This window comes from Harpia harpyja, chromosome 9, assembly GCF_026419915.1.
Source record: "Harpia harpyja isolate bHarHar1 chromosome 9, bHarHar1 primary haplotype, whole genome shotgun sequence".
Lineage (NCBI taxonomy): Eukaryota > Metazoa > Chordata > Aves > Accipitriformes > Accipitridae > Harpia > Harpia harpyja.
In genome coordinates this window covers 20,038,321-20,178,283 of record NC_068948.1, presented here as the reverse complement: position 1 = coordinate 20,178,283, position 139,963 = coordinate 20,038,321, and the positions used below count along the sequence as shown (strand labels likewise).

General features: G+C 39.2%; 1 protein-coding gene across 1 annotated transcript; it reads right to left on the bottom strand.

Annotated features, from left to right (window-relative positions):
- Window positions 1–51,366: 51,366 nt before the first annotated feature.
- SLC6A2 (solute carrier family 6 member 2) lies at window positions 51,367–126,571 on the bottom strand. The gene is made up of 14 exons (XM_052797935.1): window positions 126,265–126,571; window positions 103,955–104,086; window positions 99,932–100,169; window positions 86,109–86,247; window positions 85,156–85,290; window positions 80,576–80,679; window positions 77,839–77,963; window positions 76,976–77,088; window positions 73,655–73,783; window positions 70,799–70,898; window positions 61,876–61,976; window positions 58,924–59,091; window positions 56,302–56,373; window positions 51,367–54,727 (listed from the first exon to the last, which is right to left on the bottom strand). Exons 1-14 carry the CDS (start codon window positions 126,569–126,571, stop codon window positions 54,704–54,706), a joined length of 1,887 nt encoding a protein of 628 aa, XP_052653895.1. The 3' UTR covers window positions 51,367–54,703.
- Between the last annotated feature and the right edge of the window lie 13,392 nt (window positions 126,572–139,963).

Below are 139,963 nucleotides of genomic sequence, written 5' to 3'. Positions count from 1 at the left end.
AAAACAGGATGCGTTCTTTTCAAACTTGAGTTCTACATTTCAAATAGCTGGGGTTTTTTTTCCTAGTTACTCAGATATGAGGTTTAGTTCAACAGCTCTTCTCCAGCCTCAGATTTATTCTAGATTTATTCCCAGTTTATAGCCACTTGCTCTCATAACAAAACTGCCCTTTAGCTTAAATAACCCTTCACCCTCCCTAGGGTTTTTGTTCCTGCTAATATTTATAGATGACAACAGAGTCCCATTGTTTAGCTTTAATTCAGCTGTTTTTCCTAGGCTGGCAAAGTCTGTAGAGGAGAGTTTATGGTTTCTATCAGCTTAAGAAGAAGAAAAAAAATTAACACTAAAAATGGGAATACTGACTTTACTGAGATCCTAACAACAATTCACTAGGTTTACCTGGTGTTTGGTAATGCTGTCTGACAGAGCAGTGCAGTATGGAAAAGCAGTAAGGAATATTCACCTGATCATGTTGCTCGTGAGCCTTCTCAGCATCATGCATTTTCCATTTTTCCTGTGATTTTATCTTGGACTTAGTTCTTGTTGCTACTATTCTGTTGGGACTCATGAAAGAGGTCTGATGACCCATGAGGGGATTACAAAGAATTTTAATACAAAGCTTTTGGAATTGTGTGCTCCTCCTGCCACTCGGTGTTTATAGGAACAATGAAGGTGTGTATTGCTAAGAATGATCCACATGCAGACTACCAGAGCTAGGTGAGTGAAGATAGAAACATTTTACCTCCTCCTGGAATAACAGATTTCAGTCTTAGCTTTGAGCCAGGAGGCCATCCTGCTGAGAGGGCAGAGGGAAAAATGTTTCCTCATTATAATGAGTTAAAACACTTCACCTCCATCATTCTCACAATGGATACCGTAGTACGAATGGGAACAGAGAAACCACTACATATGGATCATAGGCCGTGACTTAAGTCCAGTTTTCTGTGAATGCAAGCTAACAATGTATGCTCTCAGTGCGCTTTGTCGCACAGGAATTGGGATACTGGGAAGGTGGTAGGTCTTTCACATATAACAGCGGACACTCCCTGTGATGACAAGACTTCTTGGACTCTTCAGAAGTCCAGGGCTGCATACAATCTTAGCACATCCTCCCCCTTCCAGAGATGCACGTTTCTTCCTGCACAGGCTTCCTGCTCCTCTTAAGTAGTATGGAAGAGACTTGGCACTAGATAGGCTTTCTAAAAGTACAGAGCCTGCTGGTTACCTTTCTGCCTAACTGATGGAACTGGAAAGCAGTCTGTCCTACCTGCTAAGAGTGTCCTCAGCTGACAGCTGTTGCTTAGAGATGTGCTATCTCATTTAGCTGGCTTTTTTGTGTCTTCTTGTGTGGCCAGGATCACAAGAAACAGCTGCTGAGTTAAAGAAGATTTGCTTCACATAGCAATTCTGGAGGGAAACAAATGTAGGAAAGGAAATTGCTCCTTTCATTTCCTACAACAGACCCTATCATTTGATATTGTAGTAACCAGCAGTGCTTTGCTTGACTAACTTCCAAACATTCATTTCATAATCTATTCCCATGTTAGACCATGTGCAACACTAAGGAAGTAAAAGGTGGCAACTTCTATCTAAACACTCAAGTTCTAGCTTGTCTTAAAAAACACTACAACAACAAACCAACCTCAACTGCTTTTCCAACAGTAAGCAAACTGTATGAACAGTCTTGTTTGTCCCTTGTGTATGTGATTAAAAGAAAATGTTAACTGCTGTAACTTAATTCTTTCAGCTGAATCAGACCAGATGAAAAGCACAGGGAGGAATCTACTTCAGAAGTAGAAGACTCAAGCTTTTCAATATGCTGCACAGCCTGCAAGAAAAGGAGAAACTGCAGAATATATCTGCTATACTTGGTATTACTTTCTCTTACAATGTCTTATTCTCTATTCATGCTGTGATGAGCTAAGGGGACTTGAATTTTTATTCTAACCCCTGGTATGCAGTAGATCTCATCAACTGAATGTAAATTGTAAGGGGCTCCAGCATAACAACTACTCTTACTGTATGAAACTTTCCACCAATCAGAAAACTTGACGATATCAAGATTAATAAAAATGGTAAGCCACGCACTCTTGAATGGGAGTGCATGACTACAGACCATGCCCAGAGCACTCACCTTGTTTCTGCTCCTTACCGTACAAAGCATTTCACACAGCGATAGGTGAAAGCAAAGCTGTTTCATAGTTTGAGAACAGAGCAACAAGTTGTCAGAGTGGAAGCCAGTGTCAGAAAGTAAGCTCAGCAAATGAGGCTTTATTCTGTTTGAGTTTGGGCCTAGCTTGCTTGAGCAAGAGGTACTTCAGTATATATACCTTTGTGACCCTGTCAAAAGGATTATCCATATGTAGATGTTAAATGGTGGTCTTACTGCACTGAACTAGGGCTGTGTTCTTTAATCAGTTCTAATAGCTTGTATGTAGCTGCAGCTCTGGTGGCTGCAGGCTTTCTCAAAAAGCTTGTCTAAAGAATAACCATACTAGAAGGTACCCATGTAGGAATAAATATAACCTTAATTTCTCTTGCAATGTTCATTCTTTGAGAACATTTGTGGTATTTTAGCACAAAATATACTTTGAGACTAGACACAAAGCAAACAGCTAGTGCAAAGGTCATCTTAGTTCTAATTATTTACATAGAAAGCTGTAATAGGTAATTTCCCAATTTGCTGCATTTACTAACTGCTTATAAGTCACTATTAGTAAAAAAAGGTTTGCTGAAAAATGGTATCAATAGCATTTTCCACCATGAAACTAGCCCAGAAGTCTGGCTAGTAAGGGGGAAACAGTAATTTTGGGTTTGCTGATATTTGGGGAGAAGGAGCTTACCAATTTAGACAATTGTGCTAATGTTACTGTTAAGTTTGCAATAATAAGTGGCTATTTCTCATCTTCCCTCCACCCTAAATGCTACAGCTGATACCCAGGCAGGCCCATAGGCATTAAAAGAGAGGGTGGAGCGGACCCCTCCTGCCTTTCAGTTTTCTTTTGCACTGATAATTGGCATTTGCTATAGGCATGTTACCTGTGAATCTAATGCCAGATACTTAAATAGATGGTAGATGTTGACCTCTAGTTATGGTTAGACAGGAACACTTATGAAAACAACATTGACCGCTAGGGCCCAGACCTCTTATTCCTCTTGCCCTCTTTTCTCCTTTATTCACTACCCCTTCCTTTTTGCAGTTGGTGGGAGGGGAAGACCCAGGTGCTGTCTGTATGAAGATCCATGAGAATATCCAGAATTTAAGAACTTCATCTTCCATCAGGACACCCTTGGGGCCCTCCAAGGATTCCTCTATGGTTATAGAGGATGGTGAGGAAAGCAATGGCATATCACATGATTTGAAATACAACTAACGATAGCTGTTACTGAACTGGCTAGAAGTGTGTATAGGCAGATTTTTTCACTATGAATGAGACACAAAGACATAGTCTTGAGCATTCTATCTTTTAAGGCTGTGGCAGATCTGTTTGCCAGGTGACTGCTTGTGTATCAACAGGTTTGAGATTTAAATAAGCATTTAACTTTCCATCTTGTTAGCTTCTGCAAGCTCGGATTCACCCCTCAGGCTGTTATCCCACCAGGACAGTTCTCCAGTGAACAAGCACGTCGGTGCCTCAAGCCGCTGTCCCAGCTAGTGAGGACTACGTCACACGCCCCTTCCTGTGGTGCACTGCTCTGGAAGACACCGTGTGGAGAGAGGGAAGCTTTATGCTTGAGGTAGCACCAACTTCAGGAGCGCTTTCATTTCCAAATGACGACGGGGGCACCTCGGTCCAACCCCCACCCCGTAACCACCTGACTTACTGTCCGCGGTGCCTCTTTCACGGCTACAGCGTAGCCCCGCGTTCGGCCGGAGCAGGCCGCACCACGGGGGGCTCCGGGGCGTCGCGGCGGCGAGCGCTGGCCAAGCGGCTGAGGGGAAGCGCCGGCGGCGGCGGAGGCTCTGCAGCCGCGGCCGGGCCAGCAGTGACCCGCCGCCGGGGGCGGAGAAGCGGGGCGCCGCTCGCGCCGCCTCACGGGGGCGACCGTCAGGAGAGTGCGGCGGGAGCCTGGCGCTTCACGCTTTCCCGCCTGCCGCCCCGGCCAGCTTCATGGCCGCCGAAAGGGGAGAGAAGCACCTAAGGCACCGGTCAGCGACCGTCGCCGGCCTTCTCGCAGGCGATGCCGCCCGCTGAGCTTCCCCGGTGTAGGGCGGCTCGGCCCGCGCATGCGGGGCGGCGGACCCGGCCCTCAGGGAAAGGCGGGAAGGCGGCCAGAGCTCGGCGATGCCCCGGAGAACCCGAGCGCGGGTCTCTGCCAGCGGTTTCGTGTAACACCGGCGGTGGCTTCTGTCGGTTTATGCAGGCAGACCCTGAAATGTCCTTGCCCGGCAGTACTCGTCCCCTGCTGACCAGAACCACTTGGTCAGCTCTGTGGGTGCCTGGGAGCTTGATAGCAAGCCAGGGGTGTTAAGCTGTGAGGAGTTCCTGACCCGGCTCGACTGGCTAGAAGTCCCTCACGGCAGCACGGGAGAGTACCTGCATTACTGGTACGATGGGGAAGAGAAACGGCATTGCATACATACTTCATACAGAAGAGCTTGCCTGGAGGGGAAGTGCAACTCTGAACTTCAAAATACGGTAAATAAATTGCTGCTTCAGGTTACAACATGTAACCATAGGTGAAATGCTATGCTGGTAGAGAAAATACAATCAATACGTGACTGTGACACGTCATGGAGATCCCATCTTTTTCCTCATTTAATAGGTATAACTTCAGCTACATCAGATACAGGTGTTAATTTTAAATCGGTAGTTGTCTTGTAAGGAGCAGATAAGTTGCAGAATCTTGCTTGTGGTGGTACTACTGCTTGTCTGCTTCATTGACAGTTTTCTTCAAACACTGAGCAGAAACTGGTAGGTGTACTGGTGTGATAGAAAAGCTTGAGGAACAGTTGAGATGATAGTTGGGTCAGACAGTTGGTCTGCCTTTGTTTTCTCATCTATTCTGGAGAAGGCGCTGTGAGGGTTTAATTTCAAATGATGGCAAGTACAAAGATTTGGTGCCATATGGATTTTTTTATTCTGTTATTAACAAAGAGCAGAGTTGTGCATGCGGTGGCACTTTTGATAGCTGGAGCTCTGAAGAAAAACACAAGAAGCAAATTATATATCCAAATCCAGGGCCTAGGTTATTTTGGGGTGCATGAAAGTAAAGATGGCTTATCACTGAAAGCTAGAATCTGAAAGGTAATATACTTGGTCATAAACTAGTCCTGACTCAATCACCTGTAAACTTTAGATGGAAAATTCTGTGACTGTATGAAACTTTGTTTGTATTTTTACGAGTACTTCCGTTATTTTCTATTGCAATGAGACAAGAAGAGCCTTTTATTTTTGAGAGAAACTGAACAGATTTTGTTTTTTTTTTTTCTTATCCCACTTCTACCCATAGAAAAAGACCCATATTTCCTTCTAGTTAGCAAATCATTATAGTTTAGGTTACCTTTAATAGATGAGAAATTGGGATTAGGACCTGGGCAAGCAAATTCTGAAAACTGAATGGTGGGAAGTTGGTTATGTAGTACTCCTAGTGGGTTGGTACACTTTTCCCCCATGTATTTGAAATGATGTCATGAGAACATGAATTAACCTTCTACATAATTATGGTCAAAAGTTACCATTGCAGGGTTATATGTATTTTCTTATTCTTATGATTACATAGGAGGCATTGTGTTTGAAACTGTTGTCTTATGTAGGCCGTTGCTCCCTAAAAAAGAGACTTTTTTGTACTTCTTTTAGTTTTACTGCTGACACCTTGGTGAAATTACCCTGAGATAAATTTTCAGGCTCTTCAAGGAGCAGCCTATGACCCAACAGAATTGGAACTTCCTACAATGAGCATATCATCAAGGTAAATATATACTTGAATAAAACACCTACAGCTGATACTGTAGAAACAAAGTGTTAAGGGTGGCATGGATTTATTGTCTTTTTTTTTTAAATATTTGCTGCTTGCAATTATGAGCTCTGCTGGGATAGTATGGCTTGTTTTACTAGTATAACAACACTAAATTACCAGGAATGTTACTCATTACAACATGGTGGCTTTTCTAAAACCATTTTCTCTGAGCTTTTCTGGCATATAAGCAGTTCTGCTGAAATCCTAGCTAGTTGTCTATAAAGTTGCTGGCTAGTAAGTCTTTTTGACTTTGTTTTGAAGCATTTAATTTGTTGCCCTAAGAAAATTACATAGGGAGTTAGTGCTCTTGACAGTCTCAGCTCTTACTTTCTTGACTATGTGAGTTACTTTTAAATCTGGATTTAAAAGCTTTTAAGTATGACATTGACATTCTGCCAATATTATGGTTTGTAGAAAACAGCCTTGTAATGGCTTTGCTTAACTACAAATTCTTCTAAGAGGGGACAAAAGTACAATATGGAGCAAAGCAATGTAGGTTTTTCTTGCTTTTAAAAAATGTAAATATCATCAAGAAGAGAGAATGTCAGGGTGTGCCAAACACAACAGATAATTGTTTTCTATCCCAATGTAAGCATCTGTCCTTAAATAAGACTAGCAAGTATACCACCTTTCTGGTAATGGGCAGTTATCACCCAGATTGTTCAGAGAATATCAACAGACAACTGCTTCCTGCTATTTTTCAGATGTACTTTTGGCTGTGTGATGTTGTAGTGTTACATGCTTTCAAAGTAAGAAAGTGCGGGTTTTACTGCCTTGAGAATTGGTCTCATGCTTAGTAATTACTTGGCAGTTTGGAATCTGTCTCCATTGCTAATCTAGTAACGTGGTTTGAAACTGGCCTACTGCAGTTACCTCTGTAGTCAGAAGGTACTTGATCTTCCTTTCAAGAATGGCAGTGTGTTGGCCCAGAATAGCATTGATTCCTCCCTCAGCTCACACAGGGATTTATTTGTTAGAAAGTACTGACTAGTAATAGGACTTTGGCTTTCTAACTTTGGCATTTCATTACTTACTCTTCTGGTTATTCCTCCAAAGCCAGTTTTGTTTCCGCTAACAGTATTTACTTGGCTCCTGATATTTTCCTAACTGAAATCGTACCTCTGAAGCTTTACCTAACATTTGTTTGCTGTTATGTTTTGAAAGTGAAATGACCTAGAAATATATTACCAGCCAGGTACTTCAACTGCTACATTGTCCCAGAGAAATGTATGAGGAGTAGGTGTGGCTGGAATGCACCCTAGCTAGGTACTGAAAAGGAGATTACCGTATCCCATTTGAACTCAAAGAGAAACTCTAGCAAGCAAGCAGCAGCAGCAGTTCCAGCCAAATTAAAATCAGGAAAAATAGCAGGAGAAAACGGACAAATTAAAAAAAATTGAAACATTTCTGATGCATTGAAAATGCTTAAGGAAGAACTTTACCGCAAATTACCCAAAACTTAATTGAAAATGCAGTTTTCTACCAAAAGTTTTGTCAGAGAGTTATTTATCATCCCTCAAAGATACATACATAGTACCTGCCAAGTAAGTAAATGGGTAAATAAAAGTAGACTAAAATGATAATGCTGCTGTACGTGGGGAGTGTTTGGAATCCCTGTAAGAGCTTGTATTCATTAATTATATAATTAGGCAGAAGTAAAATAGAAATTAATTGTGGCTCCTTTTCCAAAGAACATAAAAGGAGACAAAGGTTTTAAATAAATGATTCCAGAACACCCAGCATTAGAATTTTTACTGTGGACATGGATTCAAATTTCTGCTTTTCTAGATTTGGAACAGAGAGGAGTAACTGTAAAATGAGTGTCCTAGTGCTGGCTGTAGTTGCTGAGTTAGTTTTGGCTTCTTTAATTCTGCTGTCTTTTAAAATTTATTTTTGACGTTTTAAATTTTTGTTTGGATGCAGAACAAAACTGTAGAAACTGCAGCATTTTTGGCTAGAGGAATTCTTATTTTCTGGCCAGGCCTCATTTAGCAAAACTCGTTTTAAAATGTTCTTTTCCCTTTTTTACTATATTACCTTCTAATGTTCTACTTCTCTTCTAGATTTCATCCAGGATTGGAAATCCATAACTATGAAATACTGTAAGAGAAGTTGCTTTTTTTCTTTTCCTCCTTTTCTTTCACCACCCCTGCCCTACCTTGTGAGATATTAGAACATGAAAATGCCTGCTCTCCTGAGATTTCTAGTTCAGATAGGCAGCCAAAAGTTCAAGTTTATGTGGTGTCAGGTCCAGACCTTTTGAAGCTCACCTTCACAAATTGAAAAGTGAACTGACTTTGCCATCAAAAAATTCACCTTTTTTTCCTTTATTTTAATAGCATTAGGGAATGGTTTTAGTCATTGAATCTTGTTCCCTGCTACATTATGTACTATTTACCAGTTTCACTGTGTATTGGGCACTAGGTTCATGCCTTTTCTGCCTCAGAGTAAAAACGTATATTTAATACTAAAAATGTGGTTCTTTTTACTCTCTTCAGCCAACTCATTTGCTAAAAATAACAGTACTGTTTCCCTGGACTAAAAAATGTACTTATGAAGGTATCTTGAGGATCTTGTAAAACTTGATAATGTGTTATAGGTGTTTTACTGTAAGATGCTGCAGATTTCTTCAACTTCTTAAAGTACAGCTGCTTTCACATAAATTTGAAACAAGGTGTCTTCTCTGTCAGTGGAAAATTGGTATTTATTTCTGGTCATTGGTTTGGGAGAAAGGAAGCTAGCAACTTTGGTATGGTTGCACGGTGACATTTCATTGTATCTTGGTATTCCATTGCTTGAAGTCAAACCAGTCTCTGATATACTTACTTGTTACCATAATTTAATTTTTTCCTTTCAAGAAAAAGAATGAAATTGGAGAACATGTGTCAGGTGCTGCAATCTAGTGTGCTCCGAGGTCCTCTAGGGAGGAAGTATTATTACAGTGATTAGGAGATCAGTCATTACTGAAATGTGATGTTGGAATGCTTTATGGACAGTCTTGTCTGGGGAGACATGCAAGACCAGTGGTTGTAAAAATCAAATTCTACTCCTTTCTGATCTATTGGTGGCAATCTAGAGTCTTTCTCTCCCCCAAACTGTTCACAGCTCTGTGAGAGCAAGGCAGTGGTAAGTTAGTTTTTGAAGAAATAAAATCCCCTAGGAAGAACAATGTGTAACCACAATGCAAAACCATTAAATGTGGTCTAAGATCTTGAGAATTGAGACTCCATCAGTCTTAGTTCCATAGCTGAAGATACTTCATGCTCATTCATGAGTAAGTTGGCTAGTATTCAGTAAAGGAAAAATTAAACAACCAAGAGTGAAAGCATTAAAACTGTGATACCAGCTATGATCATGTATGGATGAATGCTTTGAGCTTGCATGTGACAGGTGCTGTGTTGAGCTGTGGTCTGTTCCTTCATTTTGTGGTTTGCTGGTAACTCTCCCTGTTGCTCTTTAGCTGGGAAGAGTGGGATAAACTGTGTCCTCCTCTGGAGTTGTTTTTGTATGGTGTAGTTGGACTGAAGATTGAGTGAAGAGATAGAACAGAGAGGGTAGTTAGAAGAAAGTGTAGAGGAAAGTCAGATGTTTGGGAGACAGTGGGACTTCCTGTGTTAATTTTCCTGCTTGCTCAGCAGGGGTGATGGCGAGGCTCAAGACCTCCTACTGAAAGAACCTCTTCTGAGGAAAGCATTTTCTCCAAGTGTCTGAAGACACTTGACTGAACACTTGTTTCATTCGGTGCCCATGTGTTCTGTTTGTTGACAATGCACAAGCTTGTGGCTAGTGTCAATAGGCCTTTCTCTTTAGCTAATATCAGTGTTTGTAACTTTCACCATATTTGAATACTTGAGCTCAGAGTCAACCTTCATGTGCCATTTGTCATGGTACAACAATTCCTGATAAGCTCATTTCAACTGTTACGTTATGTGGCTTCAAAAATAAGCTGTGTGCCATGAAAAGCTTATATTAAGTAGTTAGTCTATATTATGCTGTGCTACCCTTGGTGCTTTAAAGTAATTTCCGGAGTGACCAGATTAGATTAATCAGAAGTATCACAGAAGCATCTTGTAGTGGCTTGGATTAATTTTTCATAAATTCCTGTTGTGTTGATCTGGTAACTTCAATAGTTTAGAAAACTAGCTTGTGAAATGCTGCTGTGGCCCCCCCACCCCCCGAGGCTGCAAGTTCCCACCGCTGCATTTCACCACTGCTGTAGTTTTCCATTGAGGCTATTTTTCTGGGAACACCCTTGAAGCCAGATCACTGATGTCATCAGAGTTAAACAAAAATGAAATTTTTGGAGGGCTTCAATCTGTGGAGGATGCGTGAGACAATGACCTGCAAGCCTGCTTTACAGAAATAACAAATCCTGGAATGTGGCCTAGATTCCCCACTGTGTACTGATGGAGATGCTTTTCTCATTTGTTCTAAGGCACTGAATAAGGTTATCCTTAGGACTGCAACTATAGTAAGAAGGCATAGCTACAAGCCTCAAAAGGGTGTTACTTGTGTTTTCTATGCAAACAAACAAATATTTTAACTCTCAATCTGTGAAACTCAATGCAATAAGGTGTAGAAGTTTGGCTTAGAGGTAAGTGTTCCTCTGAATTGCAGTGTGCTCAGGGACATGTAAATTAGATGGATATAAGAAAACACAAATCCTCTTACAGCAAAAAGAAACTAGTAGATGATAAGAGGTTAGTGGGAAGAAATGAATCCCATAACTACCTATGTGATGACCTCTGCGATTTTCACTGTTGATCAGACTGCTAGGGTATCTTGAATTAGGAGGAGTGCTGATATGTTCTGCTACAGTGAGGTTTTTCAAATAGTATTAGCTTTCTCTTTGCGTATTACCATTTCAGGCTACTATGCATTAGTCTATTACACTCCTTACCGTTTCAGCCACTCTGTCAGCAATTCAGTTGAAAGGCAGTTTGTTTTTTATTGGAGTGAATGCATCTCTCACTTTCTTTGCTCTTTCTCCTTAAGTGGTATCAATAGTTTTTGTTGGCATTAATCAATTATCTAATATTGATCATGATCCAGCTAAGGAGTTGGTGGTTCTTTAAACATCTCCCAAACTTTAAATTATTTTCTAAGGTTTTGTTTTAAATGTTTGTTTCAAGTTTGTATTTGGACATGTAGAAATGACAATTACTTAGAAATTACATTACTAAAAACAATAAATCGGGCAATTATTTACTCTCAACAGGAGTATATTTTACTACTAAAAAAAAAAAAAATGTTTTTTTTTCAAGTTGCTGGTGGACTTTGGCTGGAGACTGAAGTGTAGCTGCTATGGAAAATTCCAGGAAAAGGTGTAAAATGATGAGTGAAAAATGTCAAGGGTAATATTTGTTTAATGTAGTTTCATTCATACATTTATATCCAAAAATGTCTCTTTAGACCATCTGGGACTTGTACTGTTGAGTCATGTTAGCCTTTTCCTTTTTCACATTTACTCCATTTTGTTTGTACTTCCCAAATCTATTTTATTTTTCTCATTTTCTTTTACCCTGCTGGTTTGTTCTTTCCTGGCCTTATTTTTAATTAGTTAAACATAAGTGGCCTTTGACATAGCAAAGATTATGAAAACAGTGGGACATTGGTTACTGCTTTGAAAGAGTAAGGCAAATATTTTTGTGTGTTTGTTCTCCTTTGTCTGTTACCTCTCTCCTGGGGTTGTATTGTCAGTGAGTGAAGTAAAAGAGCCACTTGAAGGGGCAAAAGGGAGTTTATTTAGAATCTTACTTAGTTTTCTGTGTATTATGGCTAGAGGTCCCTAATAAATCTTACTTCCATTGTGCTATGCAAAGCTACAAATGTGTAATGAGAGCCTCTGAAGTTTATAGCATGGAGCATTATGACAGATCAGACCTGGCAGGGAGATGAAATTTTAATTTTATATATGCAGATCAACAACCAAAGATTTGGAGCCAGCATCTAATCATGTTTAAGGTCTCTTGAAAATCTGTCCTACAATGGAAGCGTCTATATGGAAGCGAGCCTACTGGAAGTCTCGCCTTTTATAGTCATTTCAAGGTCACAGGGGGAGGCAGTGACATGAGGTCAGAAAGTGTTTCTCAGCACTGTAAGCTTGAGAATATACCCTTTCACTCACTTCAAACCTTGTCATATCCAGTACTAAATGTGGTCAGACTGTGCATATTTGGTCTGTATTTGAGATGTGTCTTGTATTTCATTTGAAACTGCAGCATTTCATGGTAACAGAGGTGGCAGCAATTGAGACGGCTGATTCTGTTGCAAATGGGCAATACAGCTCCCTGAATCATGAAGGCATGCATACAGTTCCCTTGCTTGACTTAAAACGAAAGTTGTTTTTGAGATTCTGCTAGTTAAGTAAAACTTAAATTTTGTCAAAAGGAACGTGCAAAATAGTCACAGAATCCTGCATCTGTCTGTACATTTCTCTATAATGGGAACCAGTTAGCCTCAATGATGGTTAAAGGGTATTTCCTTTAGAGATTTATCAAAAGATAGAAGATCTATACTTGTGTTGCCTTCCTGGAGAAGGCTGTTTGGGAATTAACCATTGCTACTTGTCACAGGGGAGAAGTGTTAAGTGCCTTGTGACTTGCATAAAGGGGTCTTTACAGGTTGCCCAGAGAGGTTGCAGCTAGAAACATTCAATGTCAGGTTGGATGGGGCTGTGAGCAACCTGATGTAGTTGAAGATGTCCCTGCTCATTGCAGGGGGGTTGGACTAGCTGACCTTTAAAGGTCCCTCCCAACCCAAACCATTCTATGATCTTTTGAATTCTGTCTGCTGAAACCGAACAGGTCTGTTTCAGGTGACCTCAAAAGGACTGGTTTTCCTTATCCCAGCTGTAGATCCCTCAGCTCTGAGAGGTATTACATTTTAAGCAGAACTCATGGCCTTCCACAGTTTGAATACAATACAGCATGATTTCCAAAAGACTGGAAATGAGCATGTACCCCAGAAAATAACAGGATTCACATGCTATATATGTGAAAGTATGCATGAAATAGATAATAAACTCTGAGGTTTTCATTCATGGTCATCAGTACACACTAATTGTACTTGATCACAGTAGTCATACATGTTAATGTGGACTCTGCTCTCTGGGCCTCAAAAATCAAGAATGGGATTGGAGTTCTACTTTTGTGAAGGCCTTGAAGTGTCAATGAACCAATAAATCCTTAGTTTCCTGCAGCTAGTCAGCAGCTTGAATTTGAAAAGCAGCAAACAGCCTGTTGCACTGTTACTGTAGGTAAAAGCTAGGTGGTGATATACAGAAGTAGAGCACTCCATGTTCAGCTCCATGGAAATATTTATATTCTTATAAAACGTCCTCCATGAAAGAAGGCTGATAACAGAAACACCAATTCAGCTGTAACAAAGCCACTACAAAGTTTCCCCTGTTGCAGGAGCAGAGTTCTTAAGAAATGCCAACCTTTAAGCTGTCTAAATAATTTTAGAATATAAAGCTCCGCACTTTTATGATTACAGAGCTCAGAGCTAAAAACAAAGGAAGTATAGTCAGTAGGAAATGCTACTATCTGGTTATTTTAGTAGTGACCAACTACAATCACTGGCACACTTTTTAATGTATTCCAAGGTACTTAACAATGCAGGCTATGAAGACTGTAAACAAGGAATCAAGGTAATGAGCTTCTTTACCAGCCCTGTTCATTCCAGAGCCTTTATCCAATTCACATACCTGGATTTCAGTATTTTAGCAGAATGATTTTTTTGCTTCTGCTTTACAACTAATAGCAGGAGAAAAGTGCCAGTTTACCTTGCTGAACTGGCAGAGGAGGACCCCAGTTAGTCTCTATATGAAAATGCAATCAGTTCTTGCCTTGAACCTCTATCAGTCATGAGGGAAAAGGTGGGTGAATCTCAGGGGAAGGAAGGCCAGAAAGACTGTTCCTGGGAACAATGTCTTATCATCCAACTCTGAATGTACTTGACAAACAGAAAGAAGGGACGTAGAAGAACAGCTGAGTACAAAAAGGAAGATTGTATACTACATCGAACTGTGATCTAAGCTTCAAAATCCAGTATTTCTGCTCAATATTTTATTAACTGCTTGAATAAGTTAACTCTGAAATGATCAGGAATGTGATTAATTTTTAGTCTAAATGTGGGCCTGGAAGTGTGGGGTTTGAGCAGTGGAAAAGTATCATTTAAAGTAATACAGTAAAACTGTTGTGACTTGGTATCTGTACTTTCTTTGCATGATAGTTGACATAGGTGGATGTTGGGAAGAAAGCTGGAACCCCTTTTTGAGTAACTCAGTGACATGCAGAAACTATCATATTTCTTCTGAGGGAAGTAAGTTTGTATGTTTATCTAGTTTTTGATGCCCAAATATGCAGCTCCTTGGAATTAAAGCAAGCAAATGTACCATGTACATTTTTAACCATCCACTCTAATATTTTTGTCCATTGTTACCAGGAAATCCTTCTACATTTGCATCTAAAACATAATCTGGCCCTTGTTTGTTCTAAACAGTGCTATTTTCTCCTTTATTCTCCATCTTAGGTTTTTTGTAATCTGAGTTTAAAGGTGATTGAAATGTCAGCTTTGTAGGTGGAAGCAAATACTAATTACTGTCTAGAGATTTGAATTAAGTATTACAGAAATGAAGGTAAAGATTGAGGCAGTGGGGGTGTTGTAAGAACAATGGAAGTGAGGGAGAGAGTTTGGAAGTGACATTGGAAATAAGAAATGCAGTCTATTGCATTTATCTATAACTTAACCTCACACTAAGGCACTGCATCTGCAGATGATCTTAAAGCTGCTCATCTAATGATGTTAGTCACTCCTGGAAATAAAATTTACAGCATCATTTGTTCCAGTACAGAAATGGGGGAAACTAAGAAATGAACCTGATGCTGAGGATTAATGCAAAACAGGAAAAATCTTCCAGTGCCTCTGTTCAGCAGTGTTTACCCAGTTTTGGGCTTCACATTCTTACTCCTGGAAGATTTATTTTTGTTTGTGTAGGAAGCACTTCTTTCAAGGAGTGCTTGTAAGCATATAGCTCCAATGTGTCTGATTGCCAAAGACATGCCTTGTTCTTTTCTTCTGTAGGCAGGAATTGAGCAAGGGCTGTTTGCTAGAAGTGTTGGGGAGAGAGGAAGAGCTTTAATGTCAGCTGTCACTGAGTTTTGTGAGACTGCATATCTGTGGTAGAGGCATTTCTGAACTCTCAGGAAACTACGTTACCTTCACATATGAAATGTTTTTGATTTTGTTGTTGTTGTTTTTAAGATGAGCAAAAATCACTAATTTTGGCTAATGTTATGGATAGTTTGAGCAGCCTTCTCCTTGAAGGCCTGTAGACTTCCTTCTATCCATGGAATGGATGCAAGGAAAGCTGCTTGTGCAGAACAATTCTCAGCATTGGAGCCTTTATGTTCATAAGAATTAATTTGTGTAGTATTTCTAAGAGCTGTGTGTTGGTATTTCCCAAATCACTTACTTTAGACTGGTGCAGTTTTCAAGCATGCTCAGTATTGTCCTGTTTGTTCCATTGAAATGAACTGAAGGAAAAGAGAGTCTGAGTTTGGAATTAATCCTTTTGGAAATATCACTGCACCATGCAGTTCATGGTGGTGAGACTACTACCAGCTTGGCATTACTCATGCACAGTTGTAATTCTGCACTTTAGAAATGGTGTGCTCTAGACAGAAGGAAGACAAGTGATTACACTGTAATAAAAGGTACCAGAAGGGCTTTGCTTTGATTTGTTCTGGCTACCATAGAAGGGGAAATGAAATAATCTATGTTTGGGACATATGTGCATGAATTAAATTGTACATAATGTTGTCTTCAATGAACTGATGAAAATTAAAAAGAAATTTAAAAAGAATTTAAATGAATTTTTAAAAAATGGACAGTGCCTTTTAAATGGTCAAGGGCTTCTGCTATAGTGTTGGAAATATAAAATAGTTGACATTTAAAATGTCAATAGTTTCAGCATTTACCACAGAGTTCTGACATTTTAATAGTGACCATTTGAGCTTTTATTTAAATGCCTCACTGAAATTCTTTTAGCAAATTATTGGCAATCTGGTCATCTTTGAAAAGTGGCATCGTCTTTTGATCTATAGCTATTGGGGAAACAGAGCTCTTAATTTTAATGGTTACAGTCAATGAAATAAGGTCAGCCATATAAAGATGGGTACTTATTTCCTACTACTTGCATTTGCATTTTGCTCTGGGCAGGAAGAAAAAACTCGGCAAGAGGTAATTTTTTTTTTTTTCTTCGGTTTGTTTTTTTCCCCTTAAAATGTGATGTGTATTAAAATCTTTCTTTAATGGTCAAAAGTAGTAGGCTGGGCCTTGGGAGATCTCATTCCTCCCTGAATTTGGCTGGTTGGCTGGCTTTTGCAAATCCCTTCCCTCTCTGTGCCTTAGTTTTTAAGGTTTAAGTGATAATGATCTTTTTTTAAAAAAACATATTGAAGTTAGTGTTAGGAAGAAATTAATTTTTATTACATTTGTAGAGACTATAGAGGCTTCTCAAACTATTTTAGATGATGACAGCTGTGGTTTCCCTATTGAGAACTTAATCTATACAGTTATTCAGTGTTTTATGACCACTAATGAAGGGCTTATACTGAAAGTTTTTCTTATTGTAATATTGAATGTAAATGACACTGAACTAACACTTCTGTCAGAAAGATACTGAGAAAACCAACATAGCTAAACAAACAATTAAGTCAGTGCCATTCTCACTTCCAATGCATATACTTGTTTCACATATACTTCTAATACAGTTTCTGCAGTATCTTTATATCTTATGGGCACCTGAGTGCCCGTTTTAGCACTACAAAGTAAAACATAATGGTGTGAGGATCCATTCCACAAAGTTTCATACCTATACCATGCGCACAGTAAAAGGAATCTTCACCCCCAGTTTCATATAAAGAAGTGAAGCAAAGTTCAAGTGAATGCCTTTTGTCTGAAGAAAACTGCACATCATGGCTTGCCAAAGTATACTTATTCTACACGAAACTTTGCTGGGTTGCAGCTTTTTCTGTAGAATGAGGAATTACTGTGAATGCATAGTATATTTTGGTTGTCGCTATTCTTGGCTTTCTTCATAAAAGAAACAGCATAAGTTATATTACAGCTATTTATAAAAGCACTTTGTGACCCTATACCATAGTGTTGAACTGTAAGCAGATTGCCTGCCAGTTTTTTAATCCAAAAATTTAGCATTTCAGCTGAACAAAAGCTGATAATGGTAACTGATTCTTTTTTAAAAATACCTATTTGGCTGAAGTTAATTGGTGTAGTAGTAGTCTAAAAAACCCATTAGATTCCTCTTATAACTTCTAAAAAGCTATGTTTAAGTGTTTGGGTTTTTTTCTTAAATGTGATTTTTAATGTGTCCTGGAGATTTTATCTATTTTCTTATAATTCAGAGTTTTTTCAGAACCTGCTAAGGCTTTGGGAGTCCTGACTGTGACACTGCCAAACTAACTGATTTGCTTCACTTAAGTAGAATGTGTAGTGGGGATCTTCTGGCTTCTGTACCTGCAGAGATGAGTCTAAGATTCTTTAACTGTGCTCAACTGATGGGTTTATATTGGATCTTGCAATATTTCAGTCTTCAGAAGGAAATCCCCCATGAAATTTAGGTTGAGATTCTTTTCGCTTTGAGGTGAACACTTTTTAATAAAGGGCCTGTATAAGCCATTCCTAGTTCCATGAACAGAAGGATTTATAATGATTTATATTCTCTGGCATATCAGTTCATTGCATATCTTAAATATTGCACCAGCAACTTGAATTAAAAGGTGTGTGAATGACAGAAATAAACATGATGTTTCAATTATACCACTTAAATGATAGCAAATGGGAGGAAACAATGAAGGGCAGCAGCTGGCTGGCTGTTTTCCTACTAAGACTCCACAGAAGCACTTGTAACCCAAAATGTCTAACCAGTCCCTTGATTCAAGGAAATTTAAATTTATTCAGTGCAATGGAAGACTCATTCAGTCTCCGCTCTTCCGCTGCTCCCACATAGAGGAGCAGCTAAGGAAAATGAAAGAAACGTGCTTCTGAAGACTGGGTTAGTCTGTGCAATATCACCCATTTGTTGTGGGGTCTTTGTTTCTTTACTTTTGCATCATCAGGGCCAAACACTCTACTGAACCCAAATGCATCATCTATGGCAGAATGTTTAATAAAATTAGTAATTTCTGAGGGTTTTGGCCCTGCAAAATAGTAACTGCATTCATGTGTGTGAGGATTGTATGTGAGAAGGGCAAGAAATAGTTTGGCTTGCTTTACCAAGGCCTTAGCCTGACGTAGGGAGCTGTCACCTACAATGAGAGACCTTACCAAAACCCAGTTTGGTATTTTATTTCCATCTTTCCTGTTCTGCTAAAGTGCATTAAGATTTTTTTAATGAGTTTATTAAATATATGGTTTGTAATTTTGATTCAAGATGAAAGGTTCAGATATCTGTTCTGTACTCCACACCCAAGTATAATTTCAGTTGGCATTAATAAGATACATGTGCATATTTATAGACATAGTGCTTCAAATAATCTTTTATGGGTTAAGAGACACCACATGAAAGGCTATTATCTCTGACTCAGCTGTGATGATATTTTTAAAGCAGCTTTTAAGAAACTTTGATCCATAGATTGGTAGCCATGTTTTGATAACTTCTTGGGTTTGTCTCCTAAGTTACAAGATAAGAGTTTAAAATCCTTTGGCTTGGCATAGTTTCTTTGCTGTTGTTGGGACAGGAAGCTGTGCTGTTACAAATGGGCATGTAGCTGGTTCCCAGTTCTGACTATATAAAAAGATTTGAGACTCCGTGCTATATAAAGTTCAGTATGAAATGTCTTCCTTTGGTGACCAAAATCCTGTGTTCAATGATACGAAGCTTGCCATTGACATCACTGGGATCAAAACTAGATATGTCTTATAGGTCCTGATAAATGGTCTCATTGGGAAAGTACTCTCTTGCCTCAGTTGTTGTCTAGAGACAGAGGGATGCAGGGAAGATGAATCTACTGAAGTTGTGATACAAGGTCCTGGAATATTCAAGCATGCTAAAAGTGATTTGCAAAACAGAAGGGTCTGTGTGGTAGAATATAGTAGACGAGAAGAAAAATGTAGTGCAGAGATATGAATGGGAAAACAAAATGAGTATAGCAGTAGGCAGATAGTTGGTATTCATGCACAAATCTTGAATGGGCTGAGGAAAGTGAGATGAGAACTGAAGTGAGACAGCAGCATCCTGGCTTCTTCAGAAGAGACTGTTGGGAGGATCTATGTGACTGACAGATGAGAGTGGCAGGTGACTCTCATTTGGCCATCTGGATATGCAGGGTAAAATACATACTGAAGGTGAGCCACCTCTCTCCGAGTGGAATCAGTGGAAGGGATCAGAAGCAACTCTTGACATCCATTCTCTATTTCCTTTGGAAGAGAAGGGGGGCTGGGTTTGTACCTTCCCTCCCCTTCCACGCAACAGTAAGCACTATGGCCTCTGCCTCTGATATAATCTTAAAAATCGGTAGATACAACAACATTCTGATGCCATGTCATAGTTCTAGTTCTGTTTGAAATTGTACATAACTAGCCATAGGATCCCTGAAGCGAAAGCTGTGTAACTTTATCTTTCTGGCAAACTCAATTAGTCTGTCTCTTTCTGAAAGGAAAAAAAGCTTGTAGCATGCCTTCTGCACAGACCGCAGGGAGCAGAGGAGCTGGCAGAGACAGTCATGCGTAAGCAAGGGGCAGTCTCTGTGTGTAAAATGTCATGGAAGCAAGGTCATTCAGGCCCATTTCTCAAAGAAAAAGCTGTTAACTGAATCTCTGCTTTATACTGTTTCTCCCTCGATACTACTATCCCTCACCTTTCCAAATTGGAAGCCAACGCAGCTGTGCCGCACTGTAGATGCAAGTACCCTACAGTTATGAGGGGAACAGATATAGATGGAGTTAAATAGCTTCTATGGAACACACTTTTGCACATGCTGATTAATTATGCTGTGTCAGTGGCCTTGAAATGCTGCTGGAGATGCTGTGGTGCCTGCAGGTTTTCCCAGCAGCTTTAGTCTCTTTGTGTCATGGAAAGATTAATGCTGTGAAACACACGACATAAGGATATAACCTGACCTCATATGCCCCATGATGACTTTTGCAATTGGTGGATAAGGTTGTTCTCCAGCTTTCTTGTTTTTAATGAGCTATTATCTTCTTGCAGGATGCTGCAAATAGTGCAATGACTTCTCAGTAATGCATAGGGGCTAAAAAGATGTCCTTTTATAGTAATCTCTTAAATGCAATACAGTTTTCAGTAAGAAGTTAATGTTGGAAGATTATTGTTACTGCTACAGTGGATCACACAGGCAAGTTTCCTTTTTTGTCTTTGGTTATAAAATCTAGAAGGAGAGAAAAAGCCTTGAAGCAAAGTTCCTGATGACATTAACACCTACACAGCCTACTAATGACAGGGAAAGGGGACTGTCAGCATATTCCTCCAGCTAGAAAGAAGTGAATACAGCAGCTATAATGGATTCTTCTTACGCATATTTTCAGAAAGCCTGATCCAGACCAAACCCTCGAGAGCCAAAGCTTTGGAGCTTTGGATGTTCACCCTTGACTAGAAGGCAAGGAAGAAGCAGGTTTTTTTTTTTTCTTTGGAAGGCCCTCTTGGTATCCTAATAAAATCCTTCTGCAGGTGACTCACTATCAGTAGTTTTCTCTGCTTAGTTTTCTCTGCTTCCTTCTGTTTCATTTTGAGGGGGTGTTTTTAGAGGTGCTTAAGTGGCTTCTTTACATATTTGTCTATTTTCTGGGAGCCTTATCTATTGGTCTTCAACACAAATCCACAGCCTCTGTTTTGTTTTTTAGAGAATGAGTGGGAGGGAGAGAGTTCGGAGAACTAGCCCCAAATCTTGCCATGTTTTAAACTGTCCTGGAATGGCTTTCCCCAGCAGAACTATTTACAGTCTGTGGTTTAACAGATGACAGTATAAATTACTTTTTTTGTTGGTTTTTTGGTTTTTTTTTGTTGTTGTTGTTGTTGAGAAGGTGAAACTGCCAGTTACAGCTCTAGTTGCTATATAGTATGCAGCAGGTTTTGCTTATAAAGACTCATACAACTGAGGGAAGTTTCAATATGAGGGGACTGAATGTTGAAAAGTAGCTCTTATTCCAGAGCACACTTCTGTCTTGTTTAAACCCCTATCTTTTTGCATTACTCATTCTTTTGACTTCAGTTTGAACAAAATCAGCCTGAAGTGGCAAAGTTTTTGCTTAGTTTTATATGCGTTTTTACAGCCATCATATTCCTTTGGTGCAAAAGTGCTTACTTCCATATTAAAACCAGGATGTAAGAACAAATACGGCTTTCTTCATTAAAAAAATATTACAAAAGATTTGAAGGATATGGATTGTTGTCCATTTTAAAATGTCATGTGTCTTTGCAAATCTTATGACATCACTTGATTAGATTTTGTCTGTCTTTATGAATATAATGTTCAAAGTTCTTTTCAGAACTAAATCATATCTTTGTGTGACTGGTGCTGTGGCTGCTTTTCCTGATAGCACCAACGTGCGAGAAATTGTCTGATGCATAATATAGATATTTAGTTGTGAAGACTTTAGAATGTTGGGGGCAGGGGGAAATTCCTGTAGCAATGTCTCTGAAATCTGAAAAGCTTTCCTTGCTTGCTGATGTCCTGTCACAGCTATCTTCTGCAAGGTATGCCGATAGTTGTCTGGTATTTGTCTTAACACTATTTGCCCTGGTAGTGAATAGATGTATAGAAAAGAAAAGGGAGAAGACAATGATTTAGCAATCCAGCCTCTCCCTTGCTTTATGAGTCAGCTGTTTGTGGGTCTTTCTAACACTGGAAGAAAAAAAAAAGTAAGATGAGGTGGATCATAGCTGTTAGTTTAGTTCCCACTCTCCCATTTCATCTACTATGTCTATTGTTTCCTCACCTGTATGAACGACCTGTGTCTTACCATCATGATGTAAATGGGTCTTATTAGTTGAGTGAACAGGCAGCAAAGTTGTGACCTGCCTGGTAGTAAATACAACTTTGTTTTGGAGTTGCATGCTTTTTCTGTAATCATTTTATCTAGAGTCCTGCAGGAATCTCTGCTATTTCTGCATTGGCTGAAATGTACCTACTGCTCTAATAATCGTTAAATAGACTGAACTGAAAGCTTTCCTACTCGACCAAGCTCTTGGCTTGGATGCCAGTGCATGCCTTACTTAAGTAAGAGGACTTTAACTGGTCTGAATCAAACCAAATTAAACTTTTGAGGTAAAATGGCTTCCTGGTGCTTTTGGCTTTTGCTTTTCACTTGCATTATTAGAGGGGTCGGGTTTTCCTCTGAGTAAAATGATCTTGGTCTAGTCTTATTTTCCTGAAGATGCCATGTTTCCAGCCTAATAAGGATGTCAGAAATGCTGTTTCTGAATAATCCACCAGGAAAAAGGCACTGATAAGATACAAGAATAATCTTACGTGTAAACTTCTGTGTTATGTAGGTGATCAGCAGAGTTGGCAAAGAGAAGGCATACTGAAGAATCGGAAGTTAGCAGTTAAAGCTTGTAACAGACTCTGCGTGTGTGTGTGTATGTGTATGTATATATAAAAAACTATCTGCTGAATTGCAAGGGGCATTTAAAATCAGTTTAGTATAAAATTCATTTGAGTTCTGACAATCTTTTTTTTTTTTTTTTTTTTTTTCCCAGCAACTCTGACAATGAATCTTGTGGGGACATATTCTGAGGCCTCTCATTTAGGCCAGGAGAGTTGTTACTACAGTTTAAGTTAGGAGACAGGTTGTTATTGACCTAGTCGTCCTGTTCAGCTCTGCACTGGCAGATAAGCTTTATCAGGAGTTGAGCGCCTCAGTATAACTGAGAGGCAAATTCATCTGTGAGGTAACTCCATTGAAGTCAGTGGGTTACAATAGCCCACAAGAATATTCAGCACCAAATTAATTTCTGTGTAACTAATAGGTTTTATTAAAGAGGTAGATTAATGGGACTTAGTTTTTAAATCTCATGGTCTGTTATCTTCTTGTCTTCTCAGCCCTGTTTGCTTCAACAGGAGCTGCCATTCTGGTCAATAGTAAGTAGTGTGTCTCTGTGGCAACTTTCGAGAAAAGAATGATTTCTTTGTGCATATGCACATTTTGTACCTCATTTATAACTTAAGGGATATGTCTGCATCCCTGCAAACATGAAGATTTATAGTTCTATCTTTTAAATAAATCAAACTCTACCCTGTTTCAGTCCCACCAAGGGAAGATACTAAGTGATTGAGACTTGTGCACAGAAGAGGAAACTATGATGTGCTGTAGGAATCTTAGATCTGGATGGAGTGATACACACTGATCCTTTACTGTACTCCTATAAGTTCAGAGAGTTCAAGATGTGTACATTCTGCTCCTTTTTAATCTTTGGAATTTGAGGAGCAATTCTCAAGACGGACCAATCACAGATGGAATTTGTAAAGATCAGCCCCACTGGCTTTCTAGAAGTATTAGTTATTAGTCATAATTACTATTTCTCATTGCTATTTAAATGTGTACAGTTATAAGCTTGTTCCATGTGAAAATAGAAGTAATTCAGTTTTATACCATGGAAGTTTTTCCTGGAGTGCAAAATGCATATTTCATATCTATCTATATATCTGCATTTTATTCAATTATAGTTATGTTAAACCTTTTTAATGTATTCCATTGCTTCTGAGTTATTCTAATCTTTGTATAAGTTCATTAGGCCTAAAACTGCTTTTGGTTTTACTTGTGTAATTCTGGAGCCAGCTGCTATTTTACGTATTGAGCTGAAGGTAGAAGTAAGCTCCATAAGTTGAGTAGGCTTGCATTGGGGAAAAAATTAGCTTAAAAAACTTCTTATAAATTAGTATTTTCCATACGTTTGCAAATATATTAATGTTTATCCCCTTTGATTGTATGGGAGAGAAAAGCAGTATTACCCAAGTAGAAGGCTGCAACTGAAATGAATTGAGAATAGCAGCTGTGTATAGTGTATTAACCAGAAAAGCTGAGAAATTGTATTAATTTCACTGTTTTTCCTTTGGAGGTTTCATAGAACTTCTATGAATAAGCTTATTTCTATGAGGGAATTAAATACCACAGCATTCACTTTATAGGGGAAGAATAAGGCATGGCAGGGTTACCTAAACCTATGCCATGGGTCTGAATGTACTTTCAGGTAACATTATGGACCTTGGTGATGTGCATTTAAAATTGCGTAATACTTATTCCACATTAAAAAAAAAAAATCTTTGTAGTGTTAGGTACTTCAGAGTCTTACCTAACACCAAATTTTGGTATAGGTGGGGTATGCTAGACGGAAGTGCTTCCTGAGGCTAAAAGTACTTATTCATTATTGCTGAAGAGCTCTCCTCTGCCTCTAGATATTATTGTCTAAATAGTTTTTGTAGTAAAAAGCCCCAATAGGTCATGTCAGGCTTGTTTATTATCATTACTCCTAAAATTTCTTTGGTGTTATTTTTATGAAAGCCAGGCAGTGTCACAAAAAAGCTGTGGAGCCCTATGGTGTTAAGAAACCCTGAACATGATTCAGCCTTAAATAATTTGTAACAGACAACAATTGCTCTGTTTTCCAAATATGTGAAAACTATTAGCAGTTGCTATGCAAGTTAATTTGACATTTAATTGTGTGGTATTTGTCTGTGAGCCAGAAATATATAGACCGAGCTTTGTTTATAGTCATGTTATGCACCAAAAGCATGTGCATATCAGCTTACCCCTAGGATAAATACCAACTTCTCTGGCAATGATTTTTCATTTGGGGACCCTACTCTGTGGTGGAACTGCAACTTTTTAAAAAATTTTGCTGCATAGGAAATGACATTTGACCTGGCTTACTTATAGTTGGCAAGACATGGGGAAAAGGATGTATGAGTTGGAAGTACAATTGTGTATTATTTTTGCCATGTGGATATGTTTCTTAGGCATCTGTGGTGCTGTGTCTTACACAGACAGAAGTCATGGTGTTTATCTTGCACATCAACATAAAGCAATATATATGTGTTGTGAGACGGGTTTTGATAGCAGTCCTGAAGTTACTGCTTTTCCTGCTATGTCAGTTATACCCCACGAGAACTTGTGATGGTGACTGGTTTCAAAGACAGGATTACTGCCAGTGCTTCTTTTTGGGGTAGTAAAACCATTCTGCAGCTCAACACAGCGCTTGGTAGTTCGGTTGTCTTCATGCCTGCATACGAGTTTTATTTATTCAGAAGGGAGTGGTCATTTTGTTTTACAGGTTATAGTTTTTCTTGTGCTTCAGATTTGCTTGCCAGGTCAGAGGCTTGAAATTCTTTGCCCATGTATAGCAGAAGTACAGTTTCTTTCTGTGTTTCTAAACCCTTTAAACATTTTAATCTGGTGACTTGGGAACAATTAATAATTAATAATATTTTGGTAATAGATTTTGATAGATATTTGTCAAGAAAAGTGCTATTTATAGGGATTTATATGTTTATATATGCTTTTTCTTTGGTTTGAGTGAGATGACAAGAGGAGTCCATTTGTTTTCTTGGAGAAAAGGGCAGTGTCACATCTCTTCCAGAAAAAGTAAGATAGCGTGCATGATACCTTAAAAATGTTAGGAAAACATTTTCACATATTCATCTACCAAGGCCTGTACTACTGTAGTTGACAGAAGCATGGAATAAACTACAGATGTTGTTCCACTACCTCAACTGACAAGCTAACAGAACAAGTTTGTTTACTATTTTAAAGTAGTACAGAATGCAAAATACAGCCATGTTTAGCATGAAATTATAGGAGTAACTATGGTTTCAGATTAAATGTTCAGAAATTCATTTGCTATGTTCTTGAATTGATCTCTTTCGTGTATTTGTGTAAAATACACATTTTATAATTCATAAGATTTAAGTAAAACAACTGATCTAAACAGAAGGAAGTCTGAAGTTCTTCAGGGTTAATAGAAAAGCATAATCATCATGAACTGTTGGAAGCTTTGCTCATCTGCTTTGTATATTAGGCTGCAAAACACAGCTGTCAAGCTATTAGTGGCTCACAAAACAACCCCTCCACCCCTCCTTTTATTCCTGATATGAAACTTCTGTTAAACAGATAAAATCCTTGCATGCATTTATTGTTCAAAGTTCTTTCTCATTATGTTTTCTGTATTTTTTTTTTTATTCTTTGAAATGGATAATTCAAATGTATGCTTATTTATCTGTATCACTCAGGAGTACTTGTGTTCTCAGACTGTCCATATCAGAAGATAGGTCTGCAAACAATGCTTGTCTACATGTCCAGCTTTTTCAAGAGAGTTAATGTCGGGGAAAGTAAAATTTGGTGGGTCAGTTAGGATGCTATTCCATATAAAATGTGAACCTATCATACCATAACTGAGATTCATAGTTAGGATCTACTTGATGAAGAGTGAAGACAAAGATTCCAGAAAGCAATTCAGCCTGTTAAAGGTCTGAATCTTTAATGCTGTCTGGTGATGCCTTTTTCTACTGACTGCAGAGGAAGTCTAAATGTGTATACGTTGGTTTTTAAATTCAGGTCAGGATTGTGCTTATAACTCATGTTTCCTATTTGTGTTTCTTCATGTGTTTTGGCTTGCATGGAGTGATATCAGAGCAGTCTTTAGTGCACCTTACCTTCTGTGGTGGTGTCTCCAGAAGGTTGTGATCACACTGTTTTCAATAATATATTATGTATTTGGCTTTCCCTGTGACTTCAAAGTAATATGACACAGACAAAAAATGAAGGCAACGTGGTCATGTAAGCTTGTAACTGCACTTTTACCAAGGTGGGTGATTGCACAGCTTTGTGGTCCTATATTATTCTGTAGGAGTTTAATATATGCTATTGGTAGAATGGAAATTAGCCCCTCAGGAGCTTCTTTCAGTCTTTGAGCAAAAAAACCCTTCATGTTTGCAGAGACTTGTCACTTCAGAATTTCATGTTGAATTCCAATGGATATTCATGCAAGATGTTCCCCTGTATTTCCTCTGCCCTACTTTTTTTTTTGTCTTTGTGAACATTTCAAAGGAGATTGGCAGTTTGGTGGATGACCAAGCCTGAGAAGTTTCTGCAGATCTTCTGGTTGCCTTTCACTAGACAGCTATGGGTATGTTCACACAGTTGAATCTGGGTATATTTCTGGGCTGATATTGTATGAAAGTATTGCTGCTGTGGAAATTTTTTGAAATAATGAAAGCCCCCTCTCTAGGGAATATGCTAACTATGGTCAGTGGATTTGAGTTTGTAGTTTATTATAGCTAGGTCTAATATAAGAATATTCTTTTGTAGTAAACATGCATCAATCTAGTTGCCACTGGTTGGGCACACATAAACAAGAAGTAAGGAGGACTCTATAACTCTGCATACTTGAATCGTAATAGGGACAGGGTTGGATTGAAGTGTTTTCTGAGATTTGGAGAAAGCTGCAACAGCAGCTGAAAGTTTTTTTACAAACTTCTTTTTTTGTAGAAGTCCTCTCCTGAAGAAGCTTTCTATAAATTGGCACATTGCATTGCTTGACATCAGGCTATTCTGTTGTATTTTGTATGTTGTATGAATATGTACAAACTATATTAATGATAATTATATATAGAAAAAACACACTACAGGAACTTTTAGCTTCAGAAGTTACTTTGCTTTCTTGGATATTTCTTAACTACCTTAAATTTGGGATAGTATTTAATGGTCAGTATTTATAAATCATGAAAAGGGCTTTTCTGGAGGCTTGTACAAGAATCAAAATAGTGTGCTTGCACATACTTTTTCCTGCTGGAAGATGTTTGACAGGTTTTTATACAGCTTGAAAACATTCAAACAAGATCAGATGCAAGTTTTTGAGAATGGTAGCTTTTAGATCAGGAACCAGACAGATTAATGTTTTGTGAATTAGATTAGAGTTGAATTGTCTGAATGAGTTTGATACCAGACAGCTAACAAAAATTTTTTTTTTCCCTTGAATTGGATTAAACTGTTGTAGTCACAGCAATTATGCTGTGGTTTGTGGGCAGTTTACTGACTTTTATTATTTAAATGAATTTTAAGGAATTTTGTAAGTTTGACCTTTTGTAACATCAGATAGGAGCAGGAGTTTGGAAGGAAACCAACTGGCTGAAGAACTGTTGAAAAGCCAGATTTTTCTCAAGTGTATCATCATTACTGAAGATGGATTATATAAAACTGCAGAAGATCTTTGAAACCTCTCAAATAATTCTAAGGGATATTTTTCTAATCTTTAGTGTTTAGTTCACATCAGTTTTTCTTTATTGCTATGTTGGAAATGAAGCCTTGGAAATTAAGAAATACTGGGTGGTAATTGCTATTCCAAATATTTGTGATGCATTTGTTCTAGCTAGGTAATAACTACTTACTCTGCTTGCATACAAAAACTGTTAAATAACATCCTCCAGAAATAAAGGAAGAAAATCCCTGGGAATGTCTGACAATCTCTGTGGAACTCTTATTTATCATTTTGACTCAAAATGGAAATATGGCAGGTACAGATTTAAATAAGGATTATGCAAATCCAAATTGCGAGTACAGTGTTGTTTCAAACCCAATAAAAGTAGCAGAAAAATCAGTGAAGTTAATAGCAATAAATTTCTACTGATGTTGTGTGTACAGGATCAAAATCTGTATGGAACAGTTTCTTGTATGGGCAATCTAATAAACATCCTTGTAGGTTGTCATTTTCTATTTGGCCCAGAAATGGTAATGTAGCATAAGTTAAAGGAACTCAGGATCCAGTCAAAGTCATTTAACTTTCTCTATCATCTGTACAACGTATTCTGGTCTTACTAAATATATGAGCAAAAGTTAGCTGTTCATTATACATAAAAGGACCATTTTTTCTGAAATCGTAGCAAAATGTTATGTAGAACAAATCAGTAAATAATCTCTCCCCTGCTTTGTAAAGAAAAATTTTCTGAAACAGAATTTTGGGAGGGCCAGCTTAGTTTTCTTGACAGAAGCTTTAACTTCTTGCCTAAAAATACAGTCTATATTTTACAAAATATTTAGCTCATAAGCCATTTTTGTTAGACTGAGGCTGTAATTTGGTCAATTCTAATTTTAATCATATGGAAACTGAGGTTGCTAACAAAATAATCCAAAAAGTCTATTCTGGTGTAGCTACAGGATATGTAGCTGGGTTGAAGATACTTCTGGAAATTGAGTTGGTATTGCTGATAGGTGCTAATGATAGGTAATGAAAAATAGCAGTAATAACTCATCTGTCATAGATTAGAACTCAAAACCCAGGGAAAAATGAAATATGTCTCTTTAAAATATGAAACTGAGATATCTCAGAAGTATTTGGGACAGGCCCTATATAACGCCTAAAGAGATGTTTCAAGGGCTATTACTTAGAGCAAAACACGTAGAAGAGGTGGTAAGGTATCTTTGAAGTTTTGTCATACATTGGACTCCTATGTCTGGGAAAAAAACCAACCCCAAAACCAACCCACAGAGCAGAGCCTGATTTGAACTCTTTCTGACCTGCACTTGCCTGCTATCCTCATTTGTATTGTGAGGAATGTCAGAGCTGATATATCTCCAACAGGGCTCTGCACGGAACGGGTGAATGGGAGCAGAAATGGTTGATCATTATTCTTTTTTTCTTTTTAGTTGCTTAATTGTATCTTAGCTTTGTATACAGTGACTTTTCTGTGCTATCTCTTTCTTAATGACAACAGCCTCATGTACTTAAAGGGTAATGTCATTTGGGCTTCAGAAGACATTGAAAAGTCAGTGGAAAATGTGAACTACCGAACTGGCATATTGCAAGGACAAAAACATCAAATCGGATGAATAGAAACCGGCTCATTCTGTTCTTGGATAACAAAGAATATTCTACATGCCCAGGAGGGACATTAATATTTCAGGTTTAATTTTTAAATAAAATAGATTTAAAAACAAAGAACAAAATAGTTCAAGAGACTCAGGGTCAGTTCAGTAGGTGCATTCAATTATTTGCTCTATAACATGCTTAACAAAAACCAAAAGAGCAAAATAGTGATTTAAAGATAGAGTTTGAAATTCCTAGGCTTCTGAAGTGTTTCAAACTAGAGCAAGGCTGATGTGGGCTTCTGGCCTTTCTAGGTAGGTACACTGGCACTCAATCAGCACTCAAGCTTTTTTGCCATTCTTTTGGATGAGACAGCTAGAAATTGAAAAACAGTGCGTTCTTTTCCAAAAATGGGAAATCAAAGTTCTTATACAGTCAATTCTCAGCCTTATTTACTATCCCAATAGGAATGGGGCCATTGAAGCCCACTGAAACAGTAAGCCAAATGTAGTATTTACATCATAAATAAAAGAAAATCAGCTCTTTCTAACATTAAAACTTCATAGTTTTCACATGCAGACCCTTATCTAATGTTTTCTTAGATTATGGAATGTTTTATGGAAAACTTAATGCTTCATTCTGTCTCAAAGGGATGGCAAGTTACCTTTCTCTCATATGACTGCTCTGTTAATTGTCCTAGACCAAATGAGCTACAAATGGTTTAAATAGCATAGCTGACTTGAATCCTTTTGAGTAAAGAGGATTAGGAAACCCATACACAGGTTGCATAGCTGGCAAACCTGAGGTGTCAGGAGAGGCAAAGCAGTAACCTGTAGCACAGTGCAGCACAGCCAGGGGACAATATTAGTGTCAGCTAGCAGAGCTGATGCCAGTCAATGTGTGCTGTGGCCTTACACCATTAATGCTGTATGTCAATTTAGAGGGCTCTCCTTTCACTGTGTGAAACTCGTCATCATCTGTGTTTCTCACCACGCAGACCTACAATGCCTTTGTCCTCTTCAGAATTTTCATTACTGATGGTGAAAGCTTAGTGACAGCAGAATTAAAAATTGGCTGTAAATTTAAATCAATATACTCTTTACAATTAACTTCAAGGTTTGAAAGCAGAAGCTTAAGGGAAGCTGTCAGTGACCTCTCAGCAAAACATGGAAGACTGAATGTTGTTCAGCTCTCAGGACCAAAGTTCTAATGAAGACAGTAGGTGGCAGAAAAATCAATCGATTCTAGAAACTAAAAACAGGACAAGATCCATTATCTTGCAGTCAGTGTCTGTTTCACCTCAGGCTCGCTCAAAAATTCTGGTCTGTGGTTCTTTTAATATGTGTTCTGGAAAGAAGTCAGGAAATGGTTTAGATACATGTGTATTTGGTTGCAAGCTAATCACCCATATTTACTTTGAGCCTTGATTCAAGATAAGCTTCCCTTCTCAGGGAGGGAGGAATTAGCCTTAGTTAAGTATGTATTGAACAGATTTTACTTTTTCGTCCCTTATATTGCACTTGGAGAAAGAAAGTAAGCTTTCTGTATAATTGGACCACTTGCACTCGGAATATCCTTTGAGTTAGGAGTTCCTAGAGAGCCACTTTGATTCTGTCTCTGGTTTGGTGGCTCTTGCCCCATAAACAGAGTAGGTATTTTGTAGGGAATTTCTCACAGTCTCCCAGGATTGACTTATGCACAATGGTTAATAGTCATAATGAAATCTTTGATCTTTTCTTTTAGATTTTCTGGGTTTCCCCATACAAACATAAGAATGAAGCACCACTCTTTTGTGGTACTATTTTAAGTTTTTAAAGTGATTTTTCACTTGCATTTGTCACTTGATGGAACACTGGGTACCCTGACAGGTTTGTGATGGTCACTGTCTGTGTGTGAGATAGCAATAACAGTGGCGAGTAAGGCTTGCTCTGTTACGGGTTGGATTTGTCACAAACTTTCTTCAGGAGGAAACTGATAACTCTGTCAGGTGGCTGCTGTATTCCAGTTCCTGGGCTCTCATGCTTATCAAACTGTAGCAGCTTTGCCAAAACTGTAGTCTTATTTCCATGTCTCTTGTCTGCTCTTGGGGTGAAATGCCAGTATAAGTTTTTTGTTGAGCTCCTTAGTTAACCGTTGACTTGGAAGGGATTAATGGTCATAATGACATGCCTGGACCTTTTGATCTTACAGAGATTTTTTTTGCCTTTCTGTTCTTTCTGTATATACATGTGTATGTGTTGATATGCAGTGGGCAACGGGTGCAGTTGTCTTGGAAGACTTTGTCAGTAGCTTCCTGTCCTGGTTTCAGCTGGGATAGAGTTAACTGTCTTCCTAGTAGCTGGTACAGTGCTATGTTTTGAGTTCAGTATGCGAAGAATGTTGATAACACTGATGTTTTCAGTTGTTGGCTCAGTAGTGTTTAGACTAATGTCAAGGATTTTTCAGCTTCTCATGCCCAGCCAGCGAGAAAGCTGGAGGGGCACAAGAAGTTGGCACAGGACACAGCCAGGGCACCTGACCCAAACTGGCCAACGGTGTATTCTATACCATGTGATGTCCCATCCAGTTTAGGAACGGGGAAGTGGGGGCAGGGATTCGCCGCTCGGGGGACTGGCTGGGTGTCGGTCGGCGGGTGGTGAGCAATTGCACTGCGCATCATTTGTACATTCCAATCCTTTCATTATTGCTGTTGTCATTTTATTAGTGTTATCATTATCATTATTAGCTTCTTCTTTTCTGTTCTATTAAACCGTTCTTATCTCAACCCACGGGTTTTGCTTCTTTTCCCGATTTTCTCCCCCATCCCACTGGGTGGGGGGGAGTGAGTGAGCGGCTGCGTGGTGTTTAGTTGCTGGCTGGGGTTAAACCACGACACTTCCACGTTATCTTACTGACTTTAAACATCTTTTCCAAAATGCATGTTTTGTTGTCAATTTTTTTCATTTATCAAAGAAGAAAATCATTATTTGTAGGAAGAAACCAGATTTTCAGAAAGTAAAAATTATCCTTAAACTTCACTACCTTTATACTTAGGCACTCCCTATTAGAACTTTTGCGGCAAAAGATCAGAAGTAAAATACCCAGAGTTGTTATGGTCGAGCTTAGAAGGATGTGTAAGATAGCTTTCCTAGTTGTAAAATTTTATTCATTTAAAGATAGACATGTTCATATTTTTAAGGTGGCCTATTCTTCGTAAGCAACAGTTGCTCAGTTGAAAGCACTGATGAGAAAAGGTAGGTACTTGGGAATAAAAAAGAATGCTGTCGGCATATTTATCAATCTGCAGATTAGGTGCTCTAGCTGCTCTAGCAGAGGTTTTATATGCAGATAAACTGTGAGTAATAGGTAATTTATATTAAGTACGGTCAGCAGTAGTCAGCTTTGCCTGTGGAGGTAGGCTGCTTCAGGCCTTTTAAAAGGCTGTGCCAACATGTGTGGATTTTTGTTCTTTTTATTATTAAAACTTGCTTGACATTCCCATTCTTTGAATAGGCTTACTATGTGTAATAATAATATGTGGGTTACCGCTGATTAAGGTTGTATTAATGACAAGTAATGCCACATGGCTTGTGATATTTCACAAAATTGTCTCCTCTGGCTACAATGTTGGAAGTAGTTTAGTGGGGCATCCAGTATGCTTCCATCAGAATGGAAAGGAGAATTTTGACAGTACTAGCACAGGAGTGTGTGGCTCCTGCTCTTCTAATATGCTTATTAATATTGTAAAGAGTAATAGTACATTATTTTCTTAGCTGTAAAGTTCTTACTGTATGGAATACCACATTTAAGTGATCTCTTATTGTAGTTTTTAAGGGTTCTTCAGACCATAAGATGTCAAAGTAAAGTTTGTGTAGACATGGAATTTTTATTTAAGGCTGCGTGAGAGAAGAGAGGAAACTATGGAGACAGGGTTAAATTTAGTCCCACAATTTATGTCCTGTATCTTTTGAATCCTTGGGAAATTTCCTCCACGTTGAATGATGGTATCTGAGCCTCTCTGCAGAGGTTCTCAGATGGGCAGCTCTCACTAACAGAGTCAGTACGATCAGAGAATTCTGCTGTTGTAGGAATAGCGATTATAATAGAAACACCTTTTTTTGGTTTGTGAAGTTTTTCCTGTCTATGAATTTTTTTCACTTTTCCGAATTAAAAAAATAGCTGAAAATATGCAATAATGATTACGAAGCTTTCAATTTTGCAATTGAATAACTGCAACTCTGCTTCCAGTCATGTTCAATGTCAAAATATACAAATTTCTCAAAAGATTTTCTTTCATGAACACCACAGAATGAAGCGTCAAGCATCTTTTCTTTGAAAGGTAGTAATATTGTTTCTCTGCCAGAAATTACAGCTTTTTGTGATTTTTGCTATCTACATGTGCTTTATTTCTGCTGTATCTGTCTGGGGAGGTTTAGGTAAAAGGTAATGAGTCATGAAAACCAAAAGTTAATGGAAATATATTGATGTAGGTGAAACTTTCAAAGGGAATGGAATTTCCAGTCAACGTTAGGTGACAGTAACAGGTAACAAGAAAACTTAAACAGCGTAGTCACTGCCAGATTCAGAACAGGGTCAGGAACAGCTCATTGTAATATTTGGGCTGAAAGCCAACCTGTGGCACTGAATCATAATGAATAATGTTCTGTAGATAGACAAACCACTTAAGAATGAGATTAAAATTATTAAATGAGATTAAATCGAGTCAGCGGCGAGGCCAGCAGAGGCAACGGTAAGTCGGCGCCTAAGCGCTAGATGGAGGCGGACGGGGAGGTTCCCGAGGCCCGGGAGCCCCGGGGAAGAGCGGAGGGACCGTCCAGAGCCGCCGGCTCTCGCGAGAGAGGCTGACGCGGCGTGGGCGTTGCCACGGGCAACCGCGGGAGATTTGAACGGCCCCGAGGAGCGCGGGCGAAAAGGGCGTGGCGTGGCGCGGCAGTTTGCGCGGCAGTTCGTGCAGGCAGGGCGCAGCCCCCCCCCCTCTTCCCAGCTCGAGAAGGCTACTCAAGCGGTGGGCATCGGCCCAGAGGGAGACCCAGGTGTGGTTGCCACTCAGGTGAAAGCCATCGTTAGGAAAAATGTGGTGACGCAGACAGATGCGTCCATGTGCAGCTGTCCAGGTCTCTGGCTGCAGGGAGTGCCTGAGTCTATCACTGATGACGGAGGGCAGCGGGGGCACCTCTTGTGTGAGGTGTGACCAGGCGGACGATCTGCTCAGCCTGGTGGTAGAGCTGAAGGAGGAAGTGGAAAGGTTGAAGAGTATCAGGGAGTGTGAGAGGGAGATGGATTGGTGGACCCACACCCTACCATCCCTGAGGCAGAGGTGGCAGATGGAGGGTCCGCAAGAAGCGGAGGTTCCCCTGCCTTCTTGCCACCAGGCAGGAGGGGACCTAAGAGATGGAGGGGAATGGATACAGGTCCCTCCTCGGGGAGGCAGGCGAATCCCCTCCCGGTCTCCCTCACCTTCCCAGTTGCCCCTACGCAACAGGTATGGGGCTCTGGAACTTGAGGACCAGGTCAATGAAGATCAGGGTGTAGATGAAGCCCTACCTAGGGAGGTGCCTAGGCTCAGTTGGGCAGCCCCACGCATTCTCACGTCCTCTGAAAAAAGAAAAAGGAGGGTAATTGTCATAGGCGACTCCCTTTTGAGGGGGACAGAGGGCTCAATATGTAGACCTGACCCATCCCACAGGGAAGTCTGTTGCCTCCCTGGGGCCTGGGTAAAAGACATTACCAGGGAACTCCCTGGTCTGGTTTGGACCTCTGATTATTGCCCATTTCTGGTTGTGCAGGTTGGCAGTGATGAGATTGCAGGGAGAAATCCAAAGGCAATCAAAAGGGACTTCAGGGCACTGGGACGATTAGTGGAAGGATCGGGACCACAGGTAGTGTTTTCCTCAATACCTTCAGTGGCAGGGAAATATACTGAAAGGAACAGGAAAACACACCTGGTTAATACGTGGCTCAGAGGCTGGTGCCATCGGTGGAATTTTGGGTTGTTTGATCATGGGGAGGTTTACACGGCATCGGGCTTGTTAGCGACAGATGGTATCCAGCTATCTCAAAGGGGTAAAAGAATCCTCACTCGTGCGGTGGCAGGGCTCATAGAGAGGGCTTTAAACTAGGTTTGAAGGGGGTAAGGGATAAAACTAGGTGCACCAGAGATGAGCCTGGGGGCAGTGTGCCAATGTTAGGGGTGGATTTGATAGGCCAGCTCAAATGCATCTATGCCAATGCATGCAGCATGGGCGATAAACAGGAGGAGCTGGAAGCTATCGTGCAGCAGGATAGATGTGACTTAGTTGCCATCACGGAAATATGGTGGGACGACTCCCATGACTGGAGTGCTGCAATGGATGGCTATATGCTCTTCAGAAGTGATAGGCAAGGTAGAAGAGGTGGTGGGGTGGCTCTCTATGTTGGGGAGTGTTTTGACTGTACAGAGCTACATGATTGTGATGACAAGGTGGAGTGCTTATGGGTAGGGATGAGAGGGAAGACCGATAAGGCAGATATTGTGCTGGGAGTCTGTTATAGGCCACCTGACCAGGTTGAAGAGACAGATGAATCGTTCTACAAGTGGCTGGCAGTAGTGTCAGAATTGTGTGCCCTTGTTCTCGTGGGGGACTTCAACTTTCCGGACATCTGCTGGAAATATGACACAGCAGAGAGTAAACAGTCTAGGAGGTTCCTGGAGTGTGTGGAAGATAACTTCCTGACACAGCTGGTAGGTGAGCCAACCAGGGGAGGAGCCTTGCTAGACCTACTGTTTACAAACAGGGAAGGACTGGTGGGAGGTGTGATGGTCGGAGGCTGTCTTGGGCTTAGCGACCATGAGATGATAGAATTCTCAATTTTTGGTGAGGCAAGGAAGGGGGTTAGCAAAACCACTGCTATGGACTTCTGGAGGGCAAACTTTGGCCTCTTCGAGGCACTGGTTGAGAGAGTCCCTTGGGAGACAGTCCTGAAGGGCAAAGGGGTCCAGGAGGGATGGAAATTCTTTAAGAAGGAAATCTTAATGGCTCAGGACCAGGCTATTCCCATGTGCCGCAAGTTGAACCGCCAAGGAAAATGACCAGCCTGGCTGAACGGGGAGCTTTTGCTAGGAGTCAAGAAAAAAAGGAGAGTTTATCATCTCTGGAAGAAAGGGCGGGCAACTTGGGAGGGGTACAGGGATCTTGTTAGGTCATACAGAGAAGAAATTAGAAAGGCAAAAGCTCAGCTGGAACTAAATCTGGCCACTATTGTAAGGGACAACAAAAAATGTTTTTACAAATATGTTAACTGTAAAAAGAATCCCAAGGAGAATATCTATCCTTTAATGGATACAGAAGGGAATGTTGCCACCAGAGATGAGGAAAAGGCTGAGGTACTTAATGCCTTCTTTGCCTCAGTCCTTAATAGGGAGACCAGTTATCCTCAGGGTACTCCGCCCCCTGAGCTGGAAGGTGAGGATGAAGAGCAGAATATAGCCCCCCTTAATCCAGGAGGAAATAGTTAGTGACCTACTATGCCATCTGGACACTCACAAATCTATGGGACCCGATGGGATCCATCCAAGAATACTGAGGGAACTGGCGGAGGTGCTTGCCAAGCTGCTCTCCATCATCTATGGGCGATCCTGGTCAACAGGGGAGGTCCCAGAGGACTGGAGGCTTGCCAATGTGATGCCCATTTACAAGAAGGGTCGGAGGGAGGATCCCGGGAACTACAGGCCTGTCAGCCTGACCTCGGTACCGGGGAAGATTATGGAATGGTTTGTCTTGAGAGCGCTCACATGGCAAGTCCAGGACAAGCAGGGGATCGGGCCCGGTCAGCATGGGTTTACGAAAGGCAAGTCCTGCTTGACCAACCTGATCTCCTTCTGTGACCAGGTGACCCGCCTAGTGGATGAGGGAAAGTCTGTGGATGTTATCTACCTTGACTTCAGCAAGGCCTCTTTGACACTGTCTCTCATGGCATACTCCTTGAGAAGCTGGTGTCTCGTGGCTTGGACAAGTGTACTCTTCGCTGGGTGAAAAACTGGCTGGATGGACGAGCCCAGAGGGTTGTGGTGAATGGGGTTAAATCCAGTTGGTGGTGGGTCACAAGTGACGTTCCCCAGGGCTCGGTGTTGGGCCCGGTTCTGTTTAATATCTTTATTGATGATTTGGATGAGGGGATTGAGTGCACCCTCAGCAAGTTTGCGGACGATACCAAGTTGGGAGGCAGGGTCGATCTGCTTGAGGGTAGGAAGGCTCTACAGAGGGATCTGGACAGGCTGGATTGGTGGGCAGAGGCCAATTGTATGAAGTTCAACAAGGCCAAGTACCGGGTCCTGCACTTCGGTCACGGCAACCCCATGCGGCGCTACGGGCCTGGGGAAGAGTGGCTGGAAAGCTGCCCGGCTGAGAAAGACCTGGGCATGCTGGTTGACAGCCGGCTGAATATGAGCCAGCAGTGTGCCCAGGTGGCCAAGAAGGCCAACGGCATCCTAGCCTGTATCAGAAAGTGCGGCTGGCAGGAGCAGGGAGGTGATTGTTCCCCTGTATTCGGCACTGGTGAGGCCGCATCTCGAGTACTGTGTTCAGTTTTGGGCGCCTCACTACAAGAAAGACATTGAGGTGCTGGAGTGTGTTCAGAGAAGGGCAACCAAGTTGGTGAGGGGCCTGGAGCACAAGTCTTATGAGGAGCGGCTGAGGGAGCTGGGGCTGTTTAGTCTAGAGAAGAGGAGGCTGAGGGGAGACCTTATCGCTCTCTACAACTACCTGAAGGGGGGTTGTAGTGAGGTGGGTGCTGGTCTCTTCTGTCAGGTGGCTGGAGATAGGACAAGAGGAAATGGCCTCAAGTTGTGGCAAGGGAGATTTAGGTTAGATATTAGGGAAAATTTCTTTACTGAAAGGGTTGTCAGGCATTGGAACAGGCTGCCCAGGCAAGTGGTTGAGTCACCATCCCTGGAGATATTCAAAAAGCGTGTAGACGCGGTACTCCAGAACATGGTTTAGTGGACATGGATGATGGTTGGACTTGATGATCTTGAAGGTCTTTTCCAACCTAAATGATTCTATGATTCTAAAAGCAGGTCTGCTTCAATTAGAATAGGATTTGGACCTAGATCTCTTGTATTCTGTATGAGTACTTACCTATCAATTGGATAAAGGGAGTGAGGAATACAGCCTCTTTGTGTGTTGCGAGTATGCACATGCATGAAAAATTGAAAGCAAGAAATTTTCAAAGAAACCAGTGTTCTTGTGTTTCATTGAGTCCTATTCCATAATGTATAGAACATGTTGAATATGGAGGTAGTGACTAACACCAATTTCACTGTGTTGTCTCAGTGTTCCCTTAAATGTTATTCTCATGTCCCCTAATCTAAGCTATATTTTTACAGTATTTGGAAAGGTCAGTGGGAAGCGCCTTACTAACTGTGTGTCGGTGACAATTCTGTTCTTGAAATTAAACTGCCAGTCCAAAACTTAATTGATTATTTGGCAAATAGGATTGTCACTTTTTAGATTTTGATGTTTTTTCCTAAAACATCTGCTGCAGCATAATACAACTATTAGCTTTAGAAGCAATCTGTTGCAGTCAAAGTTTATTGCATGTGGTTTATATCTAATGGGATCTTAAAATTGGTTATTACATCTTCAGAGAATAAGCTTGATTCAAAGCCACTCATTGCATCTATATGATGAACTGTTATGCATGGCTGAGAAAAATGTGTGATTTTTGTATTTCTTTAACAATGGTATAGTTGGTCATTGTAGTGAGTATGTAGGTGTCGCATCTTTTAATAAAGGAGTGACTTGTGTAGATCATGAATGTCTGAATGATCATCCTTTGAAAATAACACAGAACAAGCTGTTAGGAACCATTCTTTAGACATGCTTCTTTTTTCTTTGTCGAGTTTGTACAATAAACAAAGCAGTGACATGAATTGCATTTTTTTCCTTAAAAGCCAAGTAGTGAGCCAGGTTCTTTTGCAAGCTTACTTCTGTATGAAGGTAAATCTTTTTAAAGTACAAATATTACAAGAACAAATACTTGCATGAACTGGGTTGGAATTACTGAGTTGAAGCATTGAGGTTGGAAATATTTATTCCTTCTGACTTTTAAACTCAGCCATTGATCTTTTTTTCTCTGTACTGAAATAATAACACTGAACTAAAAAGGCAACCTGTTTAAACATGTTATCACTCTGTTCTTAATCTTTCAAGTTGAAGAATTGAGAACTAATAGGTGAAATGGGGCCTTACTTCTACCTGTGTTATGTTCACTAAGGCTGACCAATCTAAGAGAAAAAGGTGTAATCAGTCTCCAAGGTCTCTAATGAATCTTTGTATGAATTAGGTTAGTGTAGCTGATCCTTCACCATCCACAGTATAACAGGCCTGGAAAATAAAAGACTGGTCACACGTCAATGATGCTGGTCAGCGGCAAAGTCCTAGTCCTTGTTTGAATTCACACAATTAAGGCTCCATATGAAGGTACTCTGAATTCTTCCATGATCCAGGTGTGTTGCTCAACTGCCCAGAATCAGTGAATTGCAAAAGTGGCTTTACAGCAGAAACGGTCGAGTTCTGCATATTTGGATTGGCAGTAGGAGGGCACAAAGTCATTTAGTAATAAAAGGTATTATATGAGTTAGAAAAGTAATTTAATAATAAAAGGTGTTATATGAGTTAGAATAAAGGAGCATGTAATGAAACTTGATTTCAGGAGTGGTTTTTAAGTGCAGTTGTATGCAATGTGGAAGTTCCCAAGGGACTAGAACACCTCTACAGCACTGGAAATGCAACATCAGCTATGCAAATAGTCACGAGGACCAAAAATCAACCTGTGAAATTGAGTAGTCTAGTGTTGTACTCCAAGCTGTCTGACTTGCAAAGGCACAGCTGAGCAATTATTTCCCAAAATTGTTCATGAAAACCACCTGGACCAAAATATCAGTTTTGTTCTCTGTAAACTGTTATGTTCACATTTGTTAATATTGTTGCAAATAGTTGCTTGCGGAAATATATGTAGAAGCAGTAATTCTCATGTTAGTATTTGTGGAAAGCAAGCACTTTTTGGATAAAACTGAAAACCTAATTCTGAGCATTAATCTAATGAATTTATCAGAAATGACATTGTGTGTCAATTAGTTAAGACAACTTGAACTTCAAGGGTCGTTTTACAAGCCAGTCTACAGAAAATTTGTGGTCAGGAATTTAGAAAAAACAGTATTGACCAAAAATACTCCCTGCTTGATTGTTTTCTGGCTTTGGCAGAAAGGAAGGAAATTATGAAAATTAGATTTTCATTTAAAAATGATTCAGTGTTATGTAAGTATCTTAAATTATGTTTTGTTTTTTGTGAGTCTTGGTGACTACAAGTAATAAAACCTCAACATTGATGCCTTCTGAAAATGTATGCAGTGTCATATATTTTGGTTAAAGTTGATTTCTGTGCCTGTAGGTTGAGAACTAAATCTTTACTGAAATGGAATTCAATGGCTTGACCATATGTTTTTGCCTGAAATGACAGTAAACTTTACAATTAGATTTTAACAAGACACTGAAGAGAGATGAATTCATGGGTGGCTGAACTTTTAGTCTGCTTATGTGTATAAGGAGAAGTTAAGACCAGTAGATACTGATGTTTAGCTTTCCAGTTTGATTTGTGTAATGTGGAACAACTGTTCATTAAAGTGTGTAAATCTTTCCACAGACACTGTGTAGACGTCTAAGAGGAGAACTATTGCCGCCTTCTGATTCTTTACTGCAAACCATGAGAAGGGGAGAATTAAAGTTGGGTCTCCGATATCTTGCACAAGTGCTACTTATTCCAAAGTGATTTATAAGAGCAGGGACTCCTTTTCTTCAAGTAGTTTTCTATGTCTACATCAAATCAAACCCCCTAACACCTATATCTTTCCAGTGACTCAAATTGCATTCTTAAATGTAGTTTTGAGGAAATGTTTGCTTATTTAAACATTTTGTCCTTTCGGGGGGGATAGTTCTGCAGTTAGTGTGTCACCATATTTGATTTTGGAGTAAGTTGCTCTAGTTGTCCTTTGGAGGTGATGTTACTATGAAAGCTTGAAGGAAAAGATGACAAGTGGTAGGTGGGAGTTAAAGGAGTAAACTGTTCAGCAAGCATTTTTCAGAGAATTTCCTTTCGTGTTTCATAGTGGAGACAGCAAAAGTGTAATGAGCACCAACTGGCAGTGCTTTCTTGTGTGAGTAACCCAGGTCATCACAAGAAGTCACAAACTTCATCTGACTGTGATTTGAGCATCAGAGGAGCACGTTACTTTTCTTCAGGGTAATTCTGTGTAGGAGGAAGAAATAAATGATTCTGTTTATGTTTGGTTTTAAGATTATTGCATCAGAACAGGAAGTGGGCTCAGGATACAGCAGAAAAACATTTTAGAATGAATCAAGCAAACACTTGGAGCTGACAGCATCATCAGATGTAAACAGAAGAGCCCATGTTTCTGCAGCATGGCACGCTCGTTTGGTGCCTTGGGGTTTTGCTTGACTAGAATAGACCCAAAGCAGGATAGTGATGCCTATGTGAATTAAAATTCTTCTGTGCTGTGGTTAGAACAGGTAGGAAATTAAGGTCATACAAAAGTCAGTTTATGTGAAAAAAAGTTTGCTAGCTGTGTCAGTATGTATGGTTAGAGTTTGACTAATTCTCTGTACTAGGAAAAAAAAGAGTTGTGAGCAATAGATTCCACTTGTTACTCTAGAAAATCTGGCAGTTAGATGATTGAAATTTGAAGCACCGACCTTTCTGATACTGTAATGGAACATGCAGTCACGTATCCATAACGATCATCTAACTTCAAATACATTGAAAAAATTAGTGTTTTATTAAGTATTCCAGCTATAACTATTTGGATATTTTTCTTCCTTAACAATAAAAAAGCCAAAGAAAAAGAACAGTTTATCTGCAAAGAATTTCAAACATCATTGATTTTTGTCAAGGAAAAAAATGCAGGAATTCTTGAAGACTAAAGGTGTATATAATTTACCTATCTTCCTCTGGCCAATAATTTTTTCATGTTATAGGCTAGCTGAGTTTTGAATGTCAAGTGGGCTTTGGATCTATTTGGCTGCATTTCTGCCTGAGCTAATGTGAATTGGCCTTGTGTAAGATGTAGTGAGCTGAAGAAGATCAGCCAGTATTATGAAAATCGAAACACATACAGTAAGGATAATACTTAGTTTTTACAGAGCACTTTTCATCCACTAATTTTAAATTACTTTACAAGAGATCAACTCCCTTATCCTGATTAGCTGTTCTGTTGAAACATGAATTGATAGAGTGTATGCCTGTAAAGAATTATTTTGTTACTTTTGACTCCTTGTGTTACTCTGGTGTCTTACCCTTTTAATTCTTTTGATGTTTGAAAACACACTTGCTATTAATGTTTGTTTAATTTGCAAGATGTATCAAGCTGCTGAATTGCTGAAATATTTGATAAGGAGCTGTCCTAACTTAACCATTCATGTTTTCACTTCCAAAAATTCTTCAGGGTTTCAGGATAGATTAGGAGCTGTTAGCTATAGAATCAATCCTGCTGTTTGAAAACTGAAGATATTTGTAGTTATTTCAGTTCTGCAAGAGCTTTTCTAGAATGTCTTTATATTCTCTAGAATATCTCAGTTGTTAGCTGTTGTTTTGATTTCATAAGAAGCTGTGCTTTTCAAGTATTTCACTGCCATAAATGAGGAGAGAGTAGAGCAGGGTACATCTTCAGCCTTGTAAAAGCTGAAACAGTCATTTTCAAAGTGGCTAACACCTACAGACTGATCTAAAGTTGTTTGATGGGTAGACTTCAAACCTGGTTTATTTTTTGCCTTTCATCTATTTCTAATCTGACTAAATAAAAGGAAAAACCTTTTAGTTCTTAAATGCTGAATATTTTGGTTTTGTTCTTTTCTGTTTTGTTCTTTCACCTCTGCTTATGATGGAAGGCAATCAAGCTGGAAATTCTGTTTGTTTATTTTATTGTATATTTATTTTTTGTTTTGAAAAATGTTCATTTTCCTATAGAAATGTTTTTTCTGCTTTGTCTTCAGTGGTATGAATACACAATGCTATCCCTCCAGGATGGAACACTTCCATATTTTAAATCTCAGGTTTTCTTTTCTTATGTTTTTTGACCCTTTAGAATGGTAATGCCTGGATATGAGACTTTCTCTATATTTTTAAGACATTTAAAACTTAGTATTTAAGTCAGAAGAAAATGAATTCTCTAGCAAGATTACCCTGCAAAAGTAATTCTGAAAATAATCTAGCACAATAATTTATTTAGTCATGGCACCAGCTGTGTATATTTGTCCCATCTTATCACATTCTGTTTGTACATCTGCCCACAACTGATGTTTTCCAGTCTGAAGTAAAAGCAGCCATGCAGATTATGCTTGGATTTGGCATAACTTCTTTTTTTTTTTTTTTGGGGGGGGTAGATATCGACTTTATGCAGCTCTAGAATATGTCAATTTATTTTAAATGTGCAAGTGGAAGATACGATGGCTGTTCCCTTCAGCAACTTATTTGTGTGTGTTTATGTAAATTATATTACTCCTTTAACTGGGTCCATGCTGGCTCCAGATTTTCATTGTTGGCTGAGGTGGATAGTTAAACGTAATGAGCCTCTTATAAGACCAGAAGATTGGTTCGTTGTCCTGTCACTATGAAATTTGAGAGACCTGTGCTTCAGAATGCTAATGTTAAATATAATCTGATATTTAGAATAATTCAGTGGAAAATACTCAATATTTGGCTGTACGTTCTGCCTGGGCCTGTAAACTTACGGTAATGCTCTTAGTCCTGTATCCTGAAGGAACATAGTGGGCACTGACCTATTCTGCCATGCCAAAGAATTATTAGTCTGGCAGCAAGAGTATAAAGATGATTTTATGGGAAATGATTAGACAATAGATTGTGATAGCATAGGTAAAGATTGCACTGATGTAAGAAGAAAACTGTAGGAGTCGCTGTAAATGTGACTCTTTAGCTAAGTTCAATTTAATCTTTTATATTCACAGCACTTTAAATACGTAGGTGGATACCTGATCCAATTTTGCATGTTTCTTAACTTGCATCTAGAAGCTTAATGAGAAACAACAGAATATAACTTGGCAGCTGCAGTGGTACATTAGCTCTGTGTGTGTGTGTGTGTGTGTGCGCGCGCGTAACCTTCTCAGAGAGTGGTGGACTTCTGAGATTGTGTGTCTTGTGGATCTGGACCTTTGTCTGCCTGGGACTTCTGTAAGTGGCACTAAAAACATCCTCCTGTGAGGAGCACAAAGAGGCTACTTGGTTGCTTTCAGGAGGTTACTAAAAACCCCACAAAATTCATAGGTGACTTTGAAAATAGTGCTGAAGAAAATAGGATTAAGAGAAGCAGGCATATGGTTGGACTGGGAGAAGAGGAAGCAGGCAGCAGCAGATAGTTTTGTCAGAAAAGGTTGTTGAAGTTACTTTCAGAACCATGTAAAATGCAGACCCTTCCAAAGGCGAAGTGCTTTTGCCACTTGAATGATTTAAAGTCCTTAACTGAAAATAATACTCTTCAATGCAGAAGTGAAAGAAAGCTAAGGCAAATTTCTTTCCAAAATATAGGAGAGTTTATAGGAGGCTACAACATTCTGGGGTTTTTTGGTGCTTTAGTAGGCTTTAAAAACTGTAAGAGTAAAGCGTTCTAATATTTGGCTTGTGTACACCGTTGCTTTGGTCTGTCCAATGTCTTGCAAAACTTTATGGAGATACGCAGTATTATCATTGTTTTTACAGTTGACGAAGCAGACAGCCTTTCTGTTCTCTAGGAATTACTTTTGATTTATTGCTGGAATTACGCATTGGTGGATTATGCAAGTGAGCATTTCTGGTTCTCTCTCAATTATAGCAGTACATTTTTAGTTTTAAAAAAAGGCTAAACTGGTTTCTCTTTGAACTTTTAAAAAAAAGTGTTTGTTACTTTAGTTACTACTTTTAAACAGATCACATCTGTTTTTCTCCATTTTCTTTGCATTTACAGGAGTGTAATATCTTAACTTTTTGGAAGCATTGTTGATTTGTGTTATAATAAAAAAAGAATAAGATGTATTCTGACTTTTCCCCAGCCTTCAATTTTCTTTTCAAAGATAAATTTTTTGTTGTGCTTCTGCATTTTAAATTAACTTAGGTTTTAAATATTAGCTTAGATAAGAGGGCAAATTGAAATTTCTTGATTACTTGTACAAATATGAGATGCTGAAGAATCAGTTGTCTTTACTACCAGCAGCATTGGTACCTAATATGCCACTTCTGTTTTGGGTGTTGAAAAGGGATGTAACTTAACTTCCTGCTTTTAGAGTAAATTAGGGGAATATCAGAAGAGATGATGTAGTTATCCAAAAGCAGACAGGAAACTTGGTTTCTATAATACTTCCAGGATGACAAAATTCCTCCATTATTTTAAGTAAGCCCTTCCTAGTTTTACTTTCATAACAGTATGCTAATGCTGAGTCTAAAAGAGTTACCAGTTGACTGAAACTTGGTGAAAATAGTAAATGGGAGAATGAAGAGTAATGAAAAGTGAAAATTTTGTAAACAGGCTTTTGCTGAACAGCAAAATAGATTAAAAGAAGCTTCTGTGAAACTCTTAAAGTATTTTGAAATTAATTTTGAATTATTTTAATACTAATTTGTGGCTTTAAGTGTTTTACATTATTTAAAACTGACGTACAACATTTTCATTATTCAGTTTTTCAGATGTATTAAAAAATAATTTAAACCATGTTTTTCTTACTTGCTTGAAGGCAGTAGAGGAATATAAACAATTGACGGCTGCACCTTAATAATATTGAGATCTGTTTAAGAAAAAAAAAGGCGCTGAGGAAAGTAGATTAGTCTCTGTACATTCCAAGTATGAAATTTGTATGTAGATAATTGAGATTGCCTAACAAAATGTACCTTTGGAAATAGTGCTTGGTGTCATTTTGTGGTGTTCCAGGTGGAAATATAAGAAAATGGCTTAAGTTTTATGAAAAAAATCATTGTTATCTATTCTTCCTTCATGTTGGACAAGAGTAGCCTTTTCCTGGTTGATGCATAAATTAACAATAATGCTCATATGGCTATTACTACTTACGGCAAAGTTAATGAGACAAAAGAAATTGCTTGTAAAAAGGAAAACAATATAGCCTTGGGGAATTATAGCTTTTGTAGTATGCATTTTGATTCATGTTCCTAAAAGGTCTTGATTATTTCCTTTCAATGTGTGGTTGTGAAAGCTTCATTGCATTACTGTAATTACATTCCTGAATTACATTCCTGAAGGGAGTTCAAATGTAGAAATTAATCTGTTCACTGCATCCACTGGACACCAAAAGGATGTGAACTATCTCATGAAGCTTGAGAGCTATATAGGATTCCTGCTTCTGGGCTTTTGTTTTTAGTTGTCTGTCAGTCTTTAGAGCCGGCTCAAGACTGGCTTCTAGAGGCCCTTTCCGCACTACTGTCAGCAGTCCTGCTCCAGAAATGCCTGTCCCGGGGAGGCAAGCGTGCCACTGCTGGGGAGATCGCTGCAGAACCAAGGACCGGCTGTCACTGTGAAGCCTTAGCTGGCAATAGTATTGACAACAAGCAAAACTTTCATTTCAGCTTTTAATTGACTGTCATAAGTAAATTGTTGGTACATAAGACTTTCCTTTATACTCCTTTTATGTGCATATTTGTCAGATTTTATTTAAATAATTTTATACACAATATTGGAATAATCTGTTACATTAATGCACAGCTTAAAACAGTTCTTATTTACACTGATCACAGAAAGACAGAGGAATGAGGACAAATACTTTACATTCACCATCTTTATCAGCATTTTAAGTATAGTTAACCAGCACACATCACACACATCCATATCCATATTTATAAGAAATGTAGCTGTTTCTAATTACACACATGGGCATGTAGATGTCTCCCTTTCAAAAAAAAAAAAAAAAAAATTGAAATGCCATTTCCCCCAGATAACCAAAGACTTACAAAAAAAGGCAAATGGACCTGCAGACTGCACAATTAATGGAATCAGGCATGGAAATGTGGTGGCTTTGTTTGGAGACTTTTGGTCACTGGGGCACTTTGGACAGTATTTTTACTAGTGGCAAGTTTTAAACTCCTATGAAAACTTATTCCTGAAAACTGCAATGTGATCTCTTGCTTTGGAAGTAGACCTACTGGACACTAACACATTTGGTTTAAAACTTAAGTTGTCTAACAACACAAAATTGCAGCCAAAGGATGCTCTGGGTTTTTTTGGTTGGTTTTTTTTTTAGAATATAAATTAAAAACACATGACTTCCTTTTATGAGATTAAGGCAGCAATGGAGAATATTGTGCTACAATGTTCATTAGCTGTAGATAATGTTCTATTCTCCTTTATCACATTTGTACATTTATAATCAAAGGCCAACATATTACTGAACTAGACTGGCTGACTACAAAACCTTACCATGGAGAAATAGGTCTTGTGTGATAACCTTGTTACATCAAAATTTAATTTCTCGCCTTACAATATATACTTATATTCTATGAAAATTAAAAAAACTGGTAAAAATATTAAAATATTTCCTTTACAGAGGTACCCTTATCTAAGGTAAAGTTTAGTCACTGCTATAAAAAGGCATTAAAAATTAAGTAAAACACTGGTGTAAACCAAGTAAATACTCACTATAAAGCTTTTATTTGTAAGGCAAATCTTCATCAGACGTATTAGGAGTTATTTTCAGAATGTAGTATTTGGAGATTCTCCCTTTGTAACTGATATTACCCATAGCAAACAAAAGCTAAGTCTTGCAGACAGGTTCACAAAGAGTGCAACATAAATTACAAATGCAAGTCACCTGCAAGTTTGAGGCCTCTTGGCAGTGACCAAGAAACAACAAGACACCTTTAAAAGAGAGCCAGCTTAAGGCTTAGTAATTTTCTTAGTTCACTGAATTTATTCTGTTCCCTTGTTAAAGAAATTAAGCAACTTTTGTTTAGTATGGCAGCTAAAGAAACACCTTCAGAAAGGAGGAAAGCAAAGCACACAGGTGGCCCAATCTTGCTGTCAGTGCTTAGGCAAAAAAGGCCCACTGTTCTCAACATGAAAACTAATGGCAGTAATGGCTAACTTACATGAAGGCTGCACTGCTGGACTGAGACTTAAGCCTCTCAGTTTCTCCCCTTATCGGCTCCCCACCAGCCACTTGCATCTAGACACCTACATGTTCCTCTAAGGAGGACAGTTTCACTGAATACAGTCATGGTATCTGTGTTACTTATAGTCTTCTGGCTGTCTTCTGTTTCTCTGCGTGCCTCTGCTAGGTCAGTTATACAATGACTGGAATTTGTCTAAACGTATTCTGTTTTTAAATGGTGAAGGAAAACTGATCAAATTCTGTACTTAAAAGCAGCTATATTACACTGTTATGTTTTTCTGCTGGTTGAAATGTCTTTATCAGCCATCTAGTTGTCTATAGTAGTCTCTGATGGATGTAGATGCATCTAAATTCAGTCTCGGGCAGTGAACAGTATCGCTGTACAAATTAATCACCAGCTGAGGATCTTGGTCCTATGTTGATTTAATTTTTATTAGGAATAATGTGCAAAAATCTGAATTTTTTTGGCCTGGGAAAAGTTTCTCTGTGCACGGCATGGCTGGCAAGTCTTGTCATTCCCCAGCTAAGCTTAAGCAGGCAAAACCAAGTAATTGTACATCTAATCACAGCTAAGGAACACATGCATGCCTGCTCAGCAGTCTGACTGGTCTTGGCTGATTATTAGTAAAAACTGTCCTTTGAGAATATCAATTAGAGGGGGGCAAGTGCTTAGTAAAATGTTACAACAGACTGAAATGACTGAACAAAAAACTATTTTCTACAGCACAGAAACACTCAAACATAGATGTTTGAGATATAACTATTCCCTGTATATGATCCTCACTGAAACTCTGTGATCCAAGGTCATAGATGTAACAGGGCTTAACTGAAGCCTTAACTTCTGTAAATTAACTTCTAAAAATTTTTTCAGACTGTTTTGCAGTATCCTGTACTAGTGTACCTTCTTCGTAAAGGAAGTCAGAATGTGGCTGGCTTTCTCATGTACCAGCTAATCTTAGTTTAGTAAATGAAGATCTGTAATAATTCAGGTGTCCAAGCAGCTCACAGATTCAGTCCTGTATGGTGATTTCTGGCCAGCTTTGCTTAAAATAGTCCATATGCTACTTTCAGCTTGTATATAGATATGAACCTAGTAAGGTCACTTTAAGGTCCTGTTTCTGACTTCTGTGATGTATTATAAACAATTTAGCTTCATGCTCTAACAGCTTAACTTTCCACTGATTAGCTAGGTTGGCCCACAGTCACCAACAGGAACATGAGTATCAGTCAGAGGAAGGTAGACTGAAAAAGTGTTTTCCTTTGGAGGAGACTTTCTGGAGGTGTTCCCAGAAGATCTGTCTCCGTGTACGATAGCCAAAAGACTCCAATCTTGTTCAAGGGTCTAATCTGAAACATCATGTTGGCCTTTAAATTAAGGGGATTGAGTTCTTGCACATGAGCTGATCTGTGGACCATAAATATTCTTAGCCCTGAGAAAATAAAGTGTATTAGAAAAAACATATCTTTTACTGCTCCGAGAGGCTCAGAGTGCACATATAATTTCTGCAGGTAGATTATATACTGTCATTTGTTGAGCTGTGATAACTGTCTTATGTCTGAGTCCTTCAGGCACACTTTAAAATGTTTTGACAGGGCACTGCAAATAAAACATTTTTAAGTCTCCTCTCTTTTGAAATTGCTAATCTATGGTTTAAATTTGGTTCTTAGGAAAGAAATTCTTAAATGTTTGCCAATGCCTCATGAAACTTAGTGAATCGGTCCAGGATATGAATGAAAGCTATCTACTCGCATAAAAGCAAGTATCTGCTAATTAATGCTGTATGAATCAGAACAACTGCAAAAGAGACATTAAAAGCAAAAGAACTTTCTGCATGGCATCCTACAACCTAACAGTACAAAATAAACTGAATTCACGTCAAAACAATAGCATAAGAAGTGGATGTATATACAAAATGTTTGGGCTTGACCTTTTTAAATAATAGCATTTAAATGGTATTTTGCTGAGAAGAAATGACCAATTATAGGAAACTTCCTATGGGAAAACTACATACAACATACAGTGCACGTGCAGTTAGGGAACGGGTACAATCATAACAGGCAAGTATTTCTCCTACATTCTATATTTAAAATACCATGTTTGATCCTGGATTTCCTGCAAAATCCGTCACTATCGTAAGATGTCTTTCAAGTGTTGCCAGGGTGTATGCCTCAGGACATGATAGAACACAAGAAGGACTGACAAAAAAGATATGATTTAAACAGGCGCCAAACACTAAATAGCACTAGTGCTTTTTGGACTATTGCCCATGAAAGACCCACTGTTTCTACCAGAAATCTAAATCTCTGGAGTTTTAGTAATGTAGCTTTAGAACAGTACCAAATATATGAAGAATTATCCTGCTGAATGACGGTGCAGGTGCTAACTTCCTTGGTTAATAACCTTTCCTTGGTGCTAACTAACTTTCTGTGGCTTGATGAAACAATATGGATTACTGGCAGGAAGGAAGGTGAGAAGAGAGATGCTAATGTATGACAGCTGTTTCCTTTATCAGATTTAAAAAAAAGCTTTTAAGAAAATATTTTCTAGAACTGTCAAATGAGCTATTTAATTGCTTCACTGAATTCTTCCCACTGGCTTGTTACCAAAACAGCCAACATAATTAGTAAGCAGATGATACTGCATCTTGAATAAGCTTGTATCAAAAATTTTCTGCTTTTGGAAGTGGGCTGCCTACTCCATCAGCATATACTTGCCATGCCATGGGGATATCTGGGAGAGCACCATTCCCCAGAGCGGGTCTGTTCCCACAATAGGTATAGCTGAGGGAAGGAGTGAGCTGCTTGGCTGAAAATTCAAGACTGAGTTAGAGGAAGACTTGCAGTTAAACCACATGGGTGATAAGGACCTGACTGGGCAGTTTTGTTTTTTTTTAAACTACAACTGGTGGAACTGAAGGGAGATGAATATCTTAGAGGCATTTGATATTTTCCATATTGAAAATGTATGTGGGAGCTCAAAGCAGGTGCCTAAGAGGAGCTGGGTGCCAGAGCTGTGGCTTCTTATTGGACTGTCTGTACCATATCACTGAGTGGAGGAAAAGAATATAACCTGGTCTTCACAAAGGTATTTGTCATTTGAATGGATGCTAGTTTGTGTCTAATGGCATCAGTTATTGTCCAAGAGGCATGAGGTAGTTGAGCATCTTATTCTGTGGAGAATTGAAGACATTGTTCTTCATCTCTGGGACGGAAGTCATGTTTTTTGGGGGGGAGACTTTCTCTGGGCAACATTTCGAACTTAAAGCCTAGCTGTGCGGTCGTGCAATGTGTATTATCTTTCTTTTTCATTCGGGCTGTTCCTGGTAATGAGATTCCTGCTTTCTCTGATTTGCCTATTGTCTATAAAACCTCAGAACAAGATGGCAATAGTGCAATGGAGTCCTGAGCTACAAATACTACATTAAACCTAAGAAGTTATACAGTAATGGAAATAAAAATAATGTAGTAGGTAATTGCCTTGGGAGTTGGTATTAAAAATACAATCAAACCCTAACATGCTGGGTAAAGCTGATTTCACTCCGACGTTAAGATAGCTTTGCTCCTATTTCAGAGGAGAGTGGTGATGGAATATGACTTTTCCTGCATGGGTTTTGCTACACGGGTGGTGGTGATGGGGTGTGTCAAAAGTGAACACTGATGCAGATTGTTAGCATTTCCAATCATGATCAAACCAGACAATGTATAATGTGACAAGCTATTAAAGCTCCATGTTAAAGAGCCCCCAAGAATTTAAAAACTTGGAAATCATATCTGTGCTAAAAAGCTTTTGAGCCATGCTAAGCCAGTGACTGAAGCAGCTGTATTATTGAAAAGTAAGCTTTATAACAATGAAAAGATTCTCATGTAGTTTAGCAAACAATAAAAATAGGATTAACTATGAAGTTGGTGGGATGGCTTTTTTGAAGCCCTCAACATATTTTCACTGTTTGGCCTCTTGTGTAGTTACAGAACTAGAACCGCAACAATTGTAATTCCTTTATTATTGAAATATATTCAATTACAGGCTTTAAAGAGCTATCGACCATCAGCTGGGCCACAAAATGTGACTTCCTTTATAATTAGAAGAAAGTATCCTTTGGCTTTAAAACTCTGTTTAAATAAAACTACATTTTGTCACGGAGACCCTTTAAGAAAAGGACAATACTTGATACATTCCAAAGTATTGATTATGTTGGAGGAAAAGGATGAATAAAGAGAGGAATTTCCCTTCCATTATTTTGAACAGAAATCGATGTTAAATGGAAAAGGCCAAAATCACTTGGGACTTTTAAACTGGGCTATTTTAAAAAAGGAAAAAAAAACTCAACAAAAATTGTTTTATAAATAAAAAAGCTCCATCCTTTTAAATGGCCTTTTTAAAAAGAGGAAGCACTACATACATTGAAAAGACAAGTTGAATTGAATGTGTAGAGGCAAAAAAATTCAGAGGTAAGGTAAACTCTGGGCTGAATTCAGCTGAGAAGCTATTGCCTCTGAAAATTACTGTAGATCTAGTGATAAATAAGTACAAGAAATAACTCAAAGCTACCAAATCTATTGATCACTGGGAAGATACTATAGTGATAAGTGACCACAGAATAAGAACAGCACCCAAATGTGAGTTTGTTCTGTATCTTCTACCTTGCATAATACTACCAGAGAGAAGAGCTGGAATAGACTTGAGAGCTGAGTATGCCTGAAATATCCTTCTAAATTATTCACTGCAATCTTACTATGTTTTGGTAGGTGAATCCAGGTTAAATTATAATGATAGCATGGTCACAGCAGGAGAATAAAGCCAAAGTTGGGTATTTTGGTGCCTCTGGGTAGATTATGTAATTCTAAAAATTATTCTCTTCCTATGTATTTTACATTCTATATTTGGAACAAAATATAACAAAAAGATGAAAGTCTGTCTATTTGAATGTAACTTTCATACTTAGCTGAAAAAGTCTGTGGAGTATGGATCATATGATAAAGCCATTTCAATAGTTGATATAAGGGAATATATTTTTCATTAAGTACAGTGTGGTATTAAACTGTATTCTGTACTTAGTAACTGTAACAGGAATTCTGTTCCTGCTGCTCTTCAGCTTGTGTAATTAAACTGGACAGAAAATGACACGGGCATATACAGCAAAGACAACCTTCTTCACCAAAAGAAGAAACTAATAACAAACCACTGAAAATGAAGCACTGAGTCTTCACTTCAGAAGGATGCAAACTCATATCCCAAAGGATAGTATGGCAGGAAAGCTAATGACATTAGTACATAGTTAAAATTGCTCTTTCCTCATAATTGAAATATACGCTTTCCTTAGATCTAAGAACTTTCAGGTGGTGTTGGTTTAAAATAGGTTGTGACATGAATATCTGAAGTAATTATTACTGTCAGAAAAGTTTAATTCACTTCTTCACAATAAAAGAGCATTTAACTTATGTTGATTGCTTTTTTCTCTGCTCCCCCCTCCTCCACTTCTGCCAATAGTAAAACTCACAAGTTTTGGTCATGTAGGGATCTCATGGCACCAAAGGATGTAAGAAAAATTAAATGGAGTCTTTAAAGATCATTTGAAGCCAAGTAATAGAAGGGAGGCATTGAGAACAGAGAGCAGATGTCTTCCCTCAAAGAGTCAGTAGGTAAGTTCTGAGCCAGCCTGGTCCAAGCATAATCGAGGGAGCTTTGAACTTGACTTTTCTGTATTCTCAGTTTAGCTTAACATATTGGCTTTTCCTTAACCTGTGGTTGTCATATTGTTAGCCAGTGTTGAAGCTGTAAGGGAACAGAAGTAGTTGTTTAATAACATTATTGATTCAAATGATGATAGTGAAAGATGTTTTAAATACAAATCTAGAGTTACAGAGAGGCTTCAAAATAACAGAGATTATAACTAAATTTCTGTGGATTCCAGTTTGCAGTGAGAAATGTGCTGAATATAAAAGCTATTTAGTCAGCTCTCAGTTGAGTTTCAAAATTCAGAACTGCCGAACATATATGAGAAGAAAATTTTTGTACTTGTTCGGTTGCAGTAGTCAATGTTCTGTTTACAAACTTAAACATCATGAACAAAGCACTAACTATGCTTTAGCAAGAACAAAGCTATTCCTAGCCATCCATTGAAGACAGCAACACATTAATATGCCCTAGTGTTTGGCATGGTTTGAGGTGTCATTAGGAATTTACTTCTGAGTACAATCTTTTCTGCTTTTTGCCATTACAGATTTGGGTTCAGAAGACCAGTACTGTGTAGGAATGTCTGTTTATAGCCCATTCACACAGGAACATCTGCCTCTGGAAAAATCAAGTTATTACTTACAGATGGAACATTAAATCTTCAGACAACTGTGGGCAGGAATAGGGGAAAGAGAAGGCAGGAAGAGATGCTGTGCTACTACATATTCTTGGCCACATCAAATAAATTATGGTCACGAAACAGGAAGCCTTTTCTTCCTGTTTCCATTCTGTGTCCCATAAATCTACACTTGGATTATTTCCTTTAAAATAAAAAATTCTACTTCAAACAGTATTTTTTTAGAGTAAGCAAAAAGCAAATTTCTTTTTTTCAATACCAACATACAAACCACCACTATAAAATCTGGGTCATGTTTTGAGGTGGTGTGAATAATTCTAGTTGCTTTCAACTTTGAAGACAGAAGGTGGTCCAGCATGAATGCTGATAAGTGTAACAAGCTTCATATTTGCATCCTTTTTATCTTCTACAAAAAGGACTTTATTTCAATAAGCTCATTTTATTTGCTAAAAGGAAAGCAGTATTTGGAAACCTATAGCATATTTTTCATGGCTGCTTAAGAAGTCTCCAGCAGTGTTTTCAATCAACTGTAGGCCTGTGGGGAAAGCCTATTCCACATAATTTAGCACATTATTTCATCACGGCCATTATGTCTAAGCTCTGACACTGGATATTTTGTTTTGCTGTTTACGATGTGTTGTGGTACATAATTGGAGTTCAGGAAACATGACTTCAGATTGCTGTGCAATAACTGAGGGAGAGGCTATGACCTGTTCAAATGCACTTGATAGTTTGGAAATACCTTCGTCTCTTGGTGAGATCTCACTGTATTCAGAGACAACCTAAAATACTGGATTCAGGTGATCTGTAAAATTGTGGGCTCTGCTTAGTCAAAGAAGGAAGGTGCCAAAAGCCTTCCAACAGAGTTGATGCAAATGGTACTGAGCCTCCTGCATCTTGTCATGCTGGCAGAAATAAAGAACCACAGACCTGCAAAGGTATCCACTATGAGGAGATTGGTGCAAACCCGTAGTTGTTGCTAAAGACAGGAAAGGGTTGGTATCAGGAGAGGAAGCACGGTGAAAGGAGTACAAACCTTAAACTGCCTGACATTTCCTTGTGCCACGAGTTGGTGCTCATTTTCAGGTGTGATGCAGTAAGCTAGTCTCTAAACCAGATGGGAAGAAGAGGAAAAAGTCAGCCAAATGAAGCGGGATTATGTGTGTAATCCCCAATCTATAATGGGGAAATAGTATGAACTTTATTTAAAACAGTAACTTAAATCTTTAATATCACTGCATCATGTGCCTTTAACTTGGTCACTGAGAGAACAAGCTTATTGTAAGCCCCTTGGTATTAGCCTTTAATATAAGAAGCAACAGTAGAAAGTTTATGCAAATACTAAGTTCAAGTATTTAGCAAGTGCATATGGAAAAGAACATCAGGAACAAGTTGCTATCACAGGCCTTACATCCCCTAAATTCACACTTTTCTGTTAGTGCTGTGATGGGGTTGACCACTCCCAGTGGGAGAGGAAGGAGGTACTGATTGTTTCCCAGCTCGTCTCTCTTGTCTACCCTATGCTGGGCCATTTGGGATGACATGTAGATTTTGGTTTATCGTGAACTTTCAACCAGCTTAAGGAGTTCCCACTAGACTAAGAGCATACCTTTCCCCATACTTTTAAGAGCCACAAGTTAGGGCATCATATCTTATGTTACTTGGATGTAATATACTAGCCTTTTGCTATATTTCTCATGGGGGAAATCGGAGAGTTGCTATCTACAGGAGCTGTAAAAGACAAACCAGAACTTGCTAACACTACAAAATGAATGAGAAAATGTGGGTTTGGCCGAAGGCTTCTGCATCCCAATATCAGTAAACTTGTGCAAGTTGGCAAAAGCCTGTCGGGCCGGTACAAATTATTCTTTGACACTTAGATGTTAATAGAAAATGGGTTTGTAAACCCCCCAGGAATGGAAGAAAATAAAGGGTTTATAGAATTGCTGGAAATGAGAACTAGAAATTGTGCACAACATTGAGATGTTGGAGCTGATGAAAGCAGGGCAGGTGAAGAGGAGCTCCCGCTTTAGGGTGCCTTTCTGAAGTGAACATTAAATGAGGTGACTGTAATGTTTCAGAAACGAGGCATTTATGCCTTTGGGTCTGCCAGGTCTAGGCGAGAGGGGTGCGCCCTATCTAGGTAAAGGGTGAGATCCTATTTTCTGCTTAATTCTCTGGTGGTGGTTCAGTGATTTGCCTAAGAGTGTCAATATCTTGCTACACCATTGTGTAACTCTAGCTGTAGGAAAGAAGAGCAATAGAACTAGGTATAAGTCAGAGAGTCTAGACTAGGTTATAAAATTATGACATGTGACGGGACAAAAATTGATGCTGTATAATGGTGAGGAGTCTTACTTCTGAGCACCATTAGAGGTTTTAAGAATATAGATAAATTACTATGACAGTGATGGTAAAATTAATATGATGGTAAAATGATGAGTGAACCTTAATCCTGTGGCATTTTGAAGTGATAAATAAAGAAAAGTACAGGGGAGTAAACTGTAAGGAAATATGGATGCGTTTTTCCCATAGAAACAGGTTCTTTTAAATGGAATTAATACATTAATATTACACATAAACATATAAATGAAGTTAAAAAAACACTGTTAAGGTTGTAATGTTAAACTTCTTGCTGTTAGGCAAATCATTAGAATAAGATGGTCACGAATTGTTTCTCCCTCTGGTTCTGCCTTATTCAGTGCACAGATGAGGCGTATTATGCATGAAGTGGGTTTATGTAGGGCAAGATGCTGCTGTCTAGTACCCTGGTTCTTTTACTGAAGTAGTTAAAAAGTAACAGGCTAGATGGGACCATAAGCAGTGCCTATATCAGAATTTTCTTGATCTCCAAATCTATTTCAGCACCTTGGTCTATCTTGACTATTAAGTTTCTTCAAGCATTCTGATATTAGTGATGAACATAATAGAAAGACCTGCATTAATTCTAGCCTTGGCAGAACGTTGAAATAATTCCAGTAAATAGAGGATAAGGTTACATAATTGACAGAGAAAATCAAATATGAAGTGGCTGCTGTTAAAGACAGAATACTGGGCTAAATGGATCTATTGCTGTGACCCAGTTAAGGCATTTCCTCTGTCCTTTCTGTATGCTCATTAAATCAACAAAGGCCATCCTGAACACAGGGCTACTTTGGGATCATATCCTGCCCTCCCAGCATGTGGATATATGTTTAGAGACTCTTAAAATGCTAAGACAGGAGAGCTCTGAATTAACTTTGTACATATAACAGTTTACAACACTCCAGTATTGAGTGATAAAGCATACCTTGGACTGAACTCTGTTTAGGTAGAACTGTGTGAAGACCATACCTCAGAGTTGAATATGAAGATACCATAATTTGTATATTTTTTTGTTAATAAGGAAAAAAATAATCTCATCAATAGGATTAATTACATGCATGAAAAATAATTTTTCAGAATTATTATGGTGCTGTCTGGAAAGCTAATTTCTATCTAGAAACTCAAACAGCATGCAATAATACTACCTCAAAACTCCAATCCATCTGACAGTTGGATCCAAAAGGTCACTCATAAGTAATAAGTTTCAGGAGTAAGAGAAACAAACTGCCAACTTAGATCCAACCATTTCATTTCATAGCAACATTTCATGACATTTTATTAACGTTCCACTTACTTCTTTAAAGGTCCCACGCACATTCATAAATTTATAGATAATATAGGCAGGCACAAGTATCATTGAAGATAATGCTATTCCCCAGCCAATGCGATTTGCCCAGAGAGGGAAGGTGTAGTCATCGTAGGTCAGAGGTTTGAAATTTATTATGCTGACTATCACGACAAACTAGGGAAGAAAGAATAAAATGAACCACACTTTTGGGATGAAGAAACTTAGTGGAAAAACGATTTCATGTGTTTTATTAGGCAGCCACCCTAAGGTATATTTCAATCCAGCTTTACCATTTACCTTCATCCGATTTACTTTGTGCCTCAACTGCTTAAACTGTCGAAGTTCTTAATGCATTTACTACTATTAACAGTTCATTTTAGCTATTCTGGACACAGATTATTTGGAATTTTGGTGGGAAGATCAGGGGGTTGTCTGCTACTGCCTCAGTCAAACTAGTGTTACAGATATAAAAAAGGGATTCTGTAGTCAAGAAAAACCTCTAAGATCTATTGTTTTTTCCCTTCTCTGTTTCCCAGAGGCATTAGGCTTCATTTAGAAGTTTTGTACCCATTTTTCAATGAGAAGCATAATGCAAACTCCAGCATGATACATTTACTGAGGAAAGGTCAAGCAGCCTTAAGGCCTGGAAGACAAAGTTGGTTTTTTTCTGCTGGTGTTACCCTGTCCAGTACTAGATGCAAGAAGGAAAGAATGGGGTACCACCCTATTTCCCTCCTGTTAATTCCATATGGGTTGTGTAATATGCAGAGTTCCTTGATTTGTTTCTCTGGGCCTTTGCATTCTGCTCCATATAGCAATTTCAAATTAGAGTATTTTGAGCCTAGGGTTTCAAAGGCTACACAAGGAGAGTAATGGTGTGGGTTAAAGGATAGTGTGAAATCTGGTTAGAAAAATACTAATTCCATTTTGAGATTTTTCTTGGGATGATGCACATAGCTGCAAACAGTATGGAGAAAAAAGGTTCAAGGAGGTATTTCCTAATATCAGATACCTGACCAACTCCAACTTACCATTTTCTTATAAAGAACTGTATTTATCGTTAGGAACTTCTGTAATATATTACCAGTCCCAAACAGGGGCCACCTTGCACTAAGCACGCATGGGATTGTTAGAGCAAGAACTACACTGAAGTCTGACAATTTTATAGCCTTTTCTAAATTATCCTAAACTATACATATATCAAAGAAACTATATCTGATTTTTTTCATTTGTATTTACTATGCTTATGGTCTCAGTCTCTTCTGGTGAGGCAGGTTGCATGCTTCATACAGGTGGAATAGAAATGCTGTTTCTTAGATCAAGTGACCAAATTTCTAGAATTTGTAGTTTTTAATTATGTAGGCTAATGGTGGACTACCTTTTTTCATGCTAGTGACCATCTTTCTAGTTTTCATTTATAAATGAATAAGTTAAACCATTTTGGTCAATTTAACATAATTTGCTTTATTTTCTTAATGTCTGGAATAATGAACTCAAAAGATAGGCTGTAAGAAGGTAAATTATATTTACTTTTCCCCTATAAATCAAGATTGTAATGTGCATCTTGCCTTTTAGAAAATTGAGGAAATGTACAGCTATAACAAAACTGCCCAGTGTCCCCTACCCAGTGTGATACCATTCCCATGGGTTTTAAAATATATTGGTACCCAGTAATTAAGTTGATATGTTCCAAGTTTAGCACTTCCAGCTGGAAAAAAATTTGTGCATTGTGATGGCTGAAAGATGCATTACCTGCATTACCTACAGATTCATTCTCACCCTTATGTTTATAGGCTTTGGTAGGAAGGTATTGGGGCCATTTCACCAAGAAATCTTAAGCTACGTGAAGGTTAGATGGACAATCGCTTTAGCTTTCTCTAGCTAGCTTGCTAGAACTCTCTCTTTGTAAAATTTAGATGTGCAAAACCTAAGGATGCTCGGTGCAGCATTTTTCTGTTCTGCTTGAATCATCCTGTTTGAAGTGCTGCAGGATATAGTCCCGTACAAGCTTCTCTATAGAATGGTGTTTAAAGGGATAATTAATACATGCTTGGTAGGTGCTTACTGATGAATTGGGGCCAGAAGCTTTTATATTAAAAAAAAAAAGAAAAAAAAAAAAGAAAAAAAAAAAAAAGAAAAAAAAAAAAGTGGACCTGAAGACTGTCATAGAAGCCTACCCAGTGTATCTTTGGAATACCAGTACTGCTTTAAGAATGCACAGCTTTAATGTAATTAATAGTCTCCTAAAATCATAGTGAGCTCAAATTTCCATATTATTCATCGTGACTTTTGATTTACAAATATGCATAGGAGAAGATCCCAATAAAAAACTGTAGTTTAGTTCTGAATCTAACCTTTACACAAAGCAACCAAATTCACACTTTGGGCTTTTTTTTCCCCAAATTAATGAAGCACTTTTTTTCCCATCAGGCAGCTCACAAGATACATTTAATACACCTCTTCAGTGTTTCACATAGTTAATTACTATGTAGTTACCTATTAGTTTTTCTAAGGTGTCATTCTGCAATTCAGGTATCTTGGTATCCTCCAATGAAAAATAAATTCTTGCTAACACAATCTCTTATTCCTGGCCAGTTTATTTTCCCATCAGAATGATTTGTGTTTAATACACATAGATGCTGGGGGGGCAGGGAGGACACTGCCTAAGAGTTCATTGTCCCCTAAGAAGAGCTGCTTTCTTTAAATCCTGCTAAAGTAAAGGAACAGAAGATGACCACAGCCACAATTAGCTTCTCTTTCACAACTGAAATGTATTATACAAAAAATAACCAATGCCATTGAGGAGAAACAAGAATTAAAAATTAAATTGGAGTGTCTTCTATTCATCCTGACAACATCAGGCATAGTAATGGGTATCTTGCTCTTGGTACCTATTGTATATTCTAGGAAGCAACATACTAGCATTCTTTCCATGATGAAATAATTATCAACACTTACCAGTAAAAAAGCAGGGCTAACAAATTTCCAGCACAATCTCCAGTAGAGACCTGGCTTGAAGCCCATCATTTGTTGGATATCTTCACTGAATCTGTCCACACCTGGAAGGGATGTGAACATCAGACTGCCGTAAATCTAAACTGATGAGATGCTGGCATACCCAAACCCATCTGCTCTTTCAGAAAGCAGACATGAATGACTTCCAAATCAGAAGACACATAAGATAACAACATTGATCTCTTTTCAATGACTAGATGTGTCTTTGACATCACTGTATCCAAGACTTAAACGCCTGTGAGCTCTTAAGGCCTGTTGCAAATAGTATTACCATTGAAAAATGGCATTTCACAAATATCTAGAATTAAGTTGTGAATGGGACACACTTTTTTTAATATTTGTGGACTATTGTAACCTAATTACTCAACACTATTGTGAGCACACTGAAGGAAAACCCAGACCCTTACTCACACAAACTGCTTACTGATAATGAGGTAGATTCATATGATTCTTAATTTATCAAAGGAGGCTTACTTGTTCCACTTAATGGCATACTTTACTTATCTTTCAGTGTTTCACTGAATACCATGGAATGTTCATTATATCTGTGACAAATGTCATTTCATGTTTTATCACCTTTCCAAGTAACTTAAGGAGATGATGCTTCTCTTCAGCATAAATATATACTAAACTACATCAGCTAGAAACAGGTGGCCTTTTTTAGAATATCCTGTGTGTTTTTGAAAATTATAATACCAACTACAATTTTCTAAAATTGTTACCTCTGTATGCATCTAAATATCTAGTAATGTAACTGTGGTAGATACCTTAGAAGATACATGATCTCTTTATGTGAGTAAAAACCACGAGTAGTCAGAAATTTTATCTGCTGCAGTAATTAAGACAGCAGAGGATAACATGAAAATCATTAAATTAAGACACAGATGAAAGATAAGTACTGCTAATTGTACCAGGAATATAGAATACGGGTTTAGAAACATGGATGTCTTGATTGATTGATTATTATCAAAACCTTGATAGTAACATACAATATTTCAGTGTAAGACTTTGTATTAGCATGCAAGAAATAATGTACAAGTTTTCTATTGTCAGGAAAACTTTATAGTAGTATTCCATTCAAAATGACTCAAATGTTAGCTACCTGCAGTGGGATTCACTGCACTACAGTACAGAGAAATGGAGGCACTACAACAAAGTGTTTGGCAAGTGACGTAATGGCCAGAAGGGAGAAAAGCTGCAAATACCCAGTTCTCAGTTTTTAATATCCCTTGAATCCATCTAGTCTGAGCTTTTGCGTGTGTATGTTGTTACATGTGTGTGTACTTAGTACTTGTGTCAGTTGAAGTATTAATAGATATAAAAACAGTGTAAATAGTTGCAGTAGAAATCTCTCCCCACAGCCAATGCAGAAAGGAAGATCCTCTGACCTTGTTGACTCCCCTGCAGAAACACTATCTAGACCGTAACTTCAAAATCAGAATATGTCATGTTGCACAGGCCAAGGTGAAAACAAAAAAATCTGCTGTCCTGGGTTCCTCAGGACATACCAAATTAACAGTGAATAAGGAAGAAATGGCATTTCAGTCAGTGCCTTTTAATTCCTTATGGGTTTTACACATTTGAGTAAGTGTTATGAATTCTCTGTCTGAATACCTTAGGAAGCATTGCACAAGTATAATGTGCTTCTGTGAGTGGCACTAGCCTGATCTAGCTAAATATTTTGAATCGTCTACAAGGGTATCAAGCTCTCTGTATGTGAGAAATGTATATTTTTTACTCTAGTAGTATTTATTGCTGTCAACTCACATACTTTGGACTTCTGGAAATAGTCTAGTCTTCAGTGGGACATTTTCCATCTTCGGTATTTATTGGAACACTTTTTTGCATTAAGTAATGTACTATAATTTACTATGCAAAGGAAACATGCATTTTATAGTGACTATAAAATGTCCATTTGAATAGTAGCTTCTTCCCAGGTTTTTTTTGTTGTTTCTATTCTGGTTGGACTTACCAGTATGAGGTATCTTGCAAAAGTTTAATCTAAGCCCATGCTATCTTCCACACTGTATTTTAGAATGGGATGATTATCACTGATAGAAAAGTGGGAAAAATACATCCGTCTCAGTTTTCTTTAAAAAGAAAACAATCTCTGACTTTATGCCTTAGAGACATTGGCTCACAGAGAAGTAGTTCTCTCTAGTGCAATCTGTCATGTCAGACTACTAGTTTGTAATTTATTATACTTGATGTATTCAGGAAGTTTACTTTTAATCCTGAACCCCATTAGGTAAAGAGCAGAAATGCAGCCTTTTGCTGTGAACATTTGTTTGTTAGAGAGGATGTATAGTTTACCATCATTGTTTCTTTTCACGTGGATCAGTTCAGTAGGATTTATTTAATGTATTTAATGTAAATAATTATGACAGCTTTAGGTAGTCCTTTACATGCAGCCAGGATGTAACATATTTTCAAGGTCTGGACATTCAAGTATAAACTTCTCTTTGATTTCCACCCCCCCCAATATTATGTACAGGTGAAGAAAAGTAGCTAAAAGGATCTGCAAATGCTCTTTAAATTTAATCTAATTCTATTTGCAATGCCTTCTGTGAACTTTAAAGTGACCGAATTTCAACTGCTATGAATACTGCGTGAAATTTATCATGGTGCAGAAGGTCAAAGACAAGGACTAGGTATCTCCAAAAATTTTATTCATAGGTTTCCAGACAGACATACCCAGAGCTCAAATAGTGCTTGATGTTCAATTTCTACTGAAAATGGGGGATAAGCAGGCCATGCTCTCAGACTGCTTTTTCAACAGCATGCTTTTTCAGTACTATATGTCTTCAAATAACTGTTCTAAAAATCAACCTGTAAAAGTAGAACATAGCTATAGCTACAGATGATGATACCTGTACGGTTTGGTTTCTTCCAGTTCTTGAAAGTATTTACCCAGTTTTTTTGTGATTCTGTAGGATAAACCAAAACTGTGGGTGACTCGTTTAGTTACAGGAGGGAACTGATGTACCATGAACAAAACTCCAGGTTACTTGCTAGACACCTGGTGTTGAATATAGAAATAATCTCCTTTTTTTTCCAGTGAAAAACGAGTAAGAGATACTTACAATTTATCATCAGGCCCTGGTTAAATACACTGAACCCAAAGAGAATTTCAGTGTAATTTCTGAACTAATAAACACTGCAGCTGCCTGAGAATGTCACCACGGTAATGGTCTATTAAACAGCACAGAAAATTTGGCCCATTCTCTATAGACATAATATTGTGTTGTCAAGGGAATTAAATCAATATGCAAAAAAGAACAGATTAGGAAGAAAGTGAAAAGTAGATTTGGCTATAAATGCAAGTTACCCTCCTCACATTGGTGCAACCTTCTTCCAAGGGACGCAGAGATCAGAGTTCAGATAGAATGAAAGTCTGCATGTTACCAGTACCTCCTGCCCCTGCTGCCTGCTAGAGCTTTGTAAGTCATTTTGCTGTATAGGCTCAGCCAGTGGCTTCAGAACCAGTCACTTGCAGAGAAACCCTTGAGCAGGTCCTGGCCCTGAGGTGAAACTGCTTAGTGGCCATAGCTGAAATAATTTGTGGGCATGTTTCCAAAAAGTGATGTCATAGCTCCAACAACCATTTGGATCCCTACAAGCAATCTTTGTATGTGTTGTTTTCCCTTCCTATCTTGTTTAACTATGTAATGTATAGTATTCTTTATATACTTAGAATATATTTTTTTTAATTTGGAAAGTAAAAATTAGTAATAATGCCTTTAATGCCATACATATGATTTAAATGAATCCAAGAAATCAAATGACTACACTGAAATAATGCAGTAGTAAGAAAAAAGGTATATTGAATCAATCTTGAAGTTATTTTGCACTTAATTCCCTTTCCCTGTGAATGTTACTTCACAGTTTTTTCTCCCATACTGAGTTTTACCTGTGTGGTCATGTGTAGCAGTGTATGAGCTCACACAGTTTGTATGCAAATGAAGAGTTGTAGTGAAACTGCTTTATCGATCCATCCGATATTTTGGCCCTTGGGAATTACAGTAAATCACAGAACCATCAAATTATTCCTTTTGGAGGAGTTCTTGGAAGGTCTCTAGTTCAGTCTCTTGCTCAAATCAAGGTCAGCACAATTCAGAACAGCTTTCTCATGGCTTTGTCCAGTTGGGTCTTGAAAACCTCCAAGAACAGATTCAGCAAGCAGTCTCTGGGGAAACTGTTCCAATGTGTAATTATCTTTATATAGAAAAATGATTTTCTTCCTTTCAATTTGATCATGGTCTGCTGTCCTCCCATTGTGCACCTCAGTGAAAAGCCTGACTCTCTCTCTTGATAACTTCCTTGTAGGTGTTGGAAGGCTGCTCTCAGGTCCTTCCTAAGCCTCCTCCAGGCTAAATAAGCTCAGTTCTCTCAGATTTTCTTCACTGGGCATGTGCTCCTCCAGCTCCTGAACGTCTTGGTGGCCCACCACTGGACTCTCACCAGTTTAACACCACCTTGTTTTACTGAGGGTCAAAAACAGGACACAGTATTCCAGGTGCAGTCTAACAAGTGCCAAGTAAAAGAGAGTAATCATTTCCCGTAATCTCCTGGTTATGCTTCTGTTACAGCTCAGTACACTGTTGGCCTTCATATGCTGGCAGGTCACTCTTCTGACTCATTTAGCCTGCTGACCACATCCCTGAGCAGCTCATCTTTGAGTGCAAGTAGCAAATCCAGAAGAGTGTCACTTTTGGTTTGCCTACCTAGCATCTATCCTGAGAAGTTGCTCCTGATACTTTCATCTGAAAGAACCAGGGTCTGATCTAGACACTTCTTCAAGCTGCCTAAAGAAGGCTTCTTCCACTTCCTGACCCTGATCACGTGCTCAGTAACCATATTCCCCACAATGTCACCCTTGCTGGCCTCTGCCCTGACCCACAAGCACTCAGCCATCCAGTTCACTACATTTGAGTTGCTCTTCTGCACATAAAGATGACACCTACCCCCTGCCTCTGTCCTAACGAGCATGTATCTATCACATGCAGAACCCCAGGCATACAAGCCCTCCTCCAGGAGAAGATGAGGAAAGACATTGTTTTTTCACACAGTTCAGCAATCGTTGGCATTGGGAACATGAGAAAGAAGAGATAAAAAGAATATAAAAGCCATTGTGCGGCATTCATTTGCAAATCCTACAGAGCACAGAACAAGGTATCTGTTGATTAGCCATGTAGCGAAGTAACAACTGTCCCTTTTTGTTCCTGAGTTTCCTTTCTAACTCTGGAGCAGTATTGCTATTTGGTGGTGGTGACCCTCACCCGGTGGCAGTAAGGGAGTAAGCCATACCAGTACCATTCCCAAGGAAGGGCAGCTGTGCTAGTGTAAAAGCAAGCAGAACAGTAGGAAGCATTTCCCCACCATGGCAGTGCAGTAAGCTCTCCAGGTTGGTTTGCCCCATTTGTATTTCCATTCCATGGAAATGTGTGCATTCATACTTTGTCTCTCATGCCAGGCACACATCCATACAAAAGCATCTGTGAGCAAAGATGAGTACCAGCAGTCAGTACTTGGTTAATTTCTTTCCCTTTTGCAAAATCAAACAGTTGACCTTAGATTTTTTTCAAACAAATGCACCTTTTGGTCTGAAATTTCAGGCTAAGGCATCTTTTTTGAAAATGATTTGAGTAAATGAAAGCAATGAGATTACAGGTGAGGATGAAGGTCATTGCTAGCTCATACTGAGCTTATTCTAGTCATTCAGGGAGATGTTCACAGTAAAATCTGAGTAGAGATTTTCCTGCAAGTGAAAGCAAAGAGCAGTTTTGTGTCAGTGGGAGAGGTGTCTGGCTTTTATAGTATTCATCAGAGGGGTCTATCAGGGTTGCACAAGAGGAAAAATGGTAACAAGCTAGCAGTCATAACTAAAATACATCTGTATAGTAAAACAAACTGGTGCTCTCTTCTCTTACACATACAGTTGGCCTTTGCCAGAAGCAGCTTCACAGTGAGTGGTCATAGGTATAATTTGAACTAAATTTCCATGTTCTTGGTCTGTGCCAAAATGTCAATGCTTGCCTTTAGGCTGGCTTAATATTCATCTGGGTCATTAAGGCAACTGGGGTCTATCAGAAAAAAAGAGGTAGACAAGACCATGCCAGATTTAATCAGTTTAACTAGCACCTGGGGCTGTAATAAGTTCTTTATAAAGCAACAGGTCATGCTGTGTCAGTAAAAACATCTGTCAGCTGCTTAAGACAAGTGAATAGATATTTTCCTGGTTATGGGGAGGCAGGAGGGAGAAAGGAAAGGATGATGAAGGACAGGAGGTGCAATAAATAAACAAAATTTGACTAACCTTGGCTTAGTCTGTGAACCACATACAAAGCCTAGCTATTGTAAAGTGCAGTAAGTCCTATTTTAATAGTAGCAGAGAATAACTTGCCCTTACTAACTGAAGAATATTTTTATGCCTCTGCTTCCAAGCTAAGCTATTATCCCTCTTCTGCTTTCAGCTCTTTTACGGGGATTAAAGGCAGTTGTCTGTGAAATCTAATGCCTCCACTGTTTTGAGGGAGAAAAGCATATGAGCTGCTAGCTCCATGCTGATGTTGGGTAACAGAATTAGTACACTAAAGCTAAAAACTATTTCTTTAGTAGATTGAACAGCTTTATGCATGAATGCCATTCTTTCACCTCATTCACTCATCAATGGTTTTTAACTGCAAGAGAGAGTTTGACTAGAAGAATATGGTGGTGCAGAACGGATGGATAAAGAAGTGACCGAGGGAGGTAAACAGCAGTAAGAATGATAATGTCTAAGAACCTTCTGAATGATATGTTAACTATACACACTTTCTGAATAGAAATGAAGATGACTTTCAGGGAAGAAGAATCTTACTGGGAATCAGGGCAGCTAGTTCAATACAGACTTCAGTGGGAAGAAGATTTGCAGGCTGCTATGACATTGAAACATGGTAATAATGAAAAGAGTTGTGACCAACCAGAAAGTATGACATGAAAATTAAGAGTAGCTTAACAAGAGCTCAAGAAACTTGATTAATCTAGCAGCAAGCAATTTCAGATATAACTGATAGTTTGGACTGTTGCAATGAGATGACTTGTATAAGACCTAAGATGCAGAATCCTGTTGCTTTATTTTGAGAAAGTGAGATATTCTTTTGCGGGTCTTATAATTTTACTAACTCTGTGACAAGATAAAGAACTGATAGCATTCTCCCCAAAAGAAAGGAAGAATCACTTTCACTGTTTCTTTAGCAAGATATGCCTAATTCAGATTAAATTATGAGTAGTTTTTTTCTGCTTGATTTGGTGACTTAACAGTACTTTGTAATTTCTGCTCTTCTGGAGGCAGCATCTTTTCCAAGTGAATAAACTTGAGGCTATGAGTTGCCCTACCTTCCTATACCATAAGGGAAATTTTGAACTCCGGGTCAGTGCTAGAACATAAAAAGAACTCCACTAGGTAGGGGGCATAGGGGAAAAGGGAAATGTTTGAAACACTGACTTAAGATATTTAAAAACAACTGATCTGTTAAATGCTGAATTAGGGATGGGGAGAACACCCACAGGCCGGTCTTGTAACTTTGTAATCAGAGGTTTAGCAGGCTATATATATATAATCAAATATTCAGATATTTCTACTGTAAGCAATATTCTGTTTAACCTTTTTCACTTCTATGAGAGTAGTAGTAGTCAACTTTGTCACTTACAGCAGAGGATTGGGTTTTTTCCTTGGTGAAATTAGACAACACAGGACGCTGCACAAGACACTGAAACTTGTGTAGGCTAAGGACTGAGCTCAGGCAGACTCAGTGTCCTGCTGTGTTGCCAAAGTCAGTGTTGTGGGGGAAAGCACAACTTTAATTTGTTGGGTTTTCCCCAGTTACGGTTATCCAAGTGCATTCATAGGGTTTAGAGCAGTGAATGTGGCTGTTTGCCATCATTGTGGTCATTTATACAGGGGGAAAGAAAAACTGTTTTTCTTCTTTCTCATGAAACTTGTGTATCAAGTGTCTTGCTTTTTATTTATGTTGCTTTAGGGAGGGGAAAAATATTAAAAGACCAAATAAGGCCAGGGAAGTTATTTAATAAGCTGGGCACATCATCTGAGACCTGACTTGAATTGTGAGCCATATTTTTTTCAGGGTACTCTAGCACATCACTGCACTCTGGTTGGCACACAGCGATTCCACCCTAGTGCCAGAGATCAACTGAATACTCCTAAAGCCTGCTGTATTGGGGATAAAACAGATTACTGCACCCTTTTTGTGGCATAAATTAGTATGAAATACTCAAAATAGTATTGTTTCTAGTATCTAGGACGTTGGGTATTCCATACCATGCTATGAAATAAGATAAATTTTAAACCACTAGTGTTTTACAGTTAGGTGGAATATTGTCTCAAACAAAAGGGACTAATGTAGGAATTATTATAATTCTCTAAAGACAAACTACCTTTATTTGTATTGCATGGGGGGAGCTTGAGATTGGCCCTGGGGAATTCATGGAAAGGAGGAACAGGTGAGTCTGTATTTAGGCTAATCTACTTGCTTTGAAAGTACCAGGTATAAACCTGCTACTGCAAGTCATCAGCTATGTTAAGAGCTGCAAAATACTGGCAAAAGTAGTAACATTTCCATCCCACTGCAGCCTCCTTCACAAGGCAGTTTTCTTTGGCTTTGTGCAGGGTTTCAAAGCTTGGCCCACTGAATGTCTGCATTCCTGTCACTATTCATAAATCAGATGAAAATCACTGCATGAAACCTGGCTTGTCATGGTTTCATGTATACAAGGCTATGCTGTTTTCCCTTAAAAAAATGTGTAAGCCTGTCATGAGCACTTGGAGTTTTAAAAAGATTTTGCAGGTGCAAAATGGAGTGCTTACCATAAAACCAGGAAACTCCAATTGCCTCCATTAGAACAGCAAACAATATCGAAGTCCCAGCTGCAAATGTGTCCAGAAGTGTGAGGACATAAATTCCACCCTAGCATTAGGGAATTAAAAGATGCAACAAAACGAAGTTAAAAATCAAATCATCTCAGTAGTTTAGTATCTTGTTAACAGAAATCTGCTTTACTTGAAACATTATCTTAACCCAAGTATTTTAATATGGAGCTGATGCTGCAGACACGGGTTCATATTTGCATACAAAATAGTGGAATCAGACTTGCAACTTTCTGAAGAGGCTTCCTTTCACCTCTGTCCTTGCTTAACTGGGAAACAGAAGCCTCAGCTTAGCATGATTAATGAGTGCTCTTGGCACTCGGTGTTCAGTGGAAGTCAAAGGCACTGGCTGTTCGGGGAAAATGCTCAGCAGCTTGTAAGACAGGGCCTGTCTACAGCAGTTAATGAAGATCCTCCTAAATTATTGGCAGGAATGGAGCGCTACAAGCGTTTCCACAAGCCATTATCACTCAGTTTGTTCCTAAGGCCAATTATTCTGTAGTACAGTGAATCTGCAGACTTAGACTGATGTCTCCTTTTCCTAGACTGCCTGCATCTCTCTCTTCCAATGTTCCTGCAAAGGGAGCAGTTGCATGTTAAGTCTCTGTTACCGGCCCAGCATGGAAGCAGCTTTGCCCAGTTTAGTTTCTTGGCTGTGGTATTAGCAAGCCTTTGCTTAGGGGAGAGGGCAAACCAGATCATCTTCCTTCACAACAGCACATTTCTGTTCTTCAGTGGCTCATGACTGAGAACTGTAAATGCATTTACTAAAGTCTTGTTTCACTGATTATTTTTTTTTCTTTAGCTGCAATTTGGCTACTTTTTGCCTCATTTTACAATGTGGTATGACTTTGTGTAAATTACTGCTCATTTTATTTAGTTTGGGCTAATGAGGAATGGAAGACCATGGTATGTTTACTTGTTTCAAAATGAACCTGAATTAAGTGTTTCAGGACATTCTACACATGTAAACAACTGAAATGTTTGCAGTTGCAGTAGATTTTTGTTAAAATCTTTTTTTACAACCAAACTTAATCCGGCTGTGCCTGTTCAGAAGGGGAGGATCAAAGGAATTATTCTCCATGTTTTTACTAATGGTATAAATAGCACTTGTACTCTTTAGATCTCTAGGTGATTTTAATCTCTGCAATCAATCAGTGTTCTTTTTTCTTATAAAAAGACGGTTTTCTGAAACAGCTGTGCATATTTAAAAAAATAGAGAGAACAGTACTTAGGCCTTGTCTAGATTTTTAATTCTGTGGGGACTTGTCTGGAAACTGAATGAACTTTGGTTGTTGTGTGGAAAGAAAATGTTCCTTATTGAATGACATTTGGGTTTGACCTCTTGTTTTTGCTCTACACCTGCTCTAAATGAATGCCTTTGCTATCAGACTTAGTAAACCGAATGTCAAATACGGTTTTGTAAGAAACATGTTTTGAAAATACAGCTTTAAAATTTCAGAGGACAAAATCAAACAAATTAATTTAATGTGATGGTATCATAAGGGTTTTTCTTTGTATTTTGTACACATTAAAAATGTTCTTCTTCAGTTATGTGAACCAATACATTTGGACAAGTCTGGGCCGTTTTGTGCATTCCAGCTGGTGGGGTGAACTTAAGTATAAACAGGTGCCATTATTTAAAAGCTAGACCTAGGTTGTTATCTTGAACTGCTTTAGCTCACTTGAAGGCAGTGGAATTGCACCCACTGGCACCTGTTCAGGTTCTTAACCACTGAGTTTCTTCTGATCTTGTACTGCAGGAAATTTTATTTCAGTTGAAACTTTGAATAAGGAAGTATGTTCAATTCTTTAGGTAACAATAGAGATAGCATGGTATTAAAAGGATAGGTATTTTAAATGGTATATCTATTTTTAGCATCTCAAATGCTTTCCAGTTTGAAGAAACTAGAGTAAAAATATTGGGGTATTCTTTTAGTGTAAAAAGAGCTTTGTTATTTATAAACTTATGCCATTTCAAGTAATCTTAATAATAGATCTGGAAACCATTTCTAGGGAAGGAGAGAGGTTCAACACATCTATTTTCATGGTGGCTACCTCAAGTTTCAGTTGTTTTCTGACACTTTTGGCATCTTTGCTTACAGGGCTTTTTGCTTTTTTGTCAAAAAAAAAAAAAAGTAGTTAGTTCTCTCCAACCTAGAACACTGTGATTCTCATCCTTTAATTAGTTGTTAAAAGCCTGGTGAGGCAAATCATTCAGGATGATGGTAGTGATAAATACAGGTTACTAGATGTTCAGGGTAAGTTATCTGTGTGCTTTTTATGGTATTAAGAGTAAGATTAAGAGGTAAGATTTAGGTATATGAGGGAACATTAAGAAACACATGGCGGGGAGGAGATCATTATTGTAAACTCCTTTCACAAGAAGTGAATGCTTCTTATTTGCTTCAGGAAGAGAATAGCCAGATGACTAAGGGTCTGGTCACCTGAAATTCTTAGTTCCTCACACAGGAATAAGCACTCAACACAGTCCCATTTAATGTGATTTAAAAAAAAACCCAAAACAAACCACACAAACCCAAACAAAACCAACAGCAGCACAGATAGCTCTTTAGAACAAAGACGTGTAGGTTCCGTTGATAGCTAATGATCTTGTGCAAAAAAAGCAGAGAAGCTTCATGTAGATAAGACTAAAAGTAATGTTCTGACCATAAAGTTGTTTAAGAATTAAGATTTATAACAAAAATAGTCACCTGATCCTATTCATATTTCTATCTGATAAGGTTAACTGCATTTTTAAGGTAGCTTGTTGATGGAAACTTTTGTTGTACTTACATTGGTGATGCAAAAAAGGGCAAGTAGGAAAGTGCCAAAAGAAACACCAAAGGTGAAGAGCTTCCTATGCTGCTTCAGAATTTGGAAATCATCTGCCAAGCCAGTGATGACAGCCTCCATTCCGCCCATCTGAGGAAGGGAAGGCAAGAGCTCTGGTTAAACGCTACTGACTGTTGTAAATACAGATTGAATAATGTAAAGCAGCTTGTATAATTAATTCCCAACCACTGTATGATTTCTGACATTTCAGCTGTAAATCATTGGTGTTCTGAGGTATAATTTATTTTCTCGAGGTAGAGAAGCGAGTCAGGGAACTGGACGTCAAGTGCCGTGGCTGTTGGCTTGATAGCCATATCCTCTGCAGACTCTTTGCTGACTCGTCAGGACAGTAAGTAGACAGTACTTTGGGAAAAAAAATATATATTTTAGTATACTTTGGGGAAAAAGCTGGTAGCTTAAGTAACCAAACTCCTTAAGAGATTACTAATATAAAGACAGACACAACAAGTACCTAGGGGAAATGTACTGAACAAAGATTCAGTTTAGCCATTGATTAACCAAATCCAGTTCGACAAAAATCTTTACAGACCTGGGAGAATCACTACATAGGAAGCTTGATGTAATTTTTTTTGTTGACAACATGAAAAAATTTTACTTCGTTTTCTAGAAGTTAATGCTGAACATTAGCCATTGTTTTGCAATATAGGAAAGGTACTTCCCAAGTTTTCATTGAAATTGCTGAGTTATGTACGTGGTTATGAATTTTAATTTCTTTCCACCAATGAAAGCATTCTGCACCCCCTCCACCAAGAAGTTGTGAAAATGAATTCCAGTCTCCTCTCATAATAAATAAATTTATTTAATATTTTGGGGAGGCTGGACTCCATGCTTCTTCTGATGCTGAAAGATCATGGCAAGACTTGGAGTGCTTGGTGCAATACAGTAGTTGGTTAGCAGTTGCTGACATAGCCTGTCCCTTTCCTATAAGAATTTGATGAAACCAGCACCTCTGGTTGAAACCAGTAGCAGAGAATTCTCTCTCTAGAATTTGAATGATTCCTGTCTACAGCCAAATTGCTGGGGGCAGTGGACCTATTTTTTTTTAAAGGTAGCTAATGTTCACAAGTAAAATGTCCCAAAACCTAGTGTAGGCTTGTATTTCCTAGTGTCGGGGGGGGGGGCATCGGTAAGTGCCCTGCAGTTAAGATGGGTTAATATTTGATGTTCTCAGAAATTGTTACCGTGTTGGCACTTAAATTGTCATGGAGAAGTTGAAAATGGAGAAAACATGGATTATTTTGGCTAAGGACCACTTCTTAATGTATCATGATTTATTCCCCTTGTTAATTTCCTATGCCAAGCTAGATACCTACTCCAAACATTTTTTCCATTTTCTGTCCTTTTCATTGTTGCTTGCTTAACCTTGTATGATCAGATTTCTCTTTGCTTAAATATTTTGGCAGTTCCATTTTTGTACAGATGTCTGTATTTCTGTGCCAGTGCAGGCTTATATGCACGAATAAAAGTATTCATATATAATTATTCCTCTTTAGCTTTGGGGTTGTTTGATTTTTAGCTTTAAAAATTTTCATTTTCCCTTCAGGGTCTTGATCAGTCAAATGTGGGGGGAGAGTTGAGAAGGCCACCATAAAAAATACTGTATGACCTGAGTTTTCTTAGGTAAATGATGAAAAATCCTGAACAAAACATGAACAAGCAAATCCCTGCCCTTTTAGAAAGAAAGAGCAAAACTCAGTGACATAGTTCATAGTATTTTAATTAGCTCCACAAGAAAGAGCTTTCTCCACTTGTCAGATAAGTGTGTTCTGCAATCTAAAGCCCTGTGTTTTTGTCACTTAAATGTTTCTTTACATTGCCTTAAATTTACTGCTGTTGCAAAGTTAACTGCTTTGGATCTAAACACTTCTGAGCATGTATTTACTTCTTCTTAATTCTGCCCTGTACCTACTGGTCATTCATGCCCTTCTGCTGTGCTAAACCCTTCCTTACCATCCTTCATGTTTGCTTCCAGTTGAAAAATGGCCAAGCTGCCAACCCAGATATAATCTTGCCTCAAACGTTTGAGTAAGGATCCAGATCTTAGTGTATAGACAAACTTCATTGAACCTGAGCTGGAATCCAAAAATCTAAGCACTTTGGAAACATTTAGACCTGAATCTGACCTTTACAGCCCAGACCTTACTCCATAAGATCTCATTCAGCTATTTGCCAATGATTATCAAAGCTTCCTGCCGCAGCCTCATTTTTCTTAGTTTTGCTCTCCTCCATGTCAATTCACTCCTTCCCTTTCTTGTCCTTCAAAATGAATGACATTTTCTGAAGTTGTAAGCAATGGAAACACTGGTTTTTGCCATTTCCAGCAAGAAGTTCCTAGATCAGCTCCGTACATTCAGAACTATGAAAGAGACTTCTATGTTTTAGAATAGTAAGAAACCCCTGCCCTACTAAAAATTATGAATGTTTGTTCATGGTTCACTATTCCTTAAAGACCCTGTTTGTTTTTCCCAGAAATTAATCAACCTTTAAGCTAAATATAACAGATGTCTTGATGCGTCTTTGGCAACAACAAAGCAGTACAAAAGTTGTTAGGAGACTTGGGATATTTTCTGGGCTGAAGTTTCTGTGACCCTGAATGTCATGGTACAGTAAAAGTCATCACATTATGGAAAGATCAAATACACTTGCTAGACTAGACATTTTATAGTAAGATAGTAGTAAAATGAAACCACTATGGAAATATATTGGTGTGATTTTTAAATTGTGACTAAATTTACAGGAAATTCTGTATCATTGCTTGTAGAAAAAAAATCAGAGTACCTTCAGACATTGTCTATCTTGTGCTGAATTTCATTAATCTGCTCATGTAAAAATCTCTTCTAGAAACCACTCTACTCAATGTCTTACTGTGGCTTGGTTTTTGCAAGTGGGGTTCCAAAACCTTACTGCAGGTTTGTAGTAGCAACAGTTCATAGTAGTGATGCTGGGTCATACCTTTAAATAGTAATACTTGTTGATGAACAGCCCCACTGTAAAGTCATAAAAAAGCATCAGTGAGTAATTATTTGCTGGCTTGTAAAAGATTTGATCATTTCCTAATTCTCTTAAATACTATGAGTCTTTAAATGTACTGCCAGGAGTAATACTATTGGTATGTTGGCTGTGACTGTGAAAACAGATTCAGGGAATGTACAGAATGTTATCTGAAATGTAATAAACCCCCTGTTTAAGGTTGATACCTCTCCAGTTACAGAATATAACAATAAAGGAAAACCGTCAAGGCTAGAAGAAAGAAATACTCACAGAACTGTCAATGCCAAGAGTAAGGAGCATGATGAAGAATACCACAGCCCAAAATGTAGATCCTGAAAGAGTTGAAATTGCCTCTGGATACAGAATGAAAACTAAACCAGCTCCTGAAATAGAAAAGAAAAAGAAAAAAAAAGTATTACTAAATGATGTTTCTTAGCTTCACAAAAGTGTTCATTTTAATAAGATAAATTATGACTAAGTTGACCTTTACATCAGTCCACATCACACTCTTGAGTAGCTGTTAAAAAAAAATTTGCATTATACCAAAAATATATTCAAAATACTTTAATAATGCACTCATGACAGTTTTGTCTTAAAAAAACCCCCACTATTCCATTCTTTTCTATTTCCAATAATATTTTATGGGATTTGCAACCTCACTAGCTATTTTTCAACTATGTAGTAGAGAAGGAACCATGTGGATGTAAACTCCACTGTTGGCAGGAGAACTCTTGGATGTGATGAGAGATACAGGAACTGAAATCATGGGTGACCTGTTACCAGTGAAAGGACTCTACAGCTAAGCTTACCAGAACCCTCCAAAACAGTAAGCTATGGCAGTGAACAGCAATACTTTTGCAAGATACTATGCAGTGGTAAATGACTGTTGCACAGGGTAAACTTGTGAGGGGCAAGATGTTCGGGAACCTCGATTCAACAGAGGTGGGATGAATCAATACCATTTAGAGTTCACATTTCAGCAAGGCATTTACACACTGAGTTTTAGTTCCAAGTAAGTTAATTCAGGTCACTTCCATGAGATTTTCACACACTTGTTTGAAACAAATATAAACACATTTGCAAATAAATGGTGGACAAAAACAGATAAAACTAGTACAAAATAAACTTCCTACCTTCAGTGGCTACATCCTCAATTTTAACTTTGTGTTCATGAGCCATGTAGCCCAATATGGAGAAAATTGCAAATCCTGAGATGAAGCTTGTGACACAGTTAATGGTGCTAGTCAGCAAAGCATCCCTAATGATGGAGAGAAGAACAGCCCAGTGAAAAAAACCCCACACTTTAAGAACTAGATGGGGATTGTCTTATAGCGATAGGAAGATTCTTGTGAAAATGCTAATTGTGCAATTATCCTGATGATCAAAAGCTCATATCAGCATACTATGCTAGGAAATGACCTACTTCTGTGTACTATTTTGATTTAAAACTGAGTTCTGTTCAAAAAAACAACAAAGCTATGTTAAATGTTAAGATACTAAAGAGTAATGTCATCATCCTAGCTGGTAGCCTTAACATAGCAAGAGAATGGCCTGAAGTGAAAGAGCCTTACTGTTCATCAGTTCATATAAGCAGATATTGAGGAGTATTTTCAGTTAACTCCAGGAGTGCATTTTTAGCAAACTGTGCTGCCATTTAGATGGCACTGGATAACCATCCTTAATCTATAATGAGGTCCCTTCATCTACAAAGTTAGAGAGGCTTTTTCTGAAAAAGATACATCTCTTGTTTATCACATTGTTACAATAGTGAATTTGCTTTAAAGGTTAAATATTATCCAGTGCGCATCACACAGTAACGATTGTACGAAGTTGTGGTTCTAATCAATCTGCCATGGTATTATGATAGACCTATGAGTTTTCCTGGGTATTAATAATCCCTATTACCAAACCTAGCTTGAAGATAAGTAGACCATACATCTTTGGATGTCTGCCTAATCTGCACAGTGTCTTGTAGGTAATCTTTTGCTGCATATGACCTTTAGAATAGAGGACAGGGCTCTATGAACATCAGTAATGCCAAACAGTGCTTTAATAAGCAGAAAGTAAATATGGTTTCCTTTTATCAGTTACACTGCCCAAAAACATAGGTGCCATACACCAAACTTTATCCTCTCCCTTGTATCACTTTATTTTGATAACACTGAAGAATTTATGTCCTGCAATTCTTAAAGTGCTTTCCTGGAGGAAAGCTGCAGGATCAAGAGAGACCAGATTGGACCCATAAACTCAAATTCTTTTCACTTATTAAAGAAGAAAATTGCTAGTTATTTGTCACTGATAAGATGGCAACAGTATTTCTTGTTTCCCACAATTCAAAAACATTCTTATGCAAGTGAATAATGCTTCTTTTTGCTTAGTCAATAACTGGATTATGTGATGCTTATCTCCTTATAAACTGAGCTGAGATAGCTCTCAGTATTTTGCATGTAAAACTAGATCATGATTTAAGTACAGATTTTCACATTTTCTGGCCCTGATTTTCAGTATTGTTACCCTACCTTACATTACTGACACTATTCCTCTCAAGGAAGGTGTATTGAAGCACAGATGGGCCAGTATAGTGCTGAGTTATGGCCTTCATTTGGAAACAGTACTATTTTCAATTTGTACTGTTTCAAGAAAGCCTTTTGAACAAAATATGTCAGCACATTATGGAGTTATTTGACCAAAAGAAGGATATTTTTAAGTGTTGTAAATGCTACTGAATTGAAGCTTGTTTTTATGGTTAGAACTAAAAGACAGTATTTAATGAAACTATAGATTACTCTTACAGGGAAAGCAAGGCTTGTGAAGAAACATTGGACAAATATAGTAAGCTAAGAACTAAATAATATGATTTCACATATAGTCTGTGGTGTTTTCTTAGTTTCAAGTGGATTTTTTTCCATTTCAGAGCAAATTAGAATGCAGAAGAAAAACAGTTATATAGGGAGCTGCTATGGGATTAATGCAAAATTATTTGCAGAAGACAATAAAAGTTATTTTGGAAGATTGCTGTGGCTAGCATTCCAACTGAAGGGTTCTCAAACCTGGTAATACTACCTACTGCAAATAATCAGCTGGCAACCTAAAGTTTCTCTGGATTAAGTACAAAGCTCTCTGAAGTCAGTGGAAGTATTCCATGATTTTGGTTTTCAATCTGGTTTAGGGAGTTCAAATCTGTATATTTTCTTGTACCTTTTTACTCTAAAATTTTTTTTGCTATCCTTCAGTTCACAATGTATTTATAATACATGTACTTTCTGCATTTATATTTCATGGGAAAATTTAAAGTGATGCTTGTTTTCATTCCAAAATGGAATGTTAACAAAAATTCTAAATGTTGGAAGTTCTCAGAAGGTGCAGAGCAGTTCTCGTTGAATTTCCATGGCGGTGATTCAGCAAGACACTTACAAACTGACTTGATTTAAAGTGCATTCCTAAATTGGAGCTCAACATAAAATATCAGAAATATAATCCCAATATAATCCCAAAGCACAGAAACACTTCTGGAAACTGGAATCCTTCTGCTTTTGGCTCCTGGACCGATAAGATTTCATCCTGTGTTCACTGTTGCACTTAACGGTACTTTTGAAAGGCAAACACAAGCACAGTTTACACAGCTGTTTAAAGTCCAAACCTAATCCCATTCTGGTTTGCTGTACAGCAGATATCTTGGCAGGTTCCTGTTACTAAAATTTCAGTAAGGAAGACAGTGTTTCAAGATTTGGGTTGGTTGCTATGTCTACACAAGACTGACCATCATTAATAAATGACTAAAGATAAAAAGATAGCTTAATACTTATTCCAGCTGCAGTTAGAGTAAAATAGTATCATTCTGAAGCAGTATGAAAGAATAGGCTGTCTTACCTGTAACAGTTGTTGTCAAACTTATTGTAACTGGCAAATGCAATTAAAACACCAAACCCGGCTCCTAAGGAGTAAAATATCTGAGTAGCTGCATCAATCCATACCTGCATAATGACACCAACATTGTCAGTGTCAGTTCAGTCTGAAAGATACATCAGGGAAATGCAAGAAGTGTACAAGACATCTGGCTTTTGAAAAATGATCAGCATTCATGCTTATGGGAGTGTAACTGCTTCTCAGCCCCCATGAGATGTCACATGGAGCACAGTTGTGATCTGGAATGGCTTAACCCGAAATAGTAAGGGCCAATGCAGCGGGCAAGTTCTCAGTGCATGCACACTGCTACCACGGTGGTGTGTACCAGTTGGATCTGTACTTCTGAGCTTTTACTGAGTACTGAAATGATTACATGATTTTTCTCCTTGTGACAGAAATACACTTCCAATAGTTCTTGTTCCAATTTATTTTGGAATGTACAACCAGAAAACTAAAAATAGTTAATGGGTCAAGAGTTACAGGACATTTTCTTTCCCATAAGAGAGCTTTCTTCATGGGACTGTTAGTACACTTTATATGATGCTTTCTTGTTTCAGAAGCTGAAGCATGACTGACTTGCTGTGAACAGAACCATGCAGGTTATCTGTCACCTTTCCCACTTAGTTGGAGAAGGAGTTATTGCTGATAGTCATGAATTTTCAGTTTAGATGCAGCTTGGTCATTCTCAGAATTGTCCACTAGGGAAAACATGTTTTTAATGCTATAGCATTTTCTAAAGTGACCCTCCAGCCCAACATCCAACCAAGATGTGCAGACAGCAGTCAGGAGCAACAGTGCTGGTCTCCTGAATCAGAAGCCTGAAAATAGCCTACCCTGGTTAATGAGGGTTTCACTTACTCAGTTGTTACGCAGAGATATTTAAACAAGCATCTTCAACAAGGGTAATGAAGCCAATGGAGTGAATAATACTCAACATTTCTCAAAATGAGATCTTCAGTTTTTGATTAAGTCTGCCAAGTGCTCAAGACTATGAAAAGCGCTGGATTTCATCTCCATCCATCTCTACAAAATCAGATCCAATGTATCTACTCAGCAGCGGCTTTCTAATAGATCTAAGCAACATATGAGCTCCATTTGCATTGGGATTTTAATGCTGAGCTTTCACATTTGGCCCAATGGAAAGAGAGTGAGTGCCTTATCCCATCCTAACATGATATGAAAGCACTTATGCTAGTGGTCTATTTTTTTTCTCAACATAGATGATAGATGCTTTTAACTACTGCCTGTTGAAGGCTGAGAACCATTTATTGAACTCTAGATTTGTAGAGAAACTTAGTTTTATGAACTGTTGAGAGTTAATTACTTGAAAGTTAATATGTAGAACAATCTATGATGTGTTTATTGCAAACCGGTGGATAGGGGGATATGATTTCTCTCAAATTGCAGTTCATACAGGGCTTTTAGGTATCATGGATTTCTTTTACTAAATAGCAAAACAATCCCGTAAAATTAATTCCTTGCTCATTCCTTTCATATACCCAGTTACATCTGAATGTTCTATCTCCACACAAAAGTTGAGATCAAATAGAGTTGTACTCTCTGAAGAGTGTTTATGTAGATAAGAGTGCAGAAGGGGGGATGCAAAGCCTCCTATAATTTTTCTTGTTTTTTAAAACTTCCCATAACTTGTGTTGTTAACGAATTCCTGAAATTTTTTAAAATAAATTTTGCTTAAACTATAACTAGATCTGCATGCTGCCACCATAAGGCACTTGGTTTTAGTGGCTCTCTAGCTCTTTTGTGTCTTGCCAGTGGAGTCGTACTCATTATACTTCCCCTTGCTTAAGGGTGCTTGAATAGTAAGAATGTGCTTAAGTCCTATTGATTCAAATAAGCGGTTATCACCTGCTGCCTACCAAAGGAGTTATGCATATGCTTACCTATCTGTTGAGTACAAGTCTTGGCTCTTAGTAGCTGATAAGGAAACAAATTGAGAAGATCAAGGTGAAGGAAAAAAGAGCAGAAACCAGAAATTACTTTAGAACTAAGATTAAATGCAAAACATTCCCTTTGTTACAACAAAGCAGGATGTGAAACAGACAGTGGGGCTGGTTCTTCTTCAGTTTACACTTGTGTTCTCTGTTCACTTCAGCTGGATGGCTTCTGATTGATGCATAGTCTAATATATTTTATGGTAGGATATTGTTTTTATATGCATTAAAAATGAAAAAACAGAAACATTTTACAGAAGGCAGTCATCAATCTTTCTAGCTTTCTTCATAGTTGTTTATGCCATTATAACTTCTGTGCATATTCTTTCTTGTGTATGTGGATTTAAAGAATCACTGTGCTGTGTGGAGAGGAAATATTGTGTGCACCCCCAGATGTTATATAATCTTCAGGAAACTTGTTAAGGTCTATGAAAGAGTGAGTGTCTTCCTCATGTCTGATTTAACTCTGTATTTAACGCTGATTCCTTTAGCAGAACAGAAGTGTAGCTGCTGTTTTACACAGATGTTTAATGTATCCATTTGTGTAGTGGAGATGAGTATTGTGGCTTTGTAGCTCCTGGACTTTCAGCAAGGAGTGTAGCTGGGCATTGGTCTAGTTAAGAGGTCTTCAGGTGAATATCTTTCTGTCCTTTTTATAGACACACTCTTTGTGGGTTCAATATCCCTGAAAATTGAGGTGTCTTAGGGCTTGCTCAGTGCTGTGCAATATGCGGCCCTATAAAATGAGGCAGACCTTGACATTGATCAGGATGCTGTAAGGTCTTTAGAAGAGCATTGGCAGAGCCCTCTGTAGGTCATTACTGTTTGTGACTTACGATGTTTCTTTGTTAGGTTCATCATTTGGGAGAAGAAAAATCATAAATCAGAAAGATTCAGGGACGCATTGACATAGAACTGAAGCAGGAGTCTATTCTTTGGAGCCTGAGGACAGACTAAACACACAAGCCTATTGCAGCAGCAGGTATCCCAGTCTGAGCAGGAGAAAGGCTGACTTGACAAAGTAGTTCATGAAACTTCTCCTTATAACTGATCTTTAGTCTTTTATTATTCTAGAGCAACTTTTTTTGTTGTTGTCTGAAAAATTTAGTCTTGGAAAACAAATAACTTTAGGGTCATCCAAATAGCAGCTGCAGAAATATTAAGCCACGAAACAGCAGTGCACAGAATATCCTTCCAAAAGCAGAAGGCAGATATGATTATGGAGGCCTAGATTCTGAGCTGATGCAAGCTGGCACAGCTCCATAGACAGCTAGTTGAACTTGTGATGTTTTTTGCCAAACAGCACTTAAAATGTATAAGAAAAATTTAAGCACCTCCTTTGTTAATCCTTGCATCTTTGTATTTATGTGTATGCATAAGTGTGAACTACTGAGGTGGCTACTGCCTTGTTGACAAAGGTGGATGGAAGTCCCATATTTGAAGTTTGGTTTGACTATTACAAATAGAGTGAGAAAGGGTCTGGGTTCTGGTGATAACTTCTGTTGTTGAAGAAATGCCCGTTTCCAAATTTAGTATTACAAAACCAAGGAAGGATTGTTTTGCTAAGAGTATATAAAATAGGTCTGTATTCTCACACTCAAGGTCTTTTTAATTATTCAGGAAAAATCAAGATAGGATGCATAGGAAATGTACAGTGCAACTATGTACAGACTGCAGACATCTCTGAAAGCTACAAATTTTCAAGACAGTTAATTTCCTTCTAGTAGAACTATGTCCTTGCTTTTCAGTTTTGTAACCATTTGAATGGCCTTGTGACCCGTCCACAGAGATACTGGTGTTTTATAAATGATTTATGATACTTTTAGAACAGCACAGTGGTAAGATCTCTCTGTAGTCACCAGATCATTGTTCTTCATAGGTCTGAAATGCTGGTAATTTCATGAGTTAGTGACTATACTCACAGATCTTGCTTTACAAGGGATGAAATAATTCTTAGTTCTAAGGTACTCCACAAATTGAGTTGGTTTGGATATATTTAATGAGAATTTCTTGCAATGTTGTTAAATGATACAGTGAAATGTACATTACTTTCGATAGTAAGATAAGAACACCATACTATTGAAAATCTCATTTGTATGAAGGACCATGATTTGATTAGGTGAGTTAGTCCTGAATTAGTAGGTTTAGCAAGGTTTTCATAGGCCAGCATTTTTGTTTACTAGGTTAATATTTAACCTAGTAATTAATCAAAATCACAAAGAAAAATTTTCTCCTTGGGGAAATACTTAGCCTTTTGAGAACTAAATTTTTGCATGACTCCATTTTCATGTATAAAGCATACTGCAGTTTACAGGGTACACAGACAAAGCATGAACTTTAAGGGACTGCCGCACCTGAAAACTGCCCTTGCACAGGTTTTTTGTGATCAGAACAGATTGGGTTCAGGCTGAGATAGTCCTGTTATGGAGAGTGTTGGAAAGTTAGACTATCAGGGATAGTGGACTAGTGCTTACGCAAAAGCAGAAGTGTGGCTATATAATTTCAGAAATTACCTCTAATATTTTCAGTTTTAGTAACAGGGGCAACAGGTTTAATAATAACAAGGGAATGAGAGCAGAAGAGTATACTTACTGTGGCTTCTTTTAATCTTCTGAAATCTATGTGCAGGTATGCATTTATTCCATTGTATGCACCTGGCAGGGTTATTCCATGTATTAACAAGACAAATAATACAACATAAGGCAAAGTGGCTGTTATCCAAACAACCTGCAAACAACAGAGATCCCAAAGGTTAATCAACTGTTACAGAAGATTTAAGAATGTGTGAAAAATACAGCTGGCACTTCCTTGGTTTTGTCCATTCAATTCAATGGAAAAGCTCTTTATAGGACATCTTGGGGGAAAATGCTGTTATGTATCATAAGTCTTTACATGTGCATGTTTACAGGTACCAGTAGGAGACAGTTTTGACAAACAGAAGACTTGGAGTGCTTATATATTACCTGTGTGTGTTAGACTGCTGATTAGCTCTTCGGCTATATATTCATTCACTAAACAAGTGCAATCATTGCCTCCTGTTAGGTGATACTTTCATGAAAATGTACAAAAAACTCTAAGATGTATCCAACCCTAGAATTTCCGTTCAGGTGTTTTCTGAGGGATGTCAAAGAGTAATTTCAAATTACTTTTGCCAGATACTTCTCTTGTCATGGCATTTTATATAATAAAACCAAAGCATCTTAAACCATTGAAACATTAGTACATTTCGCTAAGAATAGGAGGCACGTTTAAGACAATTTAAAGTCTTTCAAAATATTTTCTGGATGAGACCACTAATGCTGAATTGAAAATAATATGCTAATAAAATTTCCAGTTGGAATATTACACAAGCAAAACTTGTAAATAAAATAAAGGCTGAATCGGGATTGTGTATTTCCACTGTACATATATGAAGGCCTCTCACATGGTTTGGTCCCTGAGGATCCCTCCGAAGCAGTGATTTAGTCTCTTGCTTTCTAAAATTAGGAGACTTCTTAAAGGAGACAGGGAACATAGTTGAGATAGAAGGACAATATTAGCTCTACCTTTCCTGAAGTCTTCACGCCTTTCCACAGACTAAAGAAAAGAATGATTACCACGACCAAGAGGCAGAGGGAAAGTTGCCAGCGAGGCAAGCCAAGGTCATGGATTCCACGGCTTTCGTGCAGGTGCAGAACTCCTCGCCTACATACCAGATACACAGAAACAAAGCGATGTCACTGAGGGAAAAAGGGTTTTACATATCTCATCCTGTGGGGAGCAGAAATGGATGCTGCACTGCGGTAGTAGTTGCCCTACTGACATCACTAGCAGTTAGTGAAATCTGTTTTGTGAAGCCATGTATTGTGCTTCTTCCTTCAATGCCTTTGTGGTCTCACTGGCCCTCTGTGTCTGTTTAGCACCATAGTGCCATAATGATAGCACTCTCTCCTTCACTGGAAATATTTGGGGATTTTGGAAGTGTCATTCATTGATTCTTGCTTGAATGCTGAACAGGTGCCCAGAGAGGCTGCAGAATCTCTTCCTTGGAGATTTTAAAACTTAGGCAGTAAAGGCCTTGAGCAGACTGATTTACTTTTGAAGTTAGCCTTGCTTTTGGGTAAGGAGTTGTATTAGATGACCTTCAGAGACCTCTTTCAACCTAAATTATTTTGTGATTCTAGATAAGCAAACAGCTGGCTTTCTGTAACTTGAGCAGCTCCAAAGTTACTCTCAATTTCTTTTTGAATAGGCTATTGTGAGGCTGCAAAAAAGTGGTTGGATAGGAAAAGCTACAGTTGGTAAATTTAAACTGGACATAGTGCTCTCTGTTGTCCACTGAGACAGTGGAGTGACAGCAGAGGAAATTCTGTTGCTTACTAGGGCAGGCTAATTCTTTTGAGATCTACACAGTGAAATGGACTGAAGTGTAGGAAAGAGTGTTTGTCCTCACGACTGGTGAGATCTACAATTAGAGCTGTCAAAACACATTGTGTGCAACAGGCACAGGGATATGGGAGAGATGTTATAGTGGATCTCCGTCCCTTTAACTCAGTTCTGTGCTATTGAAGTGTCTCTTGCTGCTTTTACAAATCTAAAAAATTCAGAAATATTTTCCTTTACTAAAAGCTGCATTTGCACAGAGGAATGGCATTGCGGCTGGAGCCCTGCACTAGAGGTGAATTACAGAGCTAACTCCTGGTTCTGATATGAATCTACAGAATGCTGGCTCAGGGATTCAATTTCTTAGTGTTTCAGTGCCCATCCAGGTAAAATGGTCACGACCTTCCTTGTCTCCTTCCCTTTCTCTATCACCTTTTATTTGCAGTGCACTGCTTGGGTGAAATAGAAAATTGATCTCTGTTGGCTTCTCTTAGCACCATGATAGTACAAACAAATCAAATCAAAAAAGCCCTTTTCACTGGAAGACCCTGACATGTTTTATGAAGATAACTGCATTTTAGAGAAACTGAAGTACCAAGTGATTTGCCCTGCATGACTGCAGACATGTAGAGACTAAAGCCTGAGGAGTCTAATTCCAGCCCCATTGGCTGTGCCCGTACAATCTCTTACTAGATAGATGGTGCTTCAGAATTAACTTAAGCACTTGTCTTATCAGGTCAGAGATGAGTGAAATAGTTGAGTAAGTTCCAAGATAGGGCAAACCTGTGTCAACTTAAATGGGGAAAACTGAAAAATGTATCTGTGTTACTTAAACTGTAGAAACATGCTGGGAAAATTAAGGCCCATTAGAACGATTCATCTAGTAATATGAAAGAGTTGCACACAATTCCCTTTTGATCCCTAAAGCATCAAGATATGGTCAGCTAAGAATTGTAATAGTTCTGCTTCTCTAGTTTCTCATATTTAATAAGAAATGCTGTATTTTTGAACTGTTCCTATGATTAATCCCAGGTTGGATAAAAGATACTTGTAGAAAGCATCCTCCTAAATCAAGCAGCTGATTTAGGAGGATGCTTTCTACAAGTATCTTTTATCCAACCTGGGATTATTGTAAGGCTAATAACAAGCAAGGCATTAAAAGGGTAGTGACCATGTGTTTGTGGCATATATTCAAGAATGTTCCTATTTAGAAAGTATGAGGTGAGTTTAACTCCTATTATACAACAATGTAGCTATATAATAATACAGCTGTTACCTATGGAAAAAGTAAAACATAGAGGCAGACTTCTTGATATCTCATCTAAAAACCTATTATCTTTAATTAAATGTAAATAAACAGGTAGGTCTCATTCAACTTTTGCTTTGAGCGTCAATGAAAGCTACTTGTATTTCTGCTAATAAAGCATAATTTGCCAGAGGATCCACAGGTATAAGTGAATCCTGGGCAGGATTCCATTCTAAACTTATCAGCTTGGGCAGTGATAAGTATAGCCAGGAAAAGCTTCACAGGTTTCTGATGAGAACATTTGTCCAGGATCTTGGGAGGGTTTTGGCAATCTGTGCTATCGTAGTTACACTGCTATCACTGTCATAGCTGGATGTTGTAAAGAAAGTCCTTTGGATTATGATATGTAGATGTCTACTCAGAAAAACTGAATCTGAACTTGCATTCTTTGTTGCCCATTTAACTTTCTATTCTTCTTGCCCAAATATTTTTCTAGATTTGCAAAGAAGGCTGCTTCCTTGTGTGTTTGCTTTCCAAGAAGCAGCTAGCAATGTATCTTACTGTTTGGAACACTTGCCAGAACTGCCATTTCAAATGCAAGATTCCCAGGATTTTCAGGAGAATCTCCATTCCAAGAGTTCTGCTCCCTTAATCAGGGTAAGGGATCATACAATAGGAAGAGAAAAATACTTCTGTAACCAGTCAAAACAGCTGTGTAACTGGGCAGCTAAGCAAGGAAATCTTCATAGACAGCTGCTGTTTCTGAGCTGTAATTCTAGCAGGTTTTGTTTCCTTTTCCTTTTTTCTTTTTTGTTTTTCTTTGTGACCTCTGAAGAGAAGTCACAGAAGCTTTCTGATAGGTGCCCTTTTTGAGGGTTGCTGGGAAGTAGTTCATGAATGTTTACCTACTAGAAGCTACATTTCTGTTCAGGTGGCACCATAAAGTATAAAAGATCTAGTGCTAGACTGCAATTTAGGTTAAGATGTGCTGACATGTGAAGAGATGGAGGGGAGAAGCAGTGGCCAAAGTATTAGGTAGACTAAGCCTTCTTGGTTTGAAGGATATAGCTCTGTAACATTCTTTGAAAAACAGTCATTTTTTGGAGAAGGGAAAATTTGACAAGAACTTTGCATCCATCATGTTCATCCAAGTTAGTATACATCAGTGATGCTATAGAAAATTCAGTTAGTTCAATTATGCCACAATTATTTCACATCAAGGAATACTTACTTCAGGAGCAGCTGAGGCTGTTTTTAGCCTGTCTGTGTTAAGGCAGGTTGAGTGGTAAATCCCTGACTGGCTCCTTTAGATTATACTTGGTCACTTCCTTTATACTGGCCACAAAGAAGAAAATGTGAAGTGAGAGATACTGCAAGATTCCCCATTCAGGAAGCTCTGAGGTCAAAACACCTGAATTTTCAGCCTTTTGATATTACAGCAGAATAATGCAACGTGGCCAACGTCCATTCCTGAATTGAGGTTGCCTTCACTAGCTGCAGGATTGTCCCACTTCCCAATGCTATAAAGACATGTGCAAGTCAGACAAAGTGGCATAAACTGATCTCTCTTAAATCTCTAAGCCAGGGAACCAGAGGAGGTACAGCACCAACTAGTATCAGCCTCTGTTGTCTGTCAACTTCTTTAAATTATGTTGAAAGCTACTGAGAATGTCTTAAGTAAAAGCTTCTGAAAGTGATTCTTGTTTCCTAAGTACAGAGATATTTGTCCAATTCTGCTAACAAACTCTCATAATTTAGAACTCTGAGTCAAAGAGAAAGGAAAAATCAGGGGTAGTGAGACAACTAGAATTAGTATTTTGCTTGCAGATTGTTGTTATTGAGAAAAGAATGAAAGTAGATGAGAAATACGTGCAAAAAGGAGAAGAAAATGTTATGGGGGAAGATTGAGAATAAACATTAACAGATGGAGCTGACAAAGTAGAACAGGGACCTATTATATTATGCTCAGCAAAGTATACAAGAGGAGCTAATAAATTGTTTAAGTTTTCTGATATTCTAGTCAGAGCTTTAGCAATATTTAGTTAGTACAGCACCAAGAATCAAAGAACATGCACTAGAGATAAGAAATTAACTTTTTTTAATCAGGGATTTATGCAAAGGAACCTGATTTATGCTAAGACTGCTTTCCATGTGAGGGAGTGTAAACTACATTTGCAATAAATTTGAGACTGTACATCACTGTAAATATGGGTCCCAAGAGTCTTTCTGCCTGTCTGCAAGAGGAGCAGGAATGAGAAGGGATTTCAGACTGAAGCTGCATTCAGAGATTCTGGTTTCTCTCTTTGTGAGATTTCTTCTTATTCTCTCCTTCCCTGTGCTCTCTGCTGGGAAGATTCCCGTAGTCACCCAATAACTCTGGCACCAGTTCTTGCCTTACTTCCACACTGTGTTCAGCTAAAAGGAAATAGTTCATCTCCGTTGAACTCAGCAAACAGTGATTCATTTGCTAGTACCACTATCTTCTGTTTTGTCTTTGTGCAGCACTTGGGTCCTCTTTAATTTGGTGTCAGATCGCGGAAAGCCAACAGGAAGCCTAGCTGTTTAGTAGTCATACATGAACCCTACTAAAGACAAATTATTGAGGAGGCAAGGGGGCAGCTGCTCAGTGGGACTCAGTAAATGAAGGATCCAGTCGTAGTTCTAATAATAGGTAATGTTGGAACCAATAAGTTCATCTCTGTGTCTTAGTGTTCCCATCTCTAAAATAAGGATTATTATGAACCTTTGCTTTGTCTCCACTCTCAGCCACTCAGAATATACTCTTTATGGAAGTGGTGAGTATTTGAGTATAAACAGGGAATCAAACCAATGGAAAAAGAAATGCCAAGGGTCATGATCTGAAAATTACTCTGTATCTTCTTCACTCCAAAACATTTAATCCATAGCCAGAAAACAGGAGGTAAGAGTTTTAGGTATAGAATTCTCCTAGACTTTTTTGTCAGACTGGTTCTTTCTAAGGACTTTCTAAGGAGCCTTTTGTATTCTTCATCCCTAGACAGATTTACATGATTGTATTTTGGAAATTTAGAAGGTTTTGTACAAACAGATCGAGTTAAAGGTCTTGGAGTAGGCCTCGTTTTTCCAATCCCAAATCAACTATAATTTTATGTTTCAATCCAGATATGATTACACAGCTCTATAGGCTCATTCTTTCTCTTTTTATTAAAGGCAAAAGTTATTTGCCAAAATTTGATGTGATCAATAGAAGGGTGTCATTCCTGTAAACTATTTTCAGATGTGTTGTATCAGATTTGTTCAGATTGCAAAAATGTCATCAACTTGTCAGCAAATTAGTATGTTAACTAACAAATGTATTTGTTAGTTAACATATTAAGTAATTCTAAAAACTTAAGTACTTCTAAGAACTTCCAAGTAGTTCTAAAAGTTAGTAGTCACTGTTATGGGATCAAACCCAAATGGCGTGCATAGAGTAAGTATCACAAATTGGCTAAGATATAAATAGATATAGTCCTGGTCTCCTGAGCTCTATTCCCTATTCTAGTAGTTAGACTAGTTTTTTTATGATTTAGAACTTAATGCAAATTGTAGATTGAAGTTGCTAAAAGAACTGTCAGTGTATACAGTGTGCAATCTATAGAAATTAAATTATATAGTCAATTTAGAAGGCAATTTGAAGCATGATAATTGTGCTCAATTAGAAGAGTCTCCTACATGCATCTCTTGTGTAACATATTTGGGCAACCATAGTTCAGTTGTCATTGCTGCCAGTTTCCATCAGAGCATAAAATATGGTTGGTTCTTTTTTCTGTGGAAGGTTAGCTATCCGCATTAAGCAGGTGTGGATAGAGGTCTTCTTGCACAGTTTGCCAGGCTCCAGGTATTTTTACTTCAGGTGCAGCACAGCTTAAATTCAGCTGTATTGTTTCCATGGCAGTTTGTGTCCACAAGGTGTATATCCACAGCTGTGTGGGGCAGACCTTGTGGTACAAACCCTGCAGACCTGAGCCGGCTCCACGCAGACTGAACACCAGTGTCTCCTCACTGTAATTCTGGGGCTACGGACGCAGTACAGAGATAGCAGTGTCTCTCCACATGAAGTCAGCGAAATGCAACAGGGTTAGCCTGGCTCAGACCCAGCTCTGCCATACATACAGCTGCTGTCTGAGCTGCTTGGGTGTGTCTGGGTGCTTTGTAAAGAGCTCAGAGTAAGGCATCACTGCAATGCAGGATAGCCTGGCTCCCGGAGAGTGCTCTCGTACAGCCAAGAACATAGGAGAGTGGTGCTGAGCCATCCGATGTGCAGTGCTACATGTGCACTTACATACCTCTCCCCCACCCTGGAGCACTGGGCACGCTTCAGAGGCATGCCAGGGGCTCTGCAGCAGCCAGGCAGCTTGGGTTCAGCTGGACGTACTCACTCCAGCTCTGTTGGATACTGCATTGTCTTTTGCCAACACCTTTGTTGCCTGGGTTTTTCTGTTTCTCAAGATATTTCAGCTCCCTCTTGTGTTGGAGAATGGAGCTGTGTAATGGACTTCAAGCTAGATTTTGGGAATCACTTACAGAAAGATAATTTACCAGTGGCACCCTGGCTGGCATAAAATTAATTTTTATTTGTACTGAATGAAATGGTATTTCTTTTTGAATCACGACAATCCTGAAATTATATGTGGCCACTAGGACTAAACTCTTCATTCACTGAGAATGTTTTTCTCAACTCACTGAAGTCTTCACCCAGCTTAATTCTCCCATTAACTCGATAATTCTGACCTCCCCTGCTATTTGTGCCACACTTCAACACACTGAGGTCTGCACAGCACTCTGAAAAAAGAGATTTTCAAAATCTGCTTTTAAACCCATTATATTGAGATCTGCAGATAGGAAACGCTTGAATTTCAGCCCTCTGCAGCTCTAATGAATACTGAACTCCTGAAAAAAGTTTATTGTTTGAGGATACATGGCAAAGCAGTTAGAGCACATGTGCTCCCAACTGCCCCAGCCCTTAGCAAGTTAAATGTTGCTTCAGTCAGCATTCTCAATGGGCCATGCACTGCCCTAGACAGGAAGGTGGTGAAAGAAGAGCCCCAGCCTCTCCAAAGCAGCTGTTGACCTTTCATGAAGCTTTACTGATTTCAGAAGAGCCACATGGAAAGACACAAAGTTGCCAGAAGAAAATCAACCATAGGAATAGGCTCATGCACCACAAATTGAGGACATTTCAACAAATGAATGCTCACTCTGTGGTTTGACATTTGTTGTAATGCTGGGTCCTTTATACAGTGAGGTTAAGTTTGTAACCTTTTCATGGATTAATGCTTAGATGTGATAGTTTAGGATGAGCAAAACACTCTGCCTATAGGAAGCAACACATAAAACACTAGTGGTGGTACCATGTCAGTAGTGTGTTGTAGAGAACATTTGACAGGAAACAGGTGAATACAAATAAATGAGTGTTTAGTTGTGTGTGACACCATTATTGGCTTTGTCTTGAGCAATATAAGCAGGTGGAGATGTTCCACAGAGAAAGGCTCTGCTTCTGCTTGCCAGGATTTCAAATGCAAGGTAATATAGGGGACCTGCTGCAGCACTGATCTCAGCTGTGGTAATTATTGCTCAGAGCTTGGTACCACTACCAAACTACATAGGACTCTGTATGTAAAGGTAGCATTTAGAATTCCTCCTACAAGTTAGCACAAAGCAAGCCAGTTGCATGCAGCATAATGTGCAGCTCCTGACATTTGCAATATCTCATATCCCCCCCCCCCCCCCCGCAAATTTAAGTTGGCAAAGTGGTCATTATTCCAGTTTTCTGGACTTGCTACACAAGGGTGTGTTGCGGTTTAGGAATCATTTCCATAAAGCTGTCCAAAGCCTAAGAACATGTGTACACACTTACGTGGATTGACTTCCACTGTACTTGCATTTGATTTCTTTTCTCTTTGTGTAAGTAAATGGTCAACAAATGTGAAGATGTGAACATATGTGAAAAGTAAATGTCAAAGCTGCACATGTAAATATTTGTGGAATAGCTTTTTTTATTTTAAGCACATAAATACTTGTACCATAAATTTCTGTGCACTGAGTGAAAAAGAGAAAGATCGAGTTACTTAGTTGAGTCCAAAAAAGTCAACACAATCAAAAAGTAAATAAACAATGTGTTCAAAAAGTAAATATACAATGTGTAGGGATGCAAATATGTTAGTCTCAGACTATGGATGTGTAAACAATGCACCCAAACTTCCTAAATGCGCCTGTGCAGTTAATATAGAATTGATATCTCAAGCAGCTTGCTTATTGCCATAAATTTCCCACATAAAGTATTTAATAATGTACCTAATTCTAAGCCCACTGAAATCAGAGGAGGAGCTCGGTTACATTCTGGGGATTTTCTAGGGGTGAAGGTACAGAACCTAGCTAGAATTATTGATAGTCTTTGATTGTGTGATTTCTATGCAGGTAAACAGATGACTGCTACCCAACTTCAAACCTGTCAGAAACACCTGACAACTTTCCTTACAATTAAGATGCAAAAGATGAGTAAGTCTAGATGTCTAGAGAGGTTCTTAATTTTTCATTGCGTACAAACTCTCTAATTAGTTTACAGGGTATGGACGTTGCATGAAGAAACCTCCTAAAGAAGCTTCAGATGTATTCAGTGGAGGTTTGTTGTCCAGGAGAGTGGTATCATTGAGAATTGCTGATCACGTTTAGCATGAGCTTAGAGTCTTTTCTTACCAGATATGATTAGCAGAATATAGGGCTATCCACTCTCATTAGTTCTTGTTGTCTGATTCAGTTTTTATAAGCATTTATAGGCAGAATTGTGTATGCTTAATTGAAGTGGTGTTTTCTCTCTTTTGGGAGAGGTTGCTTCAGAGTTGTTTTATGGGGATAGGTTCCTGCATCTTCCTTTGAAGCACATAGTGTTGATCACTCCATTTTACATGATACTGTACTATGTGGACCTTTTGGTCTGTGGTGGTATTTCTGGTGAAGACTTGTACCCCAAAGCACAAGCCTATTGGTCTATAAAAGTAACCTTTGCTGTGTAGGGTGAGGGTTTTTTCAGAATAGTCTTGGTTCACACACTCCTCATAAATTTATGTTCATAAATATGATAGACGTAGACTGCCGTGACTGAACGTTGTCTTTATTTCTTGTTCTTAGGTAGCTTTTTGCAATTACTCACAGCTGGGCAGACTTGTGAATTCTGTGAGTTTTCTTTACTGAATCTGGCACAAAAATTTCCTGTAAAAATGTGTTTTATTTCTTACACAGAAAGAATGGATTACAGCCCTGAGAAAAAGTACTATCAGAGGAAAATAGCTGTAGCTCAATAAATTTGTTGACAATTTCACTGTTTTGTTTAAAAAATTGCCAGGATTTGTTCCTATAATAGCTCATGATTTTTTACAGGCACAGTACCTCATGAGAAGAATAGTGCTTTTGTTCCTCCGAACTGGTATTTCTTAACTGTCAGCAAATGAAAGCAAGATGGTAACAAACTTTTCCCAGACACAAGAATGGAGAGAACAAATATAAAGTATACCTGTATTCAGATAAAGTATTTAAATAGGAGTGATATGGAGTAGATAGGGGAACTTTTTTTGTAGTGATGCATTTGTGTTCTTCCAAAAAAATGTTTATAATGAATTATATTAATATATGTTGAAAGGATAGAAGGTCCTTTGCATTTTGTGTGTTTAATTCCAAACCACTGAAGAGGGAAGTAATTGAAGTAATGTGTGTCTCCAAAGAAATGTGGAATTTACATTTTATTCCTAACTGCATTTCTCTTATGATTATTACTAGCAGAAGGGCACCAGTTGTTATCAGATTTTGGAGTGCTTGTTTGCTAAGTTTGCAGTGTACAAATACTTTATAATTGATTTTAACCATCTCTAATGAAGTATTGTAGAGGTCCTATTTCTTCCTGTTGTAAGCAACTGTCCCATTGATGTTAGTGGCACCTTGACCTGAATTAAGCCTGAACGACTGAAACCAGACTTAGTGAAATGAAACACTCTAGAAAGCCTAAGTGTAGAACCACTTCAACCTGAATTATTGCCCAACTCTTAAGGCTTGAAAATAAAAGCCAAATAATGTTTGTCAAAGTCTGCCTGCCACTGCCTTGGCATGGAAATTGCAATTTGAACTGATTTCTTCCAAGTCTGAGGCTTAGAGGTTTCTCCCTGCTTTCCCTCCCTGCCAGATACTGGACAGCTGAAAGATTTGGCCTAGATTCTTAGCAAGTTTTCCCTTCTCTCACTCGATGTAAGCGGTGAGAATCAGCATATTTCTGTTGAACTTAGAGGTGCCTTTCTTGAAGTATTAGATGAACTATCACATCACAGTACTCCCACCTCTTCCTACAGTTTATTCCTGTGCTGGTGGAGATAGAGACAGTCAGCTCTGGCAGCTGCATGGTTTTAGGAAATAACCTACTCTAAATTCATGGTCAGGCCAGCTTTGTGTGAAGGAAACATGTCCCAAAAAGAAGAAGTGTCTGTTTCTCTTAAGGGTAACCATACCAGCTTTCTGCTTGTGGCCTGTTTTGGAAGTACCTCTTTTCAGTCACTCTCCAACTGCAAAACAGATGTTTGGTGTTTCTGGTCTCCCTGCTTCCAGGTCAGCATGCCCACCAGAAGGCAAAAGTTTGCATATGTTATTGATGTAAATATACAACCTAGAGAACCATGTTCAAGCTGTACCACTTCCCATGTAGGCTTGAGGCTGAAGGCTTAAGTGCTTGGGCACATTTAGCATCCTTAACAAGTTTCCCATAAGCCGCAGTGCATCCCAGTAACACAGAGCAGCAAGTTCTTGTTATGCTAGTTACTGTGGTTGAAAACATGGCCCCAAATACTCCAAATTGTAACGGAACTTATTTTCACCTCCACTGACAAAATCTCTCCCTTTCTACCCTATTTTTACAGTGGGCACCAGTGCTATTGCTGTTTTCAATTCCTGTTTTAATAATGCTAGTTATCATACTTTGTTGTGTTAGTGCAGAGGCTGGGCTTCCATAGGTATCCCACTGAATTTTGAGTGGCATAGTTTGATTTCCCTCTGGTATAAAAGTAGCTGCTCTACTTCCTTGTTTCTCTATATAACTGATCAAAACTCAAAATCTGAAATCTGTCATATTAAATCTATTGCCCCCAAAGTAATTGTTTCTGTTATTGCTAATATCTTGTACCACTGGATAGCAGTACAATCTTAAGAAAGTAAATATGATCACAGAATTTGGAAACCAGTGTCTTCATCATGCTGTTACTTAAAAACTCTTATTCATCCACAGTAGTACTGAGGAAGGATCAATTAGCTATCCAGTCAATAATTTAGGATTTCTGGCTGTAAGGAATAGACTGACCTGGCACAAACCATTCCATCAGGAACTGTAGTTCTCCTCTGGCAAATATTTGTTGGTTAAGAAGTGACTAATGGCTATCTACCAGGAAGAATCAGGTGTGATTCCTACACAAACACTTGGGTCAAGTTCAGCAGTTGTTCAAGCAGTAGTGCAATATGGTATGAGGACACCCAGTGTTCTCCAGTATTCTTAAAGGAATATTCAGCCTTTACTTGAGGGGGTTTGCAGAGGGAACGTAGCCAGTCAAGACCCTTATTGAACTATTATTTAACATACTCCATCCAGAAATGGTGCATCATTTTGTAAACCCACTATACTGATACAAATGTAATACTACATCATCACTTCTATTTCCTGACCCTGTTGCACGTAATAAGATATGTGCAATAAGAAAAGTTATTATGATCAGAAGATTCAGCTCTCCCTGTTGTAAAAAGACCATGGGAATGAGTTAGATTATTTGATATAAGAAACACTGTTTTCTGAATTGGGCTGTCTTTGTTAGTTTGGATCTGAATACACTAAAACATTGCACAAGTTTAGGTCCACACCTGAGCTGTACAGCTGGACTTGATGAGCTAATCCAAATACTGGATAAGTGAACATAATGCCCCTTGTGATTCCCTGTTTTTACAGCTGGGGAAGCAGATGTTACAGATTGTGTTACTTGAGTGGTTATTCTAATTTTTGCAATATAATCTAGTTGCTAATAAGTACAGGGCCTAGGGACTTAATTATGGCCCCAAAATTCAGGGATCAAAGCATAATGAAATGTCAAATTCCCTTTTTATTCTTACCTTCTGAGAACTGCACCCTGAATCTTTTACATGGTGAGGGAAGATCCCTAATGTTTCAAGTTTCAGTGTACAGACAGAATCACAAATTGAGCTGTTCCCCAGATCAGTGGAACTAAATCAAAACATTGTGAATAGATTCTACCAAAACGTCACCCACTACAAAGTCAAAATCATACCCCAAGCATGATGTGATAACAGAAAATGTGTAGAACCACTTTAAATCACGAAGGAGCAAAGCAAGAATATAGGGATTGCATTTTGCTTTACAAAGGCTTAAGCACAAGAAAATTATAAAGAAAACCTCTTTTCAAATGCTGTTCAGATGGAAGTTCTGTAATAATGCAGTTCTTTGTTTGAAGATACTGAATGTATAACTTCTTATAGTTCACTTCAAAGTGAAGGTTCTTTAACTGACTACATGTGTATATAGCCTTTTGCTATAAATGATCTATCTTCACATTTGAGTTACGAACACATCACATACTGTCTTTGTAAGGGCAGTAGATTTTCTAGGTGTCATTATTTGCCATTGTAGTGAGTTCCTTTGAACTCAGCTCCCCTTATTGTTTTCAAAGCACTGAGTTTAGTTTACCCAAACCTGTGCCAACAGTTTGTGTAGCACTACTGATCTTTCACTGTGCTGTCTTCAGAGGAGAAATAGCAGCCACAAATGTTTCAGAGCTATGAACACAGACCTCGAGATCCCTGCTGTAGCCAGGCATGGTGTAACACATACTAGGTTATTTATAGTAACAGTGGTGTCCCTTTGTTTCTACAGGCCTGGACTTGCTGCTCAGCAGGTGTGTGTCCTGATATCCTTCTATTCCCAACACAGAAATACGAATTGGTTGTTCAGATTAATTCAACAGCTGATTCAATTACCCTGATGCCCATCCTCCTTTCTTTATCCTAATCAAATCCCATTTTCCCCTGGAGGTCCATAATGCAATTATTTATACACAGATTGATATCTTTATTTTATAGTTCAGTTGTTAGTTTATATACCTTTTTGGTTTTGATTCCAAGTGTTTGATTTGAGTGTGCCTTTGCCTGTCTTGGCCCATACTCCAGAATGCTCTTTTGCTTAGGAATTAGAAAAGCCTATCTTTCTACAATGTGGCAGCAGCCCTCCTGCTCGGTGCTTCATCTCACTTCATTGAACTATTGAAGCAGCTGAGCAAACAGAGCTCTGCTCTAAGATATTTTGCAAGTAGAGAAACAGGCCAAGCCTGTTGAACAAATGATTATTTTAAAGCCTTAAAGTCAGCTCAGTTTGGCATGCAGTCATCTTTGTCAGAATATTTCTGTGTTTCCTTTCCCTGGCAAAGTTGATGCAAGCGGAAGTGGTACATCGGGGAAGACTTGTATCTTTTGTCCAATTCCATTTTGCTCAGTGGCAAGTATTGCATTTGTACAGGAGAAACCAAAGCTCACAGAGGCAAGAGTCTTAATCACACAGGAATACACATCAACATTACAACTGCATTTTAGCCTTAGTCTTCTGATGCTTATTCTAGAGGCTGGATGCTAAGCTGTTTTACCTTCCAGAGGAATCACAGTTAGACATAGAATTTTTAATAAATAGCAAAAAGTCAGGTCAACACTTACTCATAAAATTCAGCTGCAGGAGTGAGCTTGTACTTCGAGTATTTGGTACCATTGCCAAGTACTGATGCATTGAAGAGTTTGGGATCTGTACAGTTTGGGCTGTTCCAACTGTTGTCGCAGTTTGTCCAGGGGAGCTCAAATGTGAATGATGAAAATAGATAATACAGAGACCAAGCTATGATAACGTTGTAGTAGAAACCCACGTAAAGAGCTATGAGTATCACTGCATAGCCTACACCTAAAGACAAAGGAAAACTAGATTATACATTGTGGTTTACATGCAAGAGTATATGCAAACACTGTTGTTAAACTCAGCCATACATGGTTGCAAATTCATTTTAGATCTTTAGACCAATAAAAGGAACTTTTGACGTTTACATACACACATGCGGACACAGTGTCACTGACCTTAAAAAAAATTACATCAATGATTTTAGTAAATGACTCGCTTTTAGCAAATACAGTTGTTTGCCAAAAAAAGAAATTAAGCAGTGCAATGTCAAAATTTGCTCTTGTACAACTCCATTGCTGATTTGCTTCCAATGCAGAAGATGATTGCAAGCCCATGTTAGGAGTGAAACTCCCTTCATCTTCATAATGTCAGAGTCTTGGCAACTTTTCTTGGAAAAGTAAAGCTCGAGACTTAAGTCAAGTTTCCCTATGCCTCACGTTCCCACCCTGAGCTAGTTTGGAACAGACAGTGATCCCTGTCCTGTTTCTTTCCCACTGTTAATCTCCAGATTGGCTTCTGTCAGCATGTAATTAGGTCCAAAACATGCATGAAACAGTCTGTGCTGTTCCACTGAGGGGCTCCAAGCGATTCTTGGGCATGCCAGTAAATCTTGGTGAATATCAAGCTTGGGGCTAAACTGTGTGTAGACCTTCAAACCATTTAATTATCTCCCCAGGATTACAGAATCCCCACTGTAAGCATTCTCTTTTGACTTTGAACATTTGTTTTGTATTTTTGCATACTGTGAAGTGTGCTTGGAGGGTCCCTTTAGCAAGAAAGCCCCAGAGAATGCTTGTTGTCCTCATGAAAATGGACATTTTCCAGTGGTTTGGGAGGAAGCTTTGGTACTATTGTCAGAGCAGAACAAAAGTTTGTTGGCAGAATTGTTCTGGAAGCTTGCTTTACATTGGCTTATATCATTCTTCCTTTACTCTGTGTGCAGCATTGTTCTCTGAGTCCTACCCCAAAGTTGTATGTATTAGATATAACAGGTAGACACTACAGCTGTTTTAGGACTATCATCACTGTACTGTCACAGCACCTAAGTGTAAACCTTTACTTCTAATTTTCTTCAGTTTAGTTTTTTGGAGATCCTAGCAGTTGGAGATTGTTAGGCTTTCATATTTCTTGATAAAGCAAGGAAGTAGCACACGCTTTGGGTATTAATCCTTGGTTTAAAATTTGCATAAGGAACAGATGTTGACCCTGAAGGAGTTGGCAGTTCAAAGACTGCTGCATATACCAAGGTTAGTCTTTGCTCTTCTGGAGGCTTTTAATACATAGACCAGTTTGCTCACCCTTAACATTGGGGAAAAGGTTGTGAAAGTAAATATGAAACTGTATCTTCAGATCCTTGGTGCTTAAATGAATCCAGTACATTAACACTCAAACTCTAGTGATACATTATGATCAATAGAATGGAGCGGAGGGGGGAGTCACCCAAGGGGATAATTCTTAAATATTAATGTGAATGTTAAAATACTAAGTACGAATAATATTTGTTGCACTGAAATTGGATGATTTCTGTTTTAAAAAAGTTTTTCTGAAATTCCTCCAATTCAGGACAATGATAGATACTTAAGAATAAAAAATACTGGATCAAATGTATCTTAAATGTCACTCCTCTGAAATCATAAGAATGTTCAGGAATAAATTTGCTCTCCTGTTTCTAGGTCTAGCTTTTCTTAAAAGTAATGCTGCACCACCCACACTCTAAAATAGACCCTGGAAAATGCAGAGATGAAAACAGACTGTGTTGCAAAGGTTACAGGGTGCGTTTTTAATTGCATGCGTTGTAAGAGCATCTCATTAGAAGTAGAGTCCTTAGAGTTCATAGCAGTAATATTCATAGCTAAAATTAGTACTATAGTGCTGCTCATTTAGATTAGCTGTTACAAATTTGTGTAGACTGTGTACTTTTCATTTGAGTGAGAGGTTTGAGTTATCCCAGAAACAAGTCAAAAGCATTAGCAGTAAAATGTGTTTGTATGTTACCAGAAGATTTGGTCAAAGCTTTTAAAATACTGATTTTATACTAGTGCTGAGGTGCAAATTGAACTCAATGCTTATTACTTTTGGAGAATCAAATAACTTATGCTATTCTATATCCTAGTAATAAGAACACTTAAAAATCAACAGTAATGTATGTTTAGTCCACCTTGAAAATGTCAGCTTAAAAACACAGCTGGAATGTCAACAAGACTGTACATGAAATAAGTTCTATTTTCCTTTCTCATCGTCTTTTCAATCCTGAAGTCAACAGACAGAGTACCTCTGAGCGCAGTGGTATTTGTCTCAAACTCTTTGAGATCCTTAAGGTCTAATTTTTGCAGTTAGGTTTTCAAAATCCTCGTTGCCATCCAAAGGTATTAACTGATACCAGCAGGAATTTTGCTTGAGCAAGGGTCGTCAGGTTTCCAGGTGATAGGATGAATTTTGCCTCCCGTGAACGGATTATAGAAGGGCTAGGTAAATCTTATATGAATTTATTTTAAAATTTTGAGGCACATATTTTATTAGCTTGCTTATTAATTTTTTACTATATCTCTAATTTTGCTGTGAGTTTTGGGTTTGACTGATAAGAAAAAAACCTGCAGTTTTCCTATTGGACAGCACTAGACTCCTTGAAGAGGAAGGCTGTATTTTGAGAAAGAAGACTAACATTTACTCAGTGTAACCTATATCCAAGCACCAGATCTGCCAAGTTTGGATTGCTATTGTTAAGCTCCTCAGCTTTTGTCAGTCACAGGATGAACATAATGTGAATTTTAAGCTTCTAAGATCAGCTGAGCTTGACTGGTTTCATTTCAGATAGCTCTGTGTTGAAAAGGCTTTTATATAAGATTATAGATACAATCTGGTATAGATATAAGGGAACTTACAATTTTTGCTGGTAAGCAATGCTTAAGAAAATTCTTGAGGCTCCTTAACAAATGTTTGTTTATGTAGAGAAAGCATATGGCTTCTTTCACCCAGGGAGATCCCTTTATCCCTGATCAATGCCAAACACCCTGATCAGTATCCAAACACCTAACCTCGGCTATTTCTTCGTTGCAGAATGATTGCAACTCAGTGCACAAGACAGCAATCCACAGCCTTTTATTCAGTGACGCTGGAAAGTTAACCCTAGTGGAAAACACTCAATAGTAATAATAATGTTGAGGTTTTAATAAGTGCATTTCATTGCTAGATTTGAAAACCTCTTTATAAAGTCTATCAGAATCATTCCTCCCATTTCATAGGGAGGAGAACTGAGGTACAGAGCCACAGATAACTTGCGTGATGTTACAACTCTAGTGGCTGAACTACACTCTCCACAACTCCATTTTAGTGTTCTAGCCACTGTGGTACCTGACTTCTGCAGAGAATGCTCCACACAATGAACTGAATGGAGTCAGTAGTTATCTTAGTCACTGGGGGAGACAGGGCTGAACTGACCTCGACCGGATTTGATTTTTCCAAATATTTGCGTTGCCAACCCCTTCCTCCACCTAGAGATACAGAGTTCCTCCCACTCTGCAATATGCAGAGGAAAGGGAGGACAGGGCTGAACTGCTCCTGCTCATTGCTCTCTGTTGCACTCCTCAGCAATCACCCTGAAGATGATTCCTGTGGCTTTTCCCATTTTGTGCTCCACATGTGATAACAAAAAGACTTCTGACTCCAAGGGTTGGGGAAAGGTCAGCAAATATCATGCTGTCTGTGGAAAGATGAGAGACCTTTACTTTGTTTGTGATCACCAGTGTGTGGCACCCTCACGGTGCTGTTCAAGTGAGCAGAGGGACACTTACCTTTGAAAACTGGACAGATTTTCCACACAGTGGCAGCCCCTTCTCGGTTATACTGTCCCAGTGCTAATTCCATATAGAACAGAGGCATTCCAGCAATGATTAAGAAGAGGATATAGGGAATAAGAAAAGCACCTGGAAAGAGAATAATTAGACATTATGGTCTATGTTTTGGTTACATTTTGCTTTCTCTATTGCTTACTTTTACTGGCTAAAGGCAAAGCCACTGCCTTTGGGAAGTAGAAGGGAAATATCAGGAAGGAAGAACCCATGTTCTCTTGGCCCTTTCCTGTATTTTTTTTAAGGTCTCAGAGACAGAAACCCTGAAAAAAGCTGTAGATGTGGCTCCTATTTCCCCCTAATGTTTCCCCTCTGCTTTTTGGCTTCAAAGGGGAAAAAAAATGTGTCCCTGAAAATTAATCCCTAACTGAAGGAGAAATTATGCCTAACACACTTGCAGAACTAAAAAGGAAAGGCACTATGAAAAATTTTGTTAAGTGTTTTTAGTGTAGTACGTTCAAAAGGGAGCATGGAGGACAGCAACAGAGGAAAATAAATGTCGTGCAACTTCCTGTAAGTGCGGTTTAAATCATACTGTGTAAGGTGTCTGCAGCAACCTCTGGCTTGAAAATGAATCACTACTGGTCAGTCATATGGAATTTGGGCTTCCATGGCATATTTTGGTTTTTGCTATAATAAATTCCCTTATTCTTATGAAATGTGTTAGACAACACACCCCTTTCCAACCTAGCGATACTCATTGCCATTAACTTGGTACTAGGTTTCACTGCTGGGCCCAAGTACAGCATCTTTATATTGCAGCAGGACAGTGCCAGGGCTGCTTGCACCTTCCTGGAATACATAACTTTACTTGATTGAGGATTCTCCTGTGAGTTCATACCACAGAAACTGTCACCTGTGGAAAAATGCTAATGTGTCAGTGCTACTATCATAAAAAGTATTGCCAACTGAAATACAAAAGGATTATCTAATGTAGAAACTATCTGAAAATTTCTTAGCTATTTTATATGATCCAGGTCACAGAAAGAAGACTCCCCCAGTGCATGGCTACATATGATACTGTAAAACAATTATAGTTGGTGTCATGTTTAATAACTGGATGCTCTGTCAGTCCTCTGCTTTGTGGTACCTGTGAAGTGTAGCTTTTATTTTATTACATGGTCCAGAACAGTTATTACTTGGTCCAGGACAGTTCAATTCATGTAAAATTTGTCTGTATAAAAAAATTATTAGATTGTTTTGATAAATAAGGAGCTGACAGAGTAACTACATATCCTGAATAACTGACTGCTGTCCTTAGGAGTTAGGTATGAAAAAGAAAATAGATTGTGAAAATCATGCTTAAATTGTTCAACAAAAGAAAAAAGAAAAACAGCAGCAGCTGTCTACTTCTCCCAATAGCAAATAGTACGAACTTCTGCATACCTTTAAAATCTACTGTACTGGTTTAGTAATTTGAAAACTTCCCTTGCAAAAGGAAGTAAGTTTGCATTGTTTCTAAATATATAAGCTTACAGAAGGTATGTGTAGTCTATAAAAGTATAAAAGCTAAAAGTGTGACTGTAGCTATCTAAAACATGCCAGTAAGCAGAATGAATTGCATATTTAAAAAGTACTTCTGGAACTACTGTCATACTTTTAAAGGTCTTGAATAGTCGTTGCTCCTTTACCTTTCATGTTTGCTTTTCACAGATATTACTAGTGTAAGCTGCCTAGCATGACTGTTCAGAGAGAGAATTTTGTACGTATACTGGAGAATAAGAATGGAAAAACAAACTGTTCTCTTAGTCATACCACAAATCTACTTCTAAAAGTAACGTGCTGTAACATAATGATAAGGACAATGTATTCAGCATTCAGTCATAAGTTTAGGCATTTGAAAGTTGAAATCTTGCAATGAAACAGAGACAAGGTATATCAACAGAAATAAAGAACAGCTTAAAGCTTTGAGAATGTATCCTAAAAGTGGAAATACATTGGTTGTATCACTTTGGGGGCAAGAATCTTTGTACTGATGATGTTTATATTGAGTGTAGTGCAAATGCAACCTGCATTCACATTAAGCTACTACAGTACCAGTGATACATGTGTTAATAATATTTCAGTGTTGTTCATAAGCTACTTTCTCTGATTGTCATGTTGAACTGTCATATGTTTGAATATTGTAGAGAAAAAAATATTTGTATTCAACAAATACTTGATACCCTGCAGTTCTAAACTCTGTTCAATGTTGAAACATCTGAGTTAAATCAGTCTGAGATACTACATACTGCTTTCACTATATCTAGTATCTAGAAAAATTATTTTAGGTGGTTTTACTGTCAGATCTCTTCTAAGTGATGGCCTTTGAAGTGCCATACTTGTCTTGCTTCAATAGTATTACAGTATGTGGAGCTGACTCACAAACCTAGCTTGTATTTGGGAGGTACGGAGTTTGCACAGAGTCCTGTTTGATTAACTTTAATGTCAAGAGACTGTGGAAAACATTATGCCGCAAATTGAATAGGGAAATTTGTGTTTGAGGAAATTAATCCTGGAGATGTGTAGTGGACATATATATTAAATGCTAGTTTAAAATACGTGTTTTTTAAGTATGACTAATAACCATGATGAACTGTGAAGTGTACTGTACTTAGGCATACTTGCTTAAGCGTCATCTATTTGGCTGCGAGTCATTCCAGGCTTTAGTTAAAGGAGGTTGCTTTCTTTTTTTTCTTCCCCCGCCCTGCCCCCGCAAGGGATTAATAAAGTGTGGTGTAATTTTCAGCAAAGAGCAGTTACACAGTATGGCAGGGTTTCATAGCTGGGTTACTTTCAGGTAACTAAATGATTGAAGTATTTTGAAATTGAGATAAATATCAAAGTAAGGGTGCTTAGTCACATGAAGTTGACTTAATGTTTTGGAGACTTCTGGAAACTTCTTGTTTTGCAGCTTCTCATTAGGTAAAAAATACAAAAAAGTCAGGTATTTTGTAAATATCTTGATATGTGCTCTTCTATTCCTAGCCAATATCCAGAATCAAACTTCATGTTGTTCACTGAACCCTTTCTAAGATCATGAGCACTTCAAAGGAAAGTAAATGACAGTCAAAGTATCATTCAAATTGCTGCAAACTAGAATGGTATGCAAATGCTTATAAACAGCATATGTGTGATATATGATCAACCTCACTCTGTGATTGCACAGGGGCTCCATCATAGGACTGGTTTGTGTACAGGATCTTAGGAACAAGAGGTGTTGTTTGGAAGGAGACTTCATACCGTCCTGCATGTGTGAACATCCTGTGGGCCAGGGAGGAGGCAAACCCGCATGCTGGTGGGCCTCTTGCTTGAGGTCCACTGGTGTGAATTTGAGCATCATACCAGACTTCTCTGAAGGAGCAGCCTCACTGTTAATGCCTACCTGGTCTATGAAGTCAAAATGTGTTAGGAAGAGTGACACGATGCCAGCTGTGTCACTCCCACCTGTGCCACTGGCCACAGAAACTGCTATGCTTTAATTGCATGAATCCAAGGGGCTGGTCAGATTTGTATAGCCCAGACAGCTGAACTCTTAGGGAGCACACAATTTGGCTAACACTTCAGACTAGCTTGCCAAGATCTACCTACCTCCGAGAGCTGAGGGAATGCAATCTGTGGGATTGCTGCATTGGCTGTAACATACGGATAGCAGTCAAGGGGATTCCACTCCCCCACTGTGTGATGGGACAGGGCTGAGCACACAGCTGCATCCCACGGGACAATACTGGTCTCAGCAAACCCTAATGGTTCATAATTTCCCTTTACAGCTAAAAATCTGAAGTAATTAATGTCTGTAATACAACCCTGGCATAAGAGCCATACTTGACTTGCTACTGAGTCACATGCAGCTCAAAAGCCACAGGTTGGCCTTGGACTGTTGCAAATTGCTACATCTCTCTGTTAACAGATTTCATGAGATCCATATACACCCCTTAAGGTGCCAGCATATACATGGAGTTAAGACAACCTTGTGCCTTATGCAAAACTAGATTAGGTCAAACCCTCATCTTCTACAAGAACCATCTGTGTGAAACTTCAAGTGGAAACTTACACAGAAGTTTTTTTAAAACACTATTACATTTAATTAATGAAGGACAAAATACAAGACAGGTTTTGCATTCCTGTGTTCAGAGCCTGTCTTTAATTTTTGTAGAACAGAATCCACACAAAGAGTGTCTCCTCCCTTTGTTCTTCAGCATTGACAGCATCCTAGGGGGTGGGAAGCAAAGAGGAGTACAGCTCTAAATACTCCTCTCAATCCTACAAGGAGGTCTCGTCTCGCTTTTAAATACCAGAAAGAGGCATTAATTTACTAATGACTGAAAAAAGATCATTTAAACAGCTGCTGTTATCCTAAAAGGATTTGTTGATGCACATACAAGAAGCAGGCCAGGCCAGGGGTAGTTGAAACAACTTTGAACTATTTGTGCTTGTTAGCCTTCTGCGTTTGTTACCATGGTTATTCTAGTCAAAATGTTAACTGGCGGGGATGTCTGCTAAAACAACAAACTTTGTGCAAATATTGCCGTATATTTTCAGATAGGAGCGTTTCCAGTGTTTGTGCAGGAAAAGAGTCTAAAAACCAAAGATCTTCCAATTGGTGAATTGAAATACAAGCTAATCTCTGTATCTGATCAACACTGCTTTTTTTTTCATACAGAATAAATAGTACTTCAAACAGTATCAGGAAACAGTTGATAGAAGGCAGTACGTTTGCTCAGACAATGAGGAAAATGGGTGGAAACGTTAATCTGTGCAGGCTATTGTGAATGAAAAAGGAAGTCCCCGGTGGAGAGACCTTGAAATCTAGATTGTACAAGATCGCCATAGGTAGAAGAACTAGGTAATCAGAAAGGCAGGCATTTATTAGTATGTGAACGTTAGTTCTGGCTCTTCAGAAGACTAGCTACCAGCTGGCTTGCACAGCCACCGAGGGCACCTCTGAAGGAGGCGAGCTTGAGCCTGCTGCAGACTCCTGGGAAGAAGGGGTGGACAGGCATACCTTTACTGACGTGAGATTAAAACCAATAAGGGTTTGCATGGTACAGCAAAGAGAAGTCAGAGATACAAAGGAACATGATATAACTTCAGTGTCAAAGCCAAGATGATGATTTTAACAGCAGCTGTATGATGATGTTGAGCCCAGCCAGCAATAGATTATAGTACTCAAAAATAACATTTTTCTGCAAAACAGATTGCATGACATACTATAAAAACTTCAGCAGCACTTTGCACATACAAAATCCTCAAAGTATGCAATAAAATCTTCTAAGTATGCAACCTTTTTCATGGAAAGTATTTCTGAATCATAAAACCAGTAGAGCTATACTATGGTGAGTGACATGTTTCTTTTGAAGCCCTTATATTTAGCTACTCCCTCTAACAAACCGTTGCTAGATTTGAACCTATTTATATTTCTACTCTCAATTTGGGCTCAGGGCCTTCAGTTTTTCCAGAATTCCAATTTTAATAGCATTCCTTTCACTCAAAAGGAAGTGAAAACAAATAGTTTCCAGAAATGGTTCAATGCTGTTCATGGGCTGATGCCAACTGAAGCCTGCATTTTTTATCTTGAGCTGTTAACCTGCTACTGCCTTGAAATCACTTGAAGTGACTTGAAGTGCAGTGTATTAATAAGCTGGTCACTGGGTTGTAACAGAAAGGGTTACCCAAGCCCATCCATACAAACCCAGTCATCTCTTTGGCTTTTTGTTACAAGAGTAATGAGCTAAAGAAACCCATTAGCAGCTATTTTGAACAAATTAATGAGAGTTAAATATACCCAGTCACTCAGAGCAGCATGATTCATTCATAAATAACACCCAAGTCATTGGCTAAAGTCCTATTTACATAAATTAATGAAATGATCACATTTACAACAGTGTGTAGTTTAAAGATAATCGCAGGAACATACAGGAGCAGAACAGGCCTATGTTGTTTGATAGGAAATTGAAGAATAAATAAAGACATGGTGGGTTTGAGAGAATATAAATCAGGATGGCCAGCATGGCAGTGGGAGCTCCGGATCTTTCCTGCTGCTGACCTTCACAACACTCTCACTGCTGCTAGCTTAGGAACTTAAGCCATTTCCGTCTTCTGCCATGAGTGTGACCATAGAAAATAAAAAAATCTGCTTTACAAGGTTGCAGTGATAGCTTTTGTTTTTACATCATGCCTCCTTAAAGCAGAGGTACTATTGAAGCTGGCTCCTTTGTTTTGAAATAAATGAATTAGCATCAAGGTGAGTTTTGACAGTAGTGTGGTGAGTAAATAACCTGGAGTTTGTAACAATGTGAAGGTCTAGCTACTAACATTCCTGCCCAAATCTATCTTGTTGATTTTGTGCCTTTTTCTTTTTTAACTACCTGGCTGGTTTAAACAAGAAATGAGAGAGTAAGTGAGCTGGAATGTGGAGCCAGCTTGTACACTGTTTTGTTATGTGATTTATGAAATCCCTATTACTAACTTTCAATAGGACAGGGTTTGTAGGAGTGGCGGTATCCTTTCCTGGAACAGCTAACACTGTTGGGAACAAAATGGCAAACTTTCTAGTTCACAAGCTCTTCAGAAGGTGCTGGTCAGGGAAAGTGCATAGTACTGGACAGCTGGGTCAGCATGCAGATGCCTAGCTGGAGAACACTGCTGCTTCACAATAGACATGACTGGAAGCTTAAGAGATGCTAAATTAAGAGGAAAAAATACTATTCTATCATTTTATTAATAGGAGTGTTCTATTTGTGTTTTTTCCCCAACCTTGCAATTATTAGGGGTGACACAAGGATATATTCACCTGCAATTACATATCAACAAAACCACCCATGTAAGGTGTAGGCTGTACTTGAGATGTACAAAATCAAGTCAAATGTACTGTCAAAATGTACCCTGATTTATTGGTGGCAGAACATCCATGACTAAAAATATTTTTGAATGAAGACATCAGAAGCTATTTGCTGTGAGCTTGTGGATCAAGATAAGCAGGTTTTGCTGGATTCCAGCATTAGAAAATCCGTAATAGCATAACCTCATGTGATGTTTTACTTGAAATTTGTGTGCTGAAAAACTATTTTCTGTGATGTACAGACTATAGTCATGTACATGAAAGGAAGTACTACTTCATCAGCTTTAGCTGTCTCTTAAGTGTAGGGAAGTCCTTGCTTGGTGCCAGGGAGATTTTGGCAACTACAGTTTTACTTCCGTTCAGATACAGACTGTCAGTCATAGTTTTCTCTCCCTTCTCAGAGAGCTTGTATGTTCATTTCTGTTTGTTTTGTCTCAGCCAGCTGTAAACTAAAATTAATGTTTTCAAAATTCATGGATCCATCTGATTTTGATGCCAGAATGGATTGTTAGATATTCTGATCGAAAATCCTGTCTAACATAAACCAGAGTTTCAGACAGAAAAACATACAATCCTGATTTGAAGATACCAGCCAGATCCTTTGCCTTTTTTGGTAGTTTACTTCATAGGTTAATAACTTTGGTGTTTAAAAAATTATTTTTAAAAAAATCATTATTTCTAATTTGAATATATCTGACATTTGGTTGTGGCAGTGCTTCCCCTGATAAATTAAAATACCTTGCAATATTTTCTATTTCCCTCCTGTGAAGATGCATAAGCACTGCAATCAAGTGTTTCGGCCTTCTTTTTATAATCTGAAGAGACTAAGTAAACTAAACTAATCAATTACAGTTTAATAGTTATTTCTGCTTTTCTGTCTAAAATTCCTACCTTACAGGTATTTCTTGGTCTAGCAGGTTCATATATTGGCAGGTTGAAGGGCTATGTGGGCACTTTTTGTACCCACATTGAATCATGGTACCCACTTTCTTAGCTGTGCATTTGATGTTTCAGGAATGTGAAGTTTATATCCCTGAGATGTTCCTCCACCTTACTAGTAAAGAGCCTGGGATGAATGCTCTGGATTTCAGCTCCTCATTTAGGCAGTGTTAGTCCTTGCTTTGGTCCTTCTACTTTCTAACGTTCTCAGGATTGCTCTTGTGGGAGCTGCTCGTTGTCCTCTGTACACTGTACAGGGTATACATGGGGAGACTTTGCCTAGTTATGCCACCTGCGTTGGGTGCCCAATACGAGGTGATCCAACTGCCCTGGCAGAGCTAATTAAAGCCACAGTAGTAGCTAATGTACACAGTGAGACAAGGCATGTTTGTTCTGTACGTGTAACAGTGCAAATTCTGGTTCACAACACGACCTCAGATGGAGGATGTTTCTCTTAAAGACTGCTTTTCTTTTGCAGGTTGTCAAAATAAAAAACAGCCCCAAAGTTAAGCACCCTCTGGAGAGGACGCAGTACCCGTTTTAGGCAGCATGAGATTCATAACTGTGCCAGGGTAAAACAAAGTGCTTAAGACATCTTAAATCAGCTCTAGACAAGTGCCAGGCAGCTTCCAAGAGGATTAATGTACAAACCAATAGGAGGTAAATGCCTTGAAAATGGGCTAGAGAAAATCAAGTATAAACACTCTGAGGTACACTTAAAACTTGCCTTACCATTAAGTGATTAATCCAATTTTAAGTTGTAGCTCCAATTTTTGGACTCAATGACCAAAGCAAAACATTCCTTTTCCTTCCAGGCTTAATTAGAGATATATTTGTAATAGTATAATACTTTCTGTACTATCTTAATCTTTACAAACTCTTGCACAACAGAATCCTCTAAATTCTTCTTATCAATAAAGGGTTATGTTTTATCACAGAAGTACAAGACAGTTACATGTTCCTATCTGTAAGAATTCTAGTAAATCTAACCTGTACTCTCAGTCATTATAAATGAAGCCTTCAGGATGAATGTTCTTTCAGATGTCACTAAAGGAAGCAGAATAACTATACTATAAACTACATATAATGCATGTTTATACAGGGCTTCAAAGTGGAAGGCAAACAGTTACATACACTGTAAAGCCATTCTCCATGTTTTATTAAAACCCACCTATGTTTTCTGTCAACACTACTGGGAAGTATTCTTTATATACAGTTTTCTGGTACATCTGTATTTCTTAGACATACTATATAAACTGCAAAGTACAGATTTCACACATGTTTTGCACTGGATAGTATGCTATCTAGCCATAAATAATATTTTCTTATATAAGACAAATGTTGCATCAATTTAATTTATTTGTCAACTTTAATGGTTGCGTGTGATGCTGTTAGCAACAATTTTGGCAAATTTACCGTTACAGCGATGGCTACTACTGCATAATTGCCTAGATGTTGTGGTTTAACCCCAGCCAGTAACTAAGCACCACGCAGCCGCTCACTCACTTCCCCCTCACCCCCCCCCCCCCCCGCCAGTGGGATGGGGAACAACGCAAACCCCTGTACTCTTATCAAAGATTATAGTTGCTGTTGGATTGTGCTAAAATTCTGGAAGGTCTGGGCGAAGGTAGTTTCCAAATGGCTGTGGCTTCTTTACTTTGTATGGTACCTTTCTATTAGCACTGAACACAAGAATTTTACAAAAACTGTCACAGCATTCTTCACAGAAAACTTTTCCATTTGGAAAAAATCTGTATTTGGCCTAGGGTAGTGCTGGTAATATTCTGTATGCAATGCAGAGCCATAAGGTGGAGTCTCTGACAATTTGGGCATTGTGGGCACAAAGCAAAACTTCAGTAGTATCCCTGCAATAGGAGGACTATAAGAACTACTACTCTTGACGTTGCTTTGCTCCAAAGGGTAAATTGAATCTCACGTAGACCAGTATGAAACCACAACAGTGCTGCATCAATCTAGCTGTACTGGCTAGCAACACCCTTCCTTCATTTTCTGTCTGACTACTCTCCCTCTTCCATGGGAATTAATCAGACAAAAGTTTTTATTTAAGTTTGAAACCTGAGCTTTATGTTTGTTCTTATTTAGGGGACCATTTTCCTAATAGGCTTCAAGCAATGAAGTAAATTTTCCCCTCAGTCCAAGCTGTCCAGTACATACTTTGTCACTGCCATTCTGCACAGGGCCTCCTAGCTTGAAATGCCATAGAAGAATGTGAAAATGACCTCAGGGCCCACAATAGCTCACTGCCAAGATGAAGCAGAGGCTATTAACAGTTTGAAGCAAAATCCTTCTTGTTTCATCACAGTGCAAACTTTTGCTAGGGCAGATTGTGGGGCAATTTTGTTCACTGATTATTCAGATCTTAAGATAAATCAGTGTGGCTGAGCTTGGTGTTTTCAACTTACCACACAGCTATATTTTTTTTCTTCATATTTCTAAACAGCTTTTAAACACATAATACCCCATGACTGTAAAACAGTATTTAGAAGGAAAGATGTAGGTGATCTTGAAGATCTCTAAATCTCTTAATTTAGAGTTAGAGACAGTGATTTTGTCATCAGCCTCCATATGCGTCAATAAAGGATTAACCTGCAATTTAGGAATAGCCTGGTAACTGTTTTCTGTCACTTTCTTTTAGGGAAGAGGCAAGGGAGAGAGACTAACCGATCCCAGCTATATTGCTACAACTGCCAATTTGAAAAGTTCAAAAACCATGGGTTAGGCTCCAGAATAATTTGAAATGTCTTAAAATGTGAGATATTCTAGTCCAATCCTTTTATTTGTCTGCTGGCTTTTAGTCTTGTACTTGCTTTGTATTTTCCCAGCTTTTCTCTTTAGCCTTGAGAGCTAGAAAGACATTCTTGCCTAATCATTTGTCTCTATGAAACTGTGAGAGTAAAAAGCACTTCTTAAAATAGTACTTTTTTTAATTGCTCGAACCCTACGTAGGAGAACGCTGAGGTCATAATCTCTTACAGAGTAAATTAATTTTGTGTAATAATGACCATCATCTATGTAAGTCCTGACATCTTGCTTATTGGGTAAAGTACTGAGCTATTGCATTGAGTGAAGATCAGTTATTAGTCAGTGGAAGTCTTCTATATCAGTTTAGTCTGAATAGTTTTTTTATTACTTTACTCTGTTTTTCTTCTCACGTAGTCTGGAAATTCTGTCTACTTAGGAGTCCTTAAGAGAGAGACGTCTGTTATTTGGGTTGAAATCCTGGCTCTGGTGACGTCAATGGAAAAAAACCACCCATTGACTTCAGCTGGGTCAGGATTTCTCCCTTGTGGTTTATGAATCTATTGATTTTAACTAAAGCTGTAGAGCCACACATAAATGAGAAACAAACTGCGGAAAAGGACCAAGTGATCAAACTCTTCCCCAAAACAAAATCCTGGAGTGTCTCTGGTCTCACCAACACCTGCCTCGTGATCTCATTGACACAACTTCCTTGACAATTCCTCTTTAGAGAGGAGACAAAAGCACTGCACAGCACAAGCTATTCCTTAGTTTTGTCATAAATCTAATAAATAGGATTCCTACGTACAGTTATAATCACCCCTCAGGTGGGGGCATGAGCTTTTGAGCTTTCTTCTAGCATCGGTCTTATCGGACATCAATAGACAGATACAGTCCTGCATGCTGACAGAGTCATGTAGCAAAGACACTTTTGAGTAGCTTCAAAGCTGTGGACTTGACGTTTTGATAACACTTGGCCTTGAACTTTCTAATATTGTAGTTAGTCCAATATACTTAATTGCTCTTGCTCACTGAAACTCTTTGCTTTCGGTTACTGGTGTTGTGAAATAATGATGCTTCTGCCAAGAAGGCAAGGTGCCGAGACCTGCTGGAAGGCGGGTTACATTAACACTGAAGAAGAAAAAAAGAAAAGGCAAAAAAAAGCATGGCGCTCTATTGTAGAATGGTAGTGAAAGTCTGTGTGAAGCTTGTTTGTTTTCCAAAGGTAAATCTTTTGAGGGGACTGCAGAGAACAACCTCCTAAACTTAGTATTTGAGAAATTATTTCCTCCTGTACTATTCCTTCAGGGGAAGATGCTTTATCTGTATTTTAATGTTGCACTCATTTAAAAAATGGCGTTTTCAGGGGGTAATATCTTGTTATCAGTGGATTGTCTCCTTGCTGTCATTGTGGCCATGCTGACAAGTGAGCTCCTTAATGTGGATTAGGCATCAATAAAAGCTGCCACTCCTATAATGTCCTAATAAATGAAATGAATCAGGAAATGCAAGAAGGGTCTGCTTGGGAACAATCATTGATATTACTGGGCAGCTCTGTATTTGAAAGTCATGAGCCACCCTGTTAGGTCCTCCAGTAATTCTTTTTTCCTATAAATGCAGTAGGTTGCCGTTACATTAATTATCAGGTTAGGATCTACTAAGATCTATAAGGATCTACTGCTCCACCTTGTGGTCTGAAAAGAGTTTTCCGTTATTCTACTCTACAGAGTGGTGTGTCAGAAAAAGACCAGCCTCTCCGCCTTTTAATATTAAACTGGAATTTGACTGGAATCAGTATCATGCTTTTCCTTGAGATACGGATCTTAAGGGCAAGTAATATGTTGTCACCTTTGGCATGCTTCAGGATAGACATTGCAAGAGGTATGTGATTACAGAACAGAAAAAGAGAAAGAAAAAAAAAAGTTAAATCGGTGAAGAGTGCTATTCAGTACACATAGTTCAGAAGGTGCAGAATAAATTATAAATAGCTAGCAAAAAGTAAGATACATAATACTCAGCTGTTTTTTTCAGTACATATGCTAGGCCCATGGTAACAGCTTGTTTGTATGGTCAGTGAGGCAATCAGATAGGGTGTATTCTTCCATGCTGCCGATGGGCCAGAAAATCAGCGGCTTCCCACAGTTCTGCAGACTTCAGTAAAGATGAATGCTATGCAATTACCCGGCCGCAATCCTTCCTGTACATCAATGCCACAAAAGCTGTTTCTCAAACTAACAAGAGTACTATAGCAAGACATGGCTTTTTACTCACTCTGTCACTAATTGCAGTGCTTGGAAATCATGCCAATATTTTTCTCCAGCTCTGAAATAAAGACTGTAAAGGAGTAATACTCTTCTGCTGTTGAAATCACAACTCCTGTGTACGGAGTATGGGGCGGGATCAGACCGGTGCTGCTCTTCTGATGCTGGGTTTGTTCTAGGGAAGCAGTTTATAACAAAGCAGTCCAAGAAAGGCTTTATATTTGTGTAGTCTAACACCACTGGTCTGGGACTGCTGGATCCTATATTGGACACTTAAATTAGCACATATTCTTAAACAATAGTAATAGCCAAACAATAGCAACCAGTTAATACCTACTTAACATTAAGAGCACAGCTTCTGCAATCACTTGTGCTTTTGGAAGTGAGTGGTTGTGCTCATAAAGCCTTGAAGAGTAGGAGCACTGGAAAAATTACCATCTTCTATAAAAAGGCTTATTGTATAATAAGGGCAGCTTGTCTTACTGCATACCAGCAATCAGAACGCTAGTTATAAAAAACATTTATGGACTGGCAAAAGACAACTGCCAGCCCAATCCTGTCCAAGTTTTGTTTAGTAATATGTTATCACGGAATTCCATGCACTGGAAGGTTGGTAGTGTGCTTTGGATGAATATGAGTATAAAGAAATATGTGGCTTACGTAGCCAGACCTCCCTGCTGACAGTTTCTGCTTCTGAATGGTAGACCCTAGTTCTCAAAGTGGTGTACTGTTCTGTCACCTTTGTCATGCTTCAGGAGAGGGATTGCAAAACTTGTTAAATAGAGAATAGGCGAAAGGAGAAGGAAGAGTGAAAGTAAAACAAAGGATAGCTTTGATAAGTAGTTTAGAGGTTCTTTCTTGTGGTCTTGGTAAAGAATAATATGTCACAAGGCAAGGAACTTAACTGTTACCCTTCCATTCCCCCTACCTCCTTACCTCTTCTTTATGGATTAAAGGTTTCAAAATCTGTATGGCTAAAATTAAGTATGTTGAATCTATACAGAAGTTAAGATGCTGAATTTACCAGTTCTCTCTCCAGAATTTCCATGAGAACAGGGATTATTCAGCATTACTGGGGGTCTAGGGACTCAGTCAGTAAAGCCTTTCATTTGAAACTATTCTGACTTAGCACCAGTGCATAAGATCTGCACAATTAGGATGAAATCTTGCCATGAAAGGTTCAAGACTTAAGTTGGAGGTAGGGAGAAGGAAAGGGGAATTACAGGTTGTCAAGACATGGGTAATAGGCTACTAACATGAATCCTTTGTCACCAAATGCCCTGAGGAAGGGAAACTGAAGGTTTATAATCAGTGTGATATTCCTGGAATCTTTACATACTCTTCATTGAAACTGGATTGGGGCAGTGGAGTTGTCCTGAATACAACTTATTGCAAGTCAAGAGTCAGTTGCAAGATTCCCCCAAATCCATTATCATGGTTTTTTATATTCTGTATGAAGGATATATACAGAGAGAATGGAAAGTACTAGGAGCAAGGTAGTACTGAAAGAGCTAGAACTATTACAAAGACACTCCATTTAAATTTGTCTCCTGCCTCCTGAATTACAATATTTTAATATAAATATATCTGTATAGAATTTATTTGGTTATGGTTTATTATTTTGTTATAGTGCTGAGAGCAGTTAGGTACAAATGCTATGGAAGTTACAGTGCAAACTGATATTAAAGAGCCATACTACAGTTCTTAACTATTTAATCAATTGCTTAACCTGGGACAAAGGCTTTAGAACTGGGAGTTGCTGATGTGCTTCCCATTAGACATAGCAAAAATGAAGGTATGAGCTATTTGATGTTGCTCCTCTGAACTGCTCAAAATTCTTTAAACCATTTGTTTCCATTTTGATTCACAGCAAGAGGTTCTGTAATTTGTGGACTGGTTTTAATCATAATTTCCCTCACAGCATATCTAAACACTCACTAAAGCTGTATGTTCTCTCTGATCTTACATGTAAGCAGTTGTATTAGCATTCTGTTTTGTATCGGTGCAAGTATGGGGAGGAAAGTATCTGACTTGAAATAATATCTTTAGACTGCTGGAGCTGTATTCACATATTCACTGAACTGACAGACAGGTTTGTGATATTTTGCTAAAAGATGAAAGGGAAATTCTGCCCCAAAACCATGTAGACCATGTCTCAGTCTCCTTAGAGATATTTTGGTTTCTTCAGTAAAGAAGGGCTGTTGGCTGCTACACTCCTAATATGGCCTTTCTATTTTCCATTGCTCCCAGCGAATTTAGTAAAGAGCTTAAAAAGATGTTGGTGAGAAAACAGACTAGAAACAGATGAAGCTTAATTGCCTGCTATTTCAGCTTGAATGAGTATCCAAAACCTGAAATCCCTAGCCAAACTGTAAGAAACTCTTATATCTGTTTTAATGGGTGTTAATATGAATATAGAAGGCTTCCTAATGCAACTTTCAGAATTTACTTGTCCAGGAGAGATATATATCCTATTGGAATGGCTTTCTAGGGATATTTCAGTACTTCAGTTTCTTGGCAGAACTGAGAAGGGCATACAGGAGTGAAGGCGGGGGGGAAGACCTTAAGCAGAGACTAAATTTCCAAACCACAGAACTAAGTTTACTGTTTGATGTCTTTTCTGCCTCTTACTTTAGAATAAAGTGCTTCTGAGTGGTAATCAAAATGTGTTCATTCAGCACACTTAGAAAGAGGTATCTTTGCTTTTGTTGGAACAGCTCATTTGGTTCACACCAGCTTTTTTATCGTCTTGGTAACATGGAGGAGCAAAGGTGGAAAACCAGTTTTGGTGATTGTTTGGGCATTAATCACAGGATGCTCCTCTTAAGGTGTAATGTCAAGCTAAATACTATGAATCTTGCCTAGAACCTTTCTGTGCTTGTATAGCTCTAGAACCTTTGTAAAATTATCAGTCGAAGGGTTGCTAGAATTGTTCAGCCAGGTATTTCACTGAGAGTCCATATAGTGCACCACTTACACACTATTTCATGGTATCTCACCCCAGAGTCAGAAACTAGAATTTTAGAATTGATGAAAGATTTGGGTGAGAAAGATTCAGTTCTTCCTTATCAGTTATTCATAATGCTTCATATGTAGTCGGTGTATGACATAGTAGCTTATAACCCTGCAGACATTACAGTTCTGAAGATTTATTTTGCGGATCCAGAAAGACATGTAGAGGAGAACAGGGAATTTCAGAGAGGCAGCTGCCTGCCGGCATGTAAGCCACAGTGCTGGTGAGCCTAACTGAATCTATGCTCTGTATGCACCAGATGATTAGTGGATGATCAAGGAAAGGAAAGAGAAATGATGAAGTTATGTGGGAAAGGAAAGAGAGCAACTGTGAGCTGGCCACTGAATCCAGCTCTGGGGAGGGAGGTACTGTCACACCACACAACTGAACATTGTCCCCAGTGTCACACGATGCCCGGGAGTCCAAAGCTCATGGCCACAGTTTGGAGATCAGCATAACAGTTTAACCTATCTGAGGTCACTGGTTCGATGTGCTAATGGGAATTGAAAACCCCATATTAGGAAACCAAAATCATAGATTTGCATCTGAGCTTTGATTGATTGATGAGTCAAACTCTTGGCGTAGGCTTTGCAGTGAGATTACTTCAAAGTTGATTTATTATTATCATCATCAATGCTATTTTGGAACGTAAACCCTGATATTACAAGGCAAAGGTCATCCACCTTTGAAGTGTAAAGTGCCAGATTATATTCTTTCTCAAAATAGTGATTAAATTTGGTGGCAAACACTTGGCAAGATGCAGGGGGGCAGAGCCTAGTAGAAAGGCAAGGTGCTGCTGGTCAGCATCATAGCTTGCTTTTGGTGAAGCAGTGCACTAGCCAGGCTCACAGCTCTGTGGGAGGTGATACTTTCACAGGTGTCATTCTCAATGTGCGACAGCTCTTGGCTCCTAGTTTTGTGCTGGCCCTGTTTAGGGATGTTCGGATTTGGTGGTATGCTGGTTTTGGTACATGTGCTGTGGATTGCTCAGTCCTGCATTACAGCTTATGGAATTATGAATAGGAAAGGGAGCATTAGGATAATTTGTAAGATACTTCTGTTCAAGTGTATTGATTGCTGGTGAACTGCTCTTTGAAGCAAACACTTCTTCTAGAAATATTGTGGTCTAAAAACACTTAAAAAAATAATGCCTCAAAGGAGATTAAAAGTGTATATTATGACAGCTAGAGAACTGTTAAAATTTTTATCTGCAGCTATTCGTAAGTTCATGAAAAGCTTAATCTGATTCTTATGATACAGTAAGTCTCCAGGGACTAATCTGACAATTACATGCTTCCTAATGAGTAGTCCGAACATGACTGACCTTGCAAATACTTTGGCTAACAAAAAAAAGTACTTTATGTTGGTAAATTCTTTTCCCCACAAATTTCAATGGGAAATAGTAATTTTGCCTATGACTATGCAGGAAAACGAAACAAAAATGAACATTAATACTAAAAGTATCTTGTACAAAAACTACAATAGCTTTGTTAACTAAGACTGAGCATCATCCTCCCCCACTGTGAGCACATCAGTTAATCATACTAGGCATTACTCAGCTTCATTTGGCATCAGTAAAATTTCAGATGTAATCCAAATATCAGGGTAAATCTTTCTCTAAATTGATGAGACTCTAATTTTAATACTTGTCTTATTCCTTAATTCAGCATAGCCTCTTGCAGAACTGGGGAGTACTTAAAAGGTTGGATATGTTACAAAGACTTGTTTTGAGTACATCAATGTTGACCACTTAGAGAGTCATACAGCTAGAGAGTCTCTTTTAAAAAAAAAAAAAAGGGCTCTTGCCAGAATGAGTTGTAATGAGGATCTAGCACTTGTGAGAATAGCCAGTAGAAATGACTGTAGTTGATGATTTCTCCAGTGACATACCCTGCTCCTTGAAACTCTCACAAATGGACTGCACAAGAAGTATTTGTTTTGCTGCAAACAGTGCTTTTCCTTTGTGCTGTGAGCAGCAGTCAAATACATATAAGTTGTGGTGTTTATTGATCAGCCAAACTGACAAGATGGTGTTTGAGAATTCCCCCTTCTGGAGTGTTGCCTTATCAGCTTAATGACAGCTTGCAGAATTTTACCATCTGTATAGAGCCTCCCTATCATCTTATAAAGTAGTTTAGAGCACATAGTGGGCATATCCCACTTCCAAGAAGTCGGTGAATGCAAGATCTCACCCAGTCTGTTCATACTAAACTGTCCTGAAAGTTTTCTGTGGCCCGTTTCATGTTATAATACAGCCACTGGATCTGTCTCTGCCCTTGTAAGGCAGGAAGGTCCTGTGGAAGTAGGTAACTGATACAAAAAATAAACACGCTAGCTTTTTAGTTCTTACTAAAGGTTGGGGATTATTTTTCTTTTGTAGCAGAAGAATGTTTCCAAAAATCACAGTTGTTCGCATAAGGGTTACATTCTGCCATCTATCTTTGTGCAGAAGTCCCATTGGGGTCTCTCAGCAGGCTACTCCCAAAACACAGATGTTTCTGGCTATTCATTCAGCATTTTAGTGCTGCTGGATGCTTCTTACTCTCTAGCTTTTTGTTACTGGAAGCTTGTTAAAATACAAATAGGGTTTTTTTGTTAACACCACCGGTGCTGTCTCCAAAGTTACCTAACATGAAAAAGTCTATATAACTACCACTGGGTGGTGTATGCCTCGTGTAAGTAAAACTCACTGAAGTAAACTCTCGGAGTTTTGTATGTGTGGAACTTCAAGATCTAACCCAAAAGCCTGTATGTCTAGTTTTTAATCGGGAAATTTCCCTGGAGTTTATCACAGAAAAAAACTCAAGGATTTGGCTAGTAAGAAAGTGGGGGTGTATATGCATCTATGTCCTTATAAAATTCAACTTTGAATGAGGGAATACAGTGTGTATTTATACTTTCCTTCTGAGTTCCTGTAAGTTCTCATGCTTTATTGAGAACCACCTATTTTTACAAGCATGGAAAGGCCCTTAGTGTGTCTGCTGGCATCTTAAATTAATCATAGCCAGTCTTAGAAACATAACAGTCTACACGTCACCCATGTCACTTTTTTCAGATGTAAAGGGGGATGCCATTTTCTACCAATTCCATGTCCTTAACGCTGTTGTTCAACATCTAAGAGCATTTGTAGAACCTTTGTGGGTGTAGATTTTGGAAGGATAACAGAATTTCTTTTTGCTAGATAGCACAAGCTATGCTGAAAACAAGTGTTAAAATACTTCAGTGGCTTAGGACTTCTGGCATTGCAACATGCTGCCTTTTCACTGCCTATTTTGTATCAGTCCGTTGAAGATACCCGAATTCATAACGCACATTTGACTATCGTTGTCTAAAGTCAGCTCTAGTTAAATTGCTGAGGGTGAGTAATTGCTGAGGCTTTCAGAATAAAGAGAAACTGATGGAGGAAGAGGAAAGGAAACCTTTTCCTTCCACTGATTTACTTTATACATGCCATCCAATTCAAGTTTAATCTGTTTTGGTTTTTTTCCTTTATCTAGTAGTTCCTTATAAATATCAAAAGGCAAACTGTAATCCTATTACGAGCATCTTGTAAAACTTTTTTTAAAGAACAAGTCTGAGCATGCTATACAAGTATAGAAACACCACCTGATTTTGTCTCTTTAGCTTGCTTGGCAGTCTAGCAAAACTACTAAGATAATGAAATTAAATTTTCTCCATGTCTGTTAGTACATTTATTTTTATTACATCTTTTGTATGGAGGTAAGTAAGCTGGCAGTTATATGAAACCCACTGGATTATTCTTTTGAAGCAGCAAAACTTGCTCTAGTGCTAGAAAGGTTCCCTCCTGCAGTAGCAGTGTGAAAAAAAAGATGTTTAAAAATATCTGTGATTTAGGACTGGAAAGATATCAACAAAATCCAACAATATCCCATAGCTCTGCCCATTGCCTCATGTTCTTTGGTCCTGTAGGAAAATTTACCCATAGAGCAAACAAGCTCCCAAACCCAGTTTGAAAGAGAGAAGGGACTGAGTTGGCTCAAAACTCAGTACTTTTACAGCCTGAATCTCTTACAGGAGTTTCTACTAAACGAAATTAATATATATGTCCAACATGGGAGGCAATGGATAGAAAATTTTTAAGATACCATAGAGACAATTGTTGTAAAGAGAAGGAAGAGAGCTGTTAACCAGTCCCTGGCTGTATTTCCATTCCCCACTTCTCAGCGCAGGGTCTATCCTGGAAATTGTCATGACTGAATACTACTAGCTGATATGCTGATGGCCATGCTCTATCAAACAGCATAGAAAAAGAAAAATAATCTCAATATCTACATATGATTAAACTTCAGTAAGCCAAACACGAACTGTAAAAATTAGTTTTGTCTTCCTATTAGCCAGAGGCGATGTTAGCTAGCTGACGTCCTCCATGAGAATACCTCCTTAGGAAAAGCCCATTGTTGATGGTTTTTGACCATTGGGATTATCCCATCTTTCATTTTATGGTAAAATAAGTCTTTTAAGCGCCAGTAGAGGATGTTGTGATATTATGTATGTGTTCAAGAATGATATCTTAGGTGTTGATTGAGATGCTTTATACTGCGGTTTATTCCCTATTGCAGAGCAGAGTAAACGAGTGTTTATAATCTCTGTATCAGTAAGCAGTTCTCAGTCATTCTATAGACTTTGATAGCATAGGGCCTCTCTACCTTTGCTTGTAAAGGTCTGATTTCACTTTGATGGTATGGAAGAATTGGTGCAAACTTTTCTCTGAAGGATGCCTCTTGTAGCTGTGAAGTAGTTAGCTTTCTCTCCACTGCAATTTGGAAGTATTTGAATTAAAAGATGCTAGTGAAGACCCAGGTTTCTCTAGCTGAACTGACATAGGATAATACACAGAGACTAAACAAAATGCAAGATTGTTGCGGACTGTTACCTCCTGTGCCTGAGCTAGCACCAAATCATAAAGGAAGCAGGTTAGGAAATTAACTGACCCAAATTACAACAGAAAAGAGTTCAAGCACTCTGGGTGTCACCTTGTGCAATGTGAGATAGGGGAATATATTTCTTTCCCTAAAAATTGCCAGATGACCTGGAGATCTGGCAATGGTGCATATGTAATGAGTGGCATGAATGATGCTGCTGCTACACCTGCACCTGACATCGTAGAAACCTGCTGGGTTCATGATGCATTGTGCTGCTGTAGTGTGAATTGCTGGAATTATTTTTGGACATAATGAAATAAGGATGGAGGTTATTTTTCAGTACTAACTACTTTCTTCAGCCTGTCTGGGTAGTGAGCGGAGAGATTTTCTGACTCCCCTCAGAAGTTTTGGAGGTACCAAACTAGACCAAGTGTTTCAGTACCAGCCCTTTTTAGTATCCCATTCAGTTCTAAGGACAGGTGTAATTCCATGTTAATTGATAGGGATTTTCCCATCCTGCATTCCTCTTTTCACAGGAAGCAAGTATTTTATGCTAGAAGTGTGAACCATTAGCCTTTATCACCAGGCAACCACATTATCAAGACATACATAACTATATCTTACAGAACATGCCTTCCATCTAGCAGTTCTTCTGTCTGTATCATTCACCATTCACACAAACAGTCCTCCATCTGCTAGGCAGGGGCTGTTCTTCCTATGTGTGATTTGAAAAAGCACCCCAGGCACCTGCCCAGCTTGCAGATGGTGTTACTCCATCAGGGTGTGGAGTCATCACTGACAACACAGCGTATTTCAGGGAGATGAAAGGGGATGATGGAGTTAAGGTCTTACTGAAGATGTGCCAGACAATCTGAGCTAACTGTAGTTACCGCGTGTAATTTTTTCTGTTGCTGTCACTGCCAAACTGTGCAGGAGGTAGGGTTTGCTTTGTAACAAGTCTCCTGCCTACTTTGAAGGGGGGGGGGGAGAACCCCCAAACTGCAGAACGGAGGGCGGAAATCCTGATCCCGCGTTAAAACTGCCCCTAAGAAACCTTTCGGTGGTCCGGCGCTAACTTTTCTAGATGCCATTTTTCTGCTGAAGTGTTTTCGGTTCGGTTTTTCTTTTTTTCCTCTCTCGACGAAAAAAGCGTGAAGCAGGCTGAAGTGGCAGCCGGAGGCAACTACGCCTGTGCTCAAAACTAAGTGAAACTCCGAGGGGTGTGCGAGCGCTCCTTACCGCGAGGGTCTTGAGCGGCAGGGCGGGGAGCGGCGGCCCGTGTGGCCCCGGGGCTCGGAGCGGCGGCGGTGCCCCGAGCGAGCCGCGGCGGTGCCCCGCTCGCCGGGACGCGCGGTGCCGGGTGGCGAAGGGAGGAGCGGGGGAGCGCCGGGGCAGAGCGGCAGTGCCGCCGCTCCTCCCTTCGCCATCCGGCACCCCTCCCGGGCGCAGCGGGGCAAGCCTCGCCGCTCGGCTCTCCCCCTGAAACTCCGGGGAGAAGAAGGGGATGCCGCCCTCGCGGCGGTGGGGCTTTGGGGCGTGGGGCCGGGGGAAAAAGACCTCGCGAGCGGCGCTCTTACCCCCTCCATTTTTGTAGCAGAGGTATGGAAATCGCCAGACGTTGGCCAGGTCCACGGCGAAGCCGATGACGGAGAGGAGGAAGTCGATCTTCTTGCCCCAGGTCTCCCTGTCCTGGGCGCCGTAGCGCGGCGCGGGGGCGGCGGGCAGGAGGCTGCTGCTGGTGTACTGCACCCCGTTGTGCTCCTTCACCAGGATCAGCTCCACGTCCTTCCTCGGGGGCGGCGGCCCCGCGCGGTCCGGCAAGGGGGCCACCACCGACACTTTGCGGTCGGGCTGGATCTGTTTGTTCATCCTTGCCTTAAACATCCAGAGGAGAGAGCGAGCTGAGGCGGGGTGTGGGAGCGCAGATAACGGAAGTGCACTTCCCGCTGGAGGCGACTCCGCGCTCCAGCCCGCCGGTGTCAGCGCGGCAGGAGCGAGGCACGGCCGTAATAAGAGCCATGCAAATGAGGCGGGAGAGGGGGGACCGCGGCGCCCGCGCCCGCCGGGGTGCCCCCGGGGAGCGGGGCTTCCCGCGCCTCTTCCTCCGCGGGGGGAGCGGCCGGCGGCCGGGCACCGCGCCGCTGCCCGCGGGCTGCCGAGCCGCGGGCGCACCTGGGGCGCGCCGCCCCGGCCCCGGCCCCGGCCCCGGCCCCGGCCCCGGCCCCGGCCCCGGCCCCGGCCCCGGCCGCCGCTGGAGACCGGGCTGGAGCCTCCCGACCCGCGCCGTGAGCCGGCTGCGCCAGGGAGCGCGGAGCCGGCCGGAGCCCCGCACCGTCCGGCGCCGCGCTGCCCTCGCGCCAGCGCCGCACCTTCTCCTCCAGCGACAGTTTCACCTTAGAGTTAGACAGTTAGGGCTCGTCCTGCCGCAGCCTGCGGGGCGCTCGGAGCTGCTCCTTCCCGCGAGGCATCCCCGGCCGAGCCATCTGGAAGTGCCGTTAGCAGGCAGCAGGTAGAGCTAATACGGATTGCCCGCTTCCCTTCTTCCCCGGCTGAGCTGCAGTACAGAGACAGCTTTCCCCTGTCTGCTAGCCTGGCTTTAGTTAAACAGTAGAATTTGGCTTTTGACATCAGAACCCGGTGGGGTGCAGGTTGAATGACAGAGCTGGACAATGCTAATGCTCCTACGCTAGGATTGATGGATGCCTGGCTTTTTCTTTCCTGGCCAGCGTGGGACTGGTAGGATTTGGTTGTCAGGTTGAGGTATTTGCAGGACATTAACTATTTGCTGCTATTCCAAATGGGACCTGAGTCTTTTACGTGTAAAATGAGCAAAGCGTTAGCTGGCAGAACAACAGTGATTGGTGCCAAAAGTTGGCTAAATACAGCTGCAGAAAGGGGTTTTCACGGGCTCTTCCCGTTACAGCTGTGAGCAGTAACTCTACGTTCAGCATCTGTTAAGGGAATAAAATTTGAGCACAAAAGGAAGAAACTGGCTCCCCCTCCCCAATGTTGAATAGTTTCCCTTCTGCCTGGCATCAGTGAGAACAGGTCAGATCGCAGAGGATTCTTGGTGGTGTTACAGCCTACGGTTCTTATTCACTCTGCTAGGACTGATAATACAGTATTAGAATTGTAACATATGAAGAGGTGCTAGTTAGAGCCTGAAAGGAATACCAGGTTCCTCTGCAAACTTGGAATGTGAAAAAGAATCCCAACTCGGAGTTAAAGCTCACATATTAGTGTCTTCCCCTCCTCTCTTTAGGCCACAGACTACAAAGATGCTAGTAAGACAGCTATTGACAATTTGGAGATTTTTCTGCCTTCACAAAAAGCTCTTGGTTCAAGCTCCAAGATCTGAGCTGGGACTTGGATCCTAAAGCCCTCATCTGGGTGAAGTATTTGAGCAGTGGCTATACTGTTTCAGAGCAATTGTACGCTTAGAACATGCAGCTCATATGTTCTCTTTCGGTTACTCCATGATTTCCTGCTCTCATCTTCTCCAGATACACCACATGAGACCATTTTCTCTATTCTTTTTAACACTTCATGCCATATGTGCTGCAGGTACTTCCCCTGTGCACAGTCATTACATAGTACCCTGTAAACACTTGCCATTTGCCCATGCAGTACAACCTACGTTTTTACACTCATGCGTAGCTACACTGCTGCCTACTCCTCATACCATCAATCAGTCACTGCCACCACACGCATCAAACACATACCCGTGTTACATGCAGTGCCCCCAAATATGCCCACACTCCCCTGCATTTCAGTGAGCCTGCACACCCATTCTCCCGTAGCAAATAAAGGACGAGCTCTGTTCTGGGCATAAGGAGAGCCTCTGCTCCCAGATGCAGAGCACTGAAGCCACCTTGCTGACAAACTCACCAGATAGCACTGGGGATGTCTCTGTCCCATTCCCTGGTACCTATGGGGAGGAGGAAGATGACTGAAGGGGGATTCCTCCTTCTTGGTTTCACCACTCTGGGATTGCAGTCTGTCTGGGAGCTGAAGCTGTAGCCTAGCCAGTAAGGAGCTTTTTAAACCTGGTTCCCTTCTCTCCACGTGACTATCACTGCCTTAATAATCTGCACAGACTTCCTACGCTAGACAACAGAACTCCCATATTGCTTCTGGAAAAATAAGGCCTTGCTAAGGAACACCCTTTTCCTCACAAGGTCTCAATTAGCTGAGCTTGATCATGATGTCTATGGTGGGAGGAATCTAGAAAGCCCCCGCTTATTTCCTAAGAGAATTAAGTCACTGTGCATATATATATATATGCCTTTAATTCTTGCATGGAAAGTGTGCACAATCTGGTTAATGTAATATCTGCTGCACCCTCAAGGTAAGAAAGTCCTCAATTGGATTTTATAAAAAAGTTGCTTAATCTTGAATCTGTCTGGATCTTGTTATGCCTAATGGAGCCTGACAGCGGGTAGAGTTGAAGTCAGAGAAGCGGATATTGTATTTAGAAACCTCAATGGAGCCAGGCAAGATGGCGGGGTGTTAGTGATATTCCGGTGTTGACTGGGAAATAGGCTATAATTTACTTTAGAAAATAGTCAGGTGTTGCTAGGTTAGTCATCAATTATTCAATTTCTTGTCTGTCATTCTCTTTGCAACATATAGAACATACTGTATGCTGTAACAGTAAGCTGGGATTGTCACACTCATACGTTAGTGTCTATGAAGAAAAAAAAACCCCAGTGAACAACAATTTAGTGTGTACTTCCAGATCTCCATTTGCTGCTGGTGCGAAGGCTCACTGTGCTTGTTGGCAGCAGTGTTTGAATTCTCCACCTTCGGCAGCACAGCCCTCTGCCACTGATATTACAGAACTACAGGAACAGCTGGCTACTGTCCTTCCTATGAATCAAGTTTTGAGAAGGGCTGTATCAAACAGTTTTCAAATATGTTGGAACTCACACTTTACAGATGGTGCATCTGAAAGAGTCTTGCTTTATGTTGTCTGATACACTTGATGAAAGAGTTTGGCAGTTGAGCCAAACAGAACAGTGACTGAGAGGGGATATGATTGCTTTATAAATAAATTGAGGTAAATGTCACTGACTGCCCCCTCCTCCCCCAGCATTTAAACCAAAGGACAAAAGAACCATGATAAATTTAGTTGGAAAATGAGAAGAGTTCTAACTATCAAAGCAGTGAATACAGTGGGCACTAAAGACCTGTGTTTTAGGATATTGTTTTATGAGCAGGGTTGTATGATGAAGTTGCTTGTGAGAGCCGGGATTTGGACTTGAAGACCCAGGACATCATTTTCTTATTATAATCCAAGATACAGTGAAAAGAGTAAAAAGGGGCAGGGAATATATACACCAACTATTTAATTTCATGTCCTGGTACACCCACAGAAACTCTGAGCTCATTCTGGCCTTGGGGCTCACCAGCCCTGAAAGACTAAACATTTTTCAAACGAAGTGCATAAGCTGAATGAAGTTAGGTTTGGTTACTTTGTGATAGAAGAAACTTGGGGAATAGCCAGTTGCTGCAGGAACCAGGAACAAAGCAGACAACAGCTTTCTGACTGAATCAATGTTAAAACAATTTCACAGTGACAGGAACATGGCAGTGGCAGGGGTGCCCATCTTTCTAGGTTAGCAGGTAGAGGATACCATGCTGTAGACTGTATCAGACACCTTTTGATGACAGTAGATATATCAGCTCCAGCTTCTTGGACTGTTACAACTGGGTTGGGCAGGTTTGCTTCGTAGTATCTCTAAAATCATATTGCCATTCCAAATGTAGTGTTTACTTAGCATTTAAAAGCTTTGTTAGGAGGCTGTTTTCATAGTATCTCTTCCCTAGAGCCAAAGAAATGCATCTCTTGCACTGAGAGGGCCCATTTGGGTTGGTCCAAACCTGCATTTTGACAGTTAGTGTCTGTCATGCTACAAACTGTCTTCAGACTGAAAATAAATATTACAAAAGCACTCCATGTTGTTTTGGTATTCCATTTATGCAAGAATGCCAAGTTCCAGGGGAAGACAAGGCCTCTACCTGTTTCTTACGATAGTAGCATTTGTATCTTCCTTATCAAGTTGCTTGAGACTGTCACAAATGCATGCCTCCCAAGCTCATTTTACTTGGGATCTGCTACCCTTGGCATCGGGTGACCTTCTTCAAGGGAGCCATCAGTGTCACCCAAGCAAGCTATCCCATGGCATCTTTCTCATTTTATCACATACAGAATAAGTCTGTGTGTGAAGAGGACGATGTTGAAGTCTAGGAGGTTTATCACTCACAATTTCGCCACTGCCCTCTCTCTATACGCACACCCTCTTCACCTCACTTTGGCCACTTTCCAGCTTACTAGCACTTACTATCTTTTAAAGATTATAAACCTACTTTGGAACATTTCACACCAGAAGTAGTTAAGTTCCAGCTCCAGCAATATTCTTTATCACTGCCTGCTTTGAATCGCTATCTCTTGCTGCTGCTTTAGCATCAGGTTTATTCTATCTCAAAGGTAGTTGTGTGAGAGCAATTTGCAAAGCTGCGTATAAGTGGGATGAAACTGGGAGCACTCCCAATTTCAGTCTGACTGTGCATGAGGTGCACTCCATCCTCCTCCCTTCATCTTGGCTTGTGCAGGAGAGAATCAAGGTGCAGGGTCCAGAAGGGAGCAAGGGCACACACTGACCTAGTCCCTACTTTGAACTGTAAGAGAACCACAACACTGGTCCACTGTAGTCCATCCTCTGGGTTCACCATGTCGTATGTCGATGTAATCTTTCTCTTTTCTAGTTGGAATAAACCTTTCCTGAGCAAAACTGGCCTAGATTTCAGATTAAGTCTTACCAGCATTTAGTGAAACAGTAATAATTTCCAGGATTATCAGCCAAGACTTTAATGAGAAGGAGATCTCACTTGCCTTTTTCACACCTGTATTAAATGTTTGTCCACAGACAGGTTATAAACATCCAAGTCACTCTGCTCTGTCATTTGTCTAATTCTTAAAGGCCAGGTTTAACATTTTATTCTGTTCGCTTCCATCCCATTTCTGTTACTCTAGGGTTCCTTTTTTTTCCTGTGTGAGTCCCATTCTTCACTGATTTAATATTGCCTGCTAACTTCACCATCTCCAAATTTCATTAGCAGACATAAACTTTTGGGTGCATATTATTAATGCAAATATTTAATAAATTCATGCCCAATAATGGATCTTTCAGGATGGGTAATCTCACTCCAAGCCTGTAATTATCCTTATAGCACAACATAGTATTATATCCTCTTTAGTCAGTTCCTTTCCTGTCTTAACAATTATATTTGTCTCCATCTCTTCTGCTCAGACTAATAATTACAAGTGTCATTGTAGCAGCTGCTTTTGTGAAGTTGTGATAGATTAATATCTACCACATTTTCCTTGCTTTTGTAAAAGGCAGTTATCAGAATAAGGTACCAGATTAATCTGGCTTCCTTTGGGAAGCCCGTTTTGCATGTAGCAGTCTTCTGTGCTTGTATGCCTATGGGTAGAACTCATGAAAATTGTTTTAATCTGGGAACTCCATGTGGTCATAGGATTATATGCACCTCCCTAAATCAAGGCTTTTCTAAGATACTTCATAATTTCTGTCATCTGCAGACCCTGAACAAGACACCTCACTCAATGTCCAAAGCTAGACTGAAAGATGACTGAAAATATATCATGATATGAAAACTCACTGAATTTCAGATGATCCTAAGATTAGATTTTTTTTAGTGCATTGCTGATGGCAAGGAGTTGGATATTATTTTCCTCCAGTTGAAAAGACTAAAGAAAAACCAGAAGCAATTTGACCTTGCTTGCTGGGAGGACCTGTCCTTTCTCTTGGTGCCAGTCTCTTGCTGATACCTCTGCTTGTACAGCAAGTAAAATGTCCGATTGTGCAGACTGCAAAAAAGACTGAGAATGAGCACTGATATCTTGCTTAATTAGAAATAGGCACCTTAACATGGTCTTCTGATCTTGTTTATTGTGCACTACACTGATTATTGAACATATTCAAAGCCAATCTTTATGTAGCCTCATTTATTTTAAGAGGCATCATGTACTTATATCTGAAGACACAAAAGGACTGATTCTTTTTCCAAGTGTAAAATAGCTGATTTCACTGATTACACTAAAGCCTAAACAAACAGTGAGAACATTTAAATTATTCACTGTTGGTGCTTTCTACTAGGCCTAATATTAACAGTGGGGACCAAATTATTTCCTTTGGTATAGAAACAGAACTCCCTTTGTGGCCAGTGAGAATGGTATACACAGATCTGAAGAGGAGATGTGGAAATGAAAGCCTCACTTATCTAAATTCTGTTTGTCATTTTTGGCTTTTCTAAGAGTAGTCAGAAACAAGTGAATTGTGCTCAATAAAGTTGCCTTTTCAATAAGGAAAGGCGTGCAAGCAGCAGCTCATACTACTGTTACCCAAGGCTTACGCTGCAGTAACATCCAAATCAAGAGTTCTGTTGTGCTAGATGCTCGCTGAACATGCACAAGCACAGAAAAAAGTCAGATTCACCTTACCTACCTAGAAGCAATCAGCTTTCCATTGCTGGTAGCTCGAGAGACAGGACCACTGTGTCTGTCAGTGGTCCTAAGGCATCTGATTTCGTTAAGCTTTTGGTATTGTGATTACATCTCTCTGAGATGGAAGGAGAAAAAACCCAGTAGCTAATTGTAAATAGTCTCCTCCAAAACACTGAACAGGACCAGTTCTTTATTTCTTTTAAAAACAAAGTGAATCTGTAAAAATATAAACATTCAAAAGGATCCAAGTCTCATCACAGCTATTAGTTGAAGGGCCAAAAATAATTTCTTCTCAAGGTTTAAGAACTTTTGTGTATGTTTTGCCTTATGTAAGTTTACACATTCATCCTACAGGTGTTTTCATGTGGTCACCTCATGTACAGGTTTGAATGGGTTTTACTTACTTTTACTGTCCAAAGCCTTTGCAGTTCTATAGCAACAGGTCCATCAAGTTGTGAACTGATTTAGTACTTGGAAACCTCCAGTTGCCCTCAGTTGTAGCATTTATCCAAGTGCAACACGAAGTAGCAAGTTAGCTTCTGAGCTAACATTGACTAGTTTGGACAGTTATAAATAAATTGTTTTTGTTGAGCTGATTGTTTTAAAATTAAGCCTCCAAGCGCTGAAAGAATCAGCAATGCCGAAGGAGACTCAGAGCCTGTCTTCAAAGTTATGACAAGTCAGGCACTTGGCAGTTTTCACAATGACCTATATTTTAATATGGGCTATTGGATTATTTCTAAAGAGTCTTCTTAGCCATAAAAGAATTATGCTCATTGGCTGGGCTGTGGCAAAAATACAATTGAATTAAGGATTGAAATAATTTAGGATCCAGCTGGACAAGTTGTCCCTGCGGCTGAGCAGTAACAGATGGATTAAGCATTGGAAATTGCACAGAAAAAAAGGTATAATTGATCTAAGGTAACCTCACTACTTTATATTAAATAAATCAATGCTGATAAGCTGAAACGTTAGAAGCAAGAAGCTGAATTGAAGGAAGGGGGACCTGGGAAAAAGCAAGTCTAGGTAAAACAAGTTAACTTTTAGGTCCTAAATGTGGTAGGGACTGTGGACACTTGAGGTCTGTAAGTACAGTGGCTACGAGTTTCCAAATCAGCAGGAATGCTGGGGAATGTTGGGGGAGAGCAGAGGAGGGGATACCAAATTGCACATCCTTGCAGAAAGGACACATTTTTTAAGTGAGAAAAAAAATTGCAATTAGCCATCTCTATGTCAATATGTGCATCTAAAATAATTCATCACTGAAAACCACAGGCAACCCTCAGCCCTCACTCTCTCACACACGTATGTACCTACCTGTATGTATCACTGCATTTCAGCTGAAAGATTAAAAGGGAAGGCTGCACTGTGACAATGACGTTATACAGAGCAGTTGATGTTTTAGGAGTGTGATGTGTGTGTGTGTGTTATTAAGAAGCAGGTAAAACCAAAATGTTGGCCAGTAATGTAGGATACAGTAAATTCCTTCTGGAGACACCCAGTGCCTGAACGCTACCAAATGGAGCGGTACTGGAGTGGGAGGCTATAGAGTGAAGAAAAAAATATTTTTCTAGCTGTATCTCTTCTTTGAAAAGTTGGGAGACAAACTTTACACAGTGAAAGCAACTTCAAATAAACTCATATATGTATGTAATGTAGATAGTAATAAAGAAGGGTAGTAGAAGACAGGATTTCCCTGTTGTTACTCACTTAACTTCTAATTCCTTTTATGCGTTTCCAGACTAAGCACAAATGGTTTTCATAGGCATTAACTTTGTTTTGCAAAGAATGAAACGATACAGAAAAAAAACCCTTGCAGTATTGCTTTGAGTGTACATATATTAAAGTGAACTTAGACTTGCATGACTCTCATTGCTTTGGGTGTACATGTATTAAAGCGAACATATACTTGCCTGACTACTGAAACCGAGAAAAGGAGGCACGCCAGTTGGCAGAGGCGGTATTGCCTCGATGAGGATGTTGTAGCAGGTCCTGTTGCCTCGTGTGCTGCAGAGCAGATAAAAGCAGGTGCCAGGATGGGGCTGCGTTTGTCCAGATTGGGGTTATTCGGTAAGTGTCTAGAGAGATAATAATTACAGTGCTTTGGCTTCTGGTTTCTGAACGGCTCTGCTTTTCTGGCAGGAAGCCTTGCGTGGCTGGCTGTGGGGATACAGTTAAGAGCAACTTTTAAGTAAATGCTGTGGAAAGAAAGGCAAGAAGTGTCTTTTTGGATTGCCCTAAAGCTCCACCTGCTGGTTATCCTTCCCTCCAGCCTCAGGGATTAACGGGAAGGCTCTGGTGTGTAGGCAACAGGATGATGCACAGCAGCTGGGATTTCTGGTACTGCTGGACCTGACACTTCAGAAAAGTCGTTTAAGGGAAGCTGGGTCTTGGCTTATGTGCCTGTTCTCTTACTCCTGTCAAATACTGTAGACCTCTAAAAAGACTAGAGCTCAGTGGTTTTCTACAGAAATTAAAGATACCTGCATTGAAAACAAGGAAGACACAAACTTCCTTAATGATGCAGCAGATATGCTGATGTAACGCATATATTTGAGAGCTATGAATGGCAATGTCAAAAGCCAGTCACGGCTGCAAAGTCAAGCAGTCAAAGTTTAGGAAATGTTGTCAAAATAATGTTTTAGTTACGATTTTGCTGTGGCACAAGTGAATGGAAGAGCTGATGTTAGATCTTAGAACATGGCTGTGCCTCTGACATTCCTCTGACAGCCAGCCCTCTTGCACACCAGACGTCTTCTGTCTCTCTGCCATTTCCAGGAATTGAAACTTTTGTGGCCGACTAATTCCATGTAGGTTTCCTAAAGCTAGTACCAAATTTTGCCTGATTGCTCCTTGTCCTGAGCAGACAAGAATCTTTGACGTAAAAGGAAGGGGAATGAAAATGCTGATTTTGAAGTTAGATTTGAAGAATTAGTTGTTTCTTTGTTCATTTCAAATAAATGAGCTGAGATGTAACCAGCAGGTAAACATCCAGTCACCTCTTCTTGCTGTGATTATTTAGTTTTCAAACTGTTCTTAATCAAAGTACATTGCTTGCATCTCAATAAAACATAAGCATAGAAATGGCTAAACATAAAGTTATGTAATTAAAAACTATGACACTTTGCCCAGCCAAAGCTTCGATTTTTGTTTATGTACTGAAAGAGTAGCGATACGAGAAGATTAATCAGCATGAGAGACTCTTTGTGAGACTTTATACTCTGAAGGAAAGATGGGGCATTCAGATGTATCCTCAACATTAAAAAGTCTTTTTTGCTTTCTGAAGATTTGCAGGTTGCATTCTCTTGGTGTCCAAGTTACGATGAGAGAGTATATAATTCCTCATGGTCAAGGTCAAAAATTATCATTCATTGGGAAAATATCATGGGGAAGTTGAATATACTCATCTCTATACTGTCATTTCTGTGGTGTTTCTGAGAGAATATTGTGACTTGTTTGATAGTAGAGTCTAGAACCCTGTTGTAATAGGAAGTATACAGTGGACTTCATCCTGTGCTAATGCACAGTTAGGGACAGGGACAGAAGATTACGGCGGAAACAGATTAGAGGGAGAGGAGAACAGTTACATAAACTGTGGCTCAGAATATGCTATGGTCATCTGCTAGTCCATGGACAGAATCAGATCCTCTGAATGTTAATTCTTACCTTTTCTGTAGACTGGGGATACATCTGCAGATTATACAGTCTCTGTTCTACCTGAAATCCATCTCCTGGGTAGCTTAATATCAGGATAATTGCTCTTCCAATACACATTAGAGTACAAAGCTTTTAGCGTTCCCAGAAGGGATCATGGTGGCAAGTATGGTAACACTGGGATTCCATGTTGGTGACTGGAGTCCCATTGTACTTCATGAGGTATAAGGAGAACTTACCCTGTTAAGAAGAGCTGACAGTTATGCTCCTTTTCTTTCTTAGTGAAGACCTGCATTTGCAGTCTCCCCATTCTCTATATCCCACTGGTGGTCTCTTATACCCCTTCGCAGATCATTGCTATTAGCTGATTAGTCCATGTATTCTCAGCAGAAGAGTATTCTGCCTACCTTCCATGTGACTGCAATTTGGATTTTTCAAATTTGGGCATAGAGAATATGACTCTAGGCATGACTCTATGTGCACTGGAAAGGCAAAGTAAATTGCTACACAGCTTATCTCCAAGCATGGCAGAACATTGTGCTATGCGCCCGCCTACCCTTCATCTGTGCTTTTGCCTCTGGTGAATTGCGGCCACTGTTCTTTTAGGATTCGGGTACAGAATGGGAACCCAAATGACACCATTCTCTCCTGTTTTAAGTGACGCCATTCGTACACTAAGGACAGTGCAGTGGGGATGGGATGGGACCTGGGCCTGCCTTCACTGTGTAAGGGGAGGAACTGGGATGATGCAAATACAGTCGCTCTTCTGGCCATAGGGAGGAACCTAGAAAAATGAGCAGAGGGTGGATCAGCAGTGCATGCTCTGGAAGGATCTCCCACAGAAGGGAATCTCTTTTTAAAGAGAATCTGAGAGAGTGCCAGCCCCAGGGAGTGCCTGGCAGCGAGGCTGAGTTGGAACAGAGCTGGGGAGGGCTGGTGGGTAGTGTGGCCTTGTGCAGATGGGCCGCTATACTGCAGCTCCCCAGGGATCCTCCGCCTTTGGGGGCGGGCCCAGGGCTGCCAGCTTGCCCAAACCTCACAATATTTGGGGTATTTTCATAAAAGTCTCACCTTCTGAATTCGTGTGATTCTATTAGAAACCCAGCTTCCATTAAAGAATAAAAAGATAAATTTCTAGCTCATAAGCTTGAAAATGTGACCCATAATAGTTCAAAACCAGAAGGCTAATAAAAATAAATGCCTTACTATTTTTTGGAAGAAAAACAAAGATGAATTTAGGAGGGGGTTTTACTGTGCTTTTTAATATTGTCAGGAGAGAGAAACCACTTGAGCCTTTTTCTGTGCATTCAGGGAGACATCTCAGAACCTTTCCAAGATACTTCACATTCTGCAGGTCTACCACTGTGGGGAGGTAGAGATGGTGAAGCAAATGGCATCAGGCCCTAACTGCACAATGTTCTACTCAATTGTGCTGTCCTGTAGCTGTACAGTGCAGAAATTTCCTGCACAAAGGAGCACATGGAAACTTAAAAAAAGGGGGGGGGGAGTGAGCTGAATGTGTGTGAAAAGATGTCAAACCAAAAGCAAACTAGCACATTATTACAGAAAGTCAAGATATATAGGATACATGGCGTGAGCTATTGAGCAACACAGAACAATGAGTTGTTCTACATGCTCACTCCCAATTCCTCAAAGAAACTTTTGCTGTTAATGGCAGGCTGTTGTTAATTATTAGTCTGCATATTATTAATGTAGACAGTGCTATTTCTTAATACATTCTTGTAATCCTAATGTTTTCTGTTGTTTTGTTTGTTTGTTTTAAATTTCCACAGTTTGGACAAGGATCTGCCTGAGCTTCCATACATACTGCAGAGGGAAATCAAAGGGCCAGTCTCATCCCTGGTTTCTGCATCTCATTAGCAGTTTGCAGATTTTCTGGGGGAGGAAGTGTCGAATATATTCAGTGTCTCTTTATGAGGGGCTCGGGCTCCTGCTGGGCCACACAGCAGTGTGGTTTGCCTTGAGTTCAACTCCAGCCAGGAGTTGAGAGTCTTTCCAGCAAGGGCTCTGAGCTAAGGCAGTCTGATGCAGATGAGTTGAGTTAGACTCAAAACTTTCAGAGGAAGTTGGGAAATGTGGTTTCTCCTTTTTTCTTCTCTCTTTTTTTTTTTTCTTTATGAGAGAGAAAAAAGAAAAAAAATAGGTATATGTACTGCTTGGTTGGGACTTGGATGTGCTGGCATCTAAGAGCTGGTTTGTTTACTTAGGTTGCAAGAAGGAATAGGCTAGAGTGTTTGCTGGACTCTGATCTCTGGTTAGCACAGGAGCCCTTTCAGTAAATTAACAAGTACAGAGGAAATTATAGGAGAGTTTGAGGATAGGAGTATGAGTTGTTTGAGTGTGGGACTTCTCTGAAGCTTCCTGCATCTTTTTTTCATCAGGGCTGTGCTCTAGGAGACCCTAGGTCAAATGTGGAAGGCAAACTCTACTTTGAAGGAATATTGTGTATTTAGTTATATCAGTATATGCTGACTTAACAAGACCAGAAGAGAGAAAATAAGAAGATAGAACCAAATTAAGTTGGTATGGACAATAACTTCATCAGGGAGAGGGCTACTGAAGGCAAAACTACCTGTATTTTACTACATCTAGGTCAGTTACTAGTTCGTCTGCTTCTTCCGTTTCTAGAATCGCTGCAGTTGTCTTCGTTTCTAGAATTGCTGCAGTTGTCTTCAACATCTACCTTTCCTGTGGGCTTCAGGCCCCGCAACTCTTGATCTATGTGTCTGTAAGGAGGCATAAGCAGAGTTTAATGCAGCAACAGCACTTCAGCATTCTCTTTCTCAATAAATTAATCATTAACATTGACCACTGACTCCCATATTATTTATCGTATACTTTTCCCTATTTTCTCTTAGCTTCATTCTTTTTTCCCTCTTCTGAGTTGATCTCAGCAAAACTTTGTTCCAGTCCCTGCTGTTAGGTAAGTCTCTGCAGCCCCTGCGGGGAGAAGGAGAAAATGGGTCAGAACTACAGACAGCAGCAGGGCACAGTCTTCTTACTGGAATGAGTATGAGGCCAGGAACAGAGAAGTGCTGGAAGCTTCATGCTGTGTTTCTGTGGTATAATAA

Coding starts and splice junctions, on each gene's coding strand:
- SLC6A2 (XM_052797935.1), bottom strand. CDS start 126,571: ATGTTTAAGGCAAGGATGAACAAACAGATCCAGCCCGACCGCAAAGTG. Junction 104,087..126,264: donor CTGCTACAAAAATGGAGGGG/GTAAGAGCGCCG, acceptor TTCTCTTTCCAG/GTGCTTTTCTTATTCCCTAT. Junction 73,784..76,975: donor CTCTTGGCATTGACAGTTCT/GTGAGTATTTCT, acceptor TCCCTTCCTCAG/ATGGGCGGAATGGAGGCTGT.